Here is a 144,179-nt window from a genome sequence, read left to right as displayed (position 1 = left end):
CCTGCTGTTTCTCCTATTCTTTGGTCACATTCTTACACATTCATTCTTATTTGGATTGCTTTTCAGATCTGATTTATGCTTTTCAAGTTAAAATGAGAAATTAATGTGCATGATACCAGATATATTCTGTACATTATATTCTATAAATATTATTGTAGACCCACTTAGAAAAAAATAAACAAGCGTATCTCTCTGGTAATAAAGCTAATGTAAATGTAGAAACTGAGAAATATCAAAGTGAAACCAACAATCTCAGCCTGGAGTAGTTTCAGATATGTGTGCTACTTACATACCTTAGAGAATCAAGAAGTTATCATAATTTTCAACAAGCCTAAAAAGGACTTCTGCATGTGCGCACACACACACACACACACACACACACACATGCACACACACAAAACCAGTATATTATTCTTCTCTTAAGAATTATTTCAACTGGGCATAGTGGCACATGTCTGTGATCCTAGCAGCTTGGGAAGCTGAAGCAGGAGGATCACAAAGCCAGCCTCAGCAAGTTAGCAAGGTCCTGTCTCTAAATAAAATATTAAAAAGGGCTGGAATGTGGCTTAGTTGTTAAGTGCCCCTGGGTTCAATATCCGGTACAAAAAAAAAAGAATTATTCCAATATTCATAAGGAATTTGATTACTTATTTTTACAATGAATTGCTGGACATTTAATTTGGTGTAAAAATGCTATTGCATTTTACAAAAGTACTTATTATGAATTTCTCATTTCATTTATATAAAATTTACAAAGTATTAATATCCCATATTCTAGAAAAACTAGACTCCAAAATTTTTATTCTTTCTACCATATTGTGCTACAAGGTATTTTTTATATAGAACTGGGGTTTGGGACAAATATTAATGCTAACATTTAATTTGAATTTATGGGTTTATATCACAATGATCACAATGTACATCATGATAGTGACATTATAATCAATGTAAATCATAAATCATCTCTTAAAGAAGCCAGCTCTCAAATTTTATCATTGTGGTTTGAAATTCTTAGTCCATTTACTTTGTATGGCAATTATAATTTTGCTTAACAACGTAAATCAATATTTCTCTGTCTGTCTTTCTCTCTCTGTCTCCTCTTTCTCTTTTCTTCTTTCTCCCCCTCCCCCTAACAGGGTAGGATTTTCATATTATCCTGGAAAGGAAATGGAGACAGGAGAGGATGTCTTTAGTACCAGAAATACAATCATTATCAAGAAACAAAATAAATGACTGATTTGTCTCTATTTTCATGGGATTCTTCATGGGAGTAAGTAGAAGTGGAAATATTCTTAATAAGAGAGAATAATTCTGAAGAATTTGGAATAGTACACTGCAAACAGCCAACCCTATTTATCAAAAAGCAGAATAAGATAATTATAAAGATCACAAAGATCATGAAGTAGAATCATGGGACCACAGACAGAAGACAACATGGATGTATGTAAAAATCAAGAGACACGAGACTGCTGGTAGTGAACATCAAGCATGGTGAGAAATAGAGCAAAGAGCACTTCCTCAAAATCTCATCTGACAGATAACCCTAGTTGGTTTAGGTATACTTACTCTGAAAGAAAAAGTTAATTATAATTTTGACTAGTCCTATTATCAGTAGCTTAGCTCATCATCATTGATCATTGAAATTTTAAAAAAAAAGGCCTTCTAAACTGTCATTCTATACAATGTACTAGAATCTAACCTACATTTTATGGATGCCAAGGGCCATCTTGTTTGCTTTATATTTATATTCAGTGGTCCTAGCTCTGCTTCTGGCAGGTGACATGTGCTCATAAATGCATGCTGGATTAAACTAATAATTTCAGCAGCAATAATAATAGTGACAGGAACACAGAGCACACATTACACTTTTTAATTTGGAAGAAAATATCCAGAAAGATATTGTATTATCAAAACTAATAACAAAAAATTAAGCAATACATTATTAAATTTCAATATTTGTTAAACAAATAGACAAACTGAATCATGGTGTTCATAATCAAGTATACTTAAATATTTTAAGAATTTTTTTTTTTTGGTATTGGGGATTAAACTCAGGGCACTTGACCACTGAGCCACATCCCTAACCCTATTTTGTATTTTATTTATAGTCAGGGTCTCACTGAAAGACCTTTACTTAGTGCTTCACTTTTGCTGAGGCTGGCTTTGAACTTGTGATACTCCTGCCTCCACCTCCCCAGCAGCTGAGATTATAGGCATGCACCACCATGCTGGATTATTGTAAGAATTTTTAAAGAGGTATTTTAATTCTAAGGAAGAAACAATTATTGTTCAAAGAGGTATTTTAATTCTAAAAAAGAAACAATAATGGATCATATGTATCACAAAGAACATAGAAGTTCTTTAAATGCAATTGTAAACTCAGCCAAGCTTGTTTCAATTTTAAATTTTTTGTAAAGTTTTTTCTCAGCAAGAGAATCAATAAGAGAAGTAAATAGGGAGCCTACATCCTGGGAACAAATCTTTACTCCTCACACTTCAGATAGAGCCCTAATTTCCAGAATATACAAAGAACTCAAAAAAAATTAAACAATAAGATAACAAATAACCCAATCAACAAATGGGCCAAGGACCTGAACAGACACTTCTCAGAAGAGGACATACAATCAATAAATAAGTACATGGAAAAATGCTCACCATCTCTAGCAGTCAGAGAAATGCAAATCAAAACCACCCTAAGATACCATCTCACTCCAGTAAGATTGGCAGCCATTAGGAAGTCAAACAACAATAAGTGCTGGTGAGGATGTGGGGAAAAGGGTACACTTGTACATTGCTGGTGAGACTGCAAATTGGTGCGGCCAATATGGAAATCAGTATGGAGATTCCTGGGAAAGCTGGGAATGAAACCACCATTTGACCCAGCTATCGCCCTCCTCGGACTATTCCCTGAGGACCTTAAAAGAGCATACTATAGGGATACTGCCACATCAATGATCATAGCAGCACAATTCACAGTAGCTAGACTGTGGAACCAACCTAGATGCCCTTCAATAGATGAATGGATAAAAAAAATGTGGCATCTATACACAATGGAGTATTATGCAGCACTAAAAATGACAAAATTATGGAGTTTGCAGGGAAATGGATGGCATTAGAGCAGATTATGCTAAGTGCAGCTAGCCAATCCTTAAAAAACAAATGCCATATGTCTTCTTTGATTTAAGGAGAGCAACTAAGAACTGAGCAGGGGGAAAGAACATGAGGAAAAGATTAACATTAAACTGAGATGAGTGATGGGAGGGAAAGGGAAAGAGAAGGGAAATTGCATGGAAATGGAAGGAAACCCTCATCGTTATACGAAATCACATATATGAGGTTGTGAGGGGAAAGGGAGAGGGAGGGAGAGAACTGAACAACAACAAATGAGGTAGAGAGGGAAGATGGGAGGGGAGAGGAGGGGGGATTAGTAGGGGATAGGAAAGGCAGCAGAATACAACAGTCACTAATATGGCATTATGTAAACATTGTGAATGTGTAACTGATGTGATTCTGCAATTTGTATTTGGGGTAAAAATGGAAGTGCATAACTCACTTGATTTAAACGTATGAAAGATGAAAAAAAATGAAATAAAAAATAAATTTTAAAAAATCTGTGCTTTTTACACTCCGGGTATGTGACTATCATCTTCAACAGTGTGAATTCTCACTGGAATTTTTGTGTCAGTTTAGTAGACTTTAAAAATCATATCATAATGTAGTCAAAATATTATCTATGCCAAGAGTTTACACATCAACATAGTGAACTGAAATTCAGAACAGAATTTACAAGCCAACTTGAGTTTTCATGAAAACTTTACCACATTTTAACTAACCTATTAAGTAAACTATTAATCCCTCTGAGCCTCAACTTGCTCTTGTAATATAAGAATGCAATCTTAATATACAAAACATATTGGAAGATAAATATGAATAATATATATCGATATATCTGAAACAGTAGGCACTTAATAAAAAATTATTGATATTATTAAAGTGGGCCTTTTTTTTACCTTAGAAGTTTATTTAAATGTAAGCAATTATGAACATTATTATAGAGTCCATGTATTTAATGTTACTACATTTGAAGATAAAATTGTTTCTCAAAAATATATATGTCTTTTTATTCTCTTATACTGATATCTCTGGAAAGATTTTCTCTGTAATGATGTGTTTCAGTGGTTATCTTGGTCTATTCTGGCTGCTATGACAAATTTTCATTAGTTGGGTTGGTCTATGGAAAACAAATTTGTTTCCCAATGTTTGAGGGTTTGCAATAAATTTCAATCTGGTGAGGATTTGCATCCTGGTTCATAGAGTACTGTTTTTCTGATGAATCCTCGTGTGTCAGAAAGGTGAGGCTCTCTTTTATAAGGGGGTCTTTTTTATAAGGACATTAAAACTATTTATGAGGGCTTTACCTTCATGTCCTAATCACCTCTCCAAGACCCCAACTCCCCAAAACCATCACTTTGGGGGTTAGGATTTTAACATATAGCTTTTGGAAAGATATAAATATTTCTTTTATAATGATAAGTCCCATCAAGAAAGTCCAAGATTTTGTTTTAACTAGACTGCATTGTTAGATAATCAAGAAATAAAAGTTTATTTGAATTTTAAAAATTACTTTTTACAGAGTGGAGGTGTCTAAAATATATTGACATATTTTCAAATGGAATACTCTGAAATTTCTTTCAGGTACTTGGAAGATTTATCCTGATAAATAGATGTTAACCCCACACTGACCTAATATAGAGGTCAGATATTAAGGAATAGATGTAGGTCAATAAAACTGTCAAGTTAGAATTTGTTTGTCAAGCTAGATGTCCCAATAAGCTAGTATAATGTCTGGGTGCAGGGGAGACAGGGTGGGGAGAGGGAGAGAGAAAGAGAGAGATTACATGTGAAATGGTTGCAGTAGAATCTTGGAGGGAAGTTTAGGATCAGTGAGAACAAAATAAAGACACAAAGGTGGAAGAATGCTCACAAAGAAAGTAGATGAAAAATCTACTTTTTCCTTTTCCAAAAATGTTTTTCTTTTATTTATTTTTATTCTAATTTGTTATATATGACAGCAGAATGCATTACAATTCATATTATACATATAGAGCATAATTTTTCATATCTCTGGTTGTATATAAAGTATATTCACACCATTTGTGTCTTCATACATGTACTTAGCATAATGATATCAACCTCATTCTAACATTTTTTTTTACCTCATGACACCTTCCTTTCCCTCTCACCCCTTTGCCCTATCTAGAGTTCATCTAATCTTCCCATGCTTCCCCTCCCAACCCCCACTTTGAATCAGCCTCCTTATATTGGAGAAAACACTAGACATTTGGTTTTTGGGAATTGGCTAACTTCAAATAGCATTATCTTCTCCAACTCCATCCATTTACCTGCAAATGCCATGATTTTATTCTCTTTTATTGCTGAGTAATATTCCACTGTGTATATATACCGTGTTTTCTTTATCCATTCATCTACTAAAGGGCATCTAAGATGCTTTCACAGTTCAGCTATTATGAACTGTGCTGTTATAAATATTGATGTGGCTGAAACACACTATAGTATGCTGATTTTAAGTCCTTTGGGTAAAGATCAAGGAGTGGGATAACTGGGTCAAATGGTGGTTCCATTCCCAGCTTTCCAAGGAATCTCCATACTCCTTCCATATTGGCTACACCAATTTGCAGTTCAACCAACAATGTATGACTGTACCTTTTCCCCCACATTCTTTTTTTTTAATAGCTCTGCTAGGGCTTGAACCCAGAGCCTCTCACATGATTGAGCCAGCATTCTACTCCCTCTCTCCAGCTATTGCTCTTCCTGCTGAATAGTGACTAGTAGTTTACCCCCAAGCGATCTACCTACCTTACCTTCTCTATGCAGTGTGAAGAGATAAAAAATGTATACTTCAAAAACTTTGGAGACACATTTCTTTTTTCATAGATTGGTATTTGAACTTCATTATTGGTTTTTTATTAAAGCCAAGTTTGTGCACCTGGCATGTGAAACAATTTGTTGTAGATAGAGGTCTTCATAAGACTGAGTTTACCTATATATGCACGAATCTGTTAGTTATAAGAGAGGAGGAGACAGGGTAAAGAAAAAAATATTAGGCATGTTAAATACTACTAGATATAGAACTGTTAGCTTGAGCTGGGAGGGTAATGAATTTCTACTTTCCCCACCTCCAGGATGCAGCATGGATATCTGTGGGTACACAGCTGGAATGAACATTGAAATGTAAACCAGTAAATTATATTATTCAGAATTGCTTCCTTAGGAAATTTCAGGTGGCTTTTGAGGAAGTTTTGTCTAACCTATAGGCACCACCTTAAATTAACATATTTTTGGCAGATATTTGCTAGACACTATGAAAAGTACGATTTTCTTATTGATTAGTTCTAATTTAAGAAAATGTTACATTGCTGGTGGGACTGCGAACTAGTGTAACCACTCTGTAAAGCAGTATGGAGATTCTTTTAAAAACTAGGAATGGAACCAACATTGACCCAGTTATTCCACTGCTTGCATATATCCAAAAGACTTAAAATCACTGTATTACAATGATATAGCCACACCAATGTTTATAGCAGTAAACTTCACAATAGCTAAGCTATGGAACCAACCTAGGTGTCCTTCAACCAATAGATGGATAAAGAAAATATGGTATATATACACAATAGGGAATTACTGAACTATAAAGAAGAATGATTTTATGACATTTGCTAGTAAATTGACGGATCTGGCAACTATCATGCTAAATAAAATCCCCCAAATCTATTTTTTTCCTCTGATATGTACCCACAATAAGTGAGTAGGGGAATAATAGAAATTTAGTGGATTAGGGGTTGGGGTTGTGGCTCAGTGATAGAGTGCTTGCCCTGCACATGTGAGGCACTGGGTTCAATCCTCAGCATTTATAAAAATTAAAAAAAAATAAAAGATATTGTGTCCATTTACAACTAAAACTATTTTTTTAATTAGTACATTAGACATTCAGGGGAATAAAGGGAAGAGAGGGGTATAGTAAAAGGGAAGACAGTGGAATTAAACTGATAAAACTTTCCTACATACATATATAAATACAACATAGTGAATCTTACCTTCATGAACATCCACAAGAAATTAATTTCAAAAAATAACTATTGGTAAATGGCAGAAATATCAATAGAAGAAAGTGAGCAAGTTGAAGGTAAAAGAAGGGAAGGAGAGGTTCTAAAGTCCAAATTAGAATAAGGTATATTCCATACATGTATAATTATATCAAAATGTATTCTACTATCAGATAACTAAAAAGAACCAATAAAATAAAATTCAAAAAAAAAAAGAATGTTAGAATTCCACTTGAACAAATACTGTAGATCATGTGTTGAGTAAGTAATAATCAATTAAATCATTCTTTTGTGAATGAACCAGTAAAATGTTAAAGAAGGTACAAGTCACTCCAAAGTCTAAGGTTGCTAGTAGGTGTCCCTTCACCAACAGCTATCACTGAGAATCATCATGGAGGAGAATCAACATATCACCCAACTTTTACATACCCTGAGAAAGAAAGCACTTTGTGAGGGAATGAAAGCACTTTGGTATTTTGGTCCTAATGCTCCTCCATTTGAAACACTGAAGCAACTTCATATTGGGCATAATGTTCAAAATTTATAATGGCTACATGAATTTCAGGCCTTGCTTACCTTAAAAAGTCTAATTTCCCCATTACACATCAAATTCTTATTGTGCTAGGCTTTTTATAAGTGATAAAAATGCCTGAAACTGCTTCCTTTGTATAGTAGTGTTATGATTTGGATGTAATGTGTCCTCCAAAAGCTCATTTGTAAGACAATGAAAGAAGGTTTAGAAGAAAAATGATTGGGTTATGAGAGTCTTAACCCATTCAGTGAATTGATCCCCTGATGGGCTTAACTGGGTGGTGACTGAAGGCTGGTAGGGTGGGATTGGAGGAGGTGGACCATTGGGGCATGCCTTTAGCAGATACATTTTGTATCTGGTGAGTGGAGTCTCTCTCTGTGGACTAATCATCATGTGAGCTGCTTCCCTCTGCTACATTCTTCCACCATGATATTTTGCCTCACCTCAAGCCCGAAGGAATGGAGCCAGCTGTCTATGGACCAAGACCTCTGAAACTGTGAGCTCTCAAATGAACTTTTCTTCCTCTAAAACTGTTCTTATCAGGGCTTTTAGTTACAGCAGTAAAAAAGCTGACTAAAAAAAATCAGGGACTTATTCCTTTATCTTGAATGTTCCTCTTCCTTCCCTACTACTTCTATCATGACCAACCTTGCTATCTCCTTCATTTTTCATTGCCAATTTAAACCATAATTTCTTAGAAAGCTCTCCCTACCCCATCTGCTAGATGACATAAGAATCATTTGACATACAACCTCATGGACACCACACATTTCATAAGATTTAAAATGATCACAAATAACACATCTGTCTTATTATTTGTCTGAGGTTAAGTTCTCTCAGAAGATTCTAAGATCTCTGCATGTGTGAGAAATTCTACTGTGTTCAGAAATATATTCCCTGCACCTAGCCTAGTATCTGACAGAGCTGGTAGTCAAGTGCTGACTGTACAAACATCAAACGAAAGAATAAATAAATCACTATACTCCACTGCCATTGGGATACTGTTGGCTGATGATCCTATGAGTGATTAAATTCTGATGTGTCAGTGAAAGATTAAAGTTATTGTTTTCCTTTCTCTTAGGAGAACTTCCTTCAATCATTTTTTGATTATAGGTTAATTGGGTATAAATTATCTTAATTTTCCTTCTGCTGAAACTCTATTACTTCTTGAAGAATATTCTTACAGGACATACAATTCAGGATTGTTCTTTTCATTCTTTTTTTTTTTACAGAGAGAGAGAGAGAGAATTTTTAATATTTATTTTTTAGTTTTCAGTGGACACAACATCTTTATTTTATTTTTATGTGGTGCTGAGGATCAAACCCAGTGCCCTGTGCTTGCCAGGCGGGCTTGTTACTGCTTGAGCCACATCCCCAGCCCTGTTCTTTTCATTCTTAAGAAAGGATATGGACTTCCTTCTGATTCCATAGGTTCATATGAGAAATCAGCTGTCATTTAAACTATGTCTTCATGATAGGAAATGTGTCATTTTTCTTTAGTTCAGTTCAAGATTTGTATTTGTTTTTAGTTTTCAGATTGGTTATGTTGTATCTTAGTATAGATTTCTTTGGATTTGTTCTGTTTGGATTCTGTTCAGCATCTTTAATCTGTGGATTTATGCATGTAACCAAATTTGGTAAATCTTCAGCCATTATTTCTTTGCTAATTTTTGGCTACTCTTCTTTTATCTTATTCTGGGATATTTTAACATGGATATTAGATCATTTGTTTTGGGTACAGAGATCTCTGAATCTTTTTTAACTTTTTCTTTTTTGTTCAGATTTGGTAATTTCTATTGTTCTATCACAAAGTTGATTCTTCTATCATCTTCACTTTACTATTTAGCCCATGCAGTGAAAATTTCTTTATTTTTTTTTACATTTTCAGTTTTTAATGCCCCCAACAACTTCTTGCCTTTATTTTTCCATTCTATAGCTGATTTTTGTTTTTTGAAATTTTTTTCTAGGTTTTCTATTTTTTTCACTTGTTACTAGAGTTCATAATTGCATACCAAAGCAAATTTCATCTTTGTCGAATGATTCTAACATCTGAGTCATATCAGTGTTGGCATCTGTTGTTTGTCTTTTCTCATTTAAGTATAATAGTCCTGGCTCTAAAAATGTTGTGTGATTTTGGATTGTGTCCCGGACTTCTGGGATATGTTGTAAGAATCCTATTTAATCGTTTTTTTCAGCAATCACCCCATTTATCTCTACCACACAGATCTGGGTGAAGATCAATGTTCAGTTTTCTATGAGGCATCACTGACATTGTTCCCCAAATGATAGAGCCTGGAATTGCACCACCTTGTTGTTGCTCAGTGAAGATATGAACAAAACTCTACTGATTCCCAGGAAGGATAACATAATGTCAACTCATACCACCTCTTGCAACCTCACTGCTGATGGTAGGAGTGGAGGACAGTAAGACTGGAGATTCACTGTCCTCTAGATTGTCTGTTACTAACTGAGAGATATGGGGAAGTAGGGTACTGAATAATACCATATTATTCTTCCCTATTTCTGGCTATGGAGTAAAAGTTCAGACTCATTAAAACTATTCTTGTGAAATAATCAAAATACTGTCAGTTGCTGCCAAGTAAAGGGTGAAAATTTGGCTCCATGCTTGATTCCACTAACAACAGGTATAGGCAGAAGACAGTTTTCCACTAGTGTTAGTTGGAGGTGGGCTGGTATTTTTTTTTTTAATGCTATTCTACTAAGACTCCCTTTTCCTAATTTTTTGGTGGAAGAAGTGGGTTTTTCCCGGGTTTTTTTTTCCCCCTGCTTCTTTTGGTGTTTTTAGGTTGCAACCTTGTCTTGTGTCCCATCCTAGAGAGATGGGAGGCAAAGAATAAACTCAAGAAACTCAACATATTTTTATTCTTCAAGTCCCATAGGCTTCAGCCAGGTCATCATTTTCATTCCCTCATTTAGAGTCTTCCTATGTGTGCTATTTTATTCTGTTCAAGTTTTTGAATTATAAGTATGCCAAGGGAAGAAAGAGGTTGTTTCATTCTAGCTCAAGCTAAAAGTCTCCAAAATTTATTATTTCAATATATTCTTTAGTTTTCATGTTATTGTATTTTTCTGTTTTGAGAAGCTGTAGAATTAAGAACAATGGAGAGTGGTTTAATTATGGTCCTATCCTTGATTCCTGGTCAAGAATAAGGCCTAGGGAAAGAATGTGGTTTCTATGAAAATAAAAAGTTCAAGAACTTGTTTTATTCCTTAATTGCTTCTTTAATATTCATTATGCAATGTATGTTAGTAATTATATACATTTTATTCAACAAATATGCATGCTATGCACATTATGTGCCAAGCACTTTGTTGTTCCAAAGCCTGAGGGGAAAAAATGTTAAAACAGAAAAAAATGGACACATAAAAGTAAATATAATGATATAATGAAATCACACATCAAAAGAATGTCATGCTAGTAACATGCAACAAAAAATGGATTGCTAAGTAGTTGAGATAAATTTCCAAATCACTTAATTCTTAGATGACATACATAAGAGAACAATTGAAATCAGTCTTATATTTTCCAAGTTATTTCTATTATAATCATTAAAATATTCTGTGTCAGGTAAAGCAGTGTTGAGAGCAAAGTTGCCATCTTCTCAGCTATCATTCTGGGGAATAGGATATAACCCCGCACCATGCCTTTCTCAGCTTGTCAGGCTGAGAAAATTGCAACTTCTGCTTCCTCTGTAACAATTCTTTTCTCCTGTCAATTACCCAATGGCATCCTCTTTACCATGTTCTTGGGAAATAATTTTATTTCCTGTTTCTCCCACTCTTTTTCTCCACTCAATCTCTCTCTCTTTCTCTTTCATTTTCTCTTTTTCTCTCTTTCCCTTCTCTCTCATCTGTCTATCCACCTCTGTATCCAACCACCTACCCATTTATCAAACACGTATTTCTAAGTAAAAGCAGAAGTAGGTATCTTTAATGATATAAATAAGATGACTCCTGAGACAAGCTGGAACCAAGATTTTCATTTTGCACCTTCATAAAAGGCTAAGACTCTAATCCCTAATTTGTAGCGAGTGGCTTAGTAGGTCCATGTCACTCCCTATGAAAGCTGGTTTTCCTAGAACTCTTGCTTTGACTTCTGAATCTTTCTCTGGATCTCTACCTTGCCATGATGTTATCTCTCACTCTTACACATGCTCCCACCAGAAAGTCATCTACCATGATGTCCAGCACCTAGGTGGGTTTGAATCAGAGCTGACATCATGCTGTTTGAAATTTCAACCTGGAAGTGTAAGCTAAATAAATGTTTTCTTTTCCTTAAAAAGTGCTCAGCCTCAGATATTTTGTTGTAGCAATAGAAAATGAACTAAAACATCATGTATCTATAAATTACATCTTCAAAGAACAGATGTTAATGTTACATATACACAAGGATATATGCACACATATATCCTTATGTGTATTTATATATAAATGCACAAATTTTACTTATCAATAAATGTATGCATAGTGACATTCTATATTTTGTGTTTTCATATAGAATGTACCAATGCCTATTGCTGTAAATGAGTAATAAGTAGCTTTTTCTTTTATTTAGTGAGGAGTAAAGGACTTGTATTTCTATAAGCTTAAATCAAGCCACAAACATTTAAAATTATTTTTTAAAATGTAGAAAGAAATTTTAAAATATAGTTGGCAAATTAACTCTTTGTTAGCAACAGGATTATCTATTACATAATTAAAATACGTGTGTGCTATGAATAAGCAACAGGTATATTATTAATTGTTTCATTACCTCTCAATAGTTGAATGACTATTAAGCAAGTCAGAGAATCTCCCCATTGTCTTTCTCATTTGAATTTTTTTTTCAAGGAAAAGTGGCAGAAAAAAAAATTATCTCCACAGTCTTTTCTAATTCCAAAGTTTTTCAAAACCTAACTTTAAAATTTTTATACTAATTCTTTATAGGTATCAGAAATGAAAAAAATGTTCAAGTGAGTTAGAATCGACAAAAATATATATTTATGAATAGGAAAAGTATTTATCACACCTAGTACATTTTGCTGTTGTTGGCGACACTATCATTTATAATAAAATTACTTCCTTGTTCCTAGCCTTCTTCGACAGCCACAGCTGTGTCTTCTCTGAGCCCTCACTACTATGGTGAATGGCCTGCTGTTTTACTTTAGGAGGCCTCAGATAGGCTCTTGCTAATACTTAAGACCTATCTCTCAAACTTCAGCCTTATCTCTCTCATGAATGCCTGTTCCCCAACAGAGCTAAGTGCCCAGGGAGAACCAAACCTCTTGATCCTTGCTTTATGAACATCTACTTACTGGATCTCAGGGTCAGGAGCTCTGTGATGTAGTCACTCTGGTATTGTACTCTCTCCAGGAATCTAGGGTTCAAACAGCCCCGCAGCCAATAACTGCTATGGTAATAGATGGCCTCAAGCTGGTTTGACTGTTCCAGACCTCAGGTATATGAATTCCTGTAAGTCTGGACTTGCTACTTCACTGCTCTAAAACCATAGTGTTCCTTCTGCTCCCTCCTGGCAGCCTACCCTTAATTAGGTGCTTTCTCAATACCCTGTCTCACACCTTATCTAGGCCTCTTTATGCTCGTCCAGGCAAGACCCGAGGAAATTACCTGATTTCTAGTTTCCCCCCATAGCACTTATTCCAATCTCATTCCTTCTTTCAGTAGGAACAGAAAATTTACAATGCTGTAGCACTTTCCTCCCAATCAGGCCAGACATTTACTTCCATTAGTAGATAATCTGAGGCTTTCTATTGTCCTCAAAAGGAATCTGAATGCCCAGCTTATCCTAAAAGCATGTTTAAGTCTTATAAGAGAGCAGAATTTTAAGAAAATTCCAGGAAACAGTTGAATAATAGCCCTATAACAGACAGACAAATATAGCAGATTGATTAGAATATGGATTGATTAAGATAAGAACAGGGGGGAAAAAAGAGTCAGAAATAAAAAGTCATTTCCCTGCCCTAGATGTTGTGGTTTTAATGTGTGTTGCTCTGGATTTGACCATTAATTTAATGAGTTTTTAAGAAGTTTATTCTTGAGATTTGAAAAATGTTATGAAATGTTATGTGTACATATTATGTTAGTGTTTTGTTTGATTTGCTGTTTTAAATGCAAAATTATCAGTGCTTGTACTGTATGCAAAAGAACCACTCTATCTCTATCTGATTAAGTGAGTTATGCATAAAATTAAGTAATTAAGTGTAGAACTGCAGTATCTAATAACTATGTCTGGTCTAGGAATACTTCTTCCTCTTTTGCAAACAAAAAAGAAAATTGATGTGAACTATTTAGAGAAATGCAAAGGAAGATTGTAGCAGAGGGAAGTCCTGGGACTTCTTGCAAGAAAACCTAGAGAATCAGTCATTCTTTATGAGATAATTTACTGAAGACTAACAGTGATGTGAGACACCTAAGAGTCACCTATGCATATTAGACACTCCAGGATGATGAGTGCATCAACATCAAATATTGTCAAGTAGTATTTAAATGCTAAATGTGGAAGCTGGTAATGGAGCAGTCAGATTTAAGGAAATAACACACCAAGTGTACCCATGGAATAAGAGTCTTTTAGTCTGGATTAATTAACTTCAGGGTAATGTTTGCTGATATTCTATTTAATACTTTTGAACCCAGTGGCACTTAATCACTGAAGCACATCCCCAGAATTTTTGTTTGTTTGTTTGTTTGAGACAGGGTCTCACTAAGTTGCTTAGGGCCTTGCTAAATTGCTGAGGCTGACTTTCAACTTGTGATCCTCCTGCCTCAGCCTCCCAAGCCACTGGGATTACAGGTGTGCACCACTGTACCTGGCTATTTGGTGCTTATTTTTTTAAAATACATATTATGTGGTGCTGAGGATTGAACCCAGCACCTTGTGCATGCTGTGTGAGCCCTCAACCTTTGAGTTACAACCCCAGCCCCTATTTAATGTTTTTTGTTTTTGTTTTTAAAGCTGGTATTCACAGGTGTAATTGACCTGGAGTTCTCTTTATTTTGGGGGACAACAAAGCATATTGAATATATCTTTTATCGCTGTTTTAGGTTAATATTTGGCTATCATCTTTTCTTTTTTTCTGTATTTTAGAGGATTTTTAATAGCTTTGAAATTATGGACCCCTCTGCCCTTGTCTGCAGTTTTGCTTTCTGCAGTGTTAATTAACCATAGCAAACCATGATCTGAAAATACAAAAGGAAAAATTTCATAAATAAACAGTTTATAAGTTTTAAATAGTGAATCATCCTGATTAGCATGCTGAAATTTCATGCTGCCCTGCTCCTTCTGCCCTGGAAAATAATTATTCCTTTGTACAGTGTATTTGTACTCTATAGACTGCCCACATATTAGTAACTCAGTAGCTGTCTCAATAATCAAATCAACTGTGGCAGAACATTGTTGCTTATGTTCAAATAACCTTTATTTATTTATTTTTTTCATAATGGCACCAAAGTACAGTAATAGTAATGCTGGCAATTCAGGTATGCTAAGGAGAAGCTACAAAATGCTTTCTTTAAGTGAAATAGTTAAACTATAAGATACCATTTTGTAAATAAGAAAGAAGAGAAAGGACCTCTCATAAACTTATGATAATATAATGTTATAAATGATTTATTTCATTATTATTGCTATTATCCTTTCATTGCATCAAATATATAAATTAAACTTTGTCATGGAAATGTAAGCATAGGAAAAAACATAGAATATGTCAGATTCAGTTATAGGATTCAGTATGGTCTGTTTTTCAGGAACCCAGTGGGGGAGGAGGTCTCAGAATATATTCCCCACAGAATATATGAGCAAAAATATTTCAATCATCTCTTAATTAATTGCTTGGGTAAACAGTTCATTTTTTATCATAAATCTTTTTAAAAATTCGGTTTCTTTGCACTACTCTAATCAAGGTATCTTTCTGTTTTGTGGTTGGTTGTAGCAATATATATTTTTCTTAAAAAAAATATTTATGTTATTCAGATCTAAAATGTATTGATATAAAGTAGAAAATGTAGCCTTACATTATTTAGTTAATATCCCATTTATCTATTATTTCATCTATTATTAGTGTGTATGTGCATTTGATTTTAATAAATTTTTCCTTGATTAGTTTAGAAAATAATTTGTCTTATTGTTTTATTAATTCATTTAGTTCTATTTATTCTAATTTATTGATTTATGTTTAGGTTTGTATTAATTCTTATGTTGATTTTGTAATTTCTAATTTATTACCTAATGATTCATTTACTTTCACTCTATTCTTTCCATTAATATAAATATCCATGAATTTGCTTCCTAAAATAACTTTAGCTTTTTTCCATAAACTTAGATATAGAAATTTTAGTTATTTTCCATGCATTCATTATATACATAATAACATTTTACTACATATATACTGTATATAAATTTTCAAAATGGGTAAAAGATATTAACAGATTTTATAAATAATATATGCAAATGGCTAATAAGTACATGCAAAGAGCTCATTAGGAAATGCAAATTAAAACTAGAATGAGATAAGATTTTATACCCACCACATTAACAATAGAAAATAAGACTAATGCTAACAAATACTGGTAACTCTGTGGGAAAATGGGACCTCTCGTAAAGTGCTGGGAAAGTGTAAGTGGTGTAGCTACTTTGGAAAACAGAATGGTGTTCTCTTAAAAAGATGAACATAAAACTGCCATAGGATCCAGTACTTCAGAGTGTATGCCCAGGATGAATGAAAACATATCCATGCAAGGACTTTCACATGAATGTTCACAGAAGTGTTATTCACAATATGCAAAGTGGAAACAAATTAAATGTCAATCAGCTGAGGAGTGGGTAGACAATATGTGGTGTAAACACACAATAAAATATTACTCAGCAATTTAAAATAGGAACTATAGACTGTGTTACATCATGGATAAAATTCTGAAATATTATTTAAGAGTAGGCAGCTAGACAGAGGAGATTATGTGTTGCATGAGCTCAGTTAATTAAAGGTCCAATACAAGCACTTTTTTCCATTTTGTATTGGTTTGTATTAGTTATACATAACAGTGGCCTTTATTTTGACATCATTATAAATGTATGGACTATAACTTGCTCTAATCCAGTCCCCAGTACTGCCCCTTTCCCTTCCTTCCTCCCTCGTCCTGTTTCTTTTTATCTACTGATCTTTCAGGTATTCAGTTATATACATATATATTAAAATCAGTGTCTTGTGGCTACACATAAAGGTGAGATTCATTGTAATTTCATATATATATGAAATTACAAATATATATGTATACTGTAATCATATATTGTACATATATGTATACTGTAATTTTATATATATATATAAATTTAAGTCAGATTCATTCCATTTTTTCCTTATCCTGTCCCTCCTCTCCTCCCTCAATTCCATTCCTCTACTCCATTGATCTTTGTTCTATTTGTATGAAATCTCCCTGCCCACCCTTCCTTCCTTCCTTCCTTCCTTCCTTCCTTCCTCCTTTTCTTCCCTTCCCTTCCCCTCCCCTCCCCTCCCCTCCCTTCCCCTCCCCACCCCTCCCCTTCCTTCCTTCCTCCCTCCCTCCCTTCCCTTCCTCTCCCCTCCCCTCCCCTCCCCTCCCCTCCCCTTCCTTCCTTCCTTCCTTCCTTCCTTCCTTCCTTCCTTCTTTCCTTCCTTCCTTCCTTCCTTCTTTTTTCTCTCTCCCTCTCTTTCTCTCTCTTTAGACCAGTTCACCATATGAGAGAAAACATTTGATGTTCAACAAGGGCAATTTTACAGAATACAGATGATTGTGGTTGGAGGTGAGAATGGAATGAAATTTCATTGGACGTACAGGATCTTACTAAGGAAAATGGACATTTTTAAAACTGACTTAATGCTAGCTGTTGCACCAGTAAATGAAGTTACTTGAAATAGGTTCATTTTATGATATTCAAAATATGCCTAATGAAGTTGCTAAATACACATATGTATATATCTATATACATACAAATGTAGTTTTTACACACCCATAATTTTAAAATTTATACATTGTTACTCTTCATATTTTCCTACCACTTCTGTGTTTATTGAATTAGAGGATGTAGCCACTTTTAGCTAAACTTTTCAGAATTGACTGAAGTGTTTTGTGACTTAATATACAATGCATGTATGAAAAGTATGTGGTAATAAAAGTGTATTTATTACTTTCAATGTACAGAATTTGAAAACTTATACCCACATAGTATTATCATTATTATTATTATCAACTATTGATTTTTTTCACAACATATAATATAAAATAAAAATTAATGTCTTCTGTTACAAACATGTTCTTATTTCTCCTTACATTTTTTAATGATTTGGCTCTGTGACAATACTACATTATTTGGTGCATTAAATTCTCTTTAATTTTCTTTAAAAATAGATTATATATTATATATTTATTTTTTGCACTGAATTCCAACTTTTCTCATTAAAAATGGCTAATGCCACCTTTGAATTTTTATTCACTGCATATATCCAGAATGACTATATCTACTTTTTCTGTATTTGACTCTTTTGTGGTAATTTTTATGGTGTATTTTTTCATACTTTATTTTATAAGATTTTTGTGATAGTTTTAATTATAAGGCTTTATTTAAATTTTAAGACCATTTATATTTTTTAATTATTTTTTTTAATTATGTCATTTATTTTTTCTTATTGCCTGTTTTAGATCTTTCCCAATATAAGCAGTGTTTGTTACCTTTCACATAGGTTTTGTGCAGTATACTTCATAATATGGAATGTTCACACAGTTCTCATTTTTTAACTTTTTTCTTTAGCATACCTATTACTCTTGGTAGTAGTCCTAATTATCTAAATCTTTTAGATAGAGTCTGTTGACTTACTTTTGCACATATTTCTCAACCACTGCATAATTTGTCTAAATCAGGACAAAAAAGGTTACACTAAAAAGAAAAAAAAAAGAAAGTAGCATTTCAATGACTGATCACAAGAAAGTTCTGATATTTCTTGTTGAACAAACTGCTTTGTGATCTAGGCAACCCTCCAAAGCTGCTCTTCTTTATGTAGTAGCTCAGGATTCCAGGTTGGTTCAATTTTGTGGCACCCAGTTCTCAATACAGTGCTTCACAATGAACAATTTTATACCTTTAAATATATAGTTATTCTGGCATTAATTCACTTGACACCTTCTGAGCCTTTTTGGTTATATCTTCATGATTTGTGCTATTTGTACACAGTCAGGATTAAACAACTCCTGTCTTTTGAAATGCAAGGGTTATACTTAAAATCTGCAAACTTTTCACAACTATTCTTACTATTTGTAACAGATAACTTGGATTACTATTTTGCTCTTCCAATACAGAAAAATAATAACTAGAACACAATAAAACTGATTAGATTCTAGAACTATGGGAATTAGCTATTTAACTATATAGTTACACTATATTATTTTTATAATCACACTCTAAGCTTTTATAGAGAAAATAGCAATTGTTTATTTTATTTAGCATCACAAACAGAGAGCAAACTGATTAATTTTTTTTTAAAATTAGTAGCATATTCAATTGTGAATCTCCTTCTAGGCAAAATTATTTGAAGTTTTGGAGCAACATAAGGTAAATATAAGACCAGTGGTCCATTGTCAAAATATGGTATCTAAAGAATGTAATTTTACATTTAATTTATATTTTATCTTGCTATTATTATATGGAATTGGAATAGTAATTGGAATGTAAAATAATATATTTTTAGAAGCTAATATTGTGAAATTCAATGTTTTACTCTGTTTTATTTTTTCAAATGTATTCTTCAAATAGGGGAAATTAAAGAATATATATAGGATACAATTTTAGATGGTGGCGACATTGGGCAATCGTACACCAGTCACATCATAGAAAATTATCCTAAGAGGATAGAAAAAAAAATTTTTTCAGGGACTCTTCTATCCAATAATAGAATGTGTGTGTATATGTGTGTGTGTGTGTGTGTGTGTGTGTGTGTGTGTGTACACGCACGCATGTGCATGCGATAAATATAAAGAAAATTTTCCTAGTGATAAATGGATCATATGCATCATTATTATTTTAAAAGTATTGAATGTTGTTTATCCATAATACCTCAAAATTTAATATACAAATAGTACTCTCTAAAATTACATTAGCAGATATCACTATAGTTTACTAAAAATATTCTCCATATCAGTTACCAAAAACATAAAACTATATACAATGGACTATAAATGTATTCAGCAGTATTCAATACTATTTATATGAAGTTTAAAAGACTTGATATTGAATAAAAGAAAATGAAAATTTTGGAAATTCAAATGAATGCAGTGATGCTGTCTGTATTATTAAAATATGATCCACCAAGCATCTATGAAAACATAATCCCAAAGCCTTAGATACTGCCAATTATTTTAACGATAAGAAAATCATTTTTCATAAGAAAATGAGATTCATAAATTTAAACTTTAGTAAATTTTACCAAAGGAAAACATATCTAAAAGTAAAAATCATAAATGCACAGTTATAAATTTTCACAAAATGAGCATATCATCTTAAAGTGCTCCAAAATCAAGAAATATAACACTCCAGAAGCTCCATGGTGACGGCTACAAGTCATTTCTTATTCCTACCAAAAAACATCTTCAATCTCAATTTATATGTCCTCCACATTATATGTATACATATATTTTGCATATATACATGCACATATGCACACGCATATACATATTTATATAGTTGATATATTTGTTTTTTATTGCCCTATAACAAATTACCACAAATGGAGAAATCTCATAAAATTTTATAAAGAATAGAGACAAGTAATACACACACACATACAGATACACAAGAAAAAATATATAGAGGTGTATATTTATGTGAATGTTTATATGTATTTATCTCTGTATGGGAATTTGTCTACTTGCTTTCTTTTTTGTGTGTTGCAATTGGATTGTTCTTGTTTTCATTTTTACTTTAGGCTCTTTGCGTCACTGTAACAAATACGGCATATGAAGCAGCTTATAAAGAATAAGAATCTATTTTTCTCAGTTGTGAGGATTAGAAAGTCCAAGATCAAGGTGTCGGCAAATCTGTAAGGGCTCACTGTTGTATTTGCAAAGGACATCCTCTCATGGTTCCCTTACATGGCAGAGGGTGAGAAGCTACTTTTATGAGGGCACTAATATTCATGATGACTATACCCTGAAGTGCTTATCACACTCCAAATGTCCTGTATCCAGTCTTTAGCTATAGTCCTATCAGTGTTCTGGTCTTCTGAGATCCCACCAGAATTACCCATTAAGCTCCACTTACAATATCCTAAAGTGTTTCCAGCCTACATCTCTCAACTTTTCAAAATTCCTACCACAAACCAGCTCTAAGGGCTTCTGGACCACAGAGTGATATTAGATGCAGCAAGGACCCTCCTTCTTGTTATCAATTTCTGTTTTAGTCAAGTTTGTGTCACTGTGATCAAAAGACCTGAGAAGAATAAAAGTAGTTTCTGGTTGGTTTTTTTTTTTTTTTGTGACTCATGGGCTCAAAGGTTCAGTCCATGGTGAGCCAACTCCATAGCTCTGTCCCAAAGTGAAGCAGAAAATCATGGTGAAAGGACATCATGGAGGAGAGTACTTTAGTACATGAAAACCAGGAAACACAGGGAGAGCTTTGCTTACCAGTGACAAAGTAAAAACCTCAAAGTCAAGTCCTCCATGTCACTTGATTTTTTTTTAGCAGATTTTGGCTATCTGATCCACTAGAATGCCCAGAGCTACATACAAATAGCCATGTACACAGAGCTTCCCCATGGAGAACTCAAGTGGTGGCATTATGCTACTGGGCATCTCTTTGAAATAGCATAGCATTGTTTTGACCCTCCTCTACTTTCTAGGGTACCATAGGGTAGGAAACACCAAGTTGTTGCTAGTTTAAACATAGATAGCTTCAATGCTGAAATATGTGAGGGAATGTTTTTTTTCCATTTTCCAACTGTGAAAACTGGAGCCCTACTTCCCACACTCTAAATCAAAAATGTAATAATATTTTATTGATAAAATTATCAAAAAAGTAAAGTAACCTATTAAAGTGCTAAATTTTTCTTCAACAAATTAAAAAACTTCAATAAACTTTACATATATAAAAAACAAAAAAATTCATTGGTAAATAAAGATTTCTATCACATGCTTTTTAAATAATGGTAAAGCTATAAAATTACATATATATAAACTCATATATATATATATATATATATATATATATATATATATATATATAACTTATCTTGATATATAATCATGTTATTAAACTTTATATATAATAAATTATCTTGTTATGCTCATCATTTAATTATATATATATATATATATATATATATGAAATATATATTTATATATATATATATAAAATTAAATGTATGGCACTCTAAAATCAAAAGAGGAAAGAAGAGATTCAAATAATTTCTGTCAGTATATGATTTTAGAGAGAAAAATGTCACCTGACATTCAAAGATTAGGAGTCCAAAAGATATTTGAATATGGTTAAGAGTTATCAATCTGTTTCTGTCACTATGATAAATTACCTGAGACTGGGTAACCTATAAACAAGAAAAAATTATTCCACACTGTTCAGAAGGTTGGGAAGTCCAGGATAAAAACAACATCACATTTAGTGTCTAGTAAGTACCTGGTTTCTGCTTCCAAGATGGTGCCTGAATTATGTGCCATTCTGAGGAAACAAATGTTTAATCCTCACATGGTGGAACATAGGAGGGCAAAAGGGGAAAAGGTCACAGCTATTTCCTTCTAACTCCTTTCTATGGTGGTAATCCTATCCATGATAATGGAGCAGTCATGCTTAATCACCCCCTAAAGCCTTCATTTATCATTGTATCGGGGATTAAATTTCAAATCAATTTTGGAAGAAGCACAAATATTCAAATCATAAAAGGAGTTAAATAAATGAAATTATTTTTAATGTAAATATCTATAATACCAAACAAATGAGAAACGTTTTTCTCTGATAATTGGGTGCTGATTCATAGTGGGGTGGGGATGGGGTTGGGAATATTGAAGGAACTTTGGTTTGTGTAGTGGGGAGTGAGGTGAGGGATGGAGCTGTGGGGATGGGAGGATGGTAGAATGAGACAGACTTTATTACCCTATAGGTATGTATGATTCTACTTCTCATGTGATTCTGCACCTTGCACATCCAGAAGAATGAGAAGTTGTGCTCCATTTGTATACAGTATGTCAAAATACATTCTACTGTAAAATAAATAAATAAATAAGCCTATAGGTACAAAAACTGACTAAAGAATAAGCACTCTAGAGTTCTATACCGTTCTGCCTCTCTCTGTAGATGATCCTTAACCATGAAGACGTTAAGTATCAAAAGGATGGCTGAACAAAAACTACTTACTAATAAAAATAATTGAAAGTATACATTCTGAGGGAGTATAGTAACCTTAAGTAAAATTTTAAAAAGCCTAATTCTAAAACAGTATTACTTTAGTACTATTTTAATCTAAAAATAGTTTTTCTTTTTAGAGGTAAATCATTCCAAGTATTCAACTGAGAAATACAATTCAATACCATTTTTAGTCTGCTTCCAGTTGTTATAATTTTTAAAAATAAATTATTATTTACACTGATTATCAAGTAACTCTGTGAGCAATATTTGTAATTTTTTAAATCTCTTTACTTTGAAAAATTATGTATTGTTTCATTTAAATTTGGAATACTGATTATGCTTCAGGTGACAATTGCTAAGCAAATGCAGCTATACTGATAATATGGTTATTCTTGAGACTGCCTTATGTCACTTCTTCTGCATTTAGTATCTAAGGGAAATTTTTGAATTGATATACACTGCAGAACTATCATGCATATGGGTCTGTTTTTCACATGATATATCCCTTGGATATATACATTTCTTTATAGAAACTGTGACTTAACAATTAAAACAGAAACTGGGGGCTGGGGCTGGGGCTCAGCACGAGTGCACTTGCCTGGCATGTGTGAGGCACTGGGTACGATTCTCAGCACTGCATATAAATAAATAATATAAATGTCTAACAACTAAAAAAAAATATTTAAAAAAAACAGAGACTGTTATGTGATCTCATTCTTCAGTAGTCTAAAAAGAAAGACTTTTGCTGGTATGCCTTTATTCTACTATTACCTATTGGATTGTAGTGGCATTGAAGAAGCAAAATACAGATAGTTGCTCTTTTAATGAAAAAGTACTGTGCCATAATAATCCAAATTCAGATCTAATACGTTAGACTACACATTTTTCAAAGATCCTAGACTTTGAGTACAATGCAGTGAGTGCAAGGGACATTAAGGTTACTTCCCTTGAAACAGAAAAGTATATCAAATGCATGAAAATAAGTATATATTTAAGAGAAACAAAATGAGGATTATAGCCAAGCCGCCAAGATGTTTTTAATATCTAGTCTCTTTCTTCCCTATTAATAGAATTTTTAGTTTATCACAAGGATCCAAAATAACAGACTATATTTCTCTATATTACCTGAGCTCAATGTTGTCAAATGTCTACCTTCTGTTCTATTGATTAGAATTGGAAATAATATGTCCAATTTCTGGTCAGTGTCCTTATTATAAATAACTGTGACTTTCTATTTTTTTTTTTATTCCTGTAGTTAGAGTAATATTATGGCAGCAATTGGATAAACATTTCCTAACAGAAATGATGCTAACTACTGCAAGGCAGATTAAACCTAGAACTCTATTGACTTCATAGAGAGAAACATTGACAATGGACAAATTTTTTTATGAGAAAGAAGAGAATGTTTATAATGTTTAAGCTCTTTTGGGCAATGGCTATATGTCTCAATAACAAAGTCATCATTCTAATTAGTATCTTAAGATTTTAAAGATTAAATTGGCTTAACATGTGGCAGATAAAATTACTTGAAAATAATATCTGTACTAAAGAAAAAATAAGGGATAAATCATTAACAAAAGAAATACAATTAATCTTACTTTAAAATGAGTTGATTATAGAGCATTTCCATCATTTTTTTAAATCAAAAGGAAGATTCAAATTTTTTATGGCCAACAATATTGTTGGTTGTATATGAAGAGAACTGTAACACATGCCAGATGGGAAAGGACTGTTAAACATATTCCCCAAATTAAAAAATTAAAATATGTTTACTGTTATGTGTTGAATTATGTCACTCCAAAAATGCATGCTAAAATTATAACCCCAGAATGTGATCATATTTGTGATTGACGTCATTGAAAATGTAATTATTAAGATGAAGTCATACTAAAATAAGGCTCCTAATTCAATATGGCTTGTGTTCTTATTAAGAGGGGGACATTTAAACACAGATGTGCAGACAGAGAATGTCATGTGAAGATGAAGGCAGACTGAGTGATGCAGGAGAAGCCAAAGAGTATCAAAAGTTGCCAGCAAACCATCAGAAACCATATTCTTCAGAGTACACCAAAGGATCCATACCTGTGAACATATTGATCTCAGAATCCTAGTCTCCAGAACTATGGCACATGTTCCTATTGTTTAAGACGCCCACTATATGGTACTGGGAGCCATCAGCCAAGTAGGTATGACAATTTCCTTGCCAGCGTACCCCCATGTTTCTTTAGTGGAAGGACTCATGGAAATAGGACATTTTGCAGGACATTGCATGTAAGGTGACCTTGCTCAAGGACCAGGGCGGATCCGTGTTTAGGGTGTTCCCCCTTTAGAATAGGGCGGTTTAGCATAATAGGAGATTAGGGTGTTCCCCCTTTAGAATAGGCTGGTTTAGCATAATAGGAGATTAGGGTGTTCCCCCTTTAGAATAGGGCGTATCCTGCTGCCTTGTTTCCTCTTGAGTTCTGAGGGTCAGACAATATATTCGGGCAGAGAGTGGATTTGGGCAGAGTGTGGATTTGGGCAGAGAACGTGGATTTCCCCAGAACGTGTTTGTAGAAGGCCGGTGTGAGTTCGGGAATAAAGAATTGCTGTTTGAATCTACAAGCTGTGTGGAGACTCGTGATTTGTGCCCAGCCGGAGACTGCGGCAATATGGTACTATGTTATGATAGTCCTAGCAAATTTATATACTTATATTCAGATACTAATAAAATAATGAACCAATGAATGGAAAAATCCATCATTCAGAAGAACTCATCATGAATACTGAAACCAGTCAAGCATGGAAGTACTCCCTAAATAATTATTGTAAATGTGGTTACACAAAAGAATGCAAATGTCAAAATGTTGTCTTGAGAGAAATAATAATGTAAAACAAAATATGCATGCATTCATGTGAATGATGACTCAAATACCTTTATCAACTCCAAATTTCTTCTGAAATGTTTGTTATTTAACTCAGAAAAGGAATCAACCATAATTGCATAAACATAGAAATGTAAATATTTTCTTTATGAAACATGAGTATATCAGATACAAAAACAAAAACAGCATTTACTCAGTAATAAAGTTCATAGTCACAGGAAATGCACTTTGATTTAAAAAAATCTGAGAAATTAATAAGTTAGGCATGTGACCTTTATGATCTTTGGTACTACTTCAGAACTTTAAATATAAAGTCTTAAAATTTAAATGCTGGGCTTTGAAATTATTTTTAAAGGGTAATGTAAAACTGAATGTACAATCATTTTATTCATACTTGCTTTATATAGCAGATTTAACATTTGTTAAACAAAGCTTTGATATAATAATGAGCGAACTTAATGCTTCTAAAAGCTTACCAAATTCCACCTAAAGAAAAAAAAAAGTGTCGGAATTCAACTCCAATATTTAGCTCATTTGGTATCATGTATTTCTCTGACTTAAATAAACATTGTTTGAAATGAATTTTACACAAATATTTTATTTTATGTGTATTTATTGTAAAAAAATAAATACAATTTAACACTGCAGTTAAATTATTTTCTTTCATCTATTTCTTTCTTTTTTTATGAAGAAACTTGGTGTTTTGTTTGGGTTTTACTTCAACTGTGAGTTTCATTTCTTTGACATTCCTTCAAATGTAAGTAGATTCCCCTGGCTTTCCCCAGTGACAGAGTAACTTATTTCTGCAGTAGCAATATTTTGTTATTCTAGTAGGCTCAGTCAGTTACCTGAAACATTTCCACTGAGTCTGCCCTAAATATTGGTACCCCATAAATTTCAATGTTTCATAAACTGGAAGGTTCAGAATTTTCTTTCTCTTTTGCAGTCCTTCAGGAATTCTAAAAACCTAAAACTTAACAATCTCTTCATACTTTAAACAAAAAGCTTGCCAATATTTTCATAATGTTAGTAAATAATATTTAAAATATAGTGCTTATAATTGTTACTCATGACTAGATAAAAGCATAAAAAATAAAACAAATTCATGAACAGATTTTTTTGGCTAATCATTAGCACTTTCAAAAGGATGTACAACTTCAATGAAGAGATTAAGTTGTGGTCACATTTATGTTTTTTTCTAATGGTTTGTCTCCATATAAAATATATTTGTGGATTTTTTGAAACAACCCTATCATACTTGGTCTTTTGGTTTATCATTCTTATTTAATAAATACATAATAGGACACATTTTTGAGATTATTAATTTTATATGTGAAAACAATGAAGTTATTTTCTCTATGGAAGGGAAAGAATTGGTTTTTAAAGGAAGACTTTCTTAAAGTGATTTTTTTTCCTTATTTTTAATGGAAACAACTTAGTTTCATATTTATACACAGTAGGAAAAATTGAATTTCCCAGGGAGCTCATCATTCATTATACATGAGTTGGCTCCATCTGTAATGCCAAGGAGAACTCACCATACAGCGGCAAGGTTATTACTCTATTTATTATTTTTAGTAATGTGTATAATGTTCACTCAGCCAATAATCAGGATTGATGCCCTTATTTTGCTAAAAGAAAATCCTGAAACAGAATACTCATATTCTACCTGTTAATTAGAATTATATGATGACATATTTTATATTTGCATCATATAATATTTCTGTTTTTATTCTTTTGTTTTATCATAGTATATGTATATATGTGTGTGTGTGTGTGTGTGTGTGTGTGTGTGTGTGTGTGTGTGTGTATTCATACTAGGTATTCAATTTAGGAGTGTTTTACTTTGGGCTACCTCCCAACCCTTTTATTTGTTTTTTTAATTTTAAGACAGGTTCTCATTAACTCACATATGGCCTCACTACATTGCTGAGGCTAGCCTCAAACTTGTGATCTCCCAAGTCCCTGGGATTATAAGAGTGAGCCACCATGCCTGGCTCGTACTTAACATTTAAATGGCATTATTTTCATTCATTCACTAATGGCTAGACTTACTATGTCCCATATGAAGAATTGTTTAGATCAGTTGAAAGCCTTTAAGAATCATTAGATACTTGATTTGAGATAAAAGGAAAACTTTTATTATTTTGTGTCACCGAAAGTTGTCATAGTTCTCAAAATATAGATGATCACAAAGATTTTAAGTCTCTCTCTCTCTCTCTCTCTCTCTCTCTCTATCTATCTATCTATCTATATATATATATATATATATATATATATATATATATATATATATATATCATATATTTTAGTACATAGGAAAAATCTGTGTGACACTAAAACAAAATAGAAACCATTAATGAGCAAAAAGAAAAGTCAATGCGAGTGGATATGCATATTATCTTCAACTTTCTCCCCCTGCAACAACTAGAACACAAAACCCAAAACTTCCATTGGATTAATGTGTAGTTCACTGTAATGTTACAAACTGGATATCACTTTACAGATCTTAAAGAATAATCACATTTAAATTTAAAAAATCAATTGATTTTGGTTGTCTACTTTTAACCTCATTTCTAGTATTAAAGTAGATCTCTGTTCAGCTGTAAATGAACAAATGTCTGACTCTTAAATATTGCAATTCATTTTTTAGATTCTTAGACATCCATGCAAATTCATAAGCCTAGATGAATTTAAATTGATATAACTTTAGAAATATCCCCATTTTTAAGATTAGCTTTTTCTTATGCATTTTCACATTTTCAGTAACTATTTACTCATATTGTTTTATAATTATAGACATTTTATGACAGAAGACTGTTAATAAGAATTCATAAATTTTTAATGTAATCCTTACCTAAAGCTACAGCATAATGTTCTATTTGTAATGTCAAGGCAGTTAGTTGATGTAAAAAAGAACTGATATTAATTACAGAAAATTGTCATCAAATGGAAAAGAAAAATGAAGACTCTTATGTTGGCTTAATTCTGATTACAACTTAAAATTGCTCTTTCCATTAACACAATTAACACGCTCAACTAGCCAATTTTATAGAAGATCAAGTAACTAGATATTTTCTAAGGAAGATCTTTTAAAATTGTTTTACTTTTCACATTTCTTTTCTCTCTATCAGTGTAACAATTAATAATTTCAAGATTTATTATAAAATTTTTATTTTAATAATATTAAAAACAAAAGCTTACTTAAATTTTTCCATTTTTGACTGTGAATATATGTGTTCAGAGGTTATAAAATAGTGACTACACAAATCTACTAGCACAAATATTTTAAATATAAGTATTACATGAAAAGATGGTATTATGCAATGTAAATAGACACTAGAGATACACATTTTAACCATGTGAATTGGATTAACTTCAAAAGATGCGAATGACATTTGGTAAATAGTCACTTCCAGTACATTAGTGCACTAGAACCTTCGTATTTGAAGAAGAGATAATTCACCCCATTTTAGTGAGCAATTTTCTCACTGTAGAGTTGAATTTCTATATAATCAGATCCAGTACTCTATATTTATGGGACACCTGGTTTAAGAAATTTAAGGTACTTCAAAAACATTATTTTAGCTACCTCCACAACTCTAAATACTGCATTAGTTATTGCCCCATTCTGTAATCTATTCATACATTAACTAATTTTATATTAACCTCCCTGAGCAAACTAGTATCTGAACTTTCACAAAGTAGTAGAATTCAACCCATTGCAATAACAATCAATTCATTTATCTACCCTTAAATGCTGAGTTAATTCTCAGCAGAAAACATATGTTTTTGAACCCACAATCATAATATTACTAAGTTTTAAAAGATTTTTCATCAATAAGAAATAGAAAATTACGACCATTTAAAAATAGCGGTTTTTTTTAAAGATTATTATGTAGCTGTTTGATTTTTGTATTAAGTATTGAGGTTTTGACTTAAAACTGTTGACACTCAGGCTCTTAATACCTTCAAGATGCTCACCTATATTTCAACATGACCATTTTCAGCCAAGAATATGATCAAGCATGAATCAAGGAGAAAACTGATGGTTACAGAGGATGATAGGCACCTACCAGTCTCTTTGGCATTCTTCTACCTCAATAGCTATTTACACAGTTTCTTGGATTCTAAGGCATTGTACATCTGGTGTTTGTGTATGGGAGCTCCTATGCTTTTAATTGAGACATAAGCTACATATATTGAAACTGATCTATTTCAAGCTCACACTTAAATGAATTTTAATTTATTTATAGAGTTGTACAACTACTTCCACAATCTAAATTTTGATATTTTTGTAAACCTAGAAGAAAGTTTGAAACCAATATTTGGGAAACACTTTTCTAAATTTTTCTCTCTATAGGTTTGCCTTTTGGAACACCTGATTTCAATGGAATTATTCAACATATATTGTTTTATGACTAGCTTCTTTCATTGAACATAACATTTGTGAGTTGTAAGCATGTTGTAACTAGTATCAGTACTTAATTCCTTTTTTATTTGTTTGTAGAGCTTTTAACATGACTCAATACTTTTCTTTTGATTGAATAGTTCCCCCATAGAGACATATAACTTTCCACCCTGGGCTATTTTTTAATGGGACTATTGACCTAAGACAGATACAAATTACATTTTTTATAACTCTTGAATTAAAAATAAAATGAGATGAGGATGGGGAAAGAAAAATTTAAGTTGAGAAAAATTTAAATGCACTGATGTTATTTTTGTTTTTCTTCTCAAAAGAAAACCTATATTTCAAATAGTGCTACTTAATTTAGACCAATTTATTTCACTTGAAGTTTCTAGCAAATGATCAGTATTGTAAGAGCTATTAGTATATTCTCTTAATTGTACATTCAATCTATATGGTAGATCTTTTAACCACTTGACTTGGGTTCATTTAAAGATTTTTATATTTTATGTTAAGTGATTAAAAAGATGAATGCTGTGAAGCTGGTAATGGGTGATGGAGTTTGCTTTAAATTTAATTTTTAATAATTACTTTTAAGAACAACTTCTAAACATTTACATAATAATAATATAAAGTTTCTGCATCTATAGTTGAAGAAGTTACCATGACTAAGGAAGATTAGTATCGCAGCTTCAGGAGTGTATTAGGGGCAGAAAGGTGAGTTGTCGATGTTAGACGGAACACAGGCAAATTTTAAATAGACAATAAAAACATGAATAATAGCATGTTTACTTGTCATAATTGAATTTGAAATGAGTCTATGAAAAGAAGATAAAACAGAGTGGAATATTTTCAAATATTTGTGGAAAAAAATGCTACTATCAGTGTAAGTAAAGAAAAATTTTAAAAGCTATTGAAAAGCAAGAACCATTTTTGAACAGAAAAATATATAATTTAAAATCATTAAGAATACTAAAATTAAACTTGTTAAATAATGTAAGAACAAATGAGCATAAAGAGGTTTAGATTGCCTCTTAAGACTTTTTTTTTGCCTCTAATTGATGTTAAAATTGTTACAAATTTTGGTAAGAATGTATAGAATTGGAATCCTGTAAATTTTTAGATCATAAAATTATGCAATAATAAATATTTTAATATTATAATATCTTAGAGACTCAGCAAGTTGAGAGCTTTGCATTATTTTCCTATGTAATTTATTTTATATGTATATAAAAATATTATATATCTAGGATTTTTGTGATAAGAAAACTAAAAAAACAGATCAGTATCTTTAAATTCTAAGTGTTTAATAATTATTTATATTTAAAAATATATTTAAAAATATTAAAAATTGAGTGCTTACATGACCTATTGAGATAGGAACAGATTCAAAAAGTTTCATGATAATAAGTCCATTTATACATCATATAGCTTTGAACAAGTAAAAAGAATATATGGAGCTCTTTGGATACAGAATTTCCATATCCTTATGATTATGAAAAGTAAATTTATATTCATGGTATTTGTTATCATAACAGGCTTGAACTTAGATTGATCATTCTATTCTAACAAATTATTTGAGCACTTACTCTCTGCCAGATATTATGGAATGTCTATGATTACTATGAGCACTAATATGAAATATCTTCCCTGAGGGAAAAAGCCTACTTTAATAGATAAAGGCTCAGCCTCTGGAGACAGATGTCACCAGTCCAAATACTAAGTCAGCCACTCATTAGACTAAACTATTGCATCACTTACTTAACAGTTCCAAACTTGAATTTCTGCAACCCCTTTGTCTGTTGCATGGATTAAAAGAAGTAATATTGATAAAATAATTAACATACTTTCTGACTTATACAAAACAATAAAACATACAGAAAACATACCTGTTTACTCATTAATGGTGTTTCTTCATCTAATTAGTTGAACATTATTATTCAAGAGGAATCCTGAAATATCAAGTATAATATTCATGGTTACTATAACAATTGAATTGTTCACTTCTAGAATATTCTTCCTATAATAAATATGTCTAATTTATTTGAATACAATAATTAGAATGTAGGGACTATACTCGAAAGGAACTCAACTAGTGAAGATTTGGTCAAAACTTATTTTGCTGAATACAACTAAAAATCTCTCTGTTTTAGAAAATGTCAAGAAGAAAAGCTTTAAAGGACAGGTCATCTTGAAACGTAGTGATTTTCAAACCTTGAATCATCCATTATTCAGCTATACATTAATTCAATGAACATCTATTTAATGCTTTCTCTGTACCAGACATTCTCTCAGGCACTGTGCATACCAAGGTGAATGGGCAGAAAATAAGAAGGGGACATTTTTTGCAATAGTAAGGACTAGCTATGCACAATAACATTATTTGGTTATTAATTAGTTTTATATTTCTTTGAAAGCCATCACCTTTTTAAATGATGCATAGATTAACTGCAATATGCAGAGAGGGTGCTACAAAATAATTGTATTTATAATTACATATTAGAAACTATTTAAATTCATTATTTTCAATGTATTGCAAATATTTTGTATGTGTATTTGCTTCATTTATAAAACCCTTCACTTACTCATATGTTAATATTATTATTGAGTCTAGCTTTATATTTATCAACAACTTATACATTTCATAAAAAAATGAGTGATGAAATTTTAGGTCAGAACTTTGTTGAGAGTAAACATTGCCCTGAATATATACCTAGATCATCCAGGGACTAGGTCACTGACAGTTAACATGTCTTGAAAAGATATTATGCTTTGAAGAGTATCTCATTTGCATTCTGAATATAGGTAGCTTACTTAACAAGTTCTGGCCCAGAGGCTCTGTAATAAAAGGAGTTTTAGAGGAATTCAAGTAAACATGTACAAAGGTACAAAGAAGAGAGAACAGAGTATATCCTGTATCCATAATAATACATTTGCTCAGAAAGAAAAGTAAATGTAGAAGTAAATATAAATTTAGAAGTAAGTTAATTATTAGTACTTAATGTATGGGAATACATAAAAAGAACCAAGTCTCAGGAGGTTGGATAAGAATCACATATGTCATGCAGAAAATTTTAGACAACATTCTGTTTAAAATGGTTGACTTTTTTTGTCATTCCTAAGAATGAGAGTAACAGGGTCACATTTGAATTTTAAATAGGCATCTTCTTAATTTTTTGGTACTAGAATCCACAGGGAAAAAATCCTGAAAGATAAGAAAACATTTTAAATACTACAAAATAAAATGACCAACCAAAATACAAATAAAATTAAATATAGTCCATGGCAAAAGTAGTGTGCTTACTTGTCATTATTTTTAAATTAACTGGACAAAATAATTATGGGAGTTAAATAAAAAGATACATGTTGGATGTTAAAATGACAGTCACATATGTTTGGCAGATTATAGTTAAAAAAATTAAATTTTGTTTATTTCTTGGAAAATTTCCCTGATATTTTAAGGGTTCAATATGAATCTTCAAGAAGAATTAATGAAATACAATATTTCCCAAATATATTTAACAAGTGAAACATCTTTCTCTTAAAAACACTGAAATAATTATATATCCTATAAGATAATTTGGAAAATGGGGCATATTCTAATTAGTCAGTCACATGGTTGGAAATATTAAAAATGGTTAGAGCCAGCATAATAGAAATCTATATAAAAGATCCATTGGACCTTGCCATTGGAAAGCAAATTTACAAATTCACTTTCAATAAAATCTAGGGTTTTTCCCCCCAAAAAATATCATTTAAGAGTTAAAATATATCTCCAGTTTCAGTTAAGGTAATGGAAAGCTTTATGGTTTCAGCCAGGAAGATAATATTCTAAAGTATAATCAATTTATAATATGCATATGACAATATTATTATTATAGAATAATCATCTGCTTAAACTAGTAATACAACAATTTGTTAGTGTGGTTTTAGGTTCATTTTGGATACAGGACCATGTATTATGCTTGACTAGTCAATTAGTCAGGTTATTATAATATTCTTCTAGCTTTCCTTCAAAAACAAAACAAAAAACCTTTAAAAACTATGTCAATTTTAACCTGTACATCCGCAGAGCTTCAGCATTCACTAAGTAATTTATGGAATTCCCATGGAAACAATTCATTCTAATTATTGTTGCTCTATTATACCTAAAATTGCAAGTGAATTTTCTCTCTGATTCAAACATTGTTATCTCTTGAATTTGTTGATTTATTAATTGATTTCCAAAGTCTAATCACCTCAAGGTGAAGTGCTAAAATCATGATTCTGAATTAAAATTCAAGTAAAGTTTTGCAAATCCAGATTTCACAGCCAAATATTTCTAAATCATATATTACAGTAAAGCATGAAAATGTTACATTTTCATTGCTTGCTTTATATCTGTTCCACTAAACCTGAATTCAAAGCCATAGAAATTTTTATGTTAAAATTAATTGGAAAAATACATTTTGAACATGACTCTCAAGACATTGGATAACAGAAGTAAATTATCCCCAAGAGATGAGAAACAAATAAGTTGGACACAGAGTTCTACCAGATGATTTTCTGTTGAAGTTTCTCACTAGAAATCAGAAAGTAGAAACTCAAGCACAGTCCAATATTCACCCTGAATAGAGGAGACAAATCTGGGAGTCTGAAAGGCCAAAGCTGATAGGATAGACAGGAAAGGGTGCCTGGGAGGAGAGAGCTGCACAGTAATTGCTTTAGAGACCTTCAGAAAGTCCCACTGGACTATACCATTGAGTCCTTACAGGAATAGGCAGGTAAAGACACTACTGTGAACTAAAGGAATGTCTAATTAAAACGAGAAAGAAATCTAGGAATATACAAAAACAAAACAAAACAAAACAAAACAACAACAACTCTGAGTCTGTAAAGGAGAAACGTTCATGTTGGGGTGTGGAATGGGGGGTTTGGGACTATTTGTGAGTCATGAGCCAGATAAATTAACTAAGTGTCACAAAGTAACTAAGAGGTATGAACACACTGAACAGCCCATAAATTACTTTGCAACTTTTCAATTTTCTCTAAGTATTCTGGAATGCAGCAAAGCATAAACTAGACATAGAAAGTGACCATTAACCTAATCAAGCTAAGAGACCATGCCCCTTTGGCTAGATAATCTGATTGACCACCTGATGGCCACAGACATTCATGTAAGCTAAATCCAACATGCCAGACCAGGCCCCTAATGGGGAAACATGGTCTTGCTCAATATTTCCCAATCCTGAGGAAAATCCAGGCCCTTTGGATTATAAATATTCTACCTTAATTAAAATTAAAAAACAAAAAATCTGACCATAAGCCCTTTTGGCAGGTCTTTTTCTGGAATTAGCCTGTATTGTGCTCTGAGAATTAATATCTTCACATTTTCCTTTCTAATGTAGCTTTTACTATCTTTGTTGAAACCTTTTGCATCCTTAGATTATTTTCTGCAACATGTAAAGAGTCAGTAAATTAATAAAAGAGGCCTCTTATGCCTCTGAAGAGACTTCCTCAAACCCCCTAAAGGTGACAAAAGGATTAGAACAAATAGTGCTCAAGATTCACTTTGGGCCAGAAATGGAGCCTGCTCCAAAACCAAGTGGAGAGCCTCAGAATTCAGTGGACATTCGTAGAATAATCAGATGGATGTTGGCTCAGTAGTAAGTAAAAATGGAAACTAGTGAACAAGATGGTAGATTTAAATTTTGAATATATCAATAATCAAGATAAATGGTCTAAATGCTCAGATTGATAGATTGTATTAAAGAGCAAGAATCTATATCAGCTTATCGTAGTAACAGTAAAAAAAAATAGCTAAAGTTAAGTCAAAAAAATATTTACAAGAGATAGGCTAGAGTATTCTATGGTAAAACACAATCCCCAAATTCAGTGATGAATGTGAGGGTTTATTTTTATTCACTCTACATGTCCTCATTGGAACAAATGTAGCTCTACTTTATATCAATTTTATTCTGAATACAAGTTGATGGAATCAAAGAAAGGAGTATAAGGAAGTATGTGATGTCTCTTAGAACTTTACCCAGAAGTAAACCATGTCATTTTTGTTTATCTCAAAAAAAAGCTTAAAGAAAGTGAAAGTAAGCCCAAACTTTAAAAAATGTGTAATTATAATGTATATATGCATATAACTAATAAAAATAAAAATACATTCCAAAATATATTAAAATGCTTATAAATAAGAGCAAGACACACAGCACAAGATTTGTGAATGGTATTTCTTCATGTAGAAAATGGGAAAAATGATTAATTAAATGAAAAGATACTCAATTTCCTTAGCAGAGAAATTTAAATTTAAAAAAATACAATGCAATTCCACTTTGTACTCACAGATTTCAGGGGGAAAATGTCTGAGAATAACAAGTGTTGGTAATTGTTTTTATGCATATACAGAGAAACTAGAGAGAAAAATAAGATGATGGTAATCACACAGTTCATTCAGATAGTGACAATCTCTGAGGAAGAGTTGGGTAAGCATGGTCAGGATGGACACAGTTTATTTCATTTTGAAGATTATATTAATTGAAATAGGGATGGATAAGGCTAACATACTGCAAGAGAGAATACAAGATTCAGTGGCCTAAATATTCCTATCTCTCTCTACATATTTTGGAGGTAGGCAGTGCAGGTTGGTATGGCAACCCTGATCCATGCAGTGATCCAGAGACCCCAGTCCTTCCATGGTGCTCCTTAACTGCTACCTGGGATATTGCCCTCATCTGCTTGGTTGAAGGACATTACTATCATGTGTGTTGCAGAATAAGAGAATAAGAAAGCAGGACAAACTTCAAAGAAATAAATTTACTTTAAACTGGAAAAAAACTCAAGAGATACCTTTATCTCTTCTTCTCCTATCCTGTGGGCCTGATAATAGATTAAAATTTGCTAAAAGGGAGGCTAGACCCTATAGCTCTACATGAAAAGAAGGAAGAAATACATTAAAGACAACTAGCAATTTGCCACAGAAATATTCTTTTTAAAGTACATGATTAAAAAATTATTTCACTAACAGAAAATTAAGACTTTTTGTTAAGAGAAAAAAAATTTTATTTTCAGCACAACTTGATTCCACATATATCAAAGCTGATAAATTTTTAGTGCATGTTGTAGAAAGCTGAATTTGTTTGACCCTGGTGTACTACTCATATTAAAACTAAATGAGGAAAATTATCTGTCCTGAAAAAGGAAAATGAGTCTTTTGTTTTGTTACTGGGTTTTTTGTTGTTTTTTGTTTGTTTGTTTGTTTGGTACTGAGGATTGAACTCAGGGATATATTACCACTGAATTACATCCCTAACCTCATTTATTTAGAGACAAGACCTTGTTAAATTGATAATAGTCTCACTAAGTTACTGAGGCTGGCCTTGAACTTCCAAACTTCCTTAGCCTTCCACATAATTGGGCTTACATGTGTGTACCACCATACCACACAGTGAAGCTTTTAAAAAAAAAAAAAAAACAACTATCCATACATACATTTTATGAAATCTATAGGATTGGTTTTCAATCCTTAAATAATATGAATATATGGGTTCCCCTTTTTAAACTGAAAATCCCTGACTCTTTTCCCTCAGTGGTCTTTGTGTCATATGCGGTTTTAACATATATAAAACTTCAAATGAAGCAAACCCTTTTTAAAATTATTATTAATTAAAGAACATATACAGAGTCAGAAGCCTTGAAAACATGAAGGAATTCTTAAGTTTCTCAAAAACAGAAAGTTGACAAAGAAGTGTGAGGTGATAAAAATGTCTTACTTTAGAAGAGAAAAATTGGAGTGTTGAATGGTTCTGAAATTTAATGGTTTAGGCAGAACAGTTCAGAAGCGTAACATTTTTTGAATTCTAAGGTTTAAATAATAGGCTGGTTGTAATGAATTCAAGACTCAGGATCCACAATTTTAATCAGTCTGTTGTCATTTTATGCTATTGTTCTAAATTTTGATCTTTATATTACTATTTCATTGCCGCAGTCTTTTGCTGAGCACAAATCACGAGTCTCCACACAGCTTGTAGATTCAAACAGCAATTCTTTATTCCCGAACTCACACCGGCCGTCTACAAACACGTTCTGGGGGAATCCAGGTTCTCTGCCCAAATCCAATCCACCCAAATCCACTCCTGCCTAAATCCACTCCGCATGGGCTTCTGTCTCCCAAAATATACTGTCTGACCCTAAGCACTCAAGAGGAACTCAGCAGCAGGATACGCCCTATTCTAAAGGGGGAACACCCTACTCTCCTATTATGCTAAACTTCCCTATTCTAAAGGGGGAACACCCTAATCTCCTATTATGCTAAACCGCCCTATTCTAAAGGGGGAACACCCTAAACACGGATCCTGCCCTGGTCCTTGAGCAAGGTCACCTTTCAGAAGTCCTTCCACTAGACAGCATGGGAGTAAGCTGGCAAGGAATTTGTCATACCTACTTGGCTGATGGCTCCCAGCATTTCATCATTAATATTGTTTCAATTAATGACATTAGAATAAGCTCATTACTGCTAAAACAAACAATACTTCAGCATTATAGTAATACAAAAACCATTTAAAGGGGCTGAAAATATAGCTCAGTTGGGAGAGTGCTTGCTTTTCATGTGCCAGGCTCTGTGTTCAATCCCTAGCACCACAAAAAACTACTTAAGAAACAAAAATAAATGCAAATATATAGTTATTAACTATTGTAGGAACATTATAAAGGAACAACTTCATATTTAACAAATTATCATTTAAAAGAGAATACTAGTCACAAAAGTTAGTAAATGAATTAAAAGAGCATTAATTGTTTGGTATTGTGCTAATAAATATGAAAATGAACCTAAAATGGAAGGTTTTATTCATTATGTAAGAGTAAAAGAAATTGAAGTTAAAAAGTGAAGGACCAGGTATTGTTAAATTCCTCTGCTACACCCTGAGGCAGTTAAGACAACGCTCTACTAGGCTATTTTGCTGATTCATAGCCTAGAGCATACAGGGCCCGAACCAATCAGTTTGAATGTGTACCTGCTTAGGAATAACCAATCACCCCTGCCCAATCTGTTCCCGCTAATAAATGTACAAATCATGTCTCAGATTTGTTGTTCAATTTTCCCGCGCCTCATGCTGATTTGTTCTGATGTATGCAAAGCCCCCGCCCTCCCCAAGAAGTGTACTTAAGCTCTGCTCAACCCCTGCTTGGGGCTCTTGGCTGCTCACCCTTCTTGAGTGGGCCGGGAGCCCCAGCGCGTTGGAATGGATCCCCAATAAACCCCCTTCTGCAATTGCATGAGTCAGTCTCTTGGTGGTCTCTTCCTCCGACGTTTCGCCAGACCCTTACATTTGGTGCGTTGGCCGGGAACTGCGCATCGCCGGACAGGGAGACCCCAACGGACTCCTTTTAGGGGGTAAATAAGTAAGGCGCCTCTTCTTCTTCCTCCTCTTCTTCTCCTTCTTCTCTTTCTTGTTTTTCCTTTGCGATCGCTCAGGGCTTGGTATTTGGCTCAGTGGAGTGCGTGAGCTCTCAGAGCTTTTCTGGTTTTTCGGTTTGGGTTGGCAAGGTGGCTGCCAGCGGAGAGCGTAAGTTCTCCCTGGTGGTGGTGGACAGACGTGTCCTGAAGCCACAGGCCACGTTCTCCAAGGGACGCCTTGGAGGACTTGGGGAGGGACGGAAGAGCCCTCATCTGGTAAAGGGACGGAAGTGCCCTTAGAGGGACGGAGGCGCCCTCGTCAGGTGTTCTGCTGCCAACCCGTCTGGCTTTGCCGGCTATTCTTTTTTTTTTCAGGTTAAGTTGACTATCTGTCTTTAATTTTTGCTTCTGAACTTGTGTTAAACGTTTACTGTGTGTCTGTGTCACGTTTGTATTGTCTCTGTTTGAGCAACATCCAGTATGGGACAAAACCATACCACGCCTCTGTCCCTGACTCTTGAACATTGGACTGATGTCCATTCAAGGGCCCAAAATCTTTCTTTTTTCAGTGAAACACCAGACCTGGCAGACACTCTTGCACTTCAGAATGGCCCACCCTCGGAGTTAAATGGCCCCCAGGAGGGTCCTTCTACCTCCCTCTAATCTGCAAAGTCAGGGATATTGTCTTTCAGCCGGGGCCGCGTGGCCATCCAGATCAACAGCCATATATTTTAATCTTGCAGGACCTCTGTGAATTTCCTCCCACGTGGGTGAAGCCTTTTCTTGTCCCAGCTCCCATTCCAACCCCCTCCCCCACGATCCAATCACTCAAACCTTCCGCTCCTCCCCCTGGTCCCTTCATTCTCCCTGAGTCACAGGACTCTTCTCCCCCTCCTGATCCTTTAACCATGCTCCCAAACCCCCAACCCATCCTAGATGACCCTCCCGCCGCTGACTCGGTTACCCCGCCACTAGAGGTAATTGGGTCAGACCCAAGCCCTCCCAGGGATTTCCCCGTGGCAGCAGCAATGGCAGCAGCGGCAGCAGCCCCTCCCCCACCGGAGGAACCTGAACCAGCTAAAGGAACCTGCAGGCGGAAGCCCTGATCTGTACAACTGGAAAAATAACAATCCCCCTTTTTCTGAGGACCCCAGCCGACTTACAGGTTTAGTCGAGTCGCTGATGTTCTCACACCAGCCCACTTGGGATGACTGCCAACAGCTTCTGGGGACTCTCTTCACAACAGAGGAATGGGAGAAAATCCTCTTGGAAGCCCGAAAGAATATTCTTGGACCAGATGGGAGACCAACTCAACTCCCTAACATCATAGAAGCTGGCTTCCCCTTAAACCGACCCAACTGGGACCCTAACACCTTTGAAGGTAGGGAGCATCTGTCCACTTATCGCCGGGCTCTTGTAGTGTGTTTTTGAGCGGCCGCTAGGCGGCCAACTAATTTGGCCAAGGTAAGAGAGATAATTCAGGGACCCAATGAATCTCCCTCCATGTTTCTGGAGAGAATTATGGAAACATATAGGAGATACACTCCCTTTAATCCTCAGGCAGAGGACCAAAAGGCATCTGTTGCAATGGCTTTTATTGGGCAGGCTGCCCTAGATATTAAAAAAAAAGTTACAATGTTTAGATGGACTACAAGATATGACCTTAAGAGATTTAGTCAGAGAGGCTGAGAAAATATATTATAAGAGAGAAACTGAGGAAGAGAAGGAACAGAGGAGGGAGAAGGAAAGGGAACGCAAGGAAGATGAGAGAAACATAAGGCAGACTAAAACATTGGCTAAGGTCCTGGTCACAGCCGCAGACAGGCCAGAAGTTAGAAAGCAGGGAGACAGGAAGGGATACCTGGGCCCACGCCAAAGGCTGTCCCTGGCCTCAGATCAATGTGCCTACTGTAAAAAAAAAAAAAAAAAGGACACTGGGCCAAAGAGGGCCCAAAAAGAGGCAATCACGTCAGCCCACCATGCTGACTCTAGAAGATGATTAGGAAAGTCAGGGCTCGGATCCCCTCCCTGAGCTCAGGGTAACTTTTGAGGTGGAGGGGACCCCAGTGAACTTTGAAGTAGATACAGGAGCCGTATATTCAGCCCTCAAGGCCCCACTGGGCCCTCTATCTAATAAAAGATCCTTAGTTCAAGGGGCTAATGGCAGTAAATATCGGGCTTGGACAACAAAAAGGACTATGGACCTAGGAAGGGGAAAAGTTCACCACTCTTTCCTAGTAATCCCAGAATGCCCAGCCCCATTAATGGGCAGGGACCTACTCACCAAGCTCAGGGCTAAAATAACCTTTATCCCGATGGTCCCCAAGTGGAGTTTCTAAACCCTTCAGTAAAGACCCCCATAGTCACGGCTCTGACTATGTCAGTAGAAGATGAACATCAACTCTTCACGGCCCCTGGGACCGATCAAACAGATATACTACCCCAGAGATGGATAAAAGATTATCCTAATGCCTGGGCAGAAACTTCTGGGTTAGGTCTAGCCATAAAACAACCTCCAGTAGTAGTAGAATTAAAAGCCTCTGCCTCTCCAATCAGTGTTAAACAATACCCTCTAAGCAAAGAAGCTAGGGATGGGATAAGACCCCATATTCAGAAATACCTGGCTCTTGGGGTCCTAAGGCCCTGTCAATCGGCCTGGAATACCCCCCTGTTACCAGTAAGAAAGCCAGGAATTGGGGACTACCGTCCTGTTCAAGACTTAAGAGAGATCAACAACAGAGTGCAGGACATTCACCCCACGGTGCCTAATCCATGTAATTTGCTTAGCACTCTGAATCCGGAGCAGAAATGGCACACTGTGCTGGACTTAAAAGATGCTTTCTTCTGCTTGCCCCTGCATAAGGACAGTCAGTTGTTGTTTGCTTTCGAATGGATAGACCCAGAAATAGGAACATCTGGCCAACTAACCTGGACTAGACTCCCACAGGGGTTCAAAAACTCCCCCACTCTCTTTGATGAAGCTCTCCACAGGGACCTCAACGACTTCAGAACTGCACACCCCGAAGTCACCCTACTCCAATATGTGGATGATCTGCTGCTGGCAGCCAATACCAAGGAGAACTGTGAGTCTGGGACCCAAGCACTATTATCCGAGCTTGCTCAGCTTGGATACAGGGCTTCTGCCAAAAAGGCCCAAGTTTGTCAACAAGAAGTAATCTTCCTGGGTTATTCACTTAGGGGTGGCAAACGATGGCTTACTGAACCCAGAAAACGAACTGTTGTGCAGATACCGCCCTCATCTGATAAGAGACAGCTCAGAGAGTTTCTTGGGACTGCCGGCTTTTGTAGGTTATGGATTCCTGGGTTTGTGTCTTTGGCTGCCCCTTTATACCCGCTGATAAAGGGGAATGCCCAATTCCAATGGACCCCTGAACACCAACAGGCTTTTGATAATATCAAAAAGGTGCTGCTATCCGCCCCAGCCTTAGCTCTCCCAGATGTAGAAAAACCCTTCACTCTCTACATCGAGGAAAAGAAAGGAATAGCACGGGGAGTGCTCACTCAGACTTTGGGACCTTGGAAAAGGCTGGTAGGATACTTATCAAAAAAATTGGACCCAGTGGCTAGCGGGTGGCCCCATTGCCTAAGGGCTACAGCAGCAGCAGCCCTTCTAACAAAGGATGCTGATAAGTTAACACTGGGGCAGAAGCTAACCATCATAGCCCCCCATGCCCTGGAGAGCATCATACATCAGCCTCCAGACAGGTGGCTATCAAACTCCAGAATAACCCATTACCAGAGCCTCTTGCTTGACAAGCACAGAATAACGCTGGGACCCCCTGCTCCACTCAACCCGGCTACACTGCTGCCAGAAGAATCATCAGGACCCATCGCTCATGATTGTCAACACATACTGGCAGAGGAGACCAATGTACGACGAGACTTAAAGGATCAGCCACTGCTCCGCCCTGAGGTCATATGGTTTATGGATGGGAGCAGCTTCCTCCAAGACGGTAAGCGGCAGGCTGGAGCGGCAGTAGTTAGCAAAACTAATGTTATCTGGTCTTCTGGTCTTCCAGAAGGAACATCAGCTCAAAAAGCAGAGCTAATTGCCCTTACAAAAGCATTGGAGCTAGCATCAGGCAAAGGAGCCACCATATACACTGATAGCCACTATGCATTCGCCACTGCTCATGTGCATGGGGCTACTTACCAGCAAAGGGGGCTATTAACCTCCCCTGGGAAGGAAATAAAGAACAAAGATGAGATCCTCCACCTTCTCTCGGCAGTAAAAGGCCCTAAAGAACTAGCTATAGTGCACTGTCGGGGCACCAGAAGGGGAATGACCCCGTGGCAGTTGGAAACAGACGGGCAGATGAGGAAGCTAAGCTGGCAGCCCTAAACGGAGTGACCCTGTTAACTGTTTCCACGCCGGGGGAACAACAACCAGGAAACTTGGCTGCGCGGGAACATTCAGGCAACTTATGGCCTGGGGACATGGACACCGAACTCCGGGATCCTACAGAGCCAAGTTCACAATTCCAAAAAGCCCAACTTTACATCAAAGATGTTCACCAGCTCACCCATTTAGGCTCAAAGAAGTTACAGGCACTCTTGAAGGACAAAAGAAAGGACTTATTGTTGACTGGCTCACAAAAAAAAAAAAAAAAAAAAAATAGCTGAGCAGGTGACCAGAGCTTGTCAAGTCTGCCAATTAGTTAATGCATACCCATCCAAGCTTCCTGTAGGAAAGCGCTTATGAGGGACCAGACCCGGACAGTTCTGGGAAGTGGACTTTACTGAAATCAAGCCAGTAAGGTATGGACTTAAGTATCTCCTAGTCTTTGTAGATACTTTTTTCAGGATGGGTCGAAGCCTTCCCCACGAAGAAAGAAACTGCTCAGATGGTGGTCAAAAAGATTCTGGAAGACATCTTTCCAAGATTTGGACTGCCTAAGGTAATGGGCTCCGATAAAAGACCTGCATTTGTGGCCCAGGTAAGTCAGGGATTGGCCAGGACCCTGGGGATAATTGGAAGTTACATTGTGCCTATAGACCCCAGAGCTCAGGACAGGTAGAAAGGATGAATAGAACCATCAAAGAGACCTTAACGAAATTAAGCTTGGAGACCGGCATAAAAGATTGGACTATGCTCCTACCTTATGCACTGTTTCGTGCAAGAAATACCCCCTCCATCTCTTTGTGTAACCTTACCCCCTATGAAATTCTCTATGGTGCCCCTCCTCCAATCAGGGACTTGACCCCAACCCTGAGACTTAACGATTCCTTTCACACCCCCTTGCTTAACAGACTTAAAGCCCTTGAACACACCCAGCGATACCTGTGGAAACAGTTGGCCACTGCTTATCAGCCCGGAGACAAGGGAACCCCACACCGATATCAAGTGGGAGACTTCGTCTTCGTGAGACGACATCAGGTGTCATCCCTGGAACCCCGCTGGAAAGGACCATACCAGTTTCTTTCCTCCAGGCACAGATAGGACAAGTAATGGTAATCAGGCAGCAATATGCTCCACTGGCAGAAATGGAAAATGAGACCCCTCAATAATTATGATCTATCACTTTTAAGATTAAAAGTAGTTGGAAAAAGGAGTGGGGAATGTAAGAGTAAAAGAAATTGAAGTTAAAAAGTGAAGGACCAGGTATTGTTAAATTCCTCTGCTACACCCTGAGGCAGTTAAGACAACGCTCTACTAGGCTATTTTGCTGATTCATAGCCTAGAGCATACAGGGCCCGAACCAATCAGTTTGAATGTGTACCTGCTTAGGAATAACCAATCACCCCTGCCCAATCTGTTCCCGCTAATAAATGTACAAATCATGTCTCAGATTTGTTGTTCAATTTTCCCGCGCCTCATGCTGATTTGTTCTGATGTATGCAAAGCCCCCGCCCTCCCCAAGAAGTGTACTTAAGCTCTGCTCAACCCCTGCTTGGGGCTCTTGGCTGCTCACCCTTCTTGAGTGGGCCGGGAGCCCCAGCGCGTTGGAATGGATCCCCAATAAACCCCCTTCTGCAATTGCATGAGTCAGTCTCTTGGTGGTCTCTTCCTCCGACGTTTCGCCAGACCCTTACAATTACTTAAGAAGACCACAGAAAAAGTTGGAAGAAATAAAAATATATATTAAGGATATTACTTCCCAAAAATCATGTTTATTTTATTGCTGACAAATAAATGGATAAAACAAAAAATAAATGCTGGGGAAAAATAGTAACTTATCTGACTTATGTGAAAAAATTACAGAAATTTAGTGACAAACAATTTGAACATCTGTGGTCTTTACTACAATTTTATAGTACTATTAAAAATGTTCTTGTAATAGTACAAGAAATCTAGACATATGAAGGCAATTAGCTCATCTTTTTATTGTTATTTTAATTCCATAAGTACTGCATTTTGAACTCAGGAAACTTTAATTTTTTTATTTAGTCAAATTTGTTGATCCTTTATATACCTATTTGCATCATTTTTGTTCTTCAGAAGTTTCTGTAGGTAAATAATTATTCCTAGATTTTTCTTTAGTGCTTAATTTTAAGTGCTTAGTTCCCCTTTTATGAGAAATGTTTTATTGCATGGAATAAGTTGCAAATATTTCTTGACTTTTATTTTCCAAATGTCTAATTTTCCCAACATCTTTTATTGAAAAATGTTATTTCATGTTTTGTTTTCTTACAATATTTTTTCCATTCATTAACGGTGATGTGTGAGATCTGATTCAGAGTCATTAACTTTGTTTCACTGGTATTATTTCTTAAATTATGCACATAAATTTAATGATTTTAAAATTGAAAATTTTATGATGCTCAAGAAAAAGTCCATGAAAATGTGTAGACAAATGACAATAAAAAAGTAAATAAAAGATGGGCTATTAGTCTGTGAGTATAGATTTGTCATAATCAAATCTAAAAAAAACAATTATAATACCAATTTTTAAAAAATTTTAAGAATATAAACACATCTTCTTGTGTTTATAGAAAACGTACCTGGGGAAAAATCCACTTATCTACTTATCTACTTAAACACATAGAGAAAATATGTGTTTTTAAATATGTTTATCATTTTCTGTTTTAAAACTTTTGAATGTTTTTGATATCTTTAAACCTTGCTAGGTTGGAAAGTTGATAAACTTTAGTGCTACCTTATTCTAACTTGCTCATTATTAACCATATTCTCTGATATTAGAGTTAGAAATCCCAATTTACAATTTTATGTCACAACAAAACAGCAGCAGTTCACCATTAATAATTCTGCCAAAGAGCAAAGATATTGAGAAGGAAAGTGGGTCCTGAAACTATGGAGACATACCGAGATGATAATACTATGTCCTGAATTCATGGCTTTGAAATATTAAACCGTATGGCTTTCAAATACCAAGTGATGTATGGGTAGATTAAATTTTAAGAGCTCCCACCTCACTATCCACACTTTTGTGTGATCTCCCTTTGAGTCAAGGCAGAATCTGAGATCTAACAGCATATGAAAAAGATGGTCACGGTATCACTTATGATTATATTCTGTTATATTATAAGGGGAGGGGTTTTAAAAATATTACTAAAAATATAACTAAAGCCCATGATAAGTAGATTTGAATATAATTAAAAGAGAGATTCTCCTTATATCCTTTAAACAGTGAGCTCCATTTGTGAGATTACCTATGAAGGAGAGAACATGCCAAAGGCCTGATTGTGGACTCCAAAAGCTGAGATCAGTTCCTAAATGACAGCAAGCAAGAAAACTGAGACCACAGCTGGGTGCGGTGGTACACACCTGTAATCCCTGTGACTCAGGAGGTTAGGGCAGGAGGATTGCAAGTTCAAAGCCAGCCTCAGCAAAAGCAAGGTGCTAAACAACTCAGTGAGACCCTGTCTCTGAATAAAACATAAAATAGGGCTGGGAATGTGGCTCCATAGTAGAGTGCCCCTGAGTTCAATACCCTGCATGATAGAAAGAAAGAAAGAAAGAAAGAAAGAAAGAAAGAAAGAAAGAAAGAAAGAAAGAAAGAAAGAAAGAAAGAAAGAAAGAGAAAGAAAGAAAAGAAAGAAGGAAGGATGGAAGGAAACAAAACTGAGACCTCAATCATATAGCTGCAATAAAATAAATTCTTCTAATAACCTGAATCAGATTCTCCCTCAAAAAAGCCTCCCTATAGGAAAAAAGGTTGGCAGGGGACTTGATTGCCACCCTATGAAACCCTAAGCAGAAATACCAGCTAAGCATTGCCTAGAATTCTGATTTTCAGAATCTTGGAGATAAGAAATGAATGTTATTTAAAGGGGCTATATATTTGTAATCTCTTATACAGTTATAATAGATAATGGATACATGTATGTCAGAGTATTTTTTCCCAGAGAGTGGGAAGTAGAATCAATGTATTGGGAAAATTGTCATTGATCAAACCATTTATTTGCTTATCTCCTAATAAACTTTGATGTATAATTGCCAACATTAAAATCATAATATATTGACCACCAAATAATAGATTCAGGCATTTTAAGATAATGTATGTATTACTAAATCATGTTATTTTGATGTAATGTTATAGAAATGGAATTTCATGTCAATATCAATGTCATAATAAGATGTTTACGTTTTATCTGTTTTACAAACCAGCATAAGAATTTTTCACTGGACATATACTTCAGAACAGGAAAGCAACATTTTGAACTCAACAGAAGCTGAAATATATACCATTTTTATCTTAACTAGAGGTTAGTCCATTTCTTATACACTATCTTTACTAATTTTTTAACACTAAAATCAAGCTTAAAGTTCTACTAGCGTCTTCCAGATGTAGGGCAATTTGGAAAATCCACTTAGAGGCAGGTCCTTTTCCAGTGATGGCTGAAAAAATCATTAGAACTTATTTCAAGCACTTTTCTCAATCAGCATCATGAATTCAGAAATAAAATATCATTATTAATAATTAAATACCAAAATAAAATGGCAAAGCTGTTTTAGATCATGACTTTTCATTTATATAGAACAAATTATCTTTCATATTTTTCTCTCATACACTTTTGCAAAGAGAGATTCATATTCTGTTTGTCAGTGGACTCATCCAACTGTGAAGATAAATATCTGCCATCCTATCTACTCAATGGTTCCCTTCTGCTGTTACACTATGTGTATTTTACAGTGCCCAACTCTTTTATTTGATGTCTGAGTCCATTTTCTGCTGGTATAATGGAAAACCAGACTGGACAATTTATAAAGAAAAGGTATTTATTTAGCTCACTGTTCTGGAGGCTAGGAAGTTCAAGATCAAGGGTTCATCACATCTGGTGAAGACCTTCTTATTGAATCACAAAACAGCATCATGTGGCAAGAGAGCATAAGCAAGACAGAAGTTGGGTGCTGAATTTAGTCCTTTCATCAGGAGCCACTCATATAATAAAAAAAAATCCACAAGAGCAATTATGGCACTAATCCATTTGTAATAGCAAATTCATGAAGACTGAATCACATATTAAAGGTCCCACCTTTTAATATTATGAAAATGGTAATTTAATTTCAACCCAAGTTGAAAGAGGACATTCAACCATAGTACTCGATAAAGGGAATTTGCCAATAACAAATACTCCTGACTCTGAGCATACTTGTCATTCATTTTGCACAGTTTTACAAGCTTCTTAGAAATAATGATTCTGTCTTTGCTACAAGATGTGTAATTTTCAGCAGTAGTTCTACAGTGTTGTTGTCTTTTGTCTCTTTTTGGATGATATTAATTCAATATAGAAAAAAAATTTTTTTTCAATTATTTTGTCTCAGTTTACCAGAAAGAGAACTTTGAAGATGAAGATTAAACAAAGTAAAGAGAGTTTTGCCCAAAACATACTAAACACTGGAATTAACTACTCATTTAGTAACATACAATATTTTATATTTTCTATGAGCATTTTTCCTCTTCCAGCTATTTGTTCAAAATAGTGTTATGTTCACTACAAATGCATTACAAACATTCATAATCTACAGTTTTTCTAAAGTCTGTTCTCATTGAACTTTATACTGTTATTCTAAATTTTGGTATTGCTATTAGTGTTGCCATCACTAGTGTTATGTATCAATTAATGATGTCAGTCAATACCTTAGTTTTAATTGTTGCTATACTTCAGCATTATAGGAACTCAAAAATATTTTAAAAACATAAATAGTAGTTTGCAAGTACCATAAAAATATGTTAACTGAGTATATTTATATCTTCATAATTATGCATTAAAGCAGAAAATCTCACTGTTACAGCATAGTAATAATTCAGAAGACAATTTAAGATGATGCTATTTCTGAGATCAGCTATTTCTAAAAGTTTTCATTAATACTTACAACAATATTATGAAGAAAGTGTAATTATAAGCCCCATTTTATACTAGAAAGAAGGAAGGCAGAGATTGAATAATTTTTCCAATATCTCAGAAGTGTTAAGTGTAAAGTCAGATCATATGAACAGTGTGACTGTGGAGTTGAATCCTCAATAAATATGCACTCTTAGATTTTATTCAACTATTTACTTTTCTTTAATTTCAAGCTGGACATGCGAAGGTAGCAATAAAACTATAGTTTCTGTGGTTTATCTCAATGATTTAGTGACAATGATCTGCTGTAAACAATCCTTGTTATTTTGAGACAGAGTTAGGATTTTCTGTTTACCAGCCCCGCAAAGGGTGGTAGGATAAAGTTATCACCAGCCTCTCCTAAGTGTTTGTGGTGGAAATACTCCAGGTGAGAATGGTTTCTCTATCAATATATGTGAATGTGAAATGAATAATTTAAAGTGATTTTAACATTTTTGCTTATGAGAAGTGATTGGTTAACCAGGAGCTCTTTTGCCTATTTTCTTCATGACAAGAGAGTGAGGGAGGATGATGTTTCAGAAATAGAAATTAACACAGTCAAATCTTCAAATAAGCTGATGATAGAGCTCTGATGTAATTTTCTAACAGGAGAATCCTTTCTGTGGATACAATGAGGCACACCTGCTTGACCAGATTTGTTGCTGATGAACAAACCATGAGCTTTGGAATGGTGGAGCATGAATCTGCATGGATCCTGAAAAATGTTCCATAAATACATAATTATGTGACTTAGTGAAAAATGGGGATATTTCATGCCCAAAAAGGTTCCGTCTGTGTTAAGTAATGTAGCCTCCAACATCATTAAAATCTCACAGGTCAATTCAGGTCAGAGTGTATTGATAATGGCTAAACAAAACCCACAGAGAGACACTGGAGATCCCAGACCTCTTTCTGCTTTTCTTGAACCTCATGATGTTTATCCTTAAACCTAATGGGAAAACTTGATATTCACTCACATCTCTTCACCTCATGAGTCTGATTTGACAATAGGATATATAACATCTCAGATCATGGAGTGCAATATCAAAGTCATTATACATAGTTTGGAAGTCAATTAACTTTGCTAGTAGAATTTTTAAGTTTAAAGAGTAAATTGATTTTTTCTGTTAATAATAGAGGATCTTGCTGCAAATAGATTTATTTCCTTAAGTTTATTATTTTATTAACCAGATTTAAGTTGCCATTGAAACTTTGCTTTTGATGAGACAAACAATAGTGCATTCACACTCCCACAAAACCTTCAGGCTAACTAGTATAAAAGCAACTGTACTCTATCATAACTTATCGTATGATAAACTCATTTTTTCTACCTTAAGTTTCAAAACTATTTTTTAGCTTCTAAGTAATATATTACCATTAGTTCTTGTTTTTTTTTCTATCTGTTTATTGGCCAACAAAAATTATTCTCTACCTGATGGAAATGAGTTTATAACACAATAGAAATGCAAGAGTGAGTATACAATTATCACGTAATGTTAAAAAAAAAAGAGCACTTTTAAAAGTCATTCATGCTCCTTTGTTTTAGTCAGCTTTTTCACTGTTGCAACCAAAAGATCTGATTAGAACAATTTTAGAGGAGGAAAGGTTTATTTAGGGGCTCACAGTTTCAGAGGTCTCAGTCCATAAGTGGCTGCCTCCATTACTACAGGCTCAAGGTGAGGCAGGACATCATGGTGGAAGGGTGTGGCAGAGAGAAGCAGCTCCCATGGATCAGAAGGAGAGAGAGAGGTCTCCACTTTCCAGATACAAATATATACCCCCAAAGCCACAACCCAATTACAACTTCCAGCCACACCCTACCACTTAACTGACTACCACTCAGTTAATCCATCAGGGGATTAACTCCATGATTGGGTTAAGACTCTCACAACCCAATCATTTATCCTCTAAACCTTCTTGCATTGTCTTACATGTGAGCTTCTGGTGGATACCTTACTTCCAAACCATAAGATTCTTTGAACAATATATGATAGAATTTTGAATAATTTTATAATAATTTTGTACCAGATTTTATGGTGCTCAAAAAACATAAAGTCAACTTTTAGGAAATGAAAATGGCTTATATATAATATTAATTTCTTTCAAAATTAAGCTTAGAAAATTATCCCAAGGAAAATAATGATTTATTTATAGTTGTATTGCAGTCATTATAACAAATTTAAAGTGGTAAGTATATACTGTAATCTCTGCAAGATTAGTTTTTGATGCAATACTTACTACCTTTCCTTTTTAGAAGAATAAATAATGAAATGAAGTAAAAATCAGTATGATTGCTACAGCTGGGGAAATGGCTTTGGGAAGAATGCAATCACTGACCAAAACCTGAATCAATTACTCACTTTGTTTCTCAATTCTGGTTGCCTCATAGGCAAAAATACACACTTTATTCAAAGTTTGCCTTTCCACACTAGAAAATGTACTCGCTGCTCCAACATATCACTGCTTATGCCATCACTCTCTCATTGTTCCAAGGGATTAACAACTATTTATATTTATTTATTTATTTACTTGCATGATTATTTATCTATCCCCCGTGGAAAATTCACAAAGACAAGGATATTTTCCAACTTGTTCCCAGATTGTATTCTCAGTGTATAGAGTACTCTCTAACACATAACAGAGACTCAATGTTTTCATATTAAATAAATAAGAGAAAAAGATAATTCCTTACTCTTTGAACTGGGGCCAGATGCATTTTTTAATGCTTATAAGCTTTGCAAATACATATCACAATGCATTTATTCATAAATATGGTATACATCTTGTCTTATCGTAACTATAAGTGTAATTTTAGCCAGTACCAGTTTCGCTACATATTTCATAAGTTGGTGACAACTTGATTACCATGCCCTTTTATATGGAAAACTAAGAAAAAGTAAAAATTGTCATTTGTTACAGCAAAGAAACATCTTAGTTCTGAATTGACTGTTTTCTCCTGTATTTTAATTATTACTAAAAATAACTATTTTAAGGAATATCAAACAAGAGAAAGTCGGGAATTAAAATCTTGCTAGCATCTTCCACATAAGCTGTTAATGTAAATGCAAAACTCATGGATTACTTCTCATAAGTTAAACATCATAAGAGTATTTTAGAAGAAGTATTAACACTCTCTAATAATAATAATAACAGAGCCGGAGTAAAAGTTATTCAGTTATCATACAAGTTCTTTCTGACACACAGTATAAAATCGGCATTATTCTCCAGTATATATAGTTAATGCAAATGAGATCATAACCTCAACAAGCTTTGGGAATGAACAGAAGGTCCAAGAGTCAACAAAAGTGAGCCTCCTGCAATAGGAAAGGTTTCAATTTTGCCATTTTCTAAACACAGAAAAATGTATCCCTGCAATTCAGAATATTGAATGTCTTATGGAAAGCGAAAGGTCATTTGTAACTGTCCAAAGGATTGATGGAGTTGAGATACCTCCTTGACCTTCACCCTGCACTCATAAAGAATAGTTTCAGATGACAGAGCATCAGGCAAGTTTTGAGAAAAAAAAATGTCTTTTCTTCTTTTATATTGCATAGCAAGATTGTTACCTGATATTTTCTTTCATAATTGTATGTCAAGATTTATTTACCTTGTGTCTTCCCTCATTAAAAGTTAACTGTCATCAAATGCTGCTGAGCAATGTGATTTGGACTAATTCAAGCAGTTCTCCCTGCCTTTGCCATTGTTTTCCATCTCAGTTTCTCCAGTAATTGCTTTGGAAGCCTCACAAACCATGTCAAGGTCATCCTTTACAAATACTAACCACTACATCCTCAACACATACATGCCCCAATTAGTTATTGTCTATTAAGTATACGTACTATGAAAAGCACTCACTTTCCTATAATTCAGTGAGTTTTTAATCCCCACAACTTTTTTAAAAATCTAGTAAAAAATCTTAGTGTAGCTATGAAAAATACAATAGAAATGAGACACAACACTCACAACTATTGAATTAGTGTGTATATAGGTGTGTTTATGTGTGTGTGCTTACCACATTTGTCAACTGTAAAATATCTATGACTTAAAGTGGTTTATGATCTCTAAACTTTGAACTTGCATGATAGAAAATATGTTATTATGCAATACTTTCTATGCAAAATAATGCTACTGACACCCTCTGTGGAGGGCATATACTCCTGTTTTACTCATAATAATGATGGATTTGAACTGATCCTACTGCCTCTATTGTCATTTAAGCTCCCTTTATATTTCAGCTTGTACAGGGCAGCAGCCACTTAACTTCTCGTGGTTTTCAGTGTTAGCCAATTCAAATTTGTAATCCTTTATTTCTCATATAATAAAGAGAATAATAAAGGAAAGATCCTTAAAAGTTCCAGAGAAGATGAGAGAATGTAGAAATAATGCAACAGGAACCACAGGAAAATTTTTAAAAATTACATTAAAGAAAATGAATTGCAGTATTTTGAAATACTGAATAGTTATAATAAAACAAATACATTTATTGATCTTCAGCTTTTTGAATGAATGTATAAACCTGGGTAATTTTAGTAACAAAATAAATACTGAAGATGTAAAGGTACATGCAAATAAGATTGAATTTAGTTTTTTTAAGCAATGAAGGAGAGAAAAGTAGATATTGCTATTGTATACTTCAAAGTTGAGAATCAAATGGTAATGTCAACTGTTGAAGAAATACAAAAATGACTATACCGTGCATATTATTTAAATACAATGTTTTCCAATTAAGACATGAAAATACAGCCAACTCTATCAGAAATAAATGAGAAAAGAAATAGGAGGGAGTTGGTAAAATAAGCTAAGTACTTAATTTTTCAAGATTTCAATTAAAACATAGTTATTAAATTTAAAAAAATAGCACTATAAAGCTTAATGTAGGAGAATTAAAATATTAATCATTAGCAAGTGACTGCCTTTATAAAATGACAAATATTTGTTGAGAGAACTAATGGTTACCTGTTTATTTTCCCACATGCAAAGAAATATCAGTTTTTGTTTGTTTGTTTTAATTGTGAGCCCTGCTGTACTATTAATTACTTGAAAAACATTTAAAAGTGAATGCAGCTTTTCACAATGAAAGAGATGAATTATTTTAAAACAGAATACAGGCATAGTGAAAAGCTAAGACATAAGAAAAATAGTTTGAGTGGACAAGGGTCTATTTTAGAGGGTTAAGAAAATAGAAAGAAAGGAATTTGAGCTGAAAGAAATATTAGGCAAAACTAAATTTGGTGAAATGAAGAGGCAATCATACATATTTTTAAGACCCAAACCTAAAATTTAGAGTCTTTAGAAAATTGACTATAATTGTTTTTGACACTGATAACTATCTGGGGGAAAAGTGATAACTCAAAAGTTACAGTGTATAATTCTTAGTTGGTGTACAACTCTGATAGCTCAATTTTAATAGAAATGAGCAGATATTTTGTTTTTAAATTTATCTCCATGATCCATGACTAGGAACTTCACTTTTTATCTTATAACACTGAACATCTTCATAATAATATTGAACTATTTAGCACTTTCACCAGCTATGATGATTAATCTTCTGCCTCAACTTAATTAGACCATGGAATACCCAGAAAAGTGGTTGAGTATTATTTGGAGATTGGTCTGTGATAGTGTTTCTGACAGAGCTCATCACAGGAATTGAACTGAAGAAAACAAATGGCCCTCCCCATCTGATCCCTTGAGGGCCCAAACTGAATAAAAAGGCAAAGGAAAATTAAATTCACTCTTTTCTTAACTGCTCTAGCTAGGATGTCAGTCTTCTCCTACCCTCTGTGCTCCTGGTTCTCAGGTTTTAGGTTCGAACTGGAGTCTACACCACCAGTTTCCTAGTTCTCAAACCTTAGAACTATGAAAAAGTTTTCCTCTGTCTCCAGGTCGTAGATGGCAGATCATGGAACCTCTCTGCTTCCATAACCATGTGGGTCAATTCCTTATAAAAAGTTTCATTCTCTATTATTTCTCTGTCTCTTCTATTTCACTGGCCTGTTTCCCTGAAAAATCCTGATTAATAAGTCTAATTTTCCAAAATTTGACCATACTGAAAACAAAATGAAGATTTTGGGCATTAACTTTGCTCAGGAACAAAGTGGGGCAACATAACACAAAATAAATTATTTTTATACGTACTAATACAATATAGTACAATATACAAAATACAATATAGTATTCTCCACATTAGACATATCTTTTCCTAGATTCTGTCTTCTAATTCTAGTCTTCTGTATCTTTCACTCCAGCTGTCCTCCATATACTTCAGTTTGCACATGCCTAATTAAAAAAAAAAAAAAACCTGAAATCTGACATTTACCCAAATCTGAAACTCTTTGATTGCCAGTAAAATGTCACAAGTGGGAAATGCCACACTTGGCCTCATGTAATAAGTTGTAGTCAAAATGCAGGTGCATTAAAAAGGTTGTACAAAATATCTTCAGGTTATGTGTTTAAGACATGTGAAACACAAATGAATTTCATATTTTAACTTGGGTCTCACCTCCATGACATCTCATAATGTTTTTGTGAATATTCCTAAATCCAAACCATCTAACACATTTAGGCTCTCAAACATTTCAAATAAAACATATTTAGCCTATACTCAAATATGAGTCTTCTTTTTGCTATCTCTTTTAATTATACAATTTCTTTTTTTGAAATTTAGGCAAGAGCCATAAATGTTTCTTACTTCCTAATCAATGGCTTTTTCCCTCTTTTTAATTTTATTTATTTTAATTTGATATATGTGACAGCAGAATGAAATTCAATTCATATGCCAGGATCCTTGACTTGTTTACAGATCCTTGTATCAGAGAAGACATTTGGAATTTGATTTTTTGATTTTTTTCAATTAGCATTATATTCTCCAACTCCATTCATTTACCTGCAAAGGTCATGATTATATCCTCTTTTAATGCTGAGTAATATTCCTTTGTGTATATATACCACATTTTCTTTATCCATTAATCTACTTAAGGGCATCTAGGTTGGTTCCACAATTTAGTTATTGTGAATTGTGCTGCCATAAACACTGATGTGATAGTGTCCCTGTAGCACACTGTTTTTAAGTCCTTTGGGTATAAAACAAGGGGTGGAATAACTGGGTCAAATGGTGGTTCCATTCCAATTTTTCTGAGGAATCTCCATACTGCTTTCCATATTGACTGCAACAATTTGCAGTCCCACCAGCAATGTATGAGTGTGCCCTTCTCCTCACATCCTTGCCAACACTTATTGTTGTTTGTATTCTTAATAGCTGCCATTCTGACAGGAGTGAGATGAAATCTTAGATTAGTTTTGATTTGCATTTCTCTAATTGCTTGAGATATTGAGCATTTTTTCATATATTTGTTGATTGATTGTATATCATCTTCTGAGAAGTGTATGTTCATTTCCTTGGCCCATTTATTGATTGACTTATTTGAGTTTTTTGTATGTTTGTTTGTTTTTTGGTGTTAAGATTTTTGAGTTCTTTAAATACCTAGAGAGTAGTGCGCTATCTCATGTGCATGTTCTAGAAATTTGTTCCCATTCTGTAGGCTCTCTATTCACTTCACTGATTATTTCTTTTGCTGAGAAGAAGCTTTTGAGTTTAAATCCATCCCATTCATTGTTTCTTGATTTTAATTCCTGTGCTAAAAATTATGGAATACTTCATGAATTTGCATGTCTTCCTTGCATAGGGGCCATGCTAATCTTCTCTGTATCATTCCAATTTTAGTATATGTGCTGCCAAAGTGAGCACCTGATCAATGTCTTTTGAAAACTTTTAAGAATCTTAATCCATACCTATGAATGTATTTTCACATTCCTAAGTGTCTTAAGAATATATTTTTTTCCTTGAAATTATGTATTCATAAGCAATACCTTTGGATCCTTGCAGTTACCCAGTGGAATATGTAGTATTGTGAATGCTAATTTGTTTTTGATAGTTTACTGTTCACAAAAACACTTTGACAAACTGTTATAAGCTGACTGTATTCCCCTGTAATTTATATATTGAAATCCCAATTCCCAGTAACTTAGAATGCAATCTGACTTTTTTTTACAATTTTTTCTTTTAAGTTATTTTATTCTAATTTGTTATACATGATAACAGAATGCAATACAGTTCATATTACACATATAGAGCACTATTTTTCATATCTCAAAATACATTCACACCATTAGTGTCTTCATACATGTACTTAGGGTAATGATATCCATCTCATTCCATCTTCTTTTTTACCCCCATACCCCCTTCTTTCCCCTCCAACCCCTTTGCCCTATCTAGAGTTCATCTAATCCTCCCATGCTCCTCCTCTAGAATGAAATATTATTTGAAGACAGGATCTTTAAGAAGATAATAAATTTAAAGTAAGATCATTAAGGTAGGACCTTTTCCAATATGTCTTGGGTCCTTATAAGAAGGGAAAACTTGTAGACACAAAAATTGACATTGGGAGATGATATAAAGAGACACAAGAAGACAATGTCAACCTACACACCAAGGAGTATGCTGGAACATTTTCTCTCCTTACAATGCTCAGAAGGAAACAACCCTGGAAGTTTGGACTTGTGTTTTCCAGAAGAGTAAAATGATAACTTTCCACTGATTGAGCCATCCAGTTTGTGATTATGATAGACATTGTCAGCTGATACATGCACCATCTTATTTGATGATTATATGTCCATCATGTTTTTCATTGCTATTTTCATTTAAGTGAAAGAAGGAAATGTGTACTATTAGATTTTTTTAAAGCCCTGTATTTATTCCATTGATTCTCTCTGACAGTAATTCCCTTCCTTGTTTTCACTTCCAGCTAAACTCCATTTTTGAAACACTTTTTAAAGCATGTTTTTCTTCCAGAGGATTGGCAGGGATAATATGAAGTAAATTTTGTTCACCTTCCCTAATCACACTCAGTGCTCAACTCAGATTTTGTAACTTTTCCTTCAGAAAATCCTTTAAAACCCCAAATTAAATTTACTGTGTCTTCAGAATCCCCCACCCTGCAGCATCATGCAATCCCATCACTAGTGACTCCTTCAGACTCATCTTAGTCTTCTAATGTGCCCTTTGCTCTGACTCCATTTTTAAAAGTCTGAAACTATGCCTAGAACTTTTATGCTTGTCTTAAATCAGGCAATTCCTGTCTTTCATTTCCCATATAAAGGTAACTTTTTCAACAAAACTCTCCTTTGAACCTTCTGTTTTCCAGAACAGTAAAACAATAAATTTCCACTGTTTCTTTTTTCTTCTCAAATCTTTCTATTAAGCAATTTCATAGACACTTGTATTTCTTTATCAAAGAATGTGCCTCAAATATAATTAATGTAACAAATCTTTTAATATTTTAATTTTGTCAAAAAACACACAATATAAAATTTACCCTCTTACCTGTTTTAAGTGCATGCCCATAAAAATTTTTGTTCTCCTTGATGTCAATTTCTTGTGACTGAAGTTATGTTTTATTCATAACTTCTCAGCTAGTATCTCACATAGGACATAGAGGATGCTTATTTGATGTTTAAAAAATATTTGTTGAATGAATAAATTCTTTTTTTATTTGCTTCCCTTCAATCTTGATGGCAAAAACTGTGTGCTAAGCAACTCTGAATGATTGACACATAATGCCTCTCAAAAAATATTCTGAAATCATTCATTTATTTAAAATATTTTTTAAATGCTTATAAAATGCCAGATCCTATGTTTAGCCCTGTAGACATGTCTATGGATAAGACCAACAAAAATTTGCCTCTTGGGTGTTAAAACTTGTGAAAGACAGAATGCATAAGTAAATAAATACATAGATGAGATAAATAACAATTATCTTATGTATGAAGGAATTAATAGCTTAGTGATATGATATAGATTAACTGGCCAGGACTCAGTTCACAGGTACTCAATAAATATTTGTTGAGTTTATGAAGAATGATAATAGCCTGTGTGGAAAAGAGAGAGTTCTCTGATGAGATAGAACTTAAGTCTAGAGCTAAGAAGTTGACCCCAGGTACGAAATCAAATGCACAGGGAGTTAGTGAAATATCATTTAGACAGATAAAAATGAAAATTTATAGAGTTTAAATTGCAAAATAATTGGATTTGCACAAGCAAAAGAAAGGACTAGTGAAGCTCAATTTGAGTTCAATAATGTGAATTTGGAAGATTAGATAGCAGCCTCACAGGTAGAGAGCTCAGCATTCACTGTCAGTGCATTAACCATTGGAGAGTTTTAAGATTGCAATGTAATCTGACTTGTGCGTTTTTTTGAAAAATTACTCTGACTTTGTGCTTAATGGAGTGTAATGGGCAGAGGCTGAGGCAGAAGCTACTGTGTAAAGGAGGCTGTGAGGTAGCATCTGGATAAAAGCACCTTAACTCACATGGTAGAAGTTGAGATGGAAGAAAGAATAATTTGTTCAGAGTTTAGAGCCAAGAAAATTTTGCCAGGGATTACCTAAGGAGTTTATGAAAAAGGCAGGTTTCAAGGTTGGTTTCTATTCCAAATCTCTATTCTTCTTATGCATTCTTAATCCAATTATAAAGTATTAGTTATGCCATTAGTATAACCTAGAACTATGAAAAATTTAACTAAATCACTTGGAGTTTGAACACAGTCCATCTAATTAAATTAATTCTGGATACAAATTGATCTCTTTTTCAATTCTACAGCTCATGTATTTTGTATATAGCTTGTGTTCAACAAATATTTGTCGATGAATGTCTGAATCTTAGATGAGAGAACTGTCCAAATAGAAAACATCATTACATATTTGGATTTGATTTGGGAATTCATTTTTACTACATAAGTATAAAATCTATTGCATTATAAAAACTACATTCAAAGATATAAGAGCTTTAGGTTCAGAGTTTAAAGATGTGAACCACATGTACTGTGTTTAAAATTCTTATAAAAATAGATTGGAAGAGTAAGAGGAAAAATAAGGAGAAGAGAAAGAGAAAAAGGAGAGAAGAATCAAAAAGGAAAAGTTTATCGGAAACAAAATGTGAAGGAAAAAAACTACTGGCTTGAACATTTTCAAAGTCACTTCAAAAATGCCTCTAGCCCTATGCACTAAAAGTGTTTACCACAGTTTGCAGATGTTTCAACAAAGTGCAAATTTATACATGTTCTATTGAAACAAATTTCATCAGCTTATAACAGTTGCTGATGAGAGCTGCAATTATTCTGTAATTATTTGACAAGTTTAACTAATGAGTTATCAGTTGTTCCCCTTGTTATTTATGTGCCAATAATAATTTATTTGCAATTACCTAATCCAGATCTTTTCTATCCTGTATAAAACTGTAAGTAATAGTAACAGTTTACATACAGGTTTAATGCCATATAACCTTGTACCTAAGTAAAGCTTTTATATTAATATAATAAAAATGAGTATAAAATGTCTTGTTTTAACTCCTAATCTTACATTTTCTAATTGTTTGGAGACAATTTATGAATTAAAGGAGAGAAGAAACCCTGTAATCAAACTGTTGTTGACTGATTTGAAAAACATATATATGAAATAAAATATACATTGGATTCTATTTCCATTTAGGCAGGGTGCTCTCTTCAGAGCAATATATTAAATGTGATACTAGGCTAACTTTTAGTTTTTACAAACTATCTATACCTCTAACACTAAATGCACTTTTCCTCCTAAGAACTCATTTTGAAGATATTACCACTGCAAATCAGAATTACTGGTGATATTCATATGGCACCTGCTAAAAAAAATAAAATGGTAACCACTGTTTCCTCCTCCTCTTCCCTTCCTTTTACCACTGGTTCACAGCTTGCAAGAGACATCTGTATCATAGGTTTTATTTTCAGACAACTGATGCAACTGCATAAACATCCATCATTTAGACCCTATTGATTCAATATTTTAGGGGGTATTTTTTTCTTTAAAAGCAGGCTGAAATACACTTTTAAAATACAAAGAAAGGGCTAGCATCTAGCAATGATTTGACATTTAAAAATGGTATCTTAGAAATGAAATAGAATAATTTAATCAACTCTGTACTCAACCTGACACTAAAGCTGAAAATCCTAATGAAAGTAAAAGCCTCCTGCCAATACTGTTCAAGAAAACCATCCCTGACTGGAAGCCTGAGTGAAACTTAAAGAGAATCTATTTCGATAAGGAATAATCAATTCAAATGAAAGAACAAAGTTTGCAAATTTGTTTTGTCCTATGAATCTGCATGGCTCTACCTGCCTCAGGAAAAGTAAAGGTGCAGATCTCTGCCCTCCATGACAAAATTCATGTATCAAAGAAAATTGATTTCATGAAAATTGTGGGGCTGTTCTTTTGCTTTATCAAATAGCATTGCTGGAAATCCTCAAATTCAAATGAATTATATTGCAAGTCTGTATTTGGAAATGAGTTTGCAGGGAATAAGTCAGAATTTTCTTCCTTCCTTCCTTCCTTCCTAATTCCTTCCTTCCTTCCTTTCTTCCTTCCTTCCTTCCTTCCATTCTTCCAATATTTCTACATTCCTACCTTACCCCCTACCAAAAGACAATGTAATATTTTATCTGTGTGCCTGTATATATTGTGGGATGAACATTGATTTTTTTTTCCTTTTTTGGAGGGGAGCTGTGGTAGGCAGTACACTTGTGGTACTTTAACACAGAGAACATATAGTGGGAAAAGGAAGGTGGGAGGAGGGGAAAACATCAGGGAGAGGAATTTTGGAAACCAGAGTATCTCTGTTATCCATGCCATGAAATGCTACAATTCTACATTATTTAATGTAAATACATATTTTTATTTCCCTCACCTAATTATAATCTCAGTGAGGGTACAGCTCAAGTCTGCATTGACTTGCTGATGAAATGTCAATGTTTAGCATAGCATCCTGCATATACGAAGTGTTCCATGAATATTTCTTGAGTCAATGAAATGAAATATGGTCGAGAGAAAAATATGGAGAAGCTGAATTTCAGCCCTTCTCCAAGATGCTTTTGAGGATCATAGATAGAATGCATTATTCCACAAAGGGGACATTTTTCACTAGGAAAGCAATATTAATCTAGAACCATGCTGAACTATGTTGCAGAAGTAATGAGGCACAATAGCAAATGTGCATTCCTGACCAGTAGAGTACCAGGTGAACAGCAGTATCTCTAACACAGTGTGTGTGTGTGTGTGTGTGTGTGTGTGTGTGTGTGTGTGTGTGTCTGTGTGTGTATAACGTCACCAAATCCAACATTCTCAGAGCATATAATTTAATCATGTGGTTTTCAATCCATGAATAGTTACTCAGTGGTGATTTATAAACTATCATTAATACATCATGTCTAGAACTTTTAAGAAATCAAAATAGAGTAATTTCCCCTTACCTGCAATTTTGCTTTTCAATTTTCAGTTAGCCATGGTCAAATATGAAATGGAAAATTCAAGCAAGAAACAATTCATATGTTTTTAAATGCAGACCATTCTGAGCATTGCAATGAAATCTCTCTCTGTCACACACCATCCCACCCAGGATATAAATCATCCCTTCAGCGTATCCATTACTTACAGGGTATCCAGTTAATCACTTCATAGCTGTCTTGGTCATCAGACTAATGGTAGCAGTATCACAGTACTTGGGTTCATGTAACACTTAAGAATAAACCCATCAGGTGTGGTAGTGAACACATGTAATCCCAGCAGATCAGGAAGCCCAAGCAGAAGGATCACAAGTTCAAAGTCAGCCTCAGAAACTTAGCAAGGCCCTATGCAACTTAGTGAGACCCTGTCTCAAAATAAAAGATAAAAAGAGCTGGGGGTGCAGCTAAAGCTGAAAGAACTGTAAGATAATTTGAGAGAGAGAGAGAGAGAGAGAGAGAGAGAGAGAGAGAGAGAGAGACCACATTATATAACTTATATTGTTAAATTAATCGCTTTATTTTATTATTGCTATAATCTCTTATGGTGTTAGAACCATGAATTAAGCTTATCACAGGTGTGTACATACAGGTAAAAACATAGTATGCAAAAGGTTCAGTACAACCCACAGTTTCTGTCATTGGAATATATGGTTCATAGATTAGGGGGGGACTACCACAATCTAAAAGAAAATAGAAATGCATAAGCTGGAAAAAGAATAGAAAATATCAGAATGCACTGACAAGCACTTTAAAGACTGATTGTTTTACATATGGCATTCTGACATCCCTTACAGAAGAGCGCAGTGTTTTATTGTATTTTATTACATTTAATTTTGTCCATCTAGCTTTGTTCTTTTCATTCATGATCGCCTTGTCTATTCTATATCTTTTATGGCTCCATAAAATTTTAGTATTATTTTCTTATTAACATAAAAAATTATATTAGAATTTTGATAGGGATTGCATTGAATCTGAAGACCCATTAGGATAGTGTAAACATTTCAACAATATTAATTCTTCCAATCCATGAACACAGGATCTATCCATTAATTTGTATCTGCTGTAATTTCTTTCATCAATATTTTATGGTATTTATTGTATAGATCTTTCATCCCCTTTGTTTAATTTATTCCTAAATTTTTTATTTTACTTTGGTATTAGGGAATGAGCCCAGGGGTGCTTAATCACTAAGCCACATCCCCAACCCCTGACTTATTTTTAGAGACAGGGTCTCCCTAAGTTGCTGCAGCTGGCTATGAACTTGCAATGCTCCTGCCTCAGCCTCCCAAGCCTCTGAAATTACAGGCCTGTGTGAATGCACCCAACTCTAAATATTTTACTTTTTCATGGCATAATAATTGGGATATTTTATTAATTTATTTTTCATATGGTTTGTTACTAGTGTTTAGAAACATAACAGATTTTTAATGTTAATTGCATATCCTATAATTTCACTGAGTACCTTTATTATCCTTAACCATTTTTTAATAGTATGTTTAGGATTTTCTATACATTAGATCATGTCATTAACAAACTATTTTACTTCCTTTATGATTTTGATGCTTATTTTTATTCTTGTCTAATTGCTCTAGCTAAGCTAAGACTTCCAGAACTATATTGAATTAAAGTGATGAAGTTGGGTATCCTTGTCCTGTTCCTGATCTTAGAAGAAAAGCTTTAAGCTTTTCACCATTGAGTATGATGTTACTGTGGGTATATCACATATGATTTTCATTATGTTAACATATATTCCTCCTACACTTAATTTATTGAGAGTCTTTAATATGAAAAAATGTTGAATTTCAATTTTTCTTCTGAGTACATATATGCAAACAAAATAAAATAAATTTGTCAAAAAGATATCTGTACTTACAGGTTCTGTGCAGCATTATTCACAATAGCAAAGACATGGGATAAACCTTAGTGCCCATTGACAGACAAGTGGATAAAGAAAATGTTCTACTAGTCAACTTAAAAAAGAACAAAATTCTTTGGTCACTTGCAGGAATGTGAATGAGATTAAGCTAAGCAAAATAAGTCAAGTACAGAAAGGCAAATATGGTATGATCTCTCTTACAGGTGGAATCCAAAAAAGTTGAACTCAGTGAATAAAACAGTGGCTGCCAAAGGTATTCAACAAAGAGTACAATGTTTTAATTATACAGTATAAATATCTTTTGGAGTTTTAGTGTACTTTATGGTGAATCTTGTGAACAATACAAATTACATATTTGAATTTTTCTGTGCAGATCTGAACTTATCTCACCTAAATACAAAAAAAAACCATGTGAAATGGTGGATCTGTTAAATATCTAAGTTTGCATAATCTTTTAGTAATGTGTAAGTTGCTCACAGCATGTTTACATAATGCAAATATATACATTTTTGTTACATGCCTCCATGAAGATGAAAGAGCTTTTTTTAAAAAAAATTGTTCTTGAAAATGAACATGATAGAGCAAGTCATTGTTTTAAAGAAAGCTGTGTCTGAACAAAGTTAAGAATTAGAAAAAATTTAGAGAAATTGGTAGCAAGTAAACATAGCAATTATTTTCAAATTAAATGAATATAAGCCATCAGTTAGTTAAACTATCTCTGTTGGACTGTTTTAAAATAAATTAGTAATGTATTTGTAAAAATCAGCTTTTGATTTTAGAGAAAAGAATGGAAAAAGAATATGTGATATTATGAAACCACGTTGAATATTTGAGGTCCTTCTTGGTCTTCTGACAAGTTATAAAGAAGATAAGAAATTAACTTAAGCACACACTTTCAGAGAAGCTATCAAACATTGCTGTTTGCAGCTATCAGATTTTTTGATGTCACAATGATATAAATAACCAGAGCTGTGCTCACCACTATGGTTGAGAGTTTGACTCAAGCAGAGAGTCAGGGTGAGTGGAAGGAATTCCATTCACACCCTTGGATGTGAGACAAGTGGTATCTTCTGAGAGCTTCCAAGCTAAACAACCCTAGATTTGTGAAATAGTTACCAAGCCATAATTTTTTTTATGAAATACTCCAGTTGTTAATAACATTTTTATATAAGGTTATTAAAAAAACACTAATTACATGTTACCAATCACAAACATATAAAATTTTAGTGTAACATTGCTGAAAAAATTTGAGCCATAAAACACACCTATCTCATACCTACGAGAAAACTGGCTGGCAACACAAAAAGACTTTGTTATGAGTTAAATTCTCCTGCCCAAAAATCCCCTACTCCAAAAAAAGATACCTAACCACTAGTATTGTAGAATTTCATCTTATTTGGAGATTAGCTCTACAGAGGCAATTCAGTTAAAATGAAGTCCTAATTTTTTATATGTTCTGTCCTTATGAGAAGGGAACATTTTGGGTGCAGTGAGACATGCACACAAGAGAATGCTACGTGAAGACAGTAGTCATTGCTACTAGAAGTCAAGGAACTCACCAAAGCTAGGAAAGCCAAAATAAATTTTTCCTTGGATAATTATGGCCTGGCTGACACCTTGATTTCAAACTTCTGACCTTGGGAATGGTGAGATAATACATTGCTAATCTTCTAAGATACTCAGTTTGTGGTATTTTGTTATAGCAACCCTAGAAACAAACAGCTCATTATATCCTATATTAGAATATACTACAATCAACAAAGTGGTTACTCCTCAAAGTAGCTGAATTCTGATGGAATATTGACCTTGTTCCAAACTCAAACCTTAAAACTGACAGTTGATATCACTTTACTCACAGATTACAATATCTGAATTAAACTGAAAACGTTAGGTGTCCTGAGCTTTCCAGATGGTCTATTAGACACTGGGTCTACTGGTTAGCTGAATGACTGACTGCAGGGTTTGGTTTCCAACGGAATGTTGTGGTGACCAAGATTTAAAAAATAATTCTTGATTTTTTAAAAAAGAGTGGAAGAGGTCTGCATGCTAAAAAATATTTCAAACTGTTGCCACTGCACACGATTTAGAACTGATTTTTAAGTAACTGGTTTTCTTGATTTTAAAAAAGTATTTGTATTTGTCTTATTTAATCAGCACACAGCTTATTCCATGTCTGGCTAGCAAAGTTTATGTAATAAGATATTTTTCAGAATGGAAGTTAGGCTAGCTGTGTGTTGCCTGGCCTACCATTAAGTCATCTGGAGTGTGTTGAGCTCAGAAAAATGTATTATAATTTAGATCATTACTAATATATAGTTATTATTTCTTTAGGCAACAAAAGAGCAAACATAGTTACTTTTTATGGTTTAAATGCCAAATTATTTAATCTTTAAATGTTATTTGCAAAATGTGTGGCCTCCAATGGAAATTTCCGCTAACTTTGTTAATAAAGGAGATTTTTAACCACTTCTACTTATATATACCAAATCATACACAAAATAAGATGATGAATTAGGAAGGAAATGCCATTAACAGAATTACTATAAGCATGAGGAAACTATTAGAGCAGAGTTTTCAGTAGTCTAAAATTCTGAGATTTGATTTTTATTTTTTTTATTTTTTTTTATTTTTTTATTGGTTATTCAAAACATTACAAAGATTTCAGAATCACATCGGTTACACATCCACATTTTTACATATATTTATTTTGCTTTACTTTTTATTTAATTCTAAAATGGTAATTGAAACAAGTTGGCAAGTAAATATCAAAAGCATTCTTGATAATTACAATTATCTAGTTTCCACATGTGAGAGAAAAAAATACAACCCTAGATTTTCTGAAACATTATTTGAAACATTTAATAATTAATATATAAATATTATTTATTAATATATACTATATAATATTTATTATTCATATAATAATCACTGTTTATGAAAAAGGAAAGTACAAGAAGGACAAAAGAATGAAATAAGAAATGGGTTTAGGTAGATGGTAAAGGGAAGAAGTAATAAGGGAAAAAAAAAAGAAAGAAGAAAAGACCAGCTGTGTCTTTATCAAAATTGATAAAACTTAAATAAGGAAAGCCATATGTAATGATGCTTTTATCATAGCTAACAAAATTCCTAAATCAACAAATAACCAAGATATGAGGAAATGGATGTCTTAATAAACAGAAGATTCATAAGTATAAGAGAGTTATTTGTTATTTGTAGATAGAGTAGAGAGAACAGTCGTTGCCATTTTTATCACCTTGACCTCCATACTCTGGCCGCGGGAAAAATATCAACATATGTAGGTCAGTGATTAAAAGAATATATGATGACTGCCTCCTTTGATAAGCTAGATGATACCCTTTCAGGTTGCTGTCAAACTGACACTACAAGTCCATTTTTTCAAAGATTGTTTAATAATTCTATGGAGTTGGGATAATGGGGTTTTTGAAAGACCAATCTTTCTGTATACATAAATTCATAGCAATATTTCTTATATATGAAGTGAGTTGGTCTGAAGAATTTTTATTGGTGATGAATTTGTTTATGACTCCATGGATTCTTATGATGGCAGAAGTCAAGCCAAGATGACAAAATATATGTCAGTTGCCTTTTTCTGTTCAAAGGAGAAAATGAATGGAAGGGTCCCAATATAATTAACCTGCCAGCACTTAGTTCTGACCCCTCCATCATGTGAAGTCATTTTGAATGTTTACCACTGGTCTATACATTTGGTAGATAGATACACCATAAGAGTAGCAAGTAGATCCATCATGTTCAGGGGCAATTGATTTCATGGAGAACATAATGATCACTAGAACTATGAGATGAACATTTTGTTCATAATCCCTTAGAGAAAAAAAAGGGAGATCTGAGGAAATGGTTGACTGAAATGCATACAACATATCTCCTTGTGCATATGATTATGAAGAGCTTAATTTTTAGTAAATGCCTTTTAGTGAACTTCTACCTGAGACAAATATCTTTGTATATGTGGTCCATCCATACCTCACTGACTCGTTCTTCTTGCCACCATTCTTAACCCAATTTTATTCTTTCCAGTTTTCTAAAAATTAGATCAACTAATGATGATTTCTCATAAATGAAGAGAAATTCATGCTTCCAGCAATTTTTAAGGTTACAAGTTCAACAAGTCAACATCCTTAATAAAGTCTTCTTATGAAGGAGTGTCCCTTTTTTTAGTGTTTTTCAGAAATATTTAATATTGGGAATGAAATCCTACAATAATGCATAACAATATAATTAGCATATTTTATATATCTAATTATAAATCTGCTTGAGTAAAAATTCCTTTTCAGGTAAGTTATTATGAAATTCCTATGAGACGATATGTACAGATTTAGGAAGAGGATATGTGGAGAAAATTAAACATTATCTGCTTATATGAATTGTTTGACTTTAAAAAATGCTCAAGAAAGATTTCCTATTTATGAAAATGAATGTCAATAGACACACAACATACATGTAAGAACAATATATTGGTCAGGAATAATTAAAAAATTACCTTGAGCAGTTCTGAAAGATGTGTGTGTGTGTGTGTGTGTGTGTGTGTGTGTGTGTGGTACTATTCTTCATACTTACAAACATTTTTTCCTTATTTTGAAAAGCCATCTCCCATAATCAAAAGGGTTATATGTGAGAGAAAGAAAATTTGAGAGAGATGTGATAATATTCATTTTATCATGGGAAGTTCAGATTGTATGATCGCATGATATCCTATAGTCAGGTGTAGTGCCTTTATTGAGACCAATAAGAAATCAAGATTTGTTTCAAAAGAGGATGGTTTTTTGTAAAAGAGTTCAAGGCTTTTCTCTAAATCCTGGCAGGAGGTGACACTAATCTCTAATTGGGGTTTTTCTGATGCTGCATAAAACATCTTTACTTGCCACAGATTCTGTTAATATTATTAGAGCTTCAAGGTTGCAAAACTCATGCAGAACACTTTGGCATATAACTTTAATCCTCCATCATGACAGCCTTAAACATTATTCAATGAATGGTTTTTAGTAACACTTCAACAATGCTATATGTTCTCTTCAAATATCAGACCCAAGACTTAATAGGATGTGACATAATTTATATAAATTTGTAGCTTATTTGGTGAGGATATATTTTAAACAAGTTAGTTCCCCAAAACTTGTAAAATGTCATTCTCTGAGCCTCTTGGCTCTCATTTCCTATTTTGTGTGCCTTAATAAGACATCCAGGATACTCTCTGCTCTACAGGTCTAATCATCAAAATATTATCAATATTATAGAACAGTATGACATTGTGAGTTGTAAAGACAATTAAGATATCTATAGACCTCTGGGCATGGTGGCACATGCTTATAATCCCAGTGAGTCAAGAGACTCAGAAAAGTGATTCACAAGGTTGAGACCAGCCTGGGCAATTTAGAAAGACACTGTCTCAAACTTAAAAATAAAAATGGCTCAGTGCTGGAATGTCCCTGGGTTCAATACCCAGTATAATAAAAACAATAACAACTAACCATAGACTGCCTTTTGGCAGAGAACAGAAGAGTAGAAACAATCCCATAAAAGTATATTGCTGACCTTACCAGGTACAAGCAGATTGCTTCTGGTGTTCTTTTATAAATAGGTATAGAGAAATAGAAGTCATTGCCAAGTAAGTAACTGTATATAAGACACCTAGAATGGTATTGTTTTGCTCCATTAAATATATCAGTTCTGAAACTTTAGTGGAATGTAGACCAATGAAGTTGGCATCAATGTACATAATTATTCAAGGTTCACCTACTCTTTGCACAGGCTAATCATAACAAAAATGGGAATAGTGGTCAAAATCACTCCCTCCCTATTATTTCCTTCTGTTTCAGTGCAAACTACCATATTAACAAATCTTAGACTGGGTAATTTATAAACATAAGAATTTTATTTCTCTTAGTTCTTATGGTTAAGAAGTCCAAATTGAAATAAGAGAAGATTTGGGTTTGATGAGAGGCCCCTGCTTCACTGATGTTGCCTTCTTGCTACATCTTCATATTGCAAAAAGAGAAAACAACACCCTTTGGTCCTCCTTTGTGAGGACAAAAGTCTATTAATGAAAGTGAAATTCTCATGTGCCAACCATGCACTAAAGGTCCATTTCTCCCTTCTATGGCATTCTGGATTAAGTTTCAAGATATGAATTTGTAGAGGCATGAACACTGAGAACTGAGCACTTCATAAAGCATTTCTACAGTTCCCCTAGGAAAGCAATGTAGCTTTCACTTAGTGCTTTCCAGCATTATGCATCTGAGCATTGCATGGCTCAGATGGTTCAGGGACCTATGTGGGAATTTTGCCTGTTACTAAGAATGCATACTTCCCTTATTACTAAAGAACATGGGGAAATAACCACAGAGTGAATGACTGCTTCTTAGAAATTTTACATAGAATAAAACTCCATTTATCACCTAATTGCTATAAAGTTCTATTTGGACAATTCTAGCATAAAAGCCCTCTATTAAAAATAAATAAATAATAGTATCATATTGAGTAAGAGCATTCAGTCAGAAGAGAGTGCATCAATATATCAATTTAAACCAACATGAATGATTTGTTTATTGGCAATTCACATATTTTAATTGTGAAATAGAAACAAAAATATTATCTTCTTTGCATGTCATTCAATTTTATTTTTCATGTTAAAAAACATAAATTTATAATGAGTTTTAAACTCTAAACCAGAAATTGGATTATCAAAAATTTCTGGATATGTATGTCAATTAGTTGATATACACACTGAGAATAGAAAGTGATGGGGAACCTGATGATATTCAGGACAAAAAAAAAGCCCATATTGATGACATATTGGAAAAGACAGAGGAAATAATGTTATACTTTAACCTACAATAATCATGAGAAATATGTAATGTCAAAGAATTGAAATGTAACTTTTAAAGTGCTTCAAGTTTTCTAACAGAAAACCATCAAGAAAAATTGAGTTATGACTAGATTAATTAGGATTTGCCTTTTCATATAATGCAAATAATGTCATAATCATTCTATTTTGAATTACAGTGTTTAGCTCATTTGAGTAATTTTGAGTAACAATATCTATTTTATTAAAAATCAAAGAATATGCCTTCATGTCAAAATTTGTGTAGTAATAATATATTTTAGAAAATCTAGAAATAATCTAAGTCAGAATATAATCTGAAGACATAGTATGAGGAAACAAGTAGTTTATTTCTATTATACAAATGAATTTGGATTAAACTTTTAATAAACATTAATTTAAATCTAGTCATGAACTTTAACAAAAAATTTCTCAATTAATAAAAATCTGTATAGACAACTATTTATTATTCAGCTTGGCCTTTCCATAAATATTATTTGCATTTGTAAACTCTCATATGCAAAACCAATAACATTTTCCCATTAATCATCATTAAAATTTCAAAAATGCATCTTATGACAATATAAAATCTAGTTGGAAAATAATGAATATAATACTTAGAAAATATTGATGCTATTTCTGAAAATCTTCCGCCTTTTTATTGTCAATAAATGCTTTAGAGTTTTAAATAAACATGGAAAACTTAGAGTAAAATATAATTTATCTTTCAGAACACTGAATAAATGAACAGACTTTTTAATTTTTAAGAAACTTATTTTCCATATTAATTAACTGATTAAGCTGCATTAATCAATCTTACATATAATTTTATTGACCTTGAAGACTTTAAAACATAAATAAAATGGAGCACTATTGTATTTATTTTGCTTCTGATTTCTTACTGGTAGTAATTGTCTGATAAATTCTTTAATGCAAACATGTATATTAAGGAGTCAGTGTTTAAGTTACAAAACAAAATGGCTTCTGAAAAAATAAAAACATCATGCCACCTGCAGAAATGAGACAGTAATTCTGGAGTATATTTTGACCAGTTTTTTCCTCTGAATAGGAGCAAATAGTAAATATTTTATGTTTTATAAGCCATACAGTTTATTTTGCAAATACTAAATTCTGCTATTGTAGTGAGGTAAGAACCATCAACAAATGGCATGACTCCATTCCAATAAAACTCTATTTCCAAAACAGGCAAGAAGCCATATTTTCCCTGAGGGACACAATTTGTCAACCTGTGACTTAAATAACAAGGGGCATGTTTACAGATTTTTGAACATTTTAAAAGCTGTTACAAAATTTAACAAAAAGAACAGTCAGTAAAGGGAAAAAAGTAAACTAAAACTATAGTATGGTATTTATTTATAATAGAAGGTCTGGAACCAAGAATCCTGGTAATTATAATGTTCATGCTTTTTATTTTAATATCCCAATACACACTCACAATCAAATCACTTCAAAGTTTCAGAACCAGGCTCACTTTTATGTTTTCATTTAGCATATATTTGAGTAGCAAAGAGGCACAGAGCAAAGAAAGCTCTTCTGAAACTCTCTGGCTCAGAACTACTCTTTACAGTATATGGAAAGTAAAGGTTAAGAGAGGTTGAGTGTGACAGAAAGAAGGTCTCTGCTCAGTGTAAAATTATCTTTGCATTAGAAATTTGTCCAGGAACAAAAAAGATACCAAGAATTCTGACCTTTAGGTGAATAAACCTTTTAAAATCTGTTCTTCTACTCTATAAAGCAGAATTGGTGAGTCAACACTATGACAACCACACAAAAGTACATACCAAACTGTTACAAATGGACAGCAAATGAATAATAGCATCTTAAAATATATAGAAAATCAATTTAATCTTTACCTTTATAAAAGGTATTTCTCAGAACTAGACTTTGCACAACTTTCAAGTGAAATCAGGACAGGCAATTACTGTGTCCCAGAACATCCAATCATCTGATTCACATGTCCTTTTACAGAATAACTGGAAACACTTCAACAATTATATATTCTGAGAAAAAAGAACATATAAGACAAATGTTTGATTAGATCAGTGAAAGTATTAAGATCAATGATTTAAAATAGATACTAGGAAAAAATATAAAATACCTGTTAACATTTCAGTGACTGCTGTGAAGACAAATAGACAAATTCTTCTATAAATATTTTCATAGGAATGAGAAAATAATGGACCTTATAAACTCATTTTTGTAGTAACATTATTTATTAAAAGCTAACATAATAATTATATTCCAAGTATGGATCTACAAATAATAATAACAAACTGAATAAAAATACTGAAATATTTTACCACTGTTCCAACTACCAGAATGGTTATTCAAGGTAATTATATATGAAAAAATAATAACTCATAACAACTGACAAAACTTTAACTACATTGGTTTATACAAAAAAAAGGACAGTTGGATTTTGGGGTTAGTGTGTACAAAGTTTGACTATGGAATTGGTTTTGGTTCACCAAGCATTTCTCTTCCTCTAATATATATATTATGTATATCACTAGAGTTTTGTACAGTCATACAATGAAGGAAATTTTTGTCATTTGTGACAACATAGATGAATCTGGGGGATATTATGGTAAGTGAAATAAGCCAGGCTAGCTTAGGTGTCCATCAATAGATTAATGGGTAAATAAAACATAGTACATAAACACAATGGTGTTTTACTTAGTCATAAAGAAGAATTAAATTATTGCATTTTCTGGCAAATGGATGAAACTGGAGAACACGAAGCTAAGTGAAATAAGCCTATGTCAGAAAGTCAAGGGTTGGAGGTTTTCTCTCATATGCAAAAGTTAGAGAGAAAAGAGAATTAAAAAAAAAAACAATGGGGGTAATCTCAGGAAACAAGGTGTTATAGTACAGCAGAGAAGGGGGAGATAGGAGGGGACTGTCAGAGGAGGTTCTGGGGAATTAAATTGTTCAAATTATGTAATGTGCATGAATGAAGATATCACAATGAATCCCATTTTTATTTGTATTTATAATGTACAAATTAAAAAAATTAATAGAAGGGAGACCTGTAGAGTATAAGAAGGGGATAAGGAGGAGAAAAGAGGAAAGGAAAAGGGGATTAGTGGAGATAAAATGGAGCATATTATGTTATGTCATCTATGAATATGTCACAATGAGTGTCATTATTATGTATAGATATAATGTACTAATGAAAACAATTAAAAATTAAGAAATAATTATCTAATTCATCTAAAGAAGTCGACCTCATAGAAATTGAGAGTGTAACACTGGCTACTAGGAGCTGGGGTGGAGAGAAGTTGCTCAGGCAATATGTAATTACAGTTTTGTAAGGGGAATAAGTTCATGAGATCTTTTATTGATTTATTTTTTTGCATGGCGACTACACTTAATGACAACATATTGCATTCATGAAAATGCAAAGAGGTTTTAAATGCTTTTAGAACAAAATCAATAAATATATTAGGTAATGCAATATAATCATTCCACTTAACTCATCATGTTGCTTATAATAAATGCATACAACTTTTAGCTTTCAGGCCAAAAGAAAGATCCTGGATGTCGTGATTGAAAAGAGAACAGGTTTTAGAATGCTTTCTCATTGTAGATGGCAAACCATAAAGAATGTGGAACAAAGTGGTTCTTGTTGATACTAAATCAACTAATTCTGGTTTCAAACTACCACTGCAATTCCTCCACGTAAAGTACTAATCTTCCTTATTGTTTAATAGAATTTGAGTCAGAATTCTGTTACTTCCATCCAAAACTTCCATACTAATTCACAACCACTAAGATACAAAGGGAATCTGTAACTGTAATCATTATTCATCTGCTTCCAAAGGTCATATGGGTAGGACTCTCATCAACAGGTGATGAAAATATATTTTAATTGTGCTGATAATGTGAACATAGATATAAAAAATGGCATTTTTTTCTGGAACTTGGATATTTCCCTGTTTGAAAGGCATTCCTTATTATGTAGATCACTATTTCTCAACTGTAGGCTACGACATTTCAGGTTACATACTTTTCTTGTGGTCAACTATCCTGTAACATGTGCGATATTTAGCAGAATCCTTTACTTTCATTCACAAAATACCAATAAAAAGTTACTCTCCCATACCCAATCATGACAACCAAAATTTTCTCCAGATATTGTCAAATGAACCCTGGATAATAAATTTTCCCAGAGGACTAGATTGATTCAGAATAAGTTAAAGACTGTTACTGGTAATGAAATGTGGTTTTGACTTTCTTTAAATCTTCCAAATAATTTTGTATATCTTTCTTTTGACAATATTCTAAAATTACTTTTTAAAATACTTCTTTAATAATTGTGTAAATAAACACACAAAATAGAAGCTCACCTGTTTGATCCTAATAATAGTAAACTGGTTTATGGGATGACTAAGTTATATACTAGGGTCTAATTTTAACTTGTTTTAACAGCCCAGTTTGTTATGCCTTAATTATAAAACTAAGCTATGGCAGGTTAGATGAGTAGCAAGGCATGGGATAACAGTAACCAATAGCAATGTATGCTACAAAATTCAAATTTTCATAGTACTACTGAAGTACAATTATCATAGAAGTCATAAACTTTAAATAATGACTTATTAAAAGTTATTAAAAGTTATTAAACTTTAGATATGAACTTTATTACATGCTAAGTGCAACACAGGTAGATTTCTATGGCTAGAGGGCCCTCAACTTTTGATCTTCATTGCACTTATTGGGCAGACAAATTGAAAAAGAAAAAGAAAACAAAAATTCTGCCCCTTGGAAAGAACATAAGTTAAAAGACTGATGAATATAATATTTAATGTTTTGCATTCTTAATAGGTATATCAAATATTATGCAACATGTTTGTGTTGGAACATCATTTGAAATGAGTTTTGAAATTGATATATACAAATAATATTTCTAAGGTAAAAAATATGATAAACTAATCAATACATTGCTAAGAATCTGCTATGATCTATCTAGTCTTTATTTTTCTTCATGTGCAGGTTGATCTACTTCTTGGTTATTAGAGCACTCTCTCTCTCCTCTCCTCTCTCTCCTCTCTCTCACTCTCTCTCTCTCTCTCTCTCTCTCTATATATATATATATATATATATATATATATATATATATACATATATATATATGTGTGTGTGTGTGTGTGTGTGTGTGTGTGTGTGTGTGAAATAATTTATAATTTATTTGGTTTCACTTACTGAAATTAAAAGAAATCCAAATTTACCCTATTCTTGGTCACTTGTGATTGACTGCTTAGTGCCATCTATTAACTAAACTGACTTTCCTTTAAATGATTTACTGTTTGAATTTTGTGGAAATCCGGGCAAGGAGGATGGACTGTTCATTCCGGGAAGAAGCACTGGAGGAAGGCCAGGGAGTCCCGGATAGGCTGCTGGCAAACTGATACCATGGAGGGAGCTGCTGTCCATCATGCCTGGCTGCTATCCAGTTAAGCCCAGAACATCTGAAGCTTTCTTTATTCGATCAAATTCTTGCTGTGCCATCAGCTGCCGAATAGTAGTTGGAGCTAAATAATCTTTCTTCCCATCCAGCTGACTGCCCACGGTCTCTCTCACTTTTGAAATGTGCTGTTTGGAGAAAATATGATCTCTGATGGACAAGCGGGCAGAGTATTTCACCCCGCAGAGAGTACACTCTGGTTTGGTGCCTCCCGTTCCACTTTGATTGATCATGAAAGGCTTCCCTATGTTGATTTTAAATTTCTTTTCTTTTGCCCTTACGTTTTGAAACCACACCTGGACCACCCGTTTGGGCAGACCAATCTCATTGCCCAGCATTTCACATTCTTTCATGGTTGGCGTTCCGTAGTCACTGAAGCAAGCCTTGAGAACCTTGAGTTGAAGATTGCTCCTCTGGGTCCTGAAACGCTTATGACCTGGCCGATCATTACTTTTGGATTTAAAAGGGTTGCTAGACCCAAATGATTCGGTGAGCTGGGGTCAGCTATGCTGGAGGTTTCACTGCGATCAGCGTTGTCATCAGGGTCATCTGTGATATGAAAGCTTTGGTCACGGTCACCATCTTTCTCATTGAAATGGATTGACGGACTGGTAAGTGAAAAGAGAAATTTGTCATCGCAGACCTCAGTTGTGGGTATGGTTGCTGGTTTTGGCAAAGCATCCAGAGTTTTTGGCTCTTTAGGAGAGAGTGCTGGTTTCACATCTGCAGAACTTCCTGTGGTACTTTCCATCTCAGTGTTTCCCTCATCTCCAGTGGTGGCATCGCTGATAGCTGTATTGATGGACAAAGTCTCATCAAATTCAGCTTTAGTTTGATCATATCCAGACAGGAGGGGCGTTTAAATTCTCTACATCCTCAGGACATTCTGCTTTAATAGAAGAAGGGCTTAAAAGATTCTTCGGTGACAGCTCTGCTGTTTTACTAACAGGTGTTGACACTGTAGAAGCCAATTCATTCTCACTCGATAGATCAATTTTAGTTAATGGCAAAGACGGATAATCAAAATAAATGTATTTCTGTGGGCTTTCTCCTCCGTCCTCTGTGTATATTAAAGGGCTTGGTGGCAAGCTGTAACCTGCCTGCTTTCCTTCATTCCAGTGCCGAGAGCGAATGTGGCTTTCTAAAGCTGACTTTCCCTTAAACAGGGCTCGGCAGAATGGACACCGTTTATGAGACTGTGCTGGACCCACTGCCCAGAACTGGCCTTTCCTTTCTCGTGCACGTGTATTCTGGAACCAGACTTGCACGACTCTTTTTTTCAGCCCGACTTCACGTGCAATATGATCGAGCATTTTGCGGGTAGGATTGGAGTCTAGCAAATATTTCTCATAGAGTATTTCCAGTTGTTCGAGGGTGATTGTGGTTCTCAAGCACTTATCACGGTGTTGGTCTTCACCCCTATTCCCACCCTCCTTTTCGCTGCAATTATTATCTTCTTTGTCATCCAGTTTCCTTTTAAGGGAAGCAGCAACAGTGCCTGGGGTGGTAGCATCATGGGAGGAACTGGTCTGAGGTGGCATTTGTGTGAGAGAGCTGCCCAGCAGCTGTCCAGTCATCAGAGGGTTGTTGGGATCGAATATCATGTAGGGCATGTCCAAGGGCCTTTCCAAGAATGGAGAATGAAGGAACTGGTTTTGAGCAGCGAGGAAGTGCATGTCCTGGTGCTCCTGCCAAAGTTCCAGCGTTGGGAAGGCAACGGTACACTGATCACATTGGTACTGGAGTAACTGTGGAGGTAGACTGTTCTGGAGAGAAGTCATGGAAATTTCCAGTGGACTGGAAGGGACTGGGTTTTGAGAGGCCGAGGGAGGTCTTTCAATAAGTTGGGGTTGTTTGGGTGGCTGCGGCTGTGGCTGGGCGGTGGGCGCCTGCGGTGGGTCTGTTGAAGTCGATGCTAACGATGGGGCTGGTTTGGTGCCTTGAGAAGGGGGTGAAGGGTCACTCTGCTTTGGCTTTTCTGTGGGATAGTCAGGTTTTGGAGAAGCCTTCTCAGGTTCTGGTTTTGGTGACGAAATCAAGGGCGTGCTAGTCCCCAAGCCAGAACTTGCTGCAGGGACAGTGGAGGTTTTGGCTGCATCCGTTTGTCCAGACACCACACAATGCTTGTAAACCACCTGATCTGTGGCATCCATGGAGTCTTCCGTCTGGCTTTCATCTTGGGCATCGTCATCTTCATCCTTATAACACTGTTTTTTCTGATGTGTAATCAAGTCAAAGATCCTGGGGAAAACCATATTGCACTTTTTATATTTGTACTGCATGTTGCTCGTTCGAATGTAGTGTTCGTTTGTGAGTTCTCTCTTTTCATTGTCTTTAGTTTCTGCTTGGTTCTCATAGCTCTTTTGTGCTTTCTGCCTGGCGTTCTGGAACCATACAACAAAAAGCAGAGTGGGTAGATTAAGAATGGTAGAGAGTTGTTCTATTTCATCATCTTTTGGGTAAGTGTTGGTGTCAAAAAAGTCTTGTAGAACCCTCAGCTAGTAGTTGGTAAACCTGGTCCTCGAAGACCTTTTGCTGAAGGAGGCATCCGACTTGTAATGTTCTAAAGAGGCAGGCTGTGGGTCAATTCAGATATCTTCCAAAACAGTGATTGGAGGGTTACTGAAGTTGTATGGTGAATCCTTATTTCTCTGTCGTTCCTTAAAAAGGGTATTTCGAAACCAGTGTTTGATAACTTTTTGAGAAAGGCCAGATTTCTCTGCCATTTCTTGAATCTGTTCTTCACTTGGAGAATTATTGATGTCAAAATAAGCCCTCAGGATTTTTAGTTGATCATCTGTAATTCTTGTCCGGGGGCGTTTGAACTGAGAATGCCTTAAGAAGTTTGGATCTAACCCGAGCTGCTGCTGGCAAAGTTGAGTGAGATCTGCTGAGAGAGTGTCCATCTGTGGCAGCTGCAGGGCAAGCTGTGGGGGGAGTGTGGGGTGTTGCACTGGTTGCATCATGATGGAAGAAAAGAGCGGAAGGTCCAGAGAAACAGGCAGCTGGACCTGGGGGGTAGCAGAAGGTGGGGGTGGAGGGGGAGGGGGAGGAGGAGGAGGTGGTGGTGGAGGGGGCAGGGGAGCTTGCAGAGGGGTAGAAACCATGCTTGGGATTTTCATGGGACCCATGGGAGAAGGCTGTGGGGGAGCTGGTGGCAGGGGAGGAGGCGGAGGTGGAGGTGGAGGTGGCGGTGGCATTTCAGGGGAAGATGGAGAATTTGGATAAAGCTTGTCATAGGCCTCCCTGTACTGAGGAGCAAATTTTTCTAGTGCTCTGTAGGGAAAAAATTGCCCATGTACATGCTCTTGGTGACTCTTCAGGATGAGAACATTGGAAAACAATTTACCACACGTTCCACATTCCAGTTTTTCAGTGTTTTCCCCTTCGCCACTCTTGTTCTTCTTCTGTACCTTCTGCCTGTTTTCGTTATACTGGATGACTAATTCAAAACCAAAGTTTTCCAATAAAGCTTTGGCTGCATTTCCTCTGCCCCCCGAGGCTATTCGGGGTGGAGGGATGGATGGTTCTGAGGATTTTTGCTTCTTTATGTCTTTGCCTTCTTTGAGTCCTTCACCTTCATTTACAAATTCTTGCTTTGGTTTCTCTTGCTTTTCGGCAATTTCTTCTGCTTCCTTATAAGATGGTATGTCCTTCATGATCTGGCAGTCTGTATTGGCTAGATTGTTTTGCTCTTGTTTCAATAATTTGCTTGGCTGCTGCTGCTGGGGTGGTGGCTGCAGCTGCTGCTGCTGCTGTTTCTGAGGCTGCAGCTGGGGCTGTGTGGCTTGGTACTGTTGTGCTTGCTGCTGTAGAATCTGGAGTTGAGTTTGGCCAACATGATGTTGCGTTTGAAACTGCTGATCCTCAAGCAAGGAGCCAGCCATTCCTGTCATGCCCGGAATATCAAATGTGGCAGAGCCTGGCAAGCCCAAATCTGGACCCAGACTGAATTCCGTCCCAGGTATGTAGAATGGAAAGAGAAACTGAGGCTGCTGAAACTGCAGCAGTGCTTCTGGAGTCATGGAAAAATGAGGCAAAATGGCTGGGTTTAGAAACTGTGGCTAAAAGAACGCAGCTTGCTGTTGTAACTCATGCTGCAGTTGCATCTGAATTTGTGCTGGTGACTGCGGTGGGTGATGTGTAGGCTGAGCAGAGCCTACACATCACCCACCATCACAAATTCAGGAGTTTGCTTTTTATTTAATTCTTTGGCATCTAAGTGGGTATCTTTGCTGTTGACTGCTGCTAAACTCATGGAATCTAACATCCCTTGGCCAGGGCTATTTACGTTTGCTGCAATGCTGTGTCCACTGGCCACATGCCCGCTGGGCTCCAGCTTTGCAGCCCTGGCCTTTGTCTGGTGGAGCACAGACCTCATGTGGATTTCCAATGTCGAGCTTTGGCTGTATGCAACATTGCAGATGCTGCACTTGTAGGGTTTGTTGTCTGTGCTGCTGTTGGTTTCTTGTGGGACAGGACTGGAGGCTTCCTGCAAAACCTTTTTCAACTTATGCAGGTGAGAGACTTAATTATAATGGACCAAAAGAATGTTCTTTTGGGTGAATGACTCTTTACACACTGTACATTTATATGGACGAGATGGATCAAGGAATTTTTCCATTGTAAAATTGGGCCCTTTTCTAAAAGGTAAGGTCTGCTTTGGTTCAGAGCCCAAGTCATCTGGAATAGAACTACTATCACTTCCTACAGGACTTGCCTTCCCTTCATGGTCTACCTCATACTCTCTCTCCATTTCCTGTTCTAAGCCATGGTCATCTTGGGCCATAGCTTCACTTTCTGCCCAAAGTTCACCATTCACGGGCAAGCAGGCATAGAGCTGTTGGAGTTCAGTTTCACTCAGTTCTGGGTGGCCTGCTTCCAAGTGTTTTTTTAAAGCCTGGAATGTACAGAAACTACGCTGGCAGAGGTTACACATTGTTACAGCCCGAATTGCATGATACTGGGAATGTATCTGAAGCTTCTGCATAGTTTTAAAAGCCAAGCTACAATGGTTACAGCGATACTTATAAACATGGCGGTCAGAAACAGAGAGAGGTTGGCGTTTTTGCTGTTCATTTAGTTGATCTTGCAGTGTGTCAGGGATTTTCACATCCTTACTGCTATTTTTATTCCATTCCAATATTTCTGGGGGCTCTTTAGCTGGTTTCTGCTCCTCACTCTTTATTTCCAAGCTAGCCTTTGAATCCTCAAGACCTGCCATACTTTTCTCATCCATTGGGCTTTCACCTGTTCAGAGAAAGCACAAACCTCTGTTAGGAAATCTATGGCTCCAATATCAATAGATTGTAAATAGGATAATTATAAAGATCTCTGACTTAACTGATTCTTTGGATATTTATTAAGTAATTAAATATTACTTTAAATATTTACTAAGTAACTACTAACAGCACTGGACTGGATCCTGAAGACATGATAATGAGTAAGAATTCATCATCAATCTTGGGGAATTTCAGGATAGGGAAGAAAACAAGTCAAAAGTAAAAAAAAAAATACACTATACTACAATTGGCATGATACCAAGGGCCATTATCTTGGTGTTAGTTAATTAAAACAACATAGAATATTCTTGGCTGTTCAGCAATTAGATTTCTCAAGGACAGGTGGAGATAACCAGTTGTCAAATATGTCTTGGAAAATAAGGCTCACGGAAACATTGTACATTTTCTTCCCTTCATGCTTTTTAAAAACAAATCTTTAATGGTAAGAATCTTGGCGCACTGCCACAAGGGCAAGTCCCTAAGTGCTTTTTCCACAGATCTTCATCATAAGCTGGAATACCTGTATATTTCCCAGATGCCTCCGCTGTCATGGCTGCAGTGTGTCCCGCTCTGACTTCTCAGAGGTGGCTGCTGGCAGCAGCATACTGTTTGGCATCATCATGTCAGGGACAGGCACCTTTAAAAACCAAAAGGGTTCCAAGTTAAATGTACTCCAGAAAATTATAAATTCCATCACTTATCCCATTTGGCAGCAGCATATCCCATTTGCATTTTTCCAACCAAAGCAGGGACATCTATCCCTTCAGATTTCAGACCAATGCTGTTACAATGCTGTACTTTTCTTTTCTTTCTCTTAATTATGGTTTCAAGCTTTTTGTAGGTCTATTTTTTTATAATGATAATCAAGAAACTTTGAAATGCAAAGTGCCCACATGAGTCATTTGATTAACATTACAGATATAAAGAGACCACAAAATACGTAATTAATTAGGCTATGCTTTGTATGATATTTTTTTTTCTCTAAGCAAAAGAGACCACAAATGGGCCTCCACTGTGATTTCTATAACACAGTCAATAAAAGACCTTTCAGTAGCTCAGAAGAAATAAATTTCTACCAACCCATAATTACATATTTGCATTGATAGTTTACCCAGATCATGTCACACATGCATCAACATTTGGTATCCTTACTGTCATAAGCAGCTTCTCCACACAATCTGGAGACACACTGCGCAAATGAGTCAGGTGCAGCTGGAGATGCATTTTGTTGCTGAGGACGTCCTGGCAGAGAGGACAGCAGATGACTGGTTGCACTGAGTGCTGCGACAGCACGTGCATCTGGATCCGACTTTGGTCCGTACTATTGTAGTTACAATAAGGACACTGATAGAACTGGAAAAGACTGAATAAACATGACCTCTGTGAGTTAATGTATTTTGATGACTTCAGAACTTTGGCAGTAATACCAAGTGTTAATAATATTGCCCTTGGACATGTCTATGTGCATTTAAATCACATGGAATTTGGGGGGCTCTTAAACTATTAGTAACAGGTAAACAAACAGACAAACAAAAAGAGATTTCCACAACAAAGGAAAACAACATTATTTACCTGTTCTTGACAGAATTTATTGTCCTCTGAAGGTTTTGAACTTTTTGTTGCAACATCCTCTTCTTTAGCCAACAGGAGTGGCTGGGTGCCCCCTGCTACACTGACTTTTAGCTCCTTCTCTGGTGTGATTATTCCTGATTGCAAAAAGAATAGAGCAACTCAAATTATAAACATTATATCATAAATAGAAAATTATGTTTTTCAAATAACTGACTCTCAATTAACTGAGTCACTAAAATAATTAGGCAAGCACTTTTAAATGATGCTCAGATCAAAAGACAAGAAACACATCTTTTTTTGTCCACTGACTAAGTAGACTTTATAAATATATTTTCAAATGTACTCCTGTCTCATGTTTAGATAACCCTAGGTGGCCTTGAGAGGTTTATCAATAACGTGTGCTCTCTGGTGTCCCAGAATGCCTTCATCGCATTAAAACCAATCTATTCCCATTCACAAATACAAACTCAGAAATTCATTATTTTTACTAATATCTAATCAGCTATTTCTTTTCGAAATCTCTGAATGAAGAGAATATTTCAAAATTCTGAGAAGAGCTGGCTTGATATAACTCAGGAACTAAAATATTTTGACATCATTAATGGATTTAAAAATCAAAAGGTTGTTAAAGCAAACCATACATTACATTGCTATTGCTATTGCTATTAGGGATATTGTCTTTGCTGGAGATGTTTTAGCACTTGGCTGTACACACAGCATTATAGGACAAATCTTAAGAAGACAATTGCTTTATGAGGTTAATCCAAATACTTGGTGTTAAAGACGACTTAAAATTTTGCCCAGATGAGCAATGTAATATGGTGGAGTCTCACACACATCAAAGAAAAGAGCACAATTCTAATTTCCCAATCTAACAGAAAATTCTTTCCAGCATCAATTTGCCTGATAATCTCCTCTGTGAGGCTGGATATTACAGCGACATTGGGTAGGCATGTCACATACATCTCACGACAAACACAAAACCTCATTTACCAGCCATTCCAATCTCATCATAGCACGGCATCATCTGACCTTTTTTCTGCTGTTTATTTTGAGTATTTCTAATTTTAACTTTCAATTTTCACCATCTTCCAGTCAATTTGCAACTAAATTATTTCCAGGATGAGGACACTATCACTGGACAACTGGGTGCAAATACATCTTAAAATGCAATGAAGCTAAACCATTGATTGCTATCAGACCCCGCGTAAATATATAGTCCAGGCGTAATCTGATTGTATGCTGTGCATGAAGATTTATCTTGATTTTTCTTCAATCCACATGCAGTTCATATAAATGAATAAATTAAAGTGATTTTTTTTTCTTTTTTTTCAAAATAACCCACTTTTAATTTAAAAATAAGGTCAAGGGTGTTTTGGAAACAAAATAAAAATGAACAATATTTTTACTCTGGGTACAGATGCATAATATATACCATATAAATAAATTCAGAAATCTCAAATTCATAACAAATTCAAGGGTTATACTGAGGAGACTAAATTAAAATAGAATCTAAATGATATAATGACAATAATTTTATTCCTTTAGGTTTGAATTAGTTCCTGACATACAGAATTAGTGCTGAGTTTTCTACAGATTACATTGATATTGATTTCTGAATTTATAAACATTGGATTTTATTTTAATTAACACTTTTGTTCTCTATTTGCATATGCTGTAGAGAAATTCAAATTCTTTTTAGATGTTTAAAAAATAACGTGTCATTTGTATTTGAATAAACTTAAATTTGAAATAAATTTAAAGTCTCATTATATTGATTAAAAAGTATCTGATTATCTGATACCTAAAGATGTGCTAAAACTGGGGATGTTCATCTCACAATTAATAAAAATTCATTTTTCTTTCTCAAAGGAAAGGCAGAATATAATTTATGCTTAGTAGATGTTAAAAAATTTACAAAAACAATATGATATTTAATATTTGCAAATTCACTGTTTACGTATCAGATCAAGTTGTGCAAAATTGACTGTCATTAGAATCAGCAAGTGCCTATCAGTTGCCTCCGCCTGTGAAATTTTTCTTTAAAAGTTTCTATTAATGAGTAAGAATATGCTTCCTTAGAAGATGAATACACCATGATGTACCCCTTTTCATTATATTTTGCTCCTAGTAGAATTGGACAAGACAAAATTATAAGTCCATTCAAGACTATCACAAAAAAAGTTGAAAAAAAAATGTCCATGACATTTGTTGCTTGTAGGCCATTTGGAGCATCAGAAATAGAATAAACTTTCCAGAAACTTTTATTAAATGTATTTTCATGGGCTTAATTAAAAATACACACATACACAGACACATAGACACACACACACACACACACACGCACACACACACACACAAATGTGTATCTTATCCTGACATTGATATCATAAAAGAGAATAAAAGACCACACATTAGGGTGCCTGCTTGTAATCTCAGCAGCTCAGGGGGCTGAGGCAGGAGGACTGCAAGTTTGGGGCCAGCCTGGGCAGTGCAGCAAGACATCATCTCAAAATAACAAGTGAAAAGGGCTGGAGGTTTAGTTCAGTGGTAGATTGCCCAGGAGTTCAATCCCCAGTAAACCAACCAAACAAACAAAACCATAAAAAAGTATTAAGTTCAAGATTTGAGACATTTTACTAAGCCTATACAGTGATGTGTTTTTTTGTATAATTTATACCTGTGTATTAAGGATATATTGCCTTTATTTTGTGCTTATTATATTCATCAAAAACATAATTGCTTTGGGGGCTAGGTTTGTAGCTCAGTGGTAGAGTACTTTCCTAGCACGTGTGAGACAATAAGTTCTATCCTCATCACCACATAAAAATAAATAAATAAAATAAAGGTATTACATCCATCTACAACTAAAAATATCTTAAAATACTGTTCTGTGTTGCATCAAGAAAGGAAAATTTAAGTTTCAACTATTATAGGGCTATTTGGCTAATTAACTGCATTCATTGAACCATGAGTTTTCACATAAGCTGTGAAGTTTCCAAAGACCATTTTGCTTTAAATTAAGAAGCTATAAAATTATAAATAAAGGCTAGCCTGCCTAACTTTAGCTATGTGCCCTAGAAATGAAAATAACTCATAGTAAGTAGAAGGAGAGAATTCTGAAGTATAATAACATATGACAAAAATGACTCTTAAGCTTGAGGAGGTTGGGAGGAATACTTTTTTTAATATATCCTTATTTTTATTTATTTATTTATTTTTATGTGGTGTTCAGGATCAAATCCAGGGTCTCATACATGCAAGGCAAGTGCTCTACCCCTAAGCCACAACTCCAGCCCTGGGAGGACTATTTGTAAAGACAGTAGAAGACACAGTTTACATATATTTGTCTTTTATATTTAGAGGGGTGTTATCTCCAGTATAATATTATGCCATTCCTGGCAAAGGACAGGAAATTTGCTTGGTTGTTTTTCCTGTATTCTAATTTCCTAGACATGTCTTTTATTAGATAAAGGCCAATTAATTTTAGGAAGGTTCTGATAATGTTCTGTGATTAGTTAGTTTGTATTTGCAAACTTAAATTTGAAATAAACCCAGTTTGTTACCCTAGACCAGAAACAAAAATTGAAATAGATCATAATATATTTTGTGTCATAAAGGACACCACAATATTCTCAAAGAACAATGTCATTTTAATGAATTTTAACTAAAAAATGAAGTCAAATTACAAATAAACGCTACCACATAGATGAGCCAATGATTATCTGCCAGTTATAGGATTAGCTAACTTGCATGAGATTGCTAATATAAAAATGACATAATTCATTTCAATTCAGATGCCACCTACTTAATAACTCTCAATCCCTAAAATACAGAAGGTTGTAAAATGGTTTATACTCATAACAAGTGAGGAAAATCCATAATGCATGTGTACCCCTAGCAAATCTTGAAAAAAAAACAATAAAACAAAACACTGAGTTTTTATTTATGAGTCAATATATTTGGTAAAGTTTGAATACTATAAAACTTGGATATAACAGATGTTATTCAACTCTAAATAACTCTAAATTATAATTACCAGTACAGTATTCTTTCTAATGAGAGTAGAATGAAAGGATAATTTTAATTGCAATAATGAAGGTTAATTTCCATCTTTCCTCATGTTTACTCCCTTATTAAAAAGTGGTCCCCTTAGCCACGGCAGAGACATATTACATTTTCAATGCAAATGTATTAATCTGGATAAACTCTATATTAATTCTTGTACTGCACAGAGCTATAATTTGGATTATAATTAATCTAAAGTGGCACTAGATTTAAATGACAATATAAATGAAGCATTAGGAGGCTTTTCTATTATGCATGAATATTCAACAAATATAACTTGCATATTGCCACGTCTCATTTTGAGAGCTCCAGTCCTACAGATTAGTGTCAGTAACACAGCACAACAGCTTACACAAACATAGCCTTCCTAACGTGTGTTAATTCCTTCATTTTTAAAAAGTTCTATGTTTTATTGAATTTTTTGGAATGTATAAAGAATATTTCATGTCCTTAGATCATTTCACATTTAGTTCAATGAATATTTTTGAGAACAGTTCATTTCTAGGTATTTTGATTTAGAGATAAGTAGAAAAACATGGTTCCTACCATGAGCTCATGGGTTGGAAAGTGGGGAGAGGTGGAGTGTATATGTGTTTGTGTGCCTATATATTAGTTGTGTGTACACGTAGTATATATTTGTAGGTAGTTGCTGTATAGAGCCTGTATATACAGACACAAATACACATATTATACATATTGGTATATGTATGTACATATATATGCTATGCATTGTGAGTTGATTTGCCTATTAAAGAATAAATTCAAGAAAAAAAAAGTTCCATGTTTAAGTGGGGTCAAACTGTTTTCCCATCTAACATATTAAGATAGTAATTACTTTATAATTTTGCTAATATTCTTTTGACAATTTTAACTGACATAATATATATGTATATAGGATATGTTATGTGGATTGCTATTTAATCATTAGAAATATTTACAAAGAAAAAAAATTCCATGTAATAATTTTTTAACCTAATAATTGTCAATTTAAAAAGCATAAAACCTTGTTAAAAAGTTCATGTTAATTTCCAATAACAAGAACTGTCTTGAAGGCTAGGAGATTTCAAAGCTAAAGATTTGCATCTCAGCATTTGCTTTTAGTTGGTCCTTGCTTAGAGCTAATTTTTATCCCTGCAGATACACCTGGGGAAGCTTTTTTATGGGAATAAAATTTGTTTTAAATAACTACCATTATGCAATATTCTGTGTCCTCTCAGACACCTGAGTCCTGTCTGTATTGTACAATTAGGCACCCAAGGAAGGACCATAACTCATCAGGCCGTTAGGGAGTCATTGGGTCCATTATTTATGCAGAGCAGTGAACAGCAGCACCAGTGGAGGTAGAGCCCTGCATCTGTGGTATGTTCGAAGCAAGACTCTTTCCTCAATGGTAAGATTAGATCCATTTTCAAAGGATTCCCAGAATCCATCCTTCACAAGGTACTAGACATTAGATATTTCATACTTCACATAACATCCTATATCAAAGTATTACATAGGCGCTCAGCAAAAGATAATGTGATATCTGGGTGTTTTACACAGGCTTCTGAAGAATAAGAAGGATACACTTTGCAATCTGTTTTTGTACTACTCTGAGAAAGTCATCACTAAATACAGACAGATCCTGCTGTCCCTGAACAAATCAAGCAACTAGTCTTGATGACGTCCATCCTAAAGAGAGTAAATGGACCACCTTACTATTTCCAATCCTTTTCAAATAAAGTTTAGATAGTACTACCCTTGACATTAACTGATCACTAGGTTCTTCAAATTCCTTGTCAATAGCCTCAGGAGGCAGCCTGCTACTATACTGCTATGGCATCTTTTCAGAGATTTCACTTTAGGCTCAACACCAACCTTAGATCCTCTTTGTTTAAATCAAATTAGAATCATATGTTAGATACCACATCCTAGAAGCAAATAACAAAGGCACTTTTCTCCCTGGAATCCTCTGAGACATTTAGTATTAAAAGGTGAGGGTGGGGGAGCAGGGAGCCACTTTAGATCATTTTTGAATGGCATGTAAAACTTAGACATGAAGAGATGGAATTACAAATATAGGATAATTCAGATTTAAATAAACTTGTATGTAAAAAATGATACATTTGGCTCAACCCAATATCTTCATAGTGAATACAAGCTCCTTTATATGCAGCTGTCACTAGAATTCAAGGAAAAGATAGATGACTACCTGAAACTAACAGGCTTGAACACGTTTCAGCACTTCTTCTGCTTCAATGAGTCCAACAAAATAAAACTAGGTATAGCGTACAGCAAAAGTAGCCAATGTAATATTCATTGCGACCATAGATTTCCATCTCATACATACAAAGCATGGATGAAGCCATATATTTGCCAAATCAAACACAGAAAAAGCCTTAGGTATCTACACCAGATGCTGGCCTAGGGTTTGTTTGTGCACAAGTAAATGTCATGACATGAAAGTTTGTTTTCAAAGACAGTAGCTTTCATTACCGGGATTTGTCTATTCTGGAAGATCAAAATTACCCAGCACCTAATCCCTTTTCAATGATATTTCCTCTTTCTTAGGCTGAATCATCTGTAAACTTTTTCACTGGATTTTGTTTGAAATGCTTCAAATAGATGCCCTTAAAAAGGGCAAATTCCTGAGTGTAGGTTGAAAAAAAGAGGAAAAATAGCACTTATTTTTAGGGTTACATGGTTTGGGCAGGGGTACATATGCCTGAATGAAAAAATTCAAGTGATATCTAATCCTATGCTTATGAAAAATTAATATGCCATCAGAGGAATCACAAGTATAGCTAAGATTAATGAAAGGCACTTAAAAAATTACAAGCACACAAACTGACTTGATTAAAAAATAATCTCGCTGGTTGTCCTGTAATATTCTTCAGTTTATCCACATCTATTCTGTCAGATGGTTATGATTAAAAATAGGTCAATGGGAGGCTACTGATAGAAATCACATGCAAAATGCACATGCAATGAATAGTAGTAGGAATGTTCAGACAGTTTAAAATGAATAAAAGTTTTAAATAAGCTTGGTGGGGGGGGAGTGAAGGAAGGGCTGATTGCAGCGAATGGAGGGATAGAGGAAAATGAAAGGTGAAAGAGTTTAGTATCTTACCAGAATCTTTATGGGAGCTCTTGCCTTCGCCATTGTCTCTCTCACTTGTGTCTTTCTCATCATCCTCGGCCACTGCTGGGGGCTTAATAGCTCCTTCTACCTCCTCACTTTGTTCTTCTGTTAAGAAATGAGACCAGTGAATACAATTGAAGAAAGAAGAAAAAAACTAAAACACACACTAAAATAAACTTGGTGGCCAAGTTAGAACTTTATTCATGAATTGTCTGTAGCTATTCCTACTCAAAAGAGAGAACACACATTTATGTAAAAGTCCATATTAGAACATGTTGACTGTACCCATGCAATTTTTTATCTAAAATAACAAAATTTTTAATCCACTGAGAGCCTGCATCTATACTGAAAAAAAAGAAGAAAGAAAGAAATCATTTTTAGTATAATTTGATATAGTTTAAGCTGAAAAGATGAAAAAAATGGTGGAAGGCATTTCTGTACTTTTAACAGTAGAACTTTCTAACAACATGGACCTTATTCCATGAACTTGAATAGGTGTCAGAACAAATCAGATTCTTAGCAAAAATTCTTAGTGAAATAATGTGGTAACAGTGGGTTAAATAAAAGACAGGTATTACTCCTTCCTTCAGATACCAGACCTCAGAGGAATTCTGTGAAATTTTGGTAGAGGAAGAGTTTGAAGCTTCAGTTATAGTGGGGGGTTTTGTATTTTTTTTTAATAGGGAAAACTATATAGAGCCTAGGACATAATAAGGTATACTTCTATGACAACCACATCACCCCACACCTCATTCACGGGTTCACACCAGCTAGATTACATGGAAATCCTCATAGTAACTCAAACCTATTTAATTATTCTGTAAATCTTAGCTATGCCACTGCTGGTGGATTAATCTGTTTATGCAGTTAGCCTCTATGCTGGGGCTGTGCAGCACTAATCCGTGAAAGGCCCACTGTTCTCTTTCATCCTGTGATCATTTGTCTCTCAGTGTGCTGATGTCACATTTTAATGAATTTTTAGCAATCTGAGTAATGCCAGATAACCAGGCTCTCAACTCCCCACAGCATGGCATGCTGTTTTCATTGCAGCACAAAAAATAAAAATCATATTCCCCGGTTCAGGTGTGAATTACATAAATTAGGAGAAGAAGGTAAAATGGGATTTGAAGCACTAGGCTGCTCAATTTCATAAAATCTTTAATGACCATATAAATTAACCCTGGAAAGGCAAAAGGTCATCGACACACATTTGCATACACTCTTCTATTTGCTTTTGATAAGCACAGCTTTTACGCAGAGAACATGATACAATTAACCCTTCAATAACCATACAAAACACTGCTACGGACATTTTAAGTGTCAAGCATTAACTGAAAATTACACACTGAATACAATTTTCATTGCAAATGCTATAGTGATTGAAAGGGGAAATCGTGGCCCTCTCCACACCCCATGTTTTATTAATAACATTCTGACAGCAGAAGGAAATATCCACTGTCATATGTAGCAGCTGAGCACAAAAAAAATTATATTTAGTGCCTCACTTGCCAGCCATGCTCTGCAACTGTGTGAGTAGGAAAACAACAGAGGGGAAACAGTTCTGGGCTCTATAGGAAACTCCAAAAAGCTAAAGGGAAAACAAGGACATTTAATACATTCAAATAAGAGTTTGGTTCAACTGTGAGTCCTCCAAGGCACCATAGGAATCCATTTATTCTATTTTTGCACTTTGCACAAAAGCAGAGGGGAGACCCCAATGAAGGTAATCAGTCATCTGAGGGCTTGGGGGAAGCTTCCCTTTCAGGCAAAAACACATGGAGATTTTACTATAAGAAGATAAAGAATCTTTTCTGGTTCTCTCCTGCTTTCACCCATCAGTGACCATCAGTTACTGATCCAACTCAGGATCCCTCCTTCCAGCACTGGCTGGACTGGTGGGTATGGTGGTCCAGACCAAGCTGGAAGGCTGTGGTTCTGTCAGGCCCACAAATGTGGTATGATATCCAGAGTCAGGCCCGTGACAATTTCTTTTCAACTATTGTGGTGAAGGGATGCAAGACTTATTTGAGAAGATTTACTGGACTTTTCCCCCAGGGCTGGAAAATGAAGTGTCAGAGTGCTACTGAGTGTCCTTATCTTGAGGGCACATAAAATTGTAAGGGCTATCGCAACTCACATTAATAAAATATTGTGTGTCAGGAGAAGAAAAAGAAAATTATGAAGGCACTAAAAGAAAAGCTACAGTATAATCTGGGTCTCATCAGACAGATTTTGCAAGGTCCTCTTCTTCATTTTCTGGTATGTGTTTTAAGTGTGAGAGAAATTCCCAGACATGTTCTTCTATACATCACTGTGGTGTCTGACCTCCGCCTGACCCTGGCAACAGTTTGAGAAATCTGAATGTGAACAAAGACTCTGTGTCAGCAGCAGGGAAAGATTGTGGGATAGACTCTCCCCATCAACTTAATCGCAAACAGCAGTTCTGAGGCCATAACTTTGCCTGGCTCCTCCAAGCCACAACTCATAACCCTCAGAAGTGGATTTGCCTGCAATGCCTCTGCTTCTGTGACTTTTTTTTTCCTCTCTCTCTCTCTTTGGTTCTTCCTTTGAAGTAGGCAGGCAATTAGCTGTAATGCTCAAGCAATTCAGACCTGTTTTGCGGTTTAGAAGGCAAAAGCTGTTTATTACAGGTAGGCTCTTTGGAGCCATAAGAACTTTGCAAATTTTTAATCATGCAAAAAATAATCACAAAGTAACTTATACACACCATAAAGTTTCATATATGTCAGAATAAAAGGTCACTTTCATTCTCAAAGAGAGTTTTAGAAATAAATTTGACATTCATTATATAAACAGACTTTAGAGTCATAAGAATTAATGTGAAGAAACCACTTTCTCTGGAAAAACCTATAGGTTTAGATTTGGGGTCAGGGGAGGGAGCACAGCTACATTCTAATTTCCAAGTACCACATTTCCTCCATTGTAAAATACCATAAAATGTTAGATGTTTTACAGGGAAAAAATATATGATATTAAATGTCTTAAACTCCTTAGAACTGAAGGCATAAAAACATTACATAAGATTCCAAAAATAAAGATGCTAAAGCAGTCTTCATTTTCATCACTGTCTCTAAACTGTTACATACAATAATAAATGAAAGTATTATAGCATTTCGTAGTACTGATGCATTCACGGAATGTGTATTATTAATTATCCTTTGCTTCACGGAATATAAAAAATAAAATCTATGTTTGTATCTTACTTAAGCACAAATGTGCATTAGGTTCCACTAGAATTTCCCAATTTTCAGACAAATGATATTTTCATTTTTAAATGTTACAGGATAATAGAAAGAAGACAAAATACTGTAGTCTTATATTACAGAAGTATGATATAATTACCTTCCCCCGGCATTTTTAACATGCCTGAAATGATCATCTTATGTTACTCTACACCCACACACCAACTATATTTAAAAGAGAAGTTTTTGAATGACTAGCTTGGAATATTTTATTTGAACAACAAAATAATGATTGGAAAACCACTTTCAATTTATCCTACAAAATCATAATATACAATTTCTAAGCAAATCTACTTCAATGAGATTCCTCTCATCTAAGGCCAGCCAATTGTGCTCGTTTCCCTGTTTCAGTATTCACTTGGGTTTGGGAACCCTCAATTCTGTGTTTTCTAAGAAATACTGTGTGATTTTTAATTTTTTTTCAATTCACACATAATAATTGTACATATTTATAGGGTAAGATGTGATAATTTGATACATGTGTAGTGATATACTTTATTCATGTATAACATGTAATGATCAAATCAGGGTAATTAGAATTTCTGTCTCCATAAACATTTATAATTTCTTTGAGTTGGGAAACTTCAAACTCTTCAAGTTTTTGCAAAATATATTCTAAATTGTTGTAAATGATAATCACCCCACTGTGCTACAGAATATGAAAACTTATTCCTGTCTAACTGCATTTTGGAACTCATTGTCCAACTTCCCCCCAACCCTTCTCTCCTACAATTCTGAGTCTCTAGCAAACCTTATTCCATTCTTAAGATGAACTTTTTGAGCTTTCATATGAGTGAAAACACACAGCATACTTTCAAAGCCCATGGAGTGATCATGTAAAAGAGAAATAGAGGATGGTCACTTAAATGTCTTCAGTTTTATATATAGAGCATCTCTATTCAAGATAACTGGCTTGTGAGAATTTTCTCCTGGACTTTTCCAAGGTCCCTTTGTTCAGTTCTACTCCATTCAAATCTACCCTCTATATTTTCTACTTAAATCTGACTCCTCTACTTAAAGTATTCAGTGACCCCTATCACATAAAAAAAGAATGCTCCTTCTGTGTAAAGCAAGAATACCTCTGCCCTGGTGTACACCCATCTCTCTTCATTTCATACCAAGCAACTAATATGCAAACTTTAAAACATCAGAATCACCTGGAGGACATGTTAAAACCAATTGCTGGGCACCACCTGTAAAGTTTCTAATTTAGTAAGTTGAGAGTAAGACTTGTGAACTTGCAACTCTAACAAGACACCAGGTCATGCTGATGCTTCTCGTACAGCTCATATTTTGTAAGCACTGTGGAACCAACATCCATCTGTTCATAATGTCCTCTTTCTCCCTATACTTATCATTATATTTCCTATATTGCATAGAAATGGAAGGAAACCCTCATTGATATACAAAATTACATATAAGAGAATTTGAGGGGGAAGGGAAAAAATAAGGAGAGAGATGAATTACAGTAGAAGGGGTAGAGAGAGAAGATGGGAGGGGAGGAAAGGGGGGATAGTAGAGGATAGGAAAGGTAGCAGAATACAACAGTTACTATTATGGCATTATGTAAAAATGTGGATGTGTAACCGATGTGATTCTGCAATCTTTGTAATGTTTTGAATAACCAATAAAAAAAATAAAAATTTTAAAAAAATCTTATCTAGAACAACTTTTCTTTATAGTATAACTCCCACTTTTTTTCCCTTTCTGACCACCTTGGGAAATATCAGTTTCAAGATCTGGAAAAATAGAGTTAATAATACCTACTCCATATGCTTATTATGAGCTAAAGTATAAAAATAAGTCAACACAGAGCCTAGCATAAAATAAATATTAAAACTGATCATTGTATTGATACTAGTACTGTTCATTGTTTTCTTCAACAAAAAGTCTTTTCTGAACTTCAAACTAAGATTATTGTTTTGGGGTAAGTTTTTTTTTTCTTTCCTGTAGATTGATGTCAAACAATCAAACAATGTACCTATATAATAGTATATGGAAATTATATTAATATTTCTGCTTTGCCTTAATAGGTAAACATTTTCTAAAAACAGTGATGTATTCATCTTTGTGCAAGAAGCACCTTGAACAGTGCTTGGAAAATAGTAGTCCTTTGATATATTTTAGTTAGAATGTTAAATTAAATTTAGGAAGCAAAATTAGGTGAAGAAAGGGAGTAGTCCTAATTCTATCCCATTCCTCTATTGCCCTTCAATAAAACTTCAAAAGGTGTTTATTTTCTCTCTGAAAAATCACACTCATCATTCAGCCCTCTCTAAATGTATGTGTGTAGCTTCTGTTTTCTAAGTACTTTTCTCAAAGTCACTAATGACCTCCATGCTATAAAATCTAAAGGTCACTTCTCTGCATCTTACTTAACTTACTTTCATCAACGGATGTTGCTACTCTTTATCTCTGGCAAAAAGCACCTCTCTTGGATTTCCTTGTATTAGACTACTATGGTTTCATCCTACATCTCTAGAAGTTCACTCTAAAAGTTTCCTTTTGGTAGGGACTCACTATTTCATTAAATACCAAATGTCAAGCACCTCCCCCATTGGTACCAAGCCCTCTTCCTTATTTATATTATCTCTTTATCTGATTTCATCTAGTTCTATAGATTTAAATTACATTATATACATACACATTGATGTCTAACAGGTACAGCAAACTCAATATGCTCAAATCAGAGTTCTTCAACTTAATGTCCCTCACTCCATTTTTCTCCCAACTTCATCTTTTCAGTTAATGGTGCCACCATCCACCAGAAGCCATTCTGGACTCTTCTCTTTCCCAATCACATGCATTATATCCATCAACAAGTCCTTGGAAGGACTTCTACTTCCAAAATATTTAGTTCATACTGCATTTATTTACTTTGCATTTCCCTTGCCAGTATCGTTAGCAACTTATCTGTATTACTGTAATGGTCTCACAAATAAGTAAGACTGACTCTTGCTTTCCCATAACTTATTCCGTAAAGCTAAGGAAAATCAACCTGCTCTTCTGGCACCCTTTATTATTACACTTAGTATAATACATCAACTCCTCACTATGGATGGAATGATTAGGCCGTTACCTACTTTTCGTACCACATTGGATGTTGCTGGTCCTCCACTCTCTAATATTCCTTCCTCCTAGCCTTCCTTCTCTTCCTGGAATATAACCAACTTCTTCCTACCTTTGTAGGAATATTTTTTTCCCAGACTCCTTGCATAATTGGTACATGCTCCTTATTCAGGATTCAAGTAACCTGTCACTTCCTAAAATAACCTGTCTGACCGTTGCTACTAAAGTAGAGCATCACCTGTCACTCAGGTCCTCAGAGTTGGGCAGGATTCACCATCACCTGCAGGGCTTGTAAAAACCGATGCTAGATCTCACTCCCAGTGTTTCTGATTTAGGTCATGGGTGGGTCCAGGAATATGTTCTGTGAAAAGTTCCCAGGTTATGCTATTGCTGTCTATGAGAGGAGTACACCTTAAGAATCTCTGCTCTGGTATATCACCTCTTTCACATCCTTTTCAATAATTATTGCAGTCTAAAAATTCCTTGTTGTTTATTTATCTAGAAGTGTCATTTAATATAAGGGTCACTGATATACCTTATTCATAATGTGTGCCCAGAAGTCCCACGCACAAAGAAGGAACTCATCAACATTTTAAGTAAAACTGACAGCTGCTAGTTTAATTATTTGGGTAAGTATATCAATGGCCTGATGTCATAAATTGAGATGCAGAAAAGTAGAAATGATTTTGCAGAAAGGAATTCAGTTTGGAATTTGTATTTGACTTCTCTGTAGAACATATAGATGAAAACAATCAGAAGGCATAGACAGATCTAAATCTAAAACTTCTCAGAGATTGAGGTGAGTATGACAGTTTTAGTGTCTTTGTTTAGAAAACATTAAAGAAATGTATTGATGGGGACTTGTCTCTTTTTAACTTAATGTTTTTGTTGTAAGTCTTGTTTTTGCCATATTGTGCAAAAAGTCATTAATAAAACCTTTATGAATTTGAGGTGGAGGGAGGGAGACTGAGTTTATATTATTGTATCTTAAATGTGCTATCTAGTTTTGTAGGGGGAAATAACATACAGCATTTTGAAAAATATTCATGAGACATGCACAGGTAAACTAAGCTTCACCTGGAAGCTGAAATTTTTAAAGAGGGATTCCTAACTTCATAGTAAAGGGATGTTTTCTCGTGCAAAGCCTTTTTTAAAAAGTATTTCAATATACCATCATGGATGCAAAGGACTTTTGGTAATAATATAGCACATTATTATTTCAATTGTATAAATCTGGCAACTGAGGTCATATTAATATAGCAGAAACAAATGAGGTGTGTTATATCAACATGGGTAAATTTCCTCTTAAGTTACCTAAATGTAATGCAGCTAAGGAAGTGCAACTGCCATTTTTAACATATACATGTACACATGCAAAGCACAGAGAATCATGAATGTGTTGACATGGCAACAAAATTCCAATGACTCCATTAATTACTGAAAATAATCTCTGGATTGTTGAAAGATATTTTATATAAAACAGATCATTTAGGTGAAATTTCACAGCTTAAAAATGTAGATGAGAAAAATTACAAATCTTAATCTTTAAGAAGCTAGAGACACATGCAAAAAAAATGAATCTAGACACAGATATTACATCCTTCAGTAGAATTAATTCAAGATGAATAATAGACCTAAATGCAAAACACAAAACTTTAAAATTCCTGAAAGATAAAAAAATAAAATCTAGATGACTTTTTGTTTGATGACAACTTTTTGGATAACATAACAAACACATGACCCATGAAAGAAGGAACTGGTAAACTTGACTTAATTAAATTTTTTTACTTTATGAAAGACACTGCCTAGGTAATCATAAAACAAGCCACAGTTTGGAAAAATATATTTGCAAAACACATATTCTAGAAAAAAAATTATCAAAATGTAAAATATTAAAACTCAGACTTTTATCAAGATATAGAATATTCGACATCAATAGTAAGAAAACAAACAACTCAATTAAAAGTGGGTAAAATCCTTAAGATGAATCTCACCAAAAAAGATATGCAGATGATGAATGAATATATTAAAAGATGCTGTCAAGGAAAGGCAAGTAAAAACAATGAAATACCACTGTACACCTATTAGAAAGGTCAGAATCCTGAACACTCACATCAAATACTGGTGACAGGAATCTCATTCACTGCTGGTGGAAATGCAAAATGCTTATAATACTGAACCTACTCTTAGCATGTGATCCAGAAATTGTGCTTCCTGAAATTTGCCCAAAGGAACTGAAAATTTATGCCTCCACAAAAACCTGCATTCAGATATTTATAATAACTTTATTTACAATTGCCAAAACTCAGAAGCAATCAAGATGCTCTTAAATGAGTGGACAAATTAACTCAACTATCCATACAGTGAAGTATTATTCATTGATTTACAAAAATCAGCTATTAAGCTATGAAAAGACATGGAATATACTTAAATGCACATTACTAAGTGAAAAAAGCCAATCCGCAAAGGATACATACAATATGATTTCATATATATTACATTCTGGAAATATGATGGACACAGTTGAGGATCAGGGATAACCACAGGGTGAAGTAGGGGGATAGGCAAAAAAGAAATATAAATAATGAATAATTTGCATACAGGATTTTTAGGGCAGTGAAACCATTCTACATGCTATCTTAATGATGGATACATACCATTAAAATATTGTCCAAACTCATAAAATGTACAACACCAAGAATGAACCCTAATGTAAACTATGGTATTTGGATGTTAATTATGTCAATACAGGTTCATCAATTATAAGAAATGTACCACTCAGGTATGGGATCGTGATAATGAGGGAGGCCATGCATTGTAGGGCACAGGAGATATATAAAATTTGTACCGTTCTCTTAATTTCACTGTGAACCTAAAACTCTAAAAATTGAAGTCATTTTGCATATGCTTCCAAATATAGATATATTTGATTTTGCTTTTTACTTATTTGTGTAAGAAATTTGATCATATATAATTATAGCAATTCTTAGGGACATTAATTAAAAAATTATAAGAGTAACAAATGTAACTCATTTAGAACAGGGCAAGGTTTTGAGAGAAAAGAAAATAATTACCTGCTCTCAATTGCTGCTCTATAAGATCATCCTCACAGGTCCTGGCTCCCAAAGAGGCAGTTTCTGCAGAGAACATTAGAGTGGAAAGTAATCAGCATGCCATACCCAGCTCTTGTATCATAGCCAATATCACAAGAAACCTACTTTTGGCTAGCGGAAGTGGTAAGTTACCAGGTAAAGTTCAGATGAGTTGCTAGCACACATCATAGTGAGCAGTAGTTGAAAAATTGAGACGGGGGTGTGGTAGGTTTAGATTCAACTGTCAAATTTCAGCAGCACTGACCAAGTACACCAATATTGATAAAACTTGGGAACAGGAAAGCTTCATTCTGATTTTTACCTGTTGGCTATTTGACCAAGATTACATTAAAGGATTATGTACTTAATGATGATGGCATTTTACACAGATTATGAGTATTCTTTTACTTCTCTGACAAGGTCCCCCAAAAGGAAAGGAAAATCCATTATATGGCAGCTGACATGAGAGGCAAAGCAAAAATCAGGGAGTTGAGGGGAAACCCAAAGAATCAGTCCAAGTCATCACTAGATTCACATCTTTATTCTGATCTTGTATTTGAGCTCCAGAGTGGAAGTGCCAACAATATCCCGGTTTGCCAAACTCAACCCAAACACAGATCATTAATTTCACCTAACTGTGGTCTGCCTTTTTGTCCCCTGTTGTGTGGAAATTAGTTATTAAAAATAGCTACATTTCAGAAATTGCCTTTAATATTTTATTCTTTCTCCATAATGAATTATAATCATATGAAGTAGATTCCATTTTACAAGGCTTCCCATTAATGTTGTCTATTTTTTTCTGCCATTTTTTTCCCTGACAATTTCCATAGTCTCTACAACATCCCACCTGTCTCAAATTCCTAACCTTTCTAATCTAATACCTCATCAACATCTCAGGAGTTATCTTAAGAATCTTAAGTACAAAGCCCAGCTCCTGTATTTTCTCATTTACTTAGTTCTCTAAGCCTCCATTCCCACATTTTTAAAATGAAGACATATGTATAAAAATAGTCAATAAGAGCAAAACATTAAAAAATAAAAGGACAATGTGATATAGTCTTCAAAGTCATAAAAGGCCATAAAGTATCAAGATTTTTTTTAAAAAAAAGTTGTTACACAATTCTTACACTGCCAAAGAGAATCATCATGTTTGTCTAATATTTTTAGGCAATAGCATCTCTGGTTGATTCTCAAGGATTTAATTAAACAAATAATTAACCTTGAAAATAGAAGTGCACAACAAGGCACTATTATTGCATTTACTAATTGTTTTTTCTGCTGTGTACAAAACCTTTGGCCTTTGGTGGTAATCTATTTAAAAACAATACAATCATAATAAACAGGGCTCAGCCCAAATGCACACACCAAATAATGTTTACTTATAAATAAATCTTAAATTAATCTTAAAAGGAAGAATTTATCCTTAGTCCTTGATTATAAATCCAGGAGTAACTTCCAAATAGTTGGCAGCCTTGATGTACATCCAACATGTCACTCAAGAAGCCTACCTACTTCCTCTTGGCAAATAAGCATAGCTTTAAGCCTTGATCGCTGTTGTCCCTTTGAATTTAAGTGTCTGTTTTCTTCTACCCTTTTTAACCTTCTTTTTTTTCCCTCAAAACCAAAGTGCTCCTCAGCCAATTATCTTACATATATGTTTCAGCATTTATACTGATACATTATCATAAGTTTTTATAGGATCAATCTGTATTTCCCCAATAAATTGTGAATTCCTTAAGAGCAGCCTTTTATCTTCCCAGAGTCTCCAATAAGGACAGAGGAAAGCATACAAAATTCACTAGGACATGTTTATTCAAAAAATACCTACATTATATATCCTGAAACAGATGAGCCTCATGATACGAATTTATAAAATCTTCCCCAAGCCCTGGACTCTAAATTCAAAGCACTGTCAATTATGCTAAACACAGATAATAATTCCTGTTACATACATCAATGTGTGCATGTGTGCGTGTGTGTGCGTGTGTGCGTGTGTGTGTGTGTGTGTGTGTATAACCATTTTTTTCCGATCATTCCTAGCAGAAAAATAAGTATAGTTTATCCAAGAATACTTTCCCTTCCATTCCTACTTCAGTGTTATCATATGGGCTTCTCCAAAATAGAATCAGTGCTACTAACTTAATTTGGCCAAATGACTGCTGCCCCCTTGAAGATTTATTAAAAATAAAAATGTCAAAGAATAAAAAAATTATTTAGTTTGTTTCCTGAAATGTACTCTGATGAGCTGTTTGTAAGAAACAATTATGTGATCCTCAAAATAAACTCATGAGGCAGTTATTAATCTTTACAAAACAGGAAACTTGGCCTTAAAGATATGGGTAACTTGTCCCAGGTCATAAAATTAGAAATTGATAGAGCTTGAAATGAAAATCTTGTCTGTCTGATCTAAAAAAGCTGAGAAATTTTAAATGTGTCCAATTGTAATACCACAATACTTGGGAGCCCATAAAGGTTTTCCTAGGCTCAGCAAAGGCTAGAAACATAGTGAGAAGAAGAAAAAGAAGGGAAGGGAAGAGAAGGGAGGGGAGGAGAGAGGAGAGGAGGGGAAGAGAGGAGTAAGAAAGGGAGAAGGGTAAGAAAGGGAGAGGAGGAGGAAAGGCAGACAGGCAGGCAGAGAAGAAACTTTTCACCAATCCTATGAAAAAAATCTGATATTTCAAAACACATTCACATTCCTTGAATAGAAAAATAAAGCAAATAATAGTTTGGTGTCATGTTAAAAATCATTTCATTTGATAGTGATTTAGGGAAATGCACAAAATGTCAAAATAAGAAACTGCTACTTAATATTACAAATTAGGTCCTGCGGCGCTTGGAGACTACTCCAAGAAGAGCTACTTGTGCAAATAATTTCATAAAGGAATTTATTTCAGAGTGCCCCAGAATTCATTTTAGAGCCTCAACCATGTTGCTCCCTTTATACAAATGATAATAAATATTTTAATTAAGGAGCTTTTAACTTATCAAACAAACTGATTAATCTATACTTTTCTGCCTATGTAAAATGAAATGTTTAAAACCTAATAATGATACATAGCATCATGCAATATTTCACTCTAATAATTGCTGTGTAATAGCAAAACTGACTGATGTTACAGGATCTGTCTCTTTTGCTGGTGATTTAATTAGGTTACTAATTTGTGTTCTCTAGCCCTGACCTTTTTTGTTTAATATTATTTAAAAATAATACCATTGACTTAGATTATCCAGTATTCTATTCTACCCTGTCAATTTGGTGATGATCACACATTTGAAAATGGTAGCAAATTACTCCATTTTTATTAACACAATGAGATAATAATCAGCAGCCCTTTCTGGGGAATGGGGTATTGATCATCACAATCATCATCAACACTGTGCAGAGTATCTGCTCTGTGCCAGATTCTAATGCATTATGACACCCCAACCAAGTGATGCAGCTATGCTTTGAGGTCATACTCTCATTTCAGGGGAGTTTTTCTTAACCACAATGATATACTAAACCATATTTTTAAAATCCTAAATGTAGCTTTCCTTTTTTGCTGGTGCCAGGGATTGAACCCAGGGCCTTGTGCATGCAAGGCAGGCACTCTACCAACTGAGCTATATCTCCAACCCCATATACCTTTCCTTTAAATTCTGTAATTATTTCTTGTGTTAATTTTTCTTATCTGGCCCAAACTTTGCTTTTCCCTGAGACTAACCCACAGGTCTATATTGGCAAAGATGGATCATAATGTCTAGAAGTCTAGGGTTCCTAGTCCTTTACCTTGTGGAATGAAAGTTCTTACAACTCTCTCTCATTGCCTTGCCCTGCCATATCTGTTTCACTTTTTACCTTTTCCTTTCATTTATGAATGATATTTATTCTGGAAAATAAACAAATAACTTTTAGGCACTTAATCATCAAGTTCTAGCAAATATTTTTCTCCCTGACAGCTGCAACAACAATTTTAAAAAACTAAAATCAATAGAAATCTTATGGTCAGAAAATGATCTAGAATTTAAATTCTTAACAGTCTAGATATAAAAAGATTTGGGAATAAATCTAACCTGCACTTGATGACAGCAACAGCATGTGCTTTGTATATTCTTTTCAACAAAATTTGAAACACAAAGTGTGGTCACAATTGAAATTTTAAAAATAATGAGTGGATGTTCAGGTATAGTACTGATAGTACTAGTAGTCTTCTATGATCTGCATTTTGTCTTTCTGCAGTCACAACAGTCTGAAAATGTTAAATAGAAAATTCCAGAAATAAATAATTCATGTGTTGTAAACCATGTACAGTTCTGAGTTACATGATGAAATCTCAAGTCATCCCACACTGTCCCACTAAACTGTATGAATCAGCCCCCTGTCTAGTATATCCACGCTCTATGTGCTACCTGAGCATTAGTCATTTCTGGGTTATCAGATTGACTGTCAAGCTATTCCAGTGCTTGTGGTCAAAAAGTCTTACTTCACTTAATAATGGCCTAAAAGTGCAGAGTAGGGATGCTGGCAGTTTGGGTGTGCCAAAGAGAAGACATAAAGTGTTTCCTTTAAGTGAACAGGTAAAAGTTCTTAATAAAAGAAGAAAAAATTGTATGCTAATTGTGCTAAGAGCTACATTAAGTTACTCATCTCCTATTGTACCAGTATATAAATTCAACTTTACCATAGGTATGCATATGTGGGAAACAATGATATACATAGGGCTCAATACTATTTGTAGTTTCATGCCTACCATGGAGGTCTATGGAATATATCTCTGCAGATAATGGAGAAGTACTATATCTGCCTTCAAAACTTCCACTGCTCACCCCTTCTCTGGATTTACTAATACATTAAGCAATAAAGTATATCACTGTTCTTACAAAAATTTGTAGCACATTAAAAGAAACAAGAGCCAACAAACTGAGTAAATATTAAGCGAAGTGGTCTAACAGAATAAAGAGAAAGAAAAACATTTTCTGTTGTCATCACTCACATTTTGAAATCCATCTTTCTGTATCCATGGTGAGAAGCTCAATTCTAAGTCACTTTTTAAAATTGGAGAACAAAACTACATTCTAAAACTGAGTCTGCAAGTTTCGAACAACTTTCACTCTATAACCCATCTAGCCACCACCCCTCTCCCCCTCCATTTTTGGAGCTTCTCCAGACTCTATAGAGCTATGTGACTCATTGTAAAAGGATATTTTAAAGACTGTGAATACAAGAAAAGATATTTGCATCTCTATAATTTCCAAATACTAAATTACCATTTGTTGGAAACCTGTTAGGTGCTACGCATGAAACATGAATTTCCTACTCAATCCACACAGTAATCTATAACAGAAACATCATTGCTTTTATGGAAGAGATGAGGCATCAAAGCTCAGACAGTTTAAGTAATTTTTTCCAAAGGCAGAGAGCAACAGAGGGAGGGTTTGGATGAGTCAGTCTGATTCTGAAGCTCTGAAGTTCCCCCCTGGACAGTGCTGCCTCCAGGCAGCCCCCAAGGAGTCCTTGGTCAGGAAGCCAAAGAACTGAATATTTTTTCCTCCTAAAAAAACAGCTCAGACTCTTTCAGAGCAAATTCATCATAACAAGATTAATATTTAGAAGAATACTCGAATTCAGCATTTATTACTATCTTGGTAGCTTTACACTTTAACAAAGACCTCTGAACTTGCTTAGGCATTGCAAAAGTGAAGTCAGTGTTCAGATAAAGCAAGTTTACAATGAAAAATGGTTTCAAGTGGTCTTCTCCATCCTTTTCCTATGTGTATACAAAGAGTGCTCTTCTAAAAAGCTGAGCAACTCAGCATGCTACCAAATGGTTTTGAGTAACCAAGCAACATCATCTTTGTTGACCTGCAGTGCTTTCTCTGAAATTATTTCTTCTAGGCAGTAATAGATTGAAGTGCATTGGATGCTCCAGTGTCAATTATCTGAATGGGGCTAGATTTGTAATTTTTTATTTTCTGGAAAAGTAAAGCTACTTTGCCCTACCCTGTCTGGTTTTACGCAGAAGTTATTTTTATATAGTAAAGGAGAAGTATCTCCTGGGGCTTCCTAGGCCTGGACTGTGTGATCACTTTTTTCTGCTTCTTGAATCATCTGTGACCTCAGTGTAATGGGGCCTCCAAGAAATTTAATAAGTTCTCAATATCAATTAGTTTCAAAAAATTAATCCTACATCTTCTTAATGTCTTATATTTTAAAGAGCTCTTACCGAAACATAGTCTTTCTTAAATTTACTAATTCCTAATACATTTTCTCACATAAGATTGTTTCATTTGATTACTTTAAAATTAAAAGATTGAACTACCATGATGATAATTTGAGCATAATATTGCATTCACATCTCTCAAGGAATTGGGAACTTTCTCACATTTAAGTCCTTATGGAATTCATCACAATGTCTATATGGTCTGGAACAATTTTCATTCCTTAACCTAATGTTTATAGGTTGTTCATCTACACAATAAGCAGGTCTTCTCCCCAAACTCACCTCTGCTCTACTCAGTAAAAGCTGTTGTTCATGTTGAACACTAGCCGGTTACTTCAATTTTTTTCTTCCTCTCTCAGAGCTAGCTTTTTTTTTCTTTCTTTTTTTCCTTCTCTCTCTCTCTCTCTCTCTCTCTCTCTCTCTCTCTTTCGTTGTAAGAACACTTAATATGAGATCTATCCTTTTAAATTTTACATGTACAGTACAGTAGTGTTGACTACAGCTATAAAGGCTATATAGATTTCTACAACTTACTCAGATGGCTTAACTGAAACTTTATACCCTCCAATTATTTGCTTTCACTCCTCCTACCCCCACTCCCTGACAAACACCATTATAAAATTCTATTCTACCAGTTTGACTATTGCAGACACTTTGTGTATGTCAAATTAAGTTATGCTTCTTTTCACAAATGGCTTATTTCACTTAGCATGATGTTTTCAGGGTTTGTCCACATTGTCTCACACCTACTTTTTAATCCATTAAAGCCTCTATTTTCTATTCCACAGTTAGTAAATTTTCTACATAGCCACACTTAGTCAAAAGCTTTCAGATTTTTTTTTTAACAGAAAAGAAAACAAATGATTATTCAGGGGTACTTCTTTATCACTATTTCTTTTCACTTTTTTAAAGATTCTTTCAAAGATGTCATTGACCCTAGGGAAGTTGCCTTTCTTTCGTTCAATCATTTTATTGGGTTCCTGAAAGCTTCTGTAACTTCTCTCACTTAACATCTTCTTCCCCAAGACTTTTGCACTGGTAGGTGCCTCCCTCTGAGCCTGCTCTGTCCTAAAATGATGACAACTGAAGAGCCAAATCCATTTTGCAACTTTTAAAATATGTTTTCTGTAACCTGTAATTTCATGATTCCCAAAATTTTATTTCATTCTCATTTACACTATTTGGTCACATTCAGTGACATACCTAGAACCATTATCTATGAAGCCATCATCTGTGCTTGCTGTGGAGAACTGGAGAAAGTATACTCTGTGTTGAAATAATGGTTATGTTATGAAAGGTTTGAGAAAGCAAAAATAAAAGTAAATACGTAAGTGTCATAAAATTGCCAATTTTGCCAGAGCAACCTGGCCCTCAGAAGCCAGGTGGTTTAAAGAAGTATTTCCTCAGGGGAACGTTGGATGCTCCTATGGATATATTTGTTGTAGGGAAAACCATGGGTTTAAGAACAAAATACACTTGACTTCAAATCAGAGCTCAATCATTTTCTAGCTCTTTGAGATCAAACAAGTTACTTAACCTCTCTGAAATTCAGAATCCTATATATGAAAATAGAAACAAACAAACAAAAAAGCCAAGATTTCAGGGTTGTAATGAAGTGTAAAGTCAATGAATATTAAGTGTGTAATACCATATAAGTAGTAGTTGTGCTTATGCACAATTCTCTGGCTTTCATCCATTCTGCTGAACACAACTTATTTCAAGAAAAGGCTACAGCAATTTGGTTATTAAGACATTTAAAATTACATTTATATGTACTATACTCTTTGTCCACCAGTAAAGTTAGTGTTTTAGGCCAATAAAAGATCACTACTATTTGTGTGGATATTTTGTAAAGGGTAAATGCTAACAAGACTAAATACTAATATCCTAAGCAACATAATATGAAAGCTTTTTTAAGTCCTTAAGGAAATTTTATACATGCTTTAATGAAAGTGGTATGTATACCAGTTGCAAAGACTGTTCAGCGACACTGGCTTGGCCCTGTGTAAAACAGTGAGAGAAGATAAAATCAGAAGGTAGTGGTATATAAGTAAGCCTTAGGTTTTCTCTTGCAAGAAGGACAATCCTCTCTTCCCTCACTCTAGACCACCACCACCCACCTTCCAGTAAGGTAAAAATTTGATGAGAAGCTATAAGTAATCTTAGAATATACAAGCAGTTTGGCAAATGTAGTTATCTAAAAAAAAAAACAAAACAAAACAACAACTCTAAAAAGCTCCATCTACACACACGTTGGATTTGAGCAATTTTCTAGATTATTCCCTATACTGCAGGCCCTTTAATCTTATGGATTACAGAATATACCATTAAAGCAAAAAAACTCTTTAAGTTTTCTCTAAATCAATTCATAGTGAACCCAGGATAATATTTTAGAGCTTTCACAATGGCAATGTTAAGTGGGAAATATATGAAGTAAAAAATTTAATAAGGAGCTCTGGCTTGCATCTGTGGGAACTTGTTATTGTGTTCAAGCCAGTTTTTTCATCTATAAAATGGGGATAACAGTATCAACTCTCTTTGCCACCATACCTAGTCACCAGATGGAATCTAAGTTGTTGTCACCACCTCTCAGTAATCATGGAAAAGGAACAAGTACTATCTCTGTACAGTATTTTCTAAACATTTAAAGACTACATACATTGACATGGAGTATTTTCACCACGGCTTATAATAAAATACAGTTATACATATGTGGCAAAAATTCTTGTTTTTCATATGCAGACTTATTTATTTTGTGATTTATGTATAACAAGGAAAATCTTCAGATGACTATATAAATTCCTTTATCAACACTAAAATTGTTGAAATAAATTTGCCATTAGCCTACTATGTGAAAAAGTTTTTAAATTTTATGGAAATAATCTTTGAGTTTTCATGGTTTGAAATTTTCTGCATCTCACCACATTGGGAAAAAAATGTCAAATTTATATAGGTATGTTACACTTATGGCATTGACCTAGGTAATGATGTACACTACACTTGACCTAGGCATTGACCTAGGCAATGACGAATACAAACATAAGTGAAACACATCTGGAGAGGCAAAGGTAGTGAAAGTATGTGTAGCTCCAGAAAAGGAAGATCAGAATGACCTGGTTGGAGCAAAGAGTGAAATATGTACTATTGGAATCTATTCTGGATTTTCAATACTTAATAAATCAATGAATCATTCATTAATGAGGAAGAGATTGATGAGATTTGGCACATGGCTTTCTTTGGACTGTATTAGAAGTAGAAAAAAAATTGTTTCTGAAAAATAGCCAATTTATTTTCTCCCTTGTGTGAATGCAGGTGTTGGCAAAGGTCCCTGCATCTTGGCAAAGTGAGAGCTATAAGCAGGGGTGCAATAATCATACTTTCATCTTTGGGGTGCGGTGCAGAGGATGGAATACATACAGGTAGAGGAATTTTGTCACTAAAGTGTGCGTGCACATGCGCGCACACATACACACACACATCACTAAAGCATCCACTATACTTCAATTTATTAATACCTAGAAAAAAGTCATGGAGATAGGAAAAAAATGGGTTCCAGTGGAGAGGAAAGGAATGTTAACTCTAAGATTGGAGAGAGAGAGAAAAGATGATCTCAGTTTTGAATAGAAATTTGAATAGAGATGTTTATTAAACATATAAGTTGATGGAACCAGATCTTGGAAGGGAAGTGTGGGTTGGAGATGTTTGGAAGCAGCATTAAATAATGATTTGTGAGTAAATGAATTCTTCAGGAAGAACAAATCAAGTATGTAATATGAGGGCTGAGTGAAGATGTTTGAGGAACAAAAATTAATAAGCAAATGACAATGAAGGACACTAAAGGCTAAAGAAGATACTGACAAAGAACAAAGAGTGGGCACAGGACCCTGAGGTGGATGGCTAAGCAGTGGCCAAACGAAAACAACCTTTCCAGAAGCTTAAGATACAGTGTGAAATTATAGACAGAAGAAAAATACCGCCACTGGTGATCATGTGAGATGAAAATGTTGTGGACCAATGAGGGAGTATATATTTCAAAGGAGAATTAGATAAAATGTGGCAATGGACTCATTGAGAAAAGTGACAGAAAAAGAAGAATAAGGGATGATTCCAATGTTTTTAGTCCCCCAAAAAAGAAAATGAATATGTCATTTATTAGGATGAGAAAAAAATGTAGGCAGGACAAATTAGAAAGAAAGAGAAGACTTGGAATCAATGGTTTTGAATACATTTGTTTGACATCTTCTATTTATTTATGCAAGTAAATGCATCAAACAGGCAAGGTTTTGTGGTGGCGTGTGCCCATGAAGGGAGGAAGGGACAGAAACAGAAAAGGAGAGGGAAATAAGAGAGGAGGACAGGTGTACATGTAAGTGGCAGTTTAAGCCCTTGAGGTCAGATGGGAAAAGGTCACCTAGAGAATAAGAACTCAAGGCAGCCTGAGATACACAATGCATGCCAGAGGTGGGCACTAAGAACAATCTGTCCTAGAGTGGAGAAGTGTTTTCATTTATTTATTAATTTAATTGACAATATGTGGAATTGCCAACACATGGTAACAATCATAATAAAGCACAACAGCATTGTTTTATCTTTGTTCTTCTTTCCTTCTTTCTTCTTCTTATTTTTTAAAATTTCCTAGAGGAACTGCATTCTCTTTATTGGCTGCTCTGGAGTGGGACACACTGACTACTTCCTCCTATATAAGGAAGGACCAGAGAAGAAGACCGAGCAAGAATATGGTGTGAAAAAAAAATCAAACCCAAAAACAAAAACAAGAGAGATGGGACATAGAAAGTCTAGTGAACAAAGCATTTTATAAAGAAAGGAGAAGTCAACTTGTTAAAGGCTGCTGGTTGGTCTAGTTGAAGGTGAACAGAAATTGATCAATCATTTGCCAAAGAGAATGCAGTTATGGGCTTTGAGCAGAACATCTTTTGTGGAGGAGACAGCAAACACCATCTGAACTTGCATATAAGAGGGAAAGAAGATGAAGGAAATGAAGAAGTCAATGTAGACAATTATCTGAGGAGTTTTGTGATTAAAAAAAAGGAATAAAAATATTTGAGTAGTATCTGAAGGTAGATTTACCATCATGAGAAGGTTTTACAAGTGAGGAATATATGGAACACTGGTAGAATAATGGGAATGATGTAGGGGCAAGGGAAAAATCAATGTAGACAAGAGTGAGGCAGTGACAGGTATCATAAGATGGAGTTGGGTGTGGATTTCTGTAACACAATGGGGGTAAGAAATTAATTATGCTAAAGACAATGGAATTGAGGTTATGGCTGATCACCTTCAGAGAAAAATATCACAATTATGACAAAAATTGTGGAGGAGAGTTGGGAGAGAAGAAAGGACAGAGGAGAGAGGAAAGAGGACCAGCACTAGTGAGTGACACAAAACAGGGTCCAGGAAAGAGGTTCAGAAAGCACAGTCCATTTGGTTTTCACAAAATGTTATGTGTTCAGATATCAGAAAGCCTTCCCCATGCCCACCTAGTCTGAGATTTTTTTTTCCAAACTTCAGCAGAATCCTTGACTCCTCCTTTAATGCCCATGTTTAGTTGGTAAGTTTGTTTTGTGGGTTTATTTTCAATGTACTTTCCTATTTCCCAACGTTATCACTGTGCTAGTCTCAATTCTATGTATTAATTGGCCTTGAATGAATGAGCTGTCTGCCTCCAGGTCCTCCTCAACATTATTTATCCCTCTTACATATGGCAGACCAGATTAACCTTCCTAAACACCTATTTAGGGATGCCATTTTTACCTTCAAGAGCTTTTGGAATCTTCTTATTTTCTGCTTCATTACATCTGAACTTATTGACTCACCTTTAAAGCTTTCCAGAGTCTAGACTATCTTTTGCAGGAGGAAGTGGCTAGCTTTTCCTACTTTTGTAACTGGTTATTATTAGGTTCTCAGTTTCTTGCTGTCAAACAATCTTATCAATTTTTTTTTAATCCCTAAGTCTGAACCATGTCATTCCCTCCCTCCTTCCTAAGGAGCATGCCAAAATAAATAAGTAAACAAGCAAACACACACACACACACACACACACACACACACACACACACTGTAAAAATAAAAGTTTATTTATGTTCCTATCCTATTAATCTTCATGTCCTCATACCTTCTTCACTAGCTGTACAAATCCCTAGTTCCAACACTCCCCTAAACAGTACTGAATGTTCTGTCCCTCAAAATGTCATAATTTACCTGGTTTAATGTGACAAATACATTCATTCTGTCTTCCAGGCAGCATATAAAGTTCTTGAGGGTGGGAGTTTCACTCTTCTGTCCTTAAACTCCTAACCACACACTGAACACTGTGCATTCCTCTTGAGTAGTTTCTATAGTCAGTGATGGCAGCAGAGGGAGGAATCCTCCAGATAATACTGGAATTCGGATCTTTTTCTCCACTTTATTTTGATTCTGATTCCAATTCCTTGCTCACCTATTAGATGCAAACTTTTTTCCAAAGGTCAAAGAGTTTAAAATCCTATAATTAGTTTAAAGGAGGAGGCATGTTCTTTAAGGTTATATACCAGCTTTGTTAGAAATCCTTTCTCCTTTTCTTCCTCCTGTACAACATTTAAATACCACAGAAATGAGTCGCCATGCACTGTTTACTTTTCCCCAGTCCCTTCTTGTGATTGTTTTGTGAATGTGTAAGTCCTATGCATTTAATTATTTGAAGTCCAAACACATTCTTGCTTAAAACAAAAGCTGAAGAGGATGAAAAAAAGAGTACATAATTATTGCAAAATGGCAATAAAGTCATCTCCCTAAACTTCCCTTGAGAAACATGATCAAGGAAGATCTGGCTGAGGGATGAAATAAACTGTCAACTTGACTTTTAATTATATGAACTATGATGGTTTGGACAAGAAAATTCTTCAAAGGGTCAAAATCATTTCTATAAATGTGATGAAGACAAAGTGTGAAAGGACTGCTTATTAAAAAAGAATTGAGATGTACAAACCTGAATAATACTTTCTTAATTTCTCTTTTTATTTTTTTCCTTTAAAGTGCTTTTTTTGTGTAAGCAAAGAGACTGCTGTTAAAAATTATTTTATAACCTTTAAAATGAAAACATTTGCCTATTAAATCTCTAGAGATCCACAATGGTCTATCTCTGAAGCAACATTTGGCCCCTGCTATTCCATTTCACTTCAGCTGAACTTTTATTTTATTTTATTTTTTTACTGTTTTCTATCTACCTTGATTTGCCTAAACCCCTTATTTTCCATCTCTCTGTTTGTTTATATTTTATTAGAAATGTGTAATAGTAACAGTGTTTTGGGGGACTAGAAATAATGATAGACCTATAATTTTAATTCAGAGCAAAAAAGACACAGATTAATTCTAAATGCCCACTCAACAACAATGGCCCTATTTGACTAGGAGATACTAGACAGCCTTCCTGTGCCTTCAAAATCCTTCATCTGAAGGAGGAGAGAAAAGAATCAACTGCCATTGTGAGGGGAAGTGATGTGCTTGTGATAGGAGCCAAAAGAAACACAGCAATTAACATTGTGAAAGAAAGAATTATGAATGCAGTATATCTTATTTTTTATTGTGATATATTTTTTTAAAGTGGCTGGGAGACACATTTTGCAGACAAATGCTAAAACAAGGATAATGATCATCTTTTAAAACCCTCCACTCAACCTATGCATATAGCAGAATGTGATAAAAGTAAGTAGCAGGAGGCTGAACTAGGAATTCCAGGCTTGTGCTCTACTGTAAATTGTGTAACCTGATTCATGAAACTTCTGGGAGCTGCTAATTCCTCAGATGTGAAATGAGGGGGTGGGCCTAGATGAGCTTTAAGGACTCTTTTGGCTTTCCCATTAACTGAACATCTGCAAATTATTTTTGTCAACTTATAAATTCCTGCTATAAGGTTGAAGGCGAGAGCTCTTAAAATAGGACAACAATTCACCTTAACTCTAATATGTTAACTGTAAGTGCTGTGATCTGAATTTTTATGTCCTCCCAAATTCACATATCGAAATACCAGTCTTCAAGGTGAGAGGTGGGGACTCATTGCTCTTTGAAAAAAAAAGACCACAGAAAGGTAGTTCATTCGTTCCACCATGTGAGGACTCAGCAAGAAGGCACCACATCTGAAGAAAGAGGCCCTACAGACCTGCAGCTGTCCAGACCTTGCTTGATCTTGCATTTCCCAGTTTGCAGAACAGTAAGGAATAAATTTCGATTGTTGATAAACTACCCAGTTTATGGCATTTTGTATAGCAAACCAAACAGATGAAAACAGTAAAATTTATATTTAGTTTCACAAATTCCCTTTGATAGTTTTTGCCTTTGGTCCTTAATATTTGTATAATCCTTAACACTTTCTAAAATATGTTCATTTCATTATCTTAAGTCTTCTGAGTAACTCCTCCACATATTAACCACACTCCAAAATACCTTTCATCACTCAGTTGCTAAGAAATACATCTTACAATATTCTCATTTGCTCATATTTCCTATTACTCTACTTAACGCTTAACTCTATCCTTTTTCCAATTTCTTTCTTCTTAAAGGGACTGGATATGTCATTATCTATCTTCACTCTACCTTCTCCCTCTGTTACCTGTTTTTCTAAATCATTGAAATGGGTTTGTTTTGACTGAGAGCTTAATGCTGAAGCCTTGAGAAGAAGAAACACAAAGGTGACTCTGAAACCAGTTCTGTCAATTCGATTTAGGAAAATCCTAGTTTCTAAATGCTTTTTTCAAGAATGCAATGTCCCTGGAAGCTGTTGAGTTAGCAGCTTGTAGTTGGGGGAGAGGAGGTTTGTCTATGCAGCCAGGGTGCCAGAGGAACATAGTTCCTCCATGAGGGCATTGTAAGGTTCATAGAGTGGGGTTTCAGAGAAAGCATTAGACACAGTAGCAACAAAGAAGACTGCACTTTAAAAATGTAATTCTTAAGTATATTTCTTAAGTATATTTCAAACCATATGGTACTACTTTTCTTTCAGCATTCTAAGAGAACAGTATTTCTTGTTAATGAATACTAATAATCTAGTGTAAGCTATAAAAAACGCACATATAGATAATTCTGCAGACAATCAAAAGGGGTCTAGATCCTTAGATTCCTGATTCATAAGTTGTGTACAAATAGCCTAAATAAACTCTTTTGGGATGTTACATAACTCTAAGGAAAGTAATATACATTCCCTTTTATCACATTAATGTAAAAAAAAAAAAAAAAAAAACTTTTTATTTACCAGAAAACCAAGGACGAAGTTGTCTAATTTGTTACAGTCACAATTTTTGAGTTTCTTTTTTGTAATTATTAAGGACAATGCTAGGGAAGAATAACATAATAGTTATTATCAAATCATGTCTCCATGAAAGCAAACTGGTGGATTAGTAAGATAAAAACAGAACAGACAACTCTTCAAACAGAGAAAAAAAAGAAAGTGATTATATGTTTTCTACAATATAAAGTAAGAAAAAAACCCTGATTTTTTAAAACTGAAATAATCAAATATTTTGGAATCATTTGCTTACATATTGCCAAGAAATGTTACCCCAGGAGTCTAAAAGTGCTAATGGCCTCCCCAAACACTTAATTAAATTCTTATGCAGAATGCAGTTTATTAAATAAAGTATAACTGCATCAAGCAATGTCACCTAGAACATTACCAGAAGAGCATCCAATGTGTCCATATTGTCACTAGTTTTAGGAATAAGTTGAGAATTTCAGTGCTAGACAAATAAGACTTTCAAGAGAAATACCAATGGCAGTGTTCAAAGCACTTTCATAAAATTTAATATGTATTCTACAAAAAGTGGAGAAATTTTTGATTTGAAAACCATACCAAGGAAGAAGAGATTTTAATCTTTCAACCTGATTTGTAAATAAAGTTGCTTTCCAGATACCCCTTTTAATTCTCCAATTCAACCACAAGTTTTATCACTGAAATACCTAAGAAATATGAAAATATTGAAAGATGATGATATTTTTGGCTCACCGATTTTGTAATATTCTTTTCCTGAAAAAATTCTTAATCAAAACAAAAAAAAATGTTATAAGACTTCCATGGATAAAAAGGTGCCTTTAGAAAATTTCTAAGAAGTTGAAAAACTTGAATATTTACAGTATTATTTTAAAAGACTCATCAAGAAAGTAATTTTTAGAATTTTTTTCTTTTATTTGTACATAATACTGATAGACTTAAATATCCTGAGAAAAGCCATGGAACAATTTGAAAATTAAAACTTTGAAATATTATGAACATACATAATCCTGGCTCTATAGCCACCACCACTGTCTTTAAAATTCATAATAATATATGCTGTATGTAAATATGTCAACAAAGCCTAATTGGTTTTTGGGAAAAGTATTCTAGTTATTTGCTATCACATACATTATAACACACACACACACACACACACACACACACACACACACACACACACACACCAAAAAAACAACTTTGCTCTGAGTTATGCAATAGGTCAGGCAGAAGAAAACAATCACTGTTTCACTAATTAATTTTTTCCTTTACAATCCTTATGGAACTGAAAAGGAGAACACTTTCCATTCTCTAACTCATTTGTGTTAATAGAAGGAGATAAATGCTTGAAAGATGAGAAGAAAAATATCACTATTCTCTCCCTTTAAAGCATATTCTGTTTCTTCCATTTGACTTAATAAAACTTAATTATACCCACTGTATGAAGAACTATGAAAATGTTTATCAAGTATTCCTGGACCGAAATCTAACAAAGAAAAAATGCCTGTTCTTTATTAGACAAAATGTACTGAACTTGGAGTTCCACCACAGAGGTTCAGAGTGCACAACTCAACTAATTACAAGTCTAAAAGTTCATTGAGCTTCACTCCAGGTATCACAAGCTGAAATTCCAGGCCTCTGTGTCATTCCCTGAAACATCTGCAACAGAATCTGAAATTCTTGATAAATGAGATAAGTGAAAGCATTTACTTAATTAGATTTTAAAAGCATATTTACTAACTTATACAGCAAATAAATTGAAAAGTTTTATACCAAAAAGCAACCTACAAACATACAACAGAAATTAATTTTTAATTTGGAATTTGATGCCCTAAACATTATTTACTTAATGCAATTTTAAACATGATTCTTTTAATACTTGAATCAATTAAATATAAACTCATGCTAAAAAAAAAACGTAAAATTAAGCCCTTCTGTTACTTAAAAATACTTGCAACATGTACATTCTAAATGTTAATTTGGATTTCCTCCATTCTCACCAAAATGCAATCTATATAGCTGTACTTATGTACATATACATAACCTAATGTGCAGAAACATCTGATTCTATGTTTATCCAGAATAATCTGTTTTGGCTTCTTCCCTGCCAAACCACTTCCAGTGTTTCGAGCAGGACAATGACAGCATACACCTTCTTGTTATTATTTTTGTATGGAAGGCCAAACCACATGTTTGGGTGGGTCTCCAAAGACATAAAATCGGTAAGGTTTTTTTTCCATCCACAGGACCCAATTACATTTAAATAAACTAACTCCTAGTGAAAGATTGGCTCCAACAGAGAATACCACATGACCACAGACACTAAAATTAAATCACAGTCATCAGTATAGAAGCCACCAACTTATTGTTAAAAAGAGTCATTGGTACATCTTTTTGCGCGTGCACACACACACACACACACACACACACACACACACACTGGAAAATAATGTGCATTTGTTGCAGAAAGAAATCCCTCCATTTTTTTTTTCTTTCTATGAGATGCATTCTTCATTAGGATTTCCTCATCTATGAAGTCATCTTTCTCAGACTAGATGTGTTAAAATACCAGTTACTTCTCTAAAGACTTCTCCTCAGGGAAACAGATAAACTGCCATGTGCTGCTCTGGGCTTAAATGGATGAGTCCTTTTGGCTGATCCCAGTGGCAGAGAACCTGACAAATGTGGGAAAGTCCTCAGCTGTGAGATGAGGGCTTAGGTTATGGGCTCTTGGTCAATTGAAAGGTTGCATTAAATGTAAATTATAGGACTGTTCTGTAGATCTCTGCTCCCTTCAACCAGGTGAAAGGTGAGCAGAGTATGGTGCTCATTCAGAGATGGCCTGGTGGTGGCTTCCTAGCAAGGACAAGAAACAAGGCAGCCATGAGCAATTATAATCACCATCTCCAAAGGACAGAAAAGAAGGAAGGAAACACATTTATAAAAGCTCATATTAAATTTTGCTTTTAAAGTACCTCTATGTATTTTTCTTTCCAATTTATATGAAAAAAAAAAGTATTAGTTTTAAAACTGCAGCAGAACCAGCCATAAATATCCTGGTAACAATTGTTCTTTTATTAAATATTTATTGAAATAAATTTCTGTGCTTTCTCATTTTTCTTCTTCTGGTTCCAATATTTATTTACAGCTGATTATTAACATCTGCCAGAATAACGGTTTCATCCGTACAGAAGCCAAAGGGTAAAAAAGTCACACACACCCTTCTAACGTGACCTGTAGTTAGACAGAAAACAGTTTTCCCAGTCACCACTTGGCTTCCTGTCTGTGACCTCTGAAAAGCATTGGAGGCCAGGGTTAATGGCCTTTCCAATCTCTGTGATAAGAATTCATTTTGTTCTATTACCAGCAGTTCTCTGAGGAGCCTGCTGCATCACTTCAGCAGGGTTCAATCAATGAGAGGACCTAATGAAGTAACCAGCTGTAGCTCTATTTCCCTGGCCAGCTCTTTCAGACAAATAAGATCTATCAGTCACATTTTAAGGCTGATCCTACACACAGCATCTTCCCATGTGGAACTTGTATGCATATGAACTAATGATAGCCCACCATTTCTTTTAAAGCTTCTCCTTTGATGCAGCTCTCCTGACAATAAAAATGGAATGGAGCGAGTTCTGAGATGTTGCATCAAGAGAACAACAATGCAAGATTAAAGAAGAGTGAATTTGCAGAAGAGTTGAAATAGTTTATACAAATAGTGAGACATTAAAATGACAGCTGAGGCTCTGAGCTTGGCTATGCTTAAGTACTTACACTTTAGGTTGGCATTTTTCAGTCTTCAAAGAAAAAGGAGGGAGGATGAAAAGCTACTTTCAGTGTTATCAATTTTATTGGTACAAGTTTAATGATAAGACTTGCATTTTGACTGTCCCTCCAGAGCAAAAATATATTTATGCTATAGTTTGACTTCTCAGTCAAATAATTCAGGATAAGACTGTAAGTTAACTTTGGGTTATTACAGTAGCTATTATCATTAAACACAAAAATAGAATTACTGAAAGTTCTAATAATTGTAGAATGTAATTTTTAATTACAAATTTGTCCCTCCCTTCAATTCAAAAGAGTATTTGTTAATAGCATTTCATACACATAGAATGCAGGGGGGCAGGAGAAGCTTTGCACCTTCAATTAGTGGCATCATAACTGCATTAGACAGTCATCAGAAGTTCTGTTCAAAATTAACTCTTCCATGAGAAGGGGCATTGATGATGGCTCTATAGTTTTTGAACTGTTTCACAGGGAAAAAATGGATGGTTCATAGGGAGTCATGAATAGAACATTCATGTTTGTGGATATGTTGAAAGCTACAAGTACCTTAGTTTAATTTATTAGGTTAATCAAGATGAATTACATGTAATACAATTTGTATTCTTTCAACTTGGGTGCTCTCTTTGTCTAACTGGAAGGAAAAAGAGCATAACTATTTTCTGTTATGTGAAAGAGATTATATCTAAAGGAAGTTAGTAAATGAAAAGCACTTGCTAACCTTGTTCTTGATAAACACGTTCACACAGGCAAAAATGCTTTATTTCATTAAAGACGACTGGCATTCATGCAATACTGCTAACGTATTATGACATAAAAGTGCCTAAGACTGTATCTTCAAATGTCTTTAAATATTTATGGGAGTATAACACTGCTTTCTTGTTAAAATTGCAATCACAGAGGTGCCTGAGTGATATGGATATGATATCCAGATGGCCTTTTCATTTCAAACCTTTGGAGATGTAAATGAAAGATTAAGGTACACTAGATAAGAGGTTGAAAGTAACAGAAAAAAAAATAATTGTCAGATTTAAAGAAAATAAGGAGTGTGAGGTGGTGTGTGTGTGTGTGTGTGTGTGTGTGTGTGTGTGTGTGTGAAAGAGAGAGAGAGAGAGATCCATAGGACTCTTAACTGCGACACTTATCCATTCAAGAGAAAATAAAGTACATTTATCGAAACACTTAAACAGCAGTGGCTGGTTTCCTATCGATTCAGTCATTTGCGCTGGGATTAGTTAGCGTCATCAGCCTTTAACTCGCTTACTGGGTCTTCACAGTGTACAATACTGCAAGATGTAGGAATGCGCAAAACAACACAAAGAAGGGATAGAAATTTAAACAGAATTAAAAGATAGAGAAAAAGGTAAGTCAACCTCATGCTTTCTTTTACTATTATAAAGGAAGAATGTGAATACAGCTATGTGGGTGACTATTAGATAAGTAGGCCTCTTAAGGGGCTATTTTTCAAAGCAAGTGATTTAGATAGGGCATATTTTGAAATTGTATAAACAAATGAAATCTTTGAACAACTGACTAGTAAAGAAAGTTTTATTGGCTTCTATTGACTAACACGATCACTAACATGCATATACTTGGTTATATTATAATCAATGGCAGCTAAAAAACAATAGAGTTTTTAAAGAAAATAATTGCATTTCCATTGGAAATGCTGTCTATGTGCGTTTAAGGACATATTTATTCAACAGTATTACAAGATTATGCTGTATTTTGGAAACGTGCTAGATATTACATTTTATAATTTATTTTTTTATCAGGGTTTTCATGAAAAATAAAACTGCTACAGAAAATTAAACAATTATATAATATGGATGAATGAATAAAAACATGTATAGATAAGAAGATTTATCTGTGTATTTTCACACTATCATTATCTACCTATTTGTTGTCTTAATTGCCACTAAAGGGGAATGTGGATGCAGGAAGCACTGATTATATACCTTTTGTTGTGATTTCTAATATTATATCAGAAAAATAAAACCGAGTGCTCTCCATGGGGAATGCATCTTAGAGCTGTCTCTAACAGCCCTGACTGCAAATCTGTTTGTCAGCATTACTCTTTCTCAGGAATTTGAGACTATAGGTGTTGCTTTTTGGTTTAAAGATGACAATGCTCCTACATCTCTTACAGTCCTTTGGTCTCATATTCTTCAGTGTGCAGAGATGTCTGTATAAGAAAGAAGCCATCTCAAACAGAAACCCCCTACTCATTTACTGACATGTAATTTCTGGAAAGAGAGACAGAAAAGTCTATCACATTCTGCTTATATGGAATGTATTTTTAATTACCTTTAATCTTACTGCTAATCTTTAATATCTCACCATATGTAGTAGGAGTATAAAAGATAATTTATACAATTTCAAAGATTAGCCTTTTTTTCTCTGTGTACTGAGTCTGTGGTGGTTATTATACATCTCTCGAACCTTTGGGTTTGCTCTGATCTCTTGAATCTTTGGGTTTGCTCTGAAATTTTAAGAAAAATTTGGAACGGATAGAAATATATGTATGATATAGATAGATCAATAGATAGATAAAATACACACATATATATAATACACACACATATATATAATACACATATATATGTACACACATATATGCATATAATATACACACATATATAATATACATATATATGTACACACACACACACACACACACACACACACACGAGATCCAAATTTGTGACTATAAGAATCCCTTCCCATAAAATAGTCATACAACATTGGAGTAACATAATCTGGAATATACTATGGCAATCATATTTACTAAAAAGTGCATGATGTTATTATTTTCCACTAGAAATCAGATGATGATACTAATTAAATGATAGCAGGTGGCACAGTATGCCTATCACTGGTCCCCCTGATCTGCAGACAGAGATGTGTGGTTCTGTCTAAACACTCGGGAGTAGTAACAATTGGCTTAAGCACTATCCAGTCTCTAGGTGCCTCCAATAGGGATTCACTTTGATTTAATACTTTCTTATCACATCAAAGAATGTGAAAAGGCATCTTTATGGATTGGCTTGCAAAGATTAAAAACATAATAATAAAAAAGGTTTGGCTTTTACCCAAGTAAATAAACTCTCCTTAAAAACTCTGGGGGCACTTGGACATGACTATAGAAACAAAATATTTTAAGATTCAAGCTATAAATCCACATAACAAAAATAATTAAAAGTTGAGTTCTTTCCATCTCTTGAAAGCTGCAAACTGCCAATTATTCCATTAAAAAGAAAGAACAGAACTAACTAAAAATACATGTTTGGTGGACCTAAGAAAAATATTTGTTCTGTCCCATAAAATAAATTATCACCTCAGCCGAAACAGCTCCTAAAAAAAAAAAAAAAATGTTTGCTAAGATTTTTTTTCCATGTCATTAATCCTATTTTATCTGTAACCAAAACTGATTGAATATACCATCTCACAGCAGGCTTGGAAGAACTTCAGTAAAAATAACACTGAGTCTACACCCACAGCTCACTAGTCAGATCTCAGGAATTTCATAAGCCATCTCATCTCTTCTCTGCATTCACTGGTTATCATCTTAATGACATAAGACATTAAATGGTTTGGAGCTAGGAATCTTGTCTGTTGGATGATCACACTACGTGTTATTTGAGTGGGATGTTGTAATTTAGCAGTGATAGAAAAAGAGATCTGCTTGAAGATGATGAACCATGCTGAGTGAGTCATGAGAAAGTGCAGGCAACACATGCCTAAAAGGCAAACCCAGTGATTTCTATAAAGCATGGAAGATGAGTGTTATCTAATTTCTAAAATTCTCTTATCTAGCTTCATCTGCTTTGATAGTGTTTGTTTCAGGATCATTATTGTGTTTTTTTTTTTATAATAGATCAAAGACATAGCTGATAAGACTTGATTCTAGATAAATTTGATACATTTTCAGATATCATACAATATATGAAATCTCACAGCATGGCTAGTTTATTTAAACCTTTTTTCTCCCTAAAGGCTTACTTACACCATAATTTCAGAAAGGTTTCATATCACTTTATCCAAATCATGGCTAAGACGGACACAAGTAATTACAGGAATTAGTGCTACAGGGTGTAAAATTGGTCTTCTTGTAGAAGAGGTGCATTCATTTCATTCTGGAATTCCCTGCTGAGAAATGATGTGTGCAAACTATCTAAGGACACTGTAATCCTCTGGTGTGTGTGTGTGTGTGTGCGTGTGTGTGTGTGTGTGTGTATGCAAAGTTGCATATAATCTTTGGCTAGAAAAGAAAGTAGGTGTTGTATATACCAAGGACAAATGCCAAGTATTCTTTGCTGAGTTTAATTGATAAATCTCATCTCGTAGGGGAAAAAAAAAAGAAATTTGTGTGTGTGTGTGTGTGTGTGCGTGTGTGTGTGTTTACCACATGGAAGTAAATATAATAGACTTCAGCTTCATATCAAAAATGCAAAATGGCTATACATCTTGAGTTGATTCTAAATTGGGTAAGACTCTATGATCTGATGAATTCATATGCTTTCCCCCCTTTTATAATATTCTCATTTTCAATCCTATGACTCAAACAAATATCCCTTAACAAAATCGAGAACTATCGTGTGTAAATGATGGAAAACCAATTTGGTTGTGTGCCCTAGGCCATTTGATTAACTGTGCAAAATGAGCGAACAGCAAGCTGCAGCAAACAGAGGGTCACGTGAGGGATTTTAACTTCTTGCTCCACCACAGAAAATTGCTTAGAGTTAGGCATGAGGCCTACTCTCTCAGCCTTGTGTGCCACTGATTAGTGCAGCCTTAGTAGAACAGAAATCTTTAATCTTCTCTTTTTAATATTGAAGAGGTAAACCCCTTTTACCTGCATGTGGAGGCTGCCTTTTCATCAAAGCTCAGGAGATTCCAGCAACAAAATCAATGTATGCATGTTCAGAGCAGTTTTCAGGGTTTTGTAAGACAAATTTCTCAAATGGGGGCTAGTTTAATGCTATTGAGCTGGGCTTCGATCTGACCCAGTGAGTGAACAACAAAGCAACACTTCATTTCCAGGGCTCAGGAGACAGGAGGAGGTATGATTCTCCACAAATGCAGCTGTGGAATTTCCCTTCGACCTCTCACCTCACTTAATCCGACTTTAAACCTTCCAGTGGACTGGTTAAATAAATAAATATTTAAAGGTAAACCCAAATCAACAAACATAATTAACTAATTTCTCTTTTCCATGTTAACACTATACCAGGAGAAGTTTGCATATTGATGAAGTGCTTTTGCAGGGACAGGGAAAGTTCTGGAAACTCAGGATTCATTTTGAAAGGCACACTGTTCTCAAAGGCCAATGAAAATGCTAATTTCTTTCCCTTTTCTTCAGGATATAGATTTGTCTATTGAGCTAGGAAGGGTAATTTGTTTTAAATGAAAGTATTTCTCTCCTAGTATTTATGGTACTCACTTTTAAAAGCTTTGTTTCTTCAATTGTGTAGGCCTCCTATCTTTTTGCAAATCCTCAAAGAATATATAGCTGCTCAAATTCCTCTGTTACCAGAAATCCTAAAGTCAGTAAATATACATTGTCTTATACAGCTTTAAGTTACAAACTGAAATTTTCATTGATATTTAAAAACCAACCTTTGGGAGATGGGCTGCACTCAACACTGTACTGGAAAGGCCCTGATGGTTCAATCCATGTTGCTTCCATTAGTTTCATAACTTCCCAAATCACCTGATGTGAAATCAATCATGAATTTACACAGCTACAGCTTTCCTTTCATTTTATTTGGCAGGAATAAGGCATCTGAATATATTCTAGTATTTTGGGGAAAATCAAAGGAAAATCATCTCAGATTTCTTGTTTCATGTTGAGGTGAGTATTTGCTCAGACGTTTAAAACAATGGGTGGACTTAATGCAAATATTCTAAGTCTGAATTATGACCTGACGCGACAACAGAACTGTTTCTAAACATGATTTATAACAATTTTGTATAGTTATGATCTGGATATAAATATACAGTGTATAGTTATTTTTTTCTTCATACAAATGAGAATTCTTCATTGGTATGTTATCACAGTGATTTTTTTTAATTTAAAATGAAATGAAATATAGTGGGGCAAAGATATTCCTAATGATGTTGAATGTGTATTTGTAAGAACCTTGTTTTTTTCCCTCATTAAAATGACTTTGAGTTTGGAAATTTGAAGCTTATATTAAATCAAATATTTCAAACTAAAAGATAGAAATGAGTGTGCAATTATTGAAGTTACCTTTTAAATTACTTTTAAATAAGTAATCCAGCTAATGATAGACACATACACTAAGCATTGTGATAACATTCACCTCTTTGTTATTCTGCATACTCTTGGGAAGTTACCTCCGATTTATGATCCCAATTGTATGAAAAAACAGGTCAACTCAGAGGCAATTAGGAAGACTTAGTGAAGAAAATATTTTCAAAGAAGTGTAGTTACCTTAATTCCAAAGTTGTACTTTACAAGAATAAATATTAACATCCTGGCCATCTTATTTTTAAAAAAATTAATATTATGTTTCAAACAGGAAAAGAACTGCCTCATGTGCCATCCTTCCTCTGCCCCCATACTGATTCACATTCTTCCAAAAGAAAAGTCTGGAATTTTGTTTCAGAACTAGTCAGAAGAATTTCCCTTGCTCATAAATATTTTAAAGTAAATTTGTGCCTTTACAGTTAAATGGTCTTTACACTCAAATGGGTATTGCTGACTGTTGGTTGACAGCTCAAGTATGCTGACAGGAATTAGCAAAACATGTGCTATCATAGAAAATATCAGTTTGGGATTTCAGAGCCACAAAATGACACAAAAAGCCTTCTTTTGCCCTTCTGTGGACTAGGACTTCTAAATAAGTACCAGAAGATATAAAGAATATCTTATTATATTCTCTTCTATAATAGGGGCATTTACATTCCAATGTGAAGGTAGGATAGGTTTGTGGGGAATGTTTTCCCAGGGAATTCTTGCATTTCTTTCAGAAAACATATTGACTTCAAAAGACAAATAACTATTTGAAAGTGGTTGTCCCTTGGTGTAAAAATAATTCTGAAATCTAAAGCTGATAAACTTGAATTCAACATGCTGCAAAAGCTCTCTATGTATACACAGTGATGCACTCTGTAACAATTCAGTCTAAATACCAAAGTTTGTAAAGTCCTAATTTCTAACTCAAAGGCACATTCTGTACCATATCATACAGAGAATACCCTAGTTAAACTATATTTCTTTAATGGCAGAACTTCGAATGTCATCTTGCATTTCACAAAACCCTCTTTCTTTTCAGAAGTAATTAGCTAAGGCAGAGTTTGTATGGCAATTAAAAACTACTTGCTTGCAGAAACTTGTAGGCATTATGTATTTTTTTTTTTTAATGCTACATGTACATATGCGGATTCTTGCCTCTAGCTTAAATACAGGGAATGTTGTAGTTGGTTGCACAGGAATTGTCTCAAGAACATTAAAGCAAGCCAAACACAATTGTATTCCAACTAAAATTGCTCTCTTTATACCGTGTATTGAAACTTGATAACTGTTGGTTATAAAATCCCTTTGATTTTCTGTAGGTAATAAAATACTTTGGCAATTACTATTGACAGTTCTGGATAATCTTGAAGCCTGCCTTGCCTGAACAAGATGAGTGTTACAAATCAGTCCACTGAAAAAGGGAAGAACAGCAGCAGGCAGAACACATGTTTCAATTTCATAATGCTGATTATCTCATTCGAGATTCTATGCATGCCTAAATCTGAGAATCTCTCAAGCAGCTATATGGACTTCTACTTTTAAAATGCCTATTACGCTTTCATACTTTTTCCTGCTTCCTGAAGAGTGCCATTTTGCCAAGCTTAAATAGCAGAAAATTGCAGTGCTTTTCCTCTGCCCATCTCCTCAATCTCTATTAACCTGCACAAGAACAAAGGAGTATGATGGTCCAGCTATAGGTTAAGAAATAGGTTCGAAGTTGTTTTTCATTTACTGTCACGCATATTTTTGACTCATAAATTCATTTCCAACAATAGCCTCCTTTTAATACCTCAGCAAATTACTAAAAGATGAACTCTTTTTTTTTCCAACACATATAAATGTGTTGGTCCTTGTTCAATCAATATGAGCACGCTCCCACGCGCACATACGTTTTATTATTTGCAGCAACACCAAATGAAAGTACGTGGTTATTAGAATGTGTCTTGATTTAAATAAAACTGATAAAAGTGAAGCTGGCCCAAATGGAATTCTTTCTGGCCCAAATGGAAAAATGGTTGAAGCACCTGGTTCTAATGCTTGCAGTAGGCCTTTATTAGATGTCATAAACAGAATGATACATTACGCTGTGGATGACTCACAGCCCACAAATGTTGAGGTAAAATGGAGGACAAAGAGTTCTTTTAAAACAATAAGGTTAAATGGTCCTTTTAAATCAAACAATATTTATTAAATGCACAAATATTAATGACCTTATGGAGATCTGTTCATTCTTCTCATTTTATACATTTCTACCTCATTTTTAAGGCTAAACCTTGTGTTTGGATTTTTAGCAAGAAACTCCATCTTACATAAGTGTTATTTAAAGTCAGTCCTAAATGACAAACGCACTGTGACAGAAATGAGACATCTTTCTATTTTCCTTTTTTTTTTTTTTAAAGAAAACTTAGAAGGCTCCATGTCCATTCTCTTTAGTCAATTAAGTTAAAAATCCATCTGTGCCACAGAACAACAACAACAAAAAGGTAATTTTGGCCATCGGAAACTGTTTTAGAATAAGGTCTGTTTTGCATTTAAAAAGATAAAAGAATTTTTTCTAAAACGACAATTGCTGGTTGGCCATCGATTCAGAGCTTTAATCTCATAGCCTGCTCAAATTTCCCATTATGTCTCACTGAGGCTTAGAAGGCTTGAGAGGCTGAACTGTGGCCTTCAACAAAAGTGGAGGGGGTTACAGCATTAAGAAACACAGCTGTTGCTCACAAACTGCAAATGTTAGAATAACTCACTGCTTGTTTTTTTCCTTGCTGCTAATAAAAACTTAAAGTGTTTTGCATGCTTTCTATAAACAGTGCACTTAAGTTTTATAATCTAGTACATCTTATTAAGCGTGAAGTCTGCTGATCCCTAAATTATTCATAACGTGGTCCAGACTGATTAAGATTGGCTTGTTAAGGAGCACAAGAAGCAATTAAACTGACAAGGCAGTGCGGCCTTGATGTATACATTTATTATCACAAGAGTACCCAAAGTGAATGCCCTTAATTTCACCTCACTGGCCTTCTACCATGGCTGCCACAGGCACAGAGAGTGAGGAACAACATGTCAAAAGCTAACTCTGAGGAAATGCCTATCTTCAAGTGAAACCGATTTTGTAATGAGCCTTTCAGTTTGCTCCTGAGGTAATAAATCCTGACTGGTGCATTAATTACTTGATAATATCCCATCAAAATGCAAATGCAGCACTTGACCCATAGGAATGGCTCACTAGCTGGTAACTCTTCAGGGTGGACATAAATTGTCTGTTTTCTCTTATCAAACAGGGCGTTTATTTCCATCTTGCTGGGATGAATGTCACTTCTGCCCCCCTCAGCCCCTCTGTGGCCTGACACCATCATTTGCAGATGATTGTCAGGATGTGCCAACATCTTAATTGTCCGACTCCTTGGCTTTGTACCTTTCAGGAGAGAAACTGCACCTTCTCCCTGCCCATGGGACCCTCCCCAACACAGGCAAGAGAATGTGCACACTCCTAAAAGAATCCCACGTGTCAAGGACACATGGCAACAATATTACAAAGACCAACCCCACCTGGGTAGAACACCCTCATCTTTCTCTTCAAAAGCCAAACCAGAAGTCTGCTTTTTTGTAGTGCTCAAGTACCAGCTGAATGAACAGAGGAGGTATCTAGGCAGTCTAGATAATTAGATAATATACAGAACAAGGCGAGAAGGTGTTCCCTGACTGAACTGACATTCACATCACAAGGAGAAAGCATTTCTAGGTGGTGTTTTAATATTTTCACAAAATAATCAATACTTCATTAAAGAAATAGAAATGGTACACTCTAGCCATCAAAGAGATAGTGAGATTAAAGGAAGAATCAAAACACAGCTTAATAAACACTTGAACATGGGTGAGAGAGAATCCTGTTCTTGAGTGTTCCCTTTGCCTGGTGAAACTGATTTATTTAGTTATGGAAACTGTTTCCACAATGAATGTTAATGAGGATTTTTGTTTTCTATTGGCTCGTTCAAAATTCTGCTCTCCATCAATAGGTCTGACTCTCCACCTGGGTCAACCTGCCTTCCAGTCATGTTTATTTGTCTTGAAGGCTTGGTGAAAATCCTTAATTCAGGTTACTAGGCAACCCTGCAGGTGAGAAAATATAATGTTTGGCTGACTCCATTTTTGAATGCACACAGTGGCCTAATGCCTTCAAAATAGAGTGCAAAGCATGTGCTGATAATTCTCTGCTATATTCTCTAAAGGTGAGGTCAGAAGAAAATTAATTGATGCTGAAAATAATGACAGAAGGAGAGGCACCACTGAGACTTGGTGTGACTGGCATGTGATAATGTTAGCAAGAATCTCAGCATGTGACTGGACAGTGTGATGAAAAATATACCCTGTGCGAGGGAAAAACAAATTACAAAACTTAATTAGTTTTTGACACTTCTTCATAAGTTATTATCTTTTCATTTGGAACATTGCCTTGGAACATCAATACACAAGAAGAAATGAAACATTCTTATTGTAAATATGAAAGAAAGATGACTTTATATTGTGCCTCTCCTCTTTACATGTCCTTTTGAATAAACATAATATCCTCTGCAGGCTATGCATATAAGGGAGCTGCAGATGATGCAAATGCATGTGGTCCAAGTGTGACACCAACTTAGTCAATGCATGATTCCATTAGAACGGATCATGCAATTATGATTTTTAAAAAATGAGGTGGCATCCAAATCAAATGTGGTCAAAATAAGGCTCTTAGATGGGAAGTAGTCAAATTATATCCCCTATTGCAATAAGGCTTCCTGTACAGCAAATGTATTTTTAATTCCTTTCTACTAAGGTTTATACCTAGAAGTAATTCACACTGATTACTAAATAACCCTTGTGAGTTGCTTTGTCTTTTGAATTTTAAAAAATACACTTGCTGTGAGCAATGAATTTCATAAACCAGCAACTCTCATGCTTGATGAATCATTCTTATTTTATGCAGTGCTGTGTGATAGAGAACTGAGATAAAATATTCTATCCACAAGCTATTCGGTACAATTTATCATCAGCGGCTCACTAGTCCAGTGATAATACCTGGCTTGCAGATTGCAATGATCAGATTCTGTTTTTATTTCAAACAGGAGCAATTCCGAATACCAGAGTTTTTAATTTACATACATTAGTGAGGTTCAAATGTGGCAATAGCTACAAGCAAATTCATTTGCAAACTGAATGCTCGCCTTGCATAATGGGTTCCCTTTAGCAATTACTCACCAGTGAAATACCCAGATAAAAATGAAAACAAAGAGAAAAAAGGAAAATCATGATACATACACCATAGTGGGGACCAGGATAATTACTGAACCACAGTGAAGGTCACTTTTATATCTGTTTTAGTACTGATTTCGTGTACTCTTCCTCTGTATTGAATTCCTAATGCAATTTTCTTCCTATTCTATGGTGCCCATATTCTTTTTTATCTGCAAATTTTTTTTAAGTTTCAATATTAGCGTCCCATTATACAAAAGTAGAAACATATTACTATTAACACAAATCCCACTGATAACATTTGAAAGGATTGAAATATGAAAACATCCTGTTAAATATACTAATCTTTCTCACACACACACATACACACGTACGTGCACACACATGTGCACCACACCCTAAAACCCCACAAATTATACAGGGTCCAACATTTAGTGAAACTGGCAGGCGTATAATAAAATACCTCTTCTAGTTACATCATTTTTACACTGACCACAGTATCGAGCTTGAATTCCCAGCAGCATCATTACTAGACATTTTCTGCCACCTTTCTGAATCTGAAAAGCTTCCTACATTTAGTGAAGATTAGGTAATGCTACATCCAATCAATAGCAGCTATCAATTCTATACCTTGTTCAGCAGAACTAGTTGATTAAAGTAAGTAAAAAGACTGAATAAATATTGCTTAAAACCAGATGTTTCTTAAAACTAATCTGCAGTTTGGAGAAAATATACTACTCATAGACAATAACAAACACTAAGATTTTGATAAACACAATGAGAATTGCTCATCGGCCATTTTTATCGCATAATATTATTGAAAAACCAGGCCAGAGGCCCCGTGTAGAGCGGAAGCTTTGTGTTCATTCGGCATTTCCAGAGTCTGGCTCATTTATGACACAATCATGTGGTTCTATAAATGGAATCTCTGCAGGTTCATCAGTTGTTCTTTAAAAGTGTCTATTTATCAGAGTGATCAGCAATCATCTAAAGAAATCTTAGCAGTGCCTTTGGAAAAAGTCATTTCCAAATTCATGTGTTTAGGCCCAACAAAGTAGGTTTTCAATTTCCAGTTCTAAGCCAACTGTGAAACAACCCAGAACTGCTCATAGGGCAAGCCATGTGCAGAACACATGGATGGATGGCACATGCAGCAACTGCAGGCCCTCTAGTATCCTGGTTCCTGCCCAATCAGCAGCCATGCCGCAGTCATCGCAGCTTCTGGTTGCTGCCTGGTGAATGGGTCTTAGATGTAGCTACGTGAAACTAGAAGAGACACAATCACTCTTTCCAGTGTTATCAAATACACAGTCACACACTGCCTGTGCCTGAGAAATATTAGCTTCTATTTGAAATCATTCAATGAACCAATGTAGACAGTCACATGAAAAAGACAGGCAGGATGAGAAAATCAGAAATGGGGAAACAAACTTCCATATTTACAATGCTTCACAGTGTGGTCAATCACTCTGTCCTTTTTCTTCCCAGTTTTGAAAACATTATCAGAAGAAGTGGTATTAACTCTTTAAAAAAAAATTTAAAAAAAAAATTGGTTAATCAAGGGTTTCAGATCTACCTAGGGTGCTGGTTTTCAAATTGTTCAGAGTAGTGTGGTAAGATAGTTAGAGCTGGCTCTTGTTCTTCCAGGCAGCACTTGATCACTGCTGTGCTATGGTGCATTTGCCTAATCATAGTGTCACTCATCTTCACCACCCCAAAGCCCAGCTGAAAGTGGGATCATGGCAATTAAAATACAAAGCAAATCCTAGCATACATATCAGAGCCCCAAGGATAGGTCTTGATCCTTTAACAGACAACGTATGTCTACCATAAATGATCTAAAACACACATTTTTATTTTTTCAGTAGAGATTTTTCTAGAAAATGAATTTCCTTGAAGGTATACTACAGTGAAAAGTAAACCCAATTCATTTTGTTAGTATGTACTTATAGATCTCTCTCCTCCCTCCCCCCACCTCGATCATCTATGTCATTTCTATTCTAAATGAAATTATTATTATAATATGCAACAGTCAGCTGTCTGGCCTCAACTACAGTGATCTTTCAAAATCACTTCCATTATTTCCCTATGTAAGATGCCCACTTCAGTTAGTTGATGGGCTGGCTTACCTTACTTCTATTTTAAAATGTAGGCTCCCAAACTTTGGAAATTCTATGATCATCTTCAAGTAGCCTTTTGATAAATTAATTTTTCCCCCACTTCAAACTCCCATACAAATCCTTTGACCCACTTTCCTCTAAAGATTTCAATATTGCAATAAAACATTTGTATTTTTCAGTTTTCACAAAGGTATTTAGAATAGGCTTTGGTGTATATTCCATAAAAATGGAACAATAAATTTTAAACTAACAATACAAAGCCTAAAGAAGCTGGGGTGACTTGGGATAACTTGACTAGTACTTTATTTAAATTCCCGAATTTCTTTGGTTATGAAGAATAAAAAGGCTTCAAATTACTAGAGATGCTCTTTTCTGTGGCAACCAGTGTACTTTTCCCTATATTGTTTAATAAAAGGAGACCTTTACTTTCCAAACTCAGACTTTTACTGATTTTTATTTTATCATTTTTCCTTCAGTTATCAGGTGTCATTACTGCAAGGAGAAATGAAACAGCTGGGGTTGCATCTTGACTTCTGTTTTCCTGAGGACTTTAAGAGACTGCTTATATTTCTCCTGGAGGAACCTACTTTGTACTTGAGTCTCTCCTGCAGACTGACTGAGAATGAAAAGCCATGATTCTATTTCAACTGATAGTACTTCCTGGAGCAGTCATTTTTGTAACCTTAAGTCAAAGAACCAAGAACAAAGAGAAGCTGACTTAGAATTTTTGCAACACCCATAATATAAGTAAATGAATGAAATGAAAATGAATGAAATGAAAAAAAAAGTGACAAAAAAATTATTTTCTATTTTTTCTCAGTACATGTTGTTTATCTTATTATGAATGTTTGCATATAAAACAAGGATTTATTTAGCTGAGTTAATTACTAATTAATTATAAACAAAATAATGAAAGCTATCTGCAGGATTTTCATGTTTTGATAGACTGTTTAATTATATTGAAAAAGGTTGATTGTTCTGTGAAACTATATATTTCTCCTCAACAGAGTCAGTAGCAAATGCAATCCATTTCTAAGCTATGTTATATATCTGGAAGCTTGATAATTACAGTTCATATTTTCTTACCAAACTGATAATGTGTTATTAATTCAGATTTTTAAAAAATAACCTTCTAAATCCTTATGTTTTGTCCTAGGTTTAAAATTCTATGAGAAACAGACCACACATTCTTTTGCTCTTAGGCTGTGTCGTTTTCAGAGATGCTAACCTGTTAGTAATTAACCAAGATTAGGGTCTTGGATGCTTGTGGTTATCAGAAAACTTTCCCTGAGGATGTCTCCAGTCCAAGGAGAATTTATGCATTTATGTCTAGAAGAGATGCTTTAAAATCATACTGAATTTATAGGAAGCCTTACGATTGCTTTGTGAATGCTTAGTGCTCTTGTTGTGTGTTCATCAGAATGAACAATTTTACACCAAAGGTACCTAGTCTGGCCCTAATATTGATATCCCAGTCTCTTCAATCTAAATAGGGTAAGACATAAATGAAGGTTAGAATATTTACAGTAAAAGAAGTAAAATTGTATACTTAAAATAACCATGCAAAGAAGCAGAATTGTGTGTTTTTCCAAGGTATCATTGACATAGATGAAAAAAATCAGCTGCTGGCCAGGTTCATTCTTTTGTTTGCACCCAAATTGCATGCTTGCAATATGTTCTATCTTGTTATTTACTAGTCTATTCTTCAACTGTACTGTAAATTCTGGGAAAACATTTTATCTTATTTCGGCATTTCCCATAGTTCTCAACATACCTTTACTGAATGTAAAAATTAATAAGTGAAAAAAATTCAGTTGCAGAGCTAGGGCTCAATTCCAGACATGAATCTAGATGTAATATTTTTTCTCTTTTACTCTAAGGACTCATCTAAGCATTTCTAAGCTTCATTTAGAAATAAATAACAAAATAATAGAATAATATTTAACTTCTCTAGAGAATAAATTGTTTACTTAAAAAAAAAAACAACTTATATCTATATTTTTTTACAATGTAGAAGCTGATAAGGGCAGAGCTAAAACAAGAAAGAGGTAAACAGCTTGTATTGATTAGTAGGAAAATATGCTTGTCTTCCCCAAAGCACCCATTTTTTTTTTATAAGGGAAGCTTAAATGTGGAATTTCTTGTTTCCTCCATGAAATGCCTCATGGAGGGCCTTGGAATTTACAGAAAATTGGTACCTTTGACTGGAAGCCACGTGTTTTTCAATCTCTTTTTTCACTACCTTGTTAAATCTTTCTGGCCATCACTGATTTCTGAGAGCATATCTCAAACTAACTAATGTCTATGTTAATATTAAAACAAAAACAAAGCACACTTATCTATTTGTTTATATTCCCTTGAAAATGAGATTTGAGCCAAACCTTGAATGGAAATATTATAAGATTTAAGTGCCTGGGAAGAACAAGAGTCAGATGGTAGTCTGCACGCTCACTTTTGAGTTTGAGTTTACACAGTAAAATTCAGTGTAGTCACTGAGAATTTGTCCCCACACAGTGTTCTTGGCATTAATTACTGATTCATCAGAATCTATTTGCCATCCTTATGTCAGTCTCTGGTATGAGTTAAGGAAAACCATAGCAATGCTGTTTTTGCTTTTTATATACCTTTTAGCAGGATTTTTAAGATTAATAAGGGGAACATGGGAAATAAGGTGAGATAAAGGATAATTTGCTCTCTTGTAGGTATACACTTTAGCCAGACGCGAATGTTTTTGTTTCTTTTTAGTATAATAGGGTTTTCTATAAGTTTCATTCTGGTTAAGGTATGGACAGAAGATAAGATATCTGTATTACTCAGGGTTCTCAAGAGGAACAGAAACAATAGGAAGTATGATTATACAAAGGTGTTTATTAAATTGGCTTACATGACCAGAAGCTCCATAGTCCACAATGGCCATCTGTAGGCTGGAGAGCTGGAGGAACCAGTAGCTGTGCAGTCCATCTTTAGATGCATATTTCCGCCAACCATCCAAACAAACTATTTATACCTTTTTTAATACTCAGAGATATTACATTATATCTAGAATCTCTGCTTAATGGGCCAATACCAAGAAATTCAGCACGATCAAAGTTTATGCTCCTTCCACCATTGTCCCACACCCTTAAAATCCATTTTACACATGTTCCCCAGACCTTTGCTTGTATGAATTAGAAAACCCATGAAGTTCCTTTGGAGTATAGCTTACCTTTTCATGGGTTACACTGTTTATCTCACCTCTACGGGCCTGCTTTAATTTGGATCTAGTTATAGGCCTGGATGCAAAAGTAGGTATTGAGAGTGGGTCCTGAGGAGTATCAATATTTTCATGCTTAGCAACTGAATCATGGAAGGTTGGTACCATTTCCATAGTCAAAGCAGGATTAGTTCCCTCCACGGAGGGTGGAGAAACCAATGCCATAGAGTCATGACTAAGGATGGGGACTCAACAACATCTGTCAAAATAAACTCATTGGAATATCAGAGTTTAAGGTACCCAACTACCTCAGGCTCCTTTTATATGTCACTATCCGGGCTTTTAGGATCCCATTATTTTCCAAGCAGTGACCCCACCTCAAGTGCAGACATGTTTCAAGGCTAGGAGTTAAAATATTATCATTATTATTATTATTATTATTATTATTATTATTATTATTATTATTATTATTTGTAGTTGTAAATGGACAGCATGCCTTTATTTTATTTGTTTATTTTTATGTGATGCCAAGGATCAAACCCAGTGCCTTACATGTGCTAGACTACTGCTCTACCACTGAGCCCCAGCCCTAAACTTACATCTTAATGCAGACAATTGCAGGATGAAGATTTATGTTTGGTTTTCAGCAACCTCAGCTCTATGACTACAGGAGAGAAGATTCTCCTTCAGATTCTCCTTAGCAACTTTCAGATCAGTTATGTGTATCTGCAGCTGAGAAACTGAATTTCTGAGCGTATCATTCTCCTTGGTTACTATGTCCAGTGAAGCCAGAAGCAACCAAACATCATCATCATATTTCTTAGGTTTCCAGAACTATTCAAAAATATCATGTCTAGAGTCACTAAATTCCTTGTTTTGTTTTGTTTTACAAATGATGAGTTGGAAGCATCAAAAGCATTTACATTATGAATCTCTTTAAACAGTTCACACCATAGTTTATCAGTGCTCTCCATAATACTAGTAGGAGAGATTTTAGTGACTTTAGGCCTGACCAATTTAGACAGCCAACTCCAGAAACCACAAAACCAACTAAAGAAATTCATCCTTACAATTCTGTTTCTTCAGAGCCACTCCCCATACCAATTTCTGTTTTAGTCAGCTTTTTTGCTCCTGTGACTAAAAAATCTAACCAGAACAATTGCAAGAAGGAAAAGTTTATTTGAGGGCTCATGGTTTTATAGGTCTTAGTCGAAGGCTGGCTGCATTCCCCAGGGCTCGAGGTGAATGCAGAACACATGGCAGAAGAGTATGGCAGAGGGAAGCAGCTCACATGATGATCAGAAGCAGAGAGAAGTCTCCACTTACCAGATACAAATATATACCCCAAAGCCACACCTAAATCTCACAACTTACAGCCACAACATACCATTTCGGTTGCCATTCAGTTAATCTGTATCAGGGGATTAATTAATGTTTGGGTTAAGACTCTTACAACCCAATCATTTCTCCTCTGAACCTTTTTGCATTGTCTCACATGTGAGATTTTGGGGGACACCTTACATCAAAACCATAATAATACCCAATTTTCTTTATGCCCCCAAGACACTCTTCTAACTGTGATGAGAAATGTCATAACTAGGTTTACCAAGGCTGGTTGTGCTAGGGATGAGTAGGCTAGGGTGGTCCTGAGTGGCATATGGGGACATCACCCTTTTACTGAGAACAGATCATTATTGCTGGTAAGAAATATAACGAGAAAGAGAGAGAGGGAGACAGAGAGAGAGAGAGAAACCTAGCTCTCTAGGAAAGGTTGCCATAACTTGTAACAGTTTCCTCACAATCCTATTTTTGACATTGAATTCAGCTTGGGAAAGTTCTATGAAGTCTACAGTTGGGGCAATGGTATTTATAATCGTCAATTACCCTAATGAAGGCTACAGAAAGGAGAAAGGTTCATTTCTAAGTATTTTATCATATCTAGTATGGTGGCAAATTATGTTTTTTTTAATTTCACAGTGACATAAAATAATGAAAAAAATAATAGATAGCAGTATGAATGTTTATGTGTATATATGTATGTATATATACACTTACTGCCATTTATCTATATGTACATAAATATATGTGAGTATATGCCTATATTATCTTTTGCTATTTGAGAATATATGGTTTCAGAGAATTTTTGAAGTAACTAGAATTCTATGTAATTGTAGCTGCAAATCTTAGGCAGTGTAATCTTAAAAAGTAAAGTCACGATAGTAATACACACACATAATTATTTCTACAGGCTTTTAGTTGACATATCTGTTCTATTTCTCCACTTAGATTTGTAATAACCATTTGTAAGGTTTCTACATTTTTTCATGTTATTGTGCAGCATATGTGCAAAAGTGCATGTGACTGTATATATGCATTGTTTATAGAAGTAGAGTTGAAAAATAGCATCTATCACTTCTATGAAAATGAACACTGATATTTTTTCTGTATTGATTTTATAAACTACCCACATATCTCCAAATCAACAGCACAGAATAACTATTCCAGGCCCTTGCTAAAATTAAGTTGGACCATTAGTTTTAACTATAGTTTATCTGACACTTTTAGAAGTATGTCATTACAAATTCACACCTTGGAATTATACCCTCTACCTTTTAAATGATTAGCACAAGACATAAATTTCATCAAGTCTGATTGTTCTAGGGCTTGAGTATGCTAAGGTGGTCTGGTCTCTCCCTTAAGCTGAACAGATCATCGTTACTATTAAAAAAAAAAAAACAGCTCTCCAGGGAAATTTCCAACGAAAGTGTTTATGTGTCATTATGTGGGTAGACAAAGAAGTCAGCTGGCTTGATATTAAGTGACTTCCATTATTGCCTGACTGTTGGCTTATGTAAGACTAAACTAACACATGATTGTAAAAGTCCTCAAAAGAGCAATCAAGCATTTTGGCCAAAATCCACTCTTGGATGAGTAGGAATTAATATCAAAGAGCACACCAACAGACTGTTTTGACTGTCTACAAGACAGTAAACAAACGTTTTGGCTAAATTCTGTCTTTTGATTATGACATAATAGAGTAATTTGAAAGAAACATTTGTATGAAGTGCTCTAATGGGGAATCATAGAGAAAAATTACCAAAGATAAGGAGCGAGCCTTAGACTATATCTGTATTGTACAAAAACAATATTTTCTCAGGAAATAAGCATGTGCATATCATGGTAAGCAATTGTTTTTAGCTTTTTACATTAATAAAGATAGCTAAATGACTGCAGAATCTCATTTTCACTTTCTACTGTGAAGACAGTACATTTAGCATTTAACCAGTTTAAATTGATTTATACAGTCAAAGTAAGCATTCAGTATCAACATAGATCCATGGGTCAGAAGTATCTAGTTTATTCATCTCTGTTAATCAAATTAGTTAGATAATTACCAAATCTTCATTTCAATTTGTGGATTTGAGATCTGAATTATCTTGATTTGTTTATATAGGGTTTTAAAAGTTTAATTTCTATGCTATTAATGGAACTGAAAATAGCATTAAATTATTTTAGAAATAATAGCCTATTCCATTAGTGTCTTTGTAGCCTGTCATATAAATAGGTAAATATATGTGCATATGCATTTAGAAAAATAATTTTTCAAATTTTAATGCACAGCAGCATCTTCTGAGACATTATGCTTTGCTATGTAAATGCGTATTTGAATTTCTCCTAAAGTGTACAATATATGCTTGATTTTGTTTCAGATTTGATTTCATGTGACATGACAGCAACTCCTAAAAGAGGAGTTTTTTATTATTTTCCTCATTATTATTCTTTTCCTCATTGTGATTTCCTCATTATTAACTTACATCAATATATGAGTTGTTCTATTGATGCTTATCTATATCTTCATGTTGAAAATAGAACAGTTGTTCTAGAATATCTGGATATTTTTATAAATTATTTGCATATCATTAATTGGTCAAGAAAATACACTTTTCACTCAAAGGTGTCCAGGGGTTTTTCTAATAATAACGTGTTGTTAGTGCACTCTGTATCAGGAACCAGGAACTGTGATATACTCAAAAGGTATTATCTAGTTAAACTTCCTCACAGACAGATTGAGAGGGATATTATTACTGTCTTTGTTTTCATCCTAGGAAATCAAGGCAAAGATACTTAATAATCTAATGAAATCACACAGTAGAGAAATGATGGAGCTAGAAAGTTTATCTGGCATGGTGACTATATATTTGCCATCAAACATCATGATAATGAATTATTATGAAGTTAGCAGGCCAAAGTACTGAAGTTAGAAGACCAGTGTCCACAAGTATAAAAAGTTGAAAAGATGTGAATTCTTCCTTTGAAACATTACATTTCCAAACAATGATATAGTTAAAGCTAAAATTTTGATAATCAAATTTTAAAACTATTGACTTAATAAGATAACTGTTTACTAATGAATCAAGTTTTCTCTTCTGTAAAAGGAATAAATCTCTGGTTCTAAGTACTTGTTTAACCAGCACCATTAGTTATCTTTTTCTTGACCTTTTTTTGTCCCTCTTTGGTAGTGTGAAGAAGAGCCTCATTTTAAATTCAGCAGCCTAATTCTGAAGTTGAATAGTTCAGTTACAGAAGCTTGCTACCTTTTAGGTTCCCAGGGGCAAAGTTTAAGTTTCTATCCAGGCTTGCCTGAGCATGGGAGGATGGATTACTGGGGTCTGCCATGGTTGAGTAACAGCCACTCAAGCAGAGAAGAATTTTTAAAGGGACTGGGAGGCCCATGTCTATATATATATATGTATATATATATATATATATATATATATATATATATATATATATAGAGAGAGAGAGAGAGAGAGAGAGAGAGGGAGAGAGAGAGAGAGAGAGAGAGAGAGAGAGAGAGAAGAAAATTTCTTCCTTGAATTAGAGCAAAAAAAAAAGTAGACAAAACTTTATACTCTTGTGCCTAATAGTTTATTCCAGTTTGCTAAAACAAAGATAGGTCTGAAACAGAAACTGTTGGCTTAAAAGTATCCTCCAAAAGCACTTAATAAAAACATTTTAAAAAATCATATGTACCATTAAAAATAAATATCAAAATAAGTAAAAAAAAATAGCCCAAAAGACTTCCTACCGTCTCTTTGAGCAAAATAAATCATCTTTGCTATTTTTTAAGATACTTTTCAATTGTCCAGGTATTCTGAATTTCAAAAGTTGTGAGAATCTTATTTTGTAATTTCTCCTTTCACTTTTTTAGGCATATTACCCATCTTGTTGAGTCTGGCCAGTTTGCCTGACATTTGCTTGCCTTCCCTTACATGGTATCCCCCAGTATCTGCTGTTTCAAAGATAAACCTTAGTCAGATGCATTTAAGTAAAATTTTGTCTTGAAGTCATACGTTATATTTCACAAACAACACATGACAGCTAATATACTGCATATTGTGCATGATTGTGTGTCTTGATTTCAGTGTTTAATTTTTAACTACACAAGCATGAAACCTTTCAAACTGCAGATAGAATTTTCAAATTTGAATTGCATTTTTTTCAGGGGATTTAGGGACTTGGTTACAATGATGGTGAACTATATTCATTGGCTCTGGAAGAAATTTTAGATCAGTTACAAACATCCAAAACCTACTGCTAAATGGCCACATCTCTGATCCAACTTTAGCTGTTATATTGTGAAAAGTGATTCTATAATATAACTGCAACAAGAACTCCTGAGATAAATAAAGTGTCAATTCATGGCTTGCATATGTGTCACTGGTGTAGGGGTGGAGGAGTGGGGAAAGAGATAAAAACAAGGAATGGATTCGTGCCAATGGACTTTACAGTTTTGAAGTAATTAGTACACTGTGCAGGTGTCTATTAAAACTAACTGACAATAAATCTTGGTTTCTCCTTTGAATATTGCTTTGGTTTCACAAGTTCCGTGCCTCAAGGGGCAAAAGAAAATGACTCCAAGATTAATTACCATAATGGCTTATTCCCAATAAGAAATTTAACAGACTGTTCTTTTTATTTGAAGTTTGTTACTTTTCTTATTATTAATACAACTCCTAAAACAGATTATGATTTAATCATTCTAGAAGACCACTGGACAAAAATGGTATGTTTCCAGGTAAAGGAAGGTCTACCGTTAGACCTTTAAGCAGACAATTCTTTGATTTATCAGAAGTCACTTCTCCCAGGGTGTTCCCCATGCAGATTTCTTCTGCACAGCATTTGAGGAATACCAAAGTTGGAACAGGGTGCCCAGGGCTCCCCTGCCTACCGGTTCTTCAACAGAGTAACTAACTAATTGCAGGTAAACCAGGCCACAGAGTGACATTTCTCCTAGCTCCTCCATCTGCTCTTTTTTGACACCCCTGCCATTAACTGTCATTTTCCTTTAAATATACGGTGAATCTGAAAGGCCAGCTCTACATCACATCATTTCAGATTAGGGGCAGTTGCTTTGAGTTGAGTACTGTTTAGGTGTCAGAAAGAAGTCCCTGACCTCTCTGGAACCACATTGCCACGGGGCCTTAATTAGCTCTGACTCCAGCCATTACTGAAGAAAGCACAAAGGAGAACACATCATTTTTCTACTTAGGAAGTTAGTGTCTGACCTAATAACTTGTTCAAACTCGTAGGACACTGTAACCACAGGATAACGATGGGCCTTATATACCAACATCCTCCTCATGTGAAGTATAGAATGAGGCACAGGAGGAGAAGGAATTATGGTTACTTCCCAAGGTACAGTTTAGAGTTTTCATTGCCTTTTGGTTAGTAGAAATAGTGACTGCCTTAGAAAAAACTTGGAGATGACTTATATACAGATTTTGCCACATATAGGCACTTAAATTTATTTTAAATTGTTCCATGCATATCTGTGTATTCATTGATCTCCAAAAAATTTAAAAATATTTTTCTTATTGCAAGAACAATTTTTAAAAGATAAATGAACTATTTTGACCTTAAAAAATCCCTTTCTATTTTGATTGTAAACAGAACAAAGCCTTCAATTCATATTTTTAAAAAATAGACTCATTTTAAGAAACACATTGATTTGCTTTTGGCCTTCTGTAATTCCTTCCAACAGATGAATTTTG

General features: G+C 34.6%; 1 protein-coding gene and 1 non-coding gene across 2 annotated transcripts; both read right to left on the bottom strand.

Annotated features, from left to right (window-relative positions):
* Positions 1 to 57,661: 57,661 nt before the first annotated feature.
* On the bottom strand, positions 57,662 to 57,768 carry LOC143640716 (U6 spliceosomal RNA). Its single transcript, XR_013155087.1, has one exon. It is a non-coding gene; the product is annotated as a U6 spliceosomal RNA (small nuclear RNA).
* A 19,650-nt stretch (positions 57,769 to 77,418) lies between these two features.
* On the bottom strand, positions 77,419 to 137,349 carry LOC143640712 (zinc finger homeobox protein 4-like). Its single transcript, XM_077108347.1, is given in 12 exon segments — positions 77,419 to 78,092; positions 78,095 to 78,456; positions 78,458 to 81,783; positions 81,786 to 82,858; positions 83,411 to 83,452; positions 83,455 to 83,527; positions 84,043 to 84,243; positions 84,463 to 84,596; positions 91,640 to 91,756; positions 101,058 to 101,120; positions 132,275 to 132,380; positions 137,137 to 137,349. Coding segments are annotated over 12 exon segments (6,384 nt in total).
* Between the last annotated feature and the right edge of the window lie 6,830 nt (positions 137,350 to 144,179).

The sequence above is a fragment of the Callospermophilus lateralis genome, unplaced genomic scaffold (genome assembly GCF_048772815.1).
Source record: "Callospermophilus lateralis isolate mCalLat2 unplaced genomic scaffold, mCalLat2.hap1 Scaffold_578, whole genome shotgun sequence".
Lineage (NCBI taxonomy): Eukaryota > Metazoa > Chordata > Mammalia > Rodentia > Sciuridae > Callospermophilus > Callospermophilus lateralis.
Note: the sequence above shows the minus strand (reverse complement) of the source record. Positions and strands in the feature narration are given on the sequence as shown.